General features: G+C 46.1%; 2 pseudogenes; one reads left to right on the top strand and one right to left on the bottom strand.

The window, feature by feature from the left end:
- The first annotated feature begins 17,165 nt into the window (after nucleotides 1–17,165).
- LOC115317237 lies at nucleotides 17,166–18,425 on the top strand (annotated as a pseudogene).
- Nucleotides 18,426–46,063: 27,638 nt separating this feature from the next.
- LOC115317229 lies at nucleotides 46,064–113,778 on the bottom strand (annotated as a pseudogene).
- Between the last annotated feature and the right edge of the window lie 30,401 nt (nucleotides 113,779–144,179).

Genomic DNA, 144,179 nt, shown 5'->3' with positions numbered 1-144,179 from the left:
TTAACGTGTTTAAGTCAATATGATCCAAAAGTAAGAAAAGTAATACGTGCAGTTTTTAAAGTCCTTTTGTGCTTTATCTGCTGCTAGACAAGATAATGCGATGAACCCCGTAAATTTGAGGAAACGTTTTTAGCAGCTGACATCAGCTGTCACCCCTCTAAAGCCTGCCATGCTCATCGTACCTGCTTCACTTGTCATACATGCATAAATATGTTACATGGGGCACTCCTTGCAACCGCTTCGGTCAATTTAAACAAAGATGTGTGGACCGGCCATAATGTTTTCTTCTGGGACACCATGTATGGTGCTCAATACGAAAAGAGCTTGCCGAGCGCATGGTCTTGTGTCCCCACAGCTCAATCTGGCGCTCCAAGTCGCACATGTGCACAGATCGGCCAGGCATGCAATGGCTGCTTGCGGTAAGTGCATAGCCCACAAATGATTATTGCAGATTATGACTCTGCTGAATGACTGCATTTATCTTAGTCACAACATAACACTTCTTTTATGGCAAGATTTCTACCAAATAATTAATCTCCAATTCCCCGATTTTTCAACATCGGGCAGCTGCTGCCAAACATAGAGTACATGAAGACCATCCACAATTTAAAAGAATTTGTTGCAATTGTTCTCTCATCTTGCTGAAAAACAATTTATTTGAGCAATATACGAGAATTATTCTAACAATTTTGAGTCGACCTAAACCAGCGATGGCCAAAATGAGTGCTCAAAAGCCACAAACTAGTTAATTATTAAAAAGACACATGGGGGATAGAGGGGAGGGGGTGTTATGGCTGTTTATGAGACAATCCTTTTATTTATGCCAACACATAACTTATAATTTGGCTAGTACAGTTCTAAACTGTTTTTTGGACACCGCTATTTCGGACATGTCCACTTATTTGGACGTTTTCGCTGAATCGTCCCATGGAGTTTGCTGAACCATAACTTATACATTAACCATAGAGTTCATGTATTACATTGACCGAAATTTTGGACACCATAAAGCTCGTTGCTTAATATTTCGGACACAATTTGCGTGATTTTTTCCGTCTACAGTCATGGAACAGCCACCACGATAACGCCGTGAGCGTAATCACCAATATTTTAGTTCTGGTTTTCATTTGTAGCCTCGATACCGTATACGCAGTAAAAAAGCTGAATTATGGTTACAGTCGGGCTTCCAGCTCAGCTATAGCCAACATGGCTGCTGTTTATTCTTATGTTGCGTTTTTCAATGCAACCACAAGAAAATCAGCCGTCGGCCGTACTTGTGCTGTTTGAGTGAGTGCTTGAGTTGAGTTTTCTGTCCAATGGTAGTGAAGTAAGCTCGGTGGGCTAAACATCGTCTCCAAACAGTGCCAAATGACACCAACTTCATATTTGCTGTGTGCACCATCGAAGGTGCAACCAAAGCACACCACCGTGATCAACCATATCAACAAACGTGAAAAGTGACCAACATACAACGTTGCACGAGAATTTAATATTGACATCAAGCAAGTGGCCAGTGCGAAGCGAAGTGGCAGGCATTTGATATCGTGGCTGAAATCTTTTTTTTGGACTGCTTGATTATTTTGACAACTTGAGGTCCCTACGAGTCCGAAAAATTGGTCGGCGACTGTATAGAAATTATGGTTTCAAGACCTAATCTGCTTCTCTGTTCGAGTCTTGTCATCCTAATGTCTTCAATAAACAGAGAAAGTAGGTGAGACATGCCACTGGATAGGGCTTAGCAGTTTTTCATTTGCATGTGTGCATAGAGCAGTGGTCTCGGTATTTTATAAGGCAGGTGCATGGCATTGTATAAACAAGGTTCACCTAGCATAGACACCAATTTTGGGTAAAATTTGTTCGCACAAAGCTAATGCTGCCTCAACCTTGCCCGCGAGGAGGCGCCAAAAAGGTAGCATATTTTAACACGGAGCTTACCCTTGTACCTGATTTGCCCCTTGTGACCATTATATGTTACTATGAAATGCCCCAAAAACTATGACTTTAAACCAAGCAATTTTATATGTCACGTTTTACATTTTTTGCCTGTTTCTCATTATAATGCTGTTATGAAAAAACTTAATGTTTGGCCCCAACTATTTGAGCTTGAGGGTCCTTGGATCACAAGAGCCACAGTTCGGGGCATGCGGCTTGCGAGCCACAGTCCGTTCACCCCTGGCCTAATCCAACTTGCATTTTCAGAAATGTCTAGGTTGGCCCAGTCTCAATTAACCCTTTAACTGCTAGGTTTTAGTTTGCAGGTGTCGGACAGTCTGGGCTTGCAAATGAACAAAGTTGTCTAAATAAAGTTTACACAAGCTGTTAGCCGGTGACATCACAAGGCAAAAATCTGTTTTTGTTGATTTTTCATTAACAGTGCCACACAAAAATCTTGGCAGCCCGAGTTTAACCGTTGAGTAGTTGGAAGTTGCACATGAGTGTGCCTGGGTGTACTCGTACACACTACTCGGGCACACTTCCAAACATACCATACATCTGGTAGTTTTGGACAACAGCAGCACCATGAGCAAGGAATCAACAGAAGCCGACTGCTTCCCGCTAGGAAGTAATTCTGAATGACACAATAAAGAAAAAATAGACCTGCCAAGATTAACAGCGACTTACTACGTATGGCTTTCACTTTCTGGGGCGTCATCGGGGCTTGCGGCGACATGTTGGGGTTCGCAACGATGCTCCGGTTTGAAAGGGTCCCAGTTACGCTGCGGCGAAGGAGGACCTCCGACGACCATATAACCACTGCCGCCTTCTTAACAAATAAAACGTCCCTTTCTGCACCCAGCAAGGTCTCGAAGGTGTCCTTGTGCAGCCAAACATTTTCGCCCCAGTGCATCTGTACAAAACATGAAAAAGATTACATTTTTATAAAGAAGCAGGAATAGTGGCTCTCCTCAAGTAACAGAAACATTTCAAGGGCGATGGAATAAAACCTCTTATGTGGGCCTCTTCCAAGGCAATTGATAATCCAGAAAGAGCACAAAAGCAATGCTCTGCAGCACACAATGGAGACTAGAAATTATGTTTGGCTCCTGTGGCATCTGAGAAAGGAGGAAAAGGAAAAAATTGGAAGTGAGAACTCATTGTCATCATTTTAGGAATAACCATTTTATACTTCCCATCCCTTCCTGCTCCCCCTTTCTATAGTGCCACGGGCAGTTCCCCAAATCTCAGGAATCTCCTTCGTGCCACCAAAGGAACCCACTTGCTGGTACTTGCCTTTTCTTCCAAGAAGAAAAAAGAAGTTTCCGAAACCAACTTTCTTAGTGGTAACCAATTTACAGGCTCTAAACACCTTACAAATCATAAAATTACAACCATATGCATCTCTTTCCCCATTAAAATTGTGGAAAAACATTCTGGCATGCCACCTTATCTGCTGCAGATCGCAGAACTCGAACCCCGCCGAATGATGAACGGTGCTCATCAGCCAGCTAGCGAGCGATAGTTTCCCGCGTAAACTGATCCGCACGTGGGTTTTTTTGCTAAAATTTTAGTTACCTTTACAGTGGATGCTTAGGGCTGGGCTAGAATCACTGTATGGGTTCCAAGAGTAACGCATTCCTTTTCTTTTCGCGTTTTGCCGACAAAATACTCACTCTAGCTGATCATGTTTTGGAATGGTGAGCATTATTGGATGGTACCCAACTGAAAAAAAAAAAACATTTGAAATTCAAACGGGTGGCAAACTGGTCGACCCGTTTAAATCAAACGGGTGCAAACTTGTCGACCCGTTTGGATCAAACGTGATTATGGGATACGGGTAGCCGTTTGAAACGGTACCCGCTCGAAACGATACCCGTTTGATACAGGTGCCCGTTTGATACGGGTGCCCGTTCGACCTTGCACGTGACCACACGTTTGAACGTGCCATTCTAATCGGGAAGTTATGCGCCAGCCCTAAATGGGGATCGTCTGGTAGGTTGGGTATCTTAAACTTATTTAAGACGTTCCGAAACTCATAAACCTATTTATAACATGAAGGAAACACGTAGAACAAATGTGCTCACGTAGGTGCTTGCAAATGGACATAAAAAAAGACACAAAAGATTGTTTTCAATTCTCCTCAAAGTTTATTACGTCTTCTGTAGTCAAGTACAAACGTGCAAGCGATCTGTGAAATGTGAAACGTTCTCGAAGCTTTTATACAACTGAGAAGATAGCAAAGCAAACAAGAACCGAGGTAATTCTAGACTATGAAGGTAGACTTTCGGGAAACTATACGCCCGGCTGCAACGAGAATAGTGGAAGCATAATTATATAGATAATCTGGAAGAGCACGAGTAGAAGAACGGTCAATCGCAAATAGCGGACTTGAAACATGTAATCCGTGATATTTGTCGGCACGGTCAAAGCAGGACAACCACACAAACACAAACGAGAGGGAACGGCTCCTTGGAAGTTTCAAAACGATGTGGCGCAGAAGCTGTCATTTGCCGAACCCAACCAAACCGCGAGAATTCCTGACTTCTTTGAAGAATTGCTTGTTGCCCATATAGGCGTAGGACTTTTCGAACACTGATAGCTTTGCTGCACATCCAATACGTTGTCGCGAGACATTCTACTAAGACCGCAGGGTTAGAAGACAGAACGAAGCAGGTGGACGAGCGAAGTTCAAGCTGACAACAAGCACACAAAAAAAAGCGGCTGCCAGGCGCACCCTTCCGGTCCTCGATGCTTATCAGCGTGTAGCTCTCGCGCTGCTGCGGGTCACGTGACAGAGGTGACAAGAGAGGAGGGAGGGGGCGAGGTCAAGGCGCCGGGACCACCGGGACAGCCCCTCTCCCTCTCCCCAGGCATTCCAGTGAGATGTGTTTTTGTAGCCTCGAAAAACAAACGCGCACGCGCGCATTTTAGCACGCTTAAACCTTGGAAATGGCGGCGGGGCGGCCAGAAGCTCGGCCTGCGCCCGAGCGAAGAAAGTACTCAGCGCGAGCTCGTAGTTTGACTGCTGCAACGGCGGGCGTGCTCTCGCAATGCTCGATGTTCTTGCAGCCGCGTGTACGCGTGCTACCTTCGCTGCGTCTTGAATTAAAGTGAAACTGAGTCTAGACGTACATTCTTTCACTTGGTCACGTCTTCTGCGGAGAGAGATTCCAGCTGAATAAGTAAATTGAGGGAACAAAGATGGACAATGTTTTAAGGTTCTGTCAAAAATATCGGCTCACCAACGTCGCGCGTTTAGGTAAAACAACAAAAAAGGTGTTAGTTTTAGTTGCAGTATAATCGAACATCAACGCAATTGAAATATAAATATAATTACTTGCATTACGCCGATGTTCTGAAATCGATGAACCGGCGCTCCCAGCCTTCCGGAAATATTGGCTGCCACGGCTGAAACGCTAAGCGTGCCCACGCCGCAGATCTGTACGTTCAATATTGCCGCGCGCAAGGCTGAGAAAGCAACGCTCGGTCACGGTCCTCCAGAAAGTTCCCGTTTATTCATGTACCGCACGTAACTTCTATCATTTATCCCTGCTTGTATGGCGCCCCTGTAGATCAACTGAACGTTCTAGGCTCCGCCTAATGTTTTTATGGCTGCGAAAGCAGATCATTGATGGTAACATAGGATGGGACAACCTCACATGTAGTATACAGCCCACCATAAATTAAAAAAAAAAGTGTATGGTTCAAAATAAACCGCGATAGCAGGAAACACTCTTTTTTTGTTTTCAGTGTCACAGATAAACCAAAATATTAAGTGATTGAGTAACTGGTAAAAAGATGATGCAAGGACGGAGACGTTTCTCTGGAACAGTTGTCCTATCGGGCTACTTTGTATTTGTAGGGGTAGAGAAAGGGACTACAGAAATAATACTAGAAAGATGTGGGTGACCATGAGTGCACTTTTATGATGGTTCAAGTTTCACTTTTGGACACTCTGGGAGGGATGGCGTTTCTAGCTGCCAATATACTTCGGAGGAAAACTAAGAGGGCACTAGGAGCCACGCGCGCTTCAGCCACCGGCGCTTTATCCACATACGCTTCAGTCACCTTCACTTGAGCCACGAGCGCTTCAGCCACCATCGCTTTAGCCACCGGCACTTCAGCCACGGCCGTTTCCTATAGCCTTGATTTCGCTACCTTGAGCGTGGTTGGGCCCATAAAGCTACTTCAATAAAAAGAACCAGGTCAAGAGGGATTCAAAGCTCGTTGGTCCGCTTGACTGCCACGCACGCGGTATTAGCCCCTCATGCATTTTGGTAACCAGGGACCTTCTGCTTACCAAAATACATTTAAAATAATGAGGAAATGCACCCAGTATCAATATGTTATGCCATCCTTAGTCTCGATTGCGGTCTCATGTTCTCCAGGCATTTCATTCTAGTGGGGATCGTCGTGTGAAATTCGTGCCTCTCGTTGTCCGCCCTCAGTAGTGGTTGTCGTCGGGTGCCCTCATAATCGTCTTCATCGTTGTCGTTGTTCGCCATCGTAAGTTATCGTCGCAGGTCGTCGTCGTAAGCTGTCGTAAGCCGTTTTCGTAATCTTCGTCGTAGGGCGTGGTCGTACGCAGCTGTGGTAGGGTCGCCGCATGTCGTCGCCTTCGTAAGTTGTCGTCGTAGGTCATCGCCATATGCCGTTCTCGTAAGGCGTCGTTGTCGATCGTTGTCGTACGGAGTCATCGTGGACCGTTGTCATAAGTAGTCGTTGAAGGTCGTCGTCGTAACTCGTTGTCGTAAGTCGTCGTGGCATACGTCGTTCTCGTAGAGTGTCGCACAGGGCGTCGTCGAATGGCGTCGTCGCAGGCCACCATCGTACGTCGTCGTAGTACGACGCTGCCCCAGCAGAAGGAAGGAGGCCACCCCAAGACTTCCTATTTGTTTTTTTTTGTAAAAATGCCGCGCGCAAGGCTGAGAAAGCAACGCTCGGTCACGGTCCTCCAGAAAGTTCCCGTTTATTCATGTACCGCACGTAACTTCTATCATTTATCCCTGCTTTTGTTTTCTAGAAAGTGCGTGTTCATTCTGGCCCCGATCACGCGACGCTCGAACCGCTTTCGCCGAATCTTCGAGATAGCGGCGCACTCTAGATAAGAGGCCGCCCGCGACCTTGTTGAGTCAGTCTCGCCCTAGCGCTCGATTCTGCTGACACGCCGACTTCGACGCCCGCGACGCTCTGCTTTCTTCTGTTTCCTTCTTTATTTTTTTTTGGCACAAGTTCGCCACATTAAACGTTTATTTCTTTCTGTTTATTTCCTGTTTTTTGTTTGGTCACCACCCGTGACATTTGGTGGAGGTGCGGGGTACCGCATGCCCCTGCCGCGTACCCCTCCGAGGGCCCACAGTGCAAGTCCGACGCCTAGCCCACGAAGAACCGACGAAAGCACTTCCGAGATCCGGTTCAGTCGTCGCACCCAAGGTCTACACCCGGAATTCGGATCTCTACCGCCCAAGACTAAGCAGCCAACGAGGCCAACGATGGACAGCCAGTCGTCCCAGAACCCGTCCACCGCCAGCGTCGTATACCTGCCCGTCGCACCAAAAACTCCGACGCCTTTCCACGGAGACACCCACGAGGACATCGAGGACTGGCTGCAACATTATGAACGTGTGGCCCGACATAACGGGTGGTCAGCTGAGCACTGCTTGCAGAACCTTTACTTCTCGCTGGAAGGTACTGCACGGTACTGGCTGGAGAACCACGAGGCTTCTTTAACCTCGTGGGAGGTGTGCAAGCAAGAGCTGGTGAAGACGTTTACCAGCCAACACCGACGCGAGAGGGCCGAAGACATCCTTCGAACAAGGACCCAAGGTCTGAATGAAAGCATCACCAGCTTCGTTGAGGATGTTCTTCGCCTCAGCGCCCGCGCCGATCCTCAGGCTACAGAGGAGAAGAAGCTGCGACACCTGATGAGGGGTGTCAAAAGCGAGATATTCGGAGGTCTCATTCGCAATCCTCCGACAACTGTCGACGGGTTCGTCACGGAGGCGACGAATATGGAGCGTGCGCTACTAGCACGCGCCAGACACTACGAGCGGCACCCTGGCGTGACTACTCTGGCGACATCCGGATACGACCTTGGTACCGACCTCCCAGGCATCCGTGACATCATCCGTGAAGTCGTCCGGGAAGAAATCCGCAAGATGCTCCCCGCTACGGATCGCTCGTCCTCCCTGTCGCTCGCCGAGGTCGTCCGAGAGGAAGTCCACCGAGCCTTCCAACCTGAGATTCCGATCAAAACGACGACGCCAGAGGAGCCTACTTTGAGCTACGCCGCCATGGCCCGAAGATCGCCGCAAGCTAACCGCCAGACCACGGCGCCACCCCGACGAGACCCTCCGATGCCACAGTATCCTCGACGCCAGGAAGGACAAGTCCACGACGTTCGCCCGGAGCAACCCTCGTCGAGGAAGACCGACGTGTGGCGAACGGCCGACCGACGCCCGCTCTGCTACCACTGCGGGGAAGCCGACCATGTGTACCGCCGATGCCCATACCGACGACTCGGGCTGCGCGGATTCCACCCAAACGACCCGCGCCCCCGGTGTGGTGAACGCCCTCGGGAGATCGACGAGTACCTGCGACGACCCCAGTCCCCCGAGCCTGCGTCCCGCCGAGAGTTCCGGTCGCCATCGCCACGACGTCCAGCTTCGCCGATGCACCGACCCCGACGTGAAAGCCTGTCGCCCCTCGCTCCTCGCCGGGGAAACTAGGCGCGGCAACCCCTGGAGGTGGAGTTGCCGAAGACGACCGACGTAAAGAGCCTCCAAGAACGCCGGAGCGCTCCCACTCTCCCGACGCCACGCATCGCTACGACGCCCCTGCAACGGTGTCCAACAACCTAAACATCGTCATCGACGGTCACGACGCATCGGCACTCGTGGACACCGGAGCAGACTACTCAGTCTTGAGTGGGAGGCTCTCCCGCCGCTTTCGAAAAGTCATGACGCCGTGGGAAGGACCCCAAATACGAAACGCCGGAGGACATCTCATCACACCAGTCGGGAGATGCACTGCTCGCGTCGAGATCCACGGTGAAACGTGCCCTGTCAAGTTCGTTGTTCTGCAAGACTGTTCGAGGGACGTTATCCTCGGAATGGACTTTCTCTGCGAGTATGGCGCCGTCATCGACCTCGGAACAAACCGGCTGACGCTACGAAAACCTGCTCCACCAGCGGAGGAACCCGAAGCGACGTCACCCACGGTCCGAGTCCTCGCAAACCACGTAAACCTACCACCGCGGTCGAGTGTTTTCGTACTTGTCGGGATCGATGAAGCTTCCTGTGGCGAAGTTCTTCTCGAGGGAAGCCTCCAATTGCTCCTGGGAAGAGGCATAGGCGTCGCAAGGGGAGTAGCTGAACTTCAGGATGGGCGGACTGTGGCCCTCGTGACGAACTTCCGAAACGAAACGCAACACCTCACGAAAGGTGCAGCCGTGGGCCACGTCGAGAAACTCCGAAACCCCGCCGAAATCACTGCGATCACTGACGAATCCTCGCCGCCCCAGCAAGACAGTACGTCGCCAGCGCAGCTCGACATTGACCCTAAGCTTCCGGACCCTGAACGGCGTCAGCTGGTTAACCTCCTCGCCGAATACCGCGACTGCTTTGCGACGTCGTCGAAGGTGCGCCAGACCGCGATTGCCAAGCACCGCATCGTTACTGAGGACGACGCGCGCCCTGTGCATCGATCGCCGTACAGAGTCTCCGCTAAGGAAAGGGAGGTGATCCATCAGCAAGTTCAAGAGATGCTGAATGACGACATAATCCAACCTTCAAGCAGTCCATGGGCCTCTCCAGTCGTGCTGGTTAAGAAGAAGGACGGAACTCTTCGGTTCTGCGTGGACTACCGGCAGCTCAACACGGTTACGAAGAAAGACGTCTACCCACTCCCCCGCATCGACGACACTCTAGACCGGCTGCGCCACTCTCGATACTTTTCATCGATGGACCTGAAGAGCGGCTACTGGCAAATCGAGGTCGACGAACGGGACCGAGAGAAGACAGCCTTCGTCACGCCGGATGGACTGTACGAGTTCAAGGTGATGCCCTTCGGACTATGCACAGCGCCAGCAACTTTCCAGCGTGTCATGGACACCGTACTGGCAGGGCTGAAGTGGCAGAGTTGTCTCGTCTACCTTGACGACGTCGTAGTATTTTCAGCTGACTTCGACGAGCACTTGAGACGACTCCGAGCTGTTCTTCAAGCCATTCAGACCGCCGGACTCACACTCAAGCCGTCAAAGTGCCGGTTCGCCTATGACGAACTGAAGTTCCTTGGCCACGTGGTTAGTAACGAAGGCATTCGCCCAGACCCCGAGAAGACTCGCGCCGTCGCGGCATTTCCAGCGCCGACAGATAAGAAGGCCGTGCGAAGATTCCTTGGACTTTGTGCCTATTATCGACGCTTCGTTCGGGATTTCGCAAGGATTTCCGCACCACTTACGAATCTCACGAAGGACGCCAAGAAGTTCGAATGGGCCGAGGAGCAACAGCAGGCATTCGACGAACTGAAACGACGACTCCAGACTCCTCCTGTGCTTGGACATTTCGACCAGGATGCGGAAACAGAAATTCACACGGACGCAAGTAACGCGGGACTGGGCGCAGTACTAGTCCAAGTGCAAGAAGGCATCGAGCGAGTCATCGCCTACGCAAGTCGGACATTGTCCAAGGCGGAGAAAAATTACTCCACAACTGAGAAAGAATGCCTTGCGGTCGTCTGGGCAATAACGAAGTTTCGTCCGTACTTGTACGGCAGCCCGTTCCGTGTAGTCACGGACCACCACTCGCTCTGCTGGCTTGCGAAGCTGAAGGACCCGTCAGGACGCCTCGCTCGATGGAGTCTTCGACTACAAGAGTTCAACATGACAGTGGTCTATAAGTCAGGCCGCAAGCACAGCGACGCCGACTGCCTGTCCAGAGCCCCCGTCGAAACCCCCTCCGGCTGCAGCGACGACAATGACGACGAGTGCTTTCTAGGAGCAGTGAACACCGACAATATGGCACGACGTCAACGGGACGATCCTGAGCTGCGCGCATTAATCGAGCACCTGGAAGGGGGCAGGAGTACCGTGCCACGTGTTTTCTCACGAGCACTGCCGACCTTCGCCATCCGACAAGGTGTACTCTACAAAGAGAACTTCGGCAACAACAACACACCTTGGTTGCTGGTAATCCCGAGTGACCTTCGAGAGGAGATCTTCCAAGCCTGCCACGACGACCCGACATCCGGACACCTTGGTTACAGCCGGACACTGGCCCGTATTCGTGAAAAGTATTACTGGCCGAAGCTCCCAAAGACCGTCCACCTATACACACGATCATGCCACGAGTGCCAGCGACGCAAGAAACCGCCGACGAGGCCGGCCGGACTTCTGCAGCCCATTTCTCCTCCAACTACACCCTTCCAGCAGATCGGAATGGATCTACTTGGTCCTTTTCCGCCTTCGACGTCGGGGAACCGCTGGATCATCGTCGCCACAGATTATCTCACGCGGTACGCCGAAACGAAAGCTCTTCCTTCAGGGACTGCTGTGGAAGTCGCCAAGTTTTTCATCGAGTCCATCGTCCTCCGGCACGGCGCTCCCGAGGTTCTGATTACAGATCGCGGATCTTCGTTCATGGCCCAGCTGACGCAAGAGATCCTTCGTCTCAGTGGCACCGGCCATCGTCGAACCACTGCATACCACCCGCAGACCAACGGACTGACCGAGCGACTCAACAAGACAATCGCCGATATGATCTCTATGTACGTCGACGTAGAGCACAAGACGTGGGACGAGGTGCTGCCCTACGTCACGTTCGCCTACAATACGGCGGTTCAAGAGACCACTGGATTCACCCCTTTCCAGCTGGTACATGGTCGGAAGGTAACGACCATGCTGGACGCCATGCTGCCCCATGAGCCATCTGACAACGAGAGCGACGACGCCCAGGCGGTTGCTCAACGCGCCGAAGAAGTTCGCCAGCTCGCCCGACTCCTGATTCAAGACCAGCAACGCGTCGACGCCGGCCGCTACAACCTTCGTCGCAGGGACGTCCACTTCCAGCCCGGAGATAGGGTGTGGGTATGGACGCCCATCCGTCGCCGCGGCCTCAGTGAGAAACTGCTGAAACGGTACTTTGGACCATACAAGGTACTTCGTCGCCTCGGCGAGCTGAACTACGAGGTGATGCCCGACGGAACACGAACATCGTCACGCCGCCCACCACGACCTGAGGTCGTCCACGTCGTGCGCCTGAAGCCGTACTACGCTCGATAGGACTGTGGACCTTTTGTGCTCCAAAAGACTCTTTAGTTTATCGTTCTTTTTTATTTTGATTTGTTTTACACTGCATCGGGGCGATGCACTTTTAAAGGGGGGAGTAATGCCGCGCGCAAGGCTGAGAAAGCAACGCTCGGTCACGGTCCTCCAGAAAGTTCCCGTTTATTCATGTACCGCACGTAACTTCTATCATTTATCCCTGCTTTTGTTTTCTAGAAAGTGCGTGTTCATTCTGGCCCCGATCACGCGACGCTCGAACCGCTTTCGCCGAATCTTCGAGATAGCGGCGCACTCTAGATAAGAGGCCGCCCGCGACCTTGTTGAGTCAGTCTCGCCCTAGCGCTCGATTCTGCTGACACGCCGACTTCGACGCCCGCGACGCTCTGCTTTCTTCTGTTTCCTTCTTTATTTTTTTTTGGCACAAGTTCGCCACATTAAACGTTTATTTCTTTCTGTTTATTTCCTGTTTTTTGTTTGGTCACCACCCGGTATAATCAAACGGGCTCCGGAGAGCCGTTTGATTATACCGGTACAGTTTGCAACATGGTCACCGGTTTGAGCAAACGTGCGACAACTTTGCCCAAACGAGTCGCCCATTTGCCCAGACGAGCGACCCATTTGCCAAAGGAGTGACCTGTTTGTCCAGATAGGTGACCGTTATGGCTCATATGGGGGACCTCTTTGAGCCATACGGGCGACCCCTTTGACAAACTGGTGACCGATATGGTTAAACTATTACCGGTATCGACCCGTTTATTTTCTTATAGGCGCCAAATGTTTTTTTTTTCAGTAGGGTAGTCATCACGTGACACAAGCACTGCTAACTCACCTCCACAAGCACTTCAAGTGGCTCTAATCGCCACCATCTTGGGTCCAGCAAACACCTGCACACACGCACGCTCCCCTGCTCATCGAACGCACGCTTACGCACAGTCTTTTCCACGCGGTTACTGATGTCAAGAGCAAGGAGGTTGTGTACTTAGTGGCACAATGCCTGCTTGTTGCGCTTTTGGGTGCAGCAGCAGGAAGAAGGATGGAAAGAGACTCTTCCGGATCCGGTTTGGAAAGAACAAAACTGCTAGCCGGAGGAAGAAGGCTTGGCTGGCCATAGTAAAACGGAAAGATTTCGAACCCACTGCAACAAGCAAGCCTTGTGAGGTAAGTGCCGATTACAGGTGATTCATTCCGCGTGTCGCGGAAGGAACCAGCTCTTTCAACACGCTCCAATGCATATCACTATTGCCTTCATACACCGGTCGACACGTGGACCCAAGATGGTGGCGCCATGGTTTCGGTTTCAGCGTCGCGCCGCGGCTCTAGAACGAACCTTCGGAGTTTCGTTACTCTGGGAAACCATACAGTGACTCTAGGTTGGGCGTCATAGCTACCTAATCTCTCATTGTTGAGTCAAAGATACCTACGAAACGTAATAGCATTCCATAGGGATAAGGAATCGCAAACTGGATCCATAGAAAAATAAAAAAATTAAAATAGCAAACTGGATACATCAGATAATGGAAAAAAAAAGTCCCCGCAAGTATCGCAAGCGCACACACCAAGATGCAGACGGGAAGACACATCACTCCCGCGGAGGGAGGCGAGAGGAAAACATAGTTTAGATGTACTTTCATAGTCCCAAGCTTAAAGGGGCACTCTGGAGCTTTCTGATATGGCCAATTTATGACAATATCACAATCTATATGCTCCAACCATCCGAAAAACACAACAGTTACAATCATGTGCACGTTTTCACTATTAGAAATATGATGAAAGATTGCGAATCTCATCAGATTGCGAACCTGGTCGAACGATAAATGGTGCTCGTAAGCCGATTTTGAGCAATGGCCTCTCGTGCGGACAAACAACCGACCAGTTCTGCTCGTCCGCACAAAAAGCCATCCCTTACGATTGTTTGACAAGCGCCATTCGTCATTTGACCAGATTCAGCAGGGTTCAGTGTGCGGTATGCACTCTGAACCCTGCTGAATCTGGTCACACGACCTAGCAACATAAAAATTCGGGAGACCGACGTGCGGGGGGGGGGGGGGGGGGGGGGTGTTGAAACATTTCTTTTTTTTTTTAGTTTGAGAAGAAATTCCATGAAGAGGCACTCTGCGCGAATCACACTGCCTTCGCAGTTGTTTTGGAGTAAACTGCCGGTAACGCCCGGCCTTTCTACGGCACGAGCATGGTTCTGATGCTTTCGTGAAGCGATGTGTATCTTGATGTGTCAAGCTTGCCGCCGTGCGAAACTCTCCCACATCACAGGCGCACATGGTACAGAATTCATACTTGTCAGCTTTTTGCGAAGCGGCAAAGCACGGACACTGAGTCGCGTATGATTTTAGAAATACTTGCAAGTACTTCTTCCTGGCTGTTGAAAGCGCCATCAATCGTTCCAACAGATCAGTGGTTCCAACTAAACTCGGGGAAACACGAAGAGCAGTTCGGCGTTTCGCACCTCACCCGACGACCTAACAAAGCCAATTGAAGCCTGGCGCACCCATGGTCATATAAGCCGTGTTCCAAAATGCGCTCTAACTTCAGGAGTAGAGGTTTCGTACTTTGGCGTTTGAAAATCTACCCTCGTTTTACGGTACTGTTCTGAGTTGTCACGTGGTAACCCGCCGGAGTAACCTAAACCTACTCTCGAGTAACTCGCAATGACACACGCGTGATGATTATAGCAATGAGGCATCATAAAAAAAAAAAAGATTACGGTGGACATTTTTTGGGAGATCTGAGGTCGCGTCCGTACAATCGGGAGTTGTGATCAAAATTCGGGAGGCTCCCGGAAAATTCGGGAGAGTTGGCAGGTATGAATGTGCCATCCGTAAGCCTGAAATCCGCTATGTTTTATCAAATGTTTTGTAGTGAAATAGGCTGCGTATGATTGTAATATTTGGATTTTAGAGTACTTAGCGCACACGCATCAAGTTACAGGCTATGTCGAGGGTCAACAACCTTTTCCTGCAACAGGCCGAGTTGCCACAAGTTGGACAAAGAGCGGGATAGACATGGAGGGGCCCTTTCTCCAACTTGTCCCGGTGATGCAGTAAGCAACTACTAGAGAAAAAGGCACTCTCAAACTAGTATGATGCTCTACCGTCCTAGGCTTTTGGCTGTTGGTAAGCATCGCAAGTAAATAAATAAATAAATAACAATCAGATGGTTTCTTCGTTTAAATGCCCTATAGTGTGTGGTTTGGTGCTAGATACTGGAAAATACATGCATATAAATTAAAGTTGCTAATGTAATCTGACAAGTTGTTATTGGGAGGAGCTAATTATACGAACCTGCTGTTGTATCTATGGGTTGCACTCACGTCACATCGCATACTTTTGACCACCATATAAAAGGAGGAGAGGGAAGCTGCTTTCGTAATAATTTTGAGTGAAGGGTTAATCTTCTGGGAGGAGAATAGCGACGCCTGTGCAAATCCGGGAAGCACGAAAGAGAGTCCTGATAAGAGGAGAGCTCCTTCTTGCCCTCTTTTCTGGTGGTCATCCGAGCACTCTTTGATGGACGTCACATGCAACCCATGTATGAGTTTTACAAGGTGTCGGGGGTCAAAATTGTTGCATGGTCCCAGAACATTGTATGCATGTGGGAGGATGAGAGAAGAAAGAGGAAGGGGGCATTCCTAAATTGTGCCGTGTGCCAGATGAAACTGCTTAGCGGACAAGATCCGGACTGCGGGCTGCTGACCCCTGCTTTACTCATTATGACAACAAAAGGTGGCACCTCATTGCAACATACTGCAAATTACATGACCGGCGGTAGCCATCATTTCATAGCTCATCTCATCTCACTGCTGCGCGCTGAAGACAGCACGCAGCAGAAAGCAACCGATTTTAATCCATCGGTAATCAGTAATTCGAAATCGACCAAAGTGAAAAAATTGTTCATGTTTTTATAATTTCATCTTTGTTTTATCTAAATTTAGGAGCATTACGGCCTTTATAAAGGCTCTCCTGTAACTGCTGGAACACCGCTTTGTTGTTTGCCACTGGCAGTTTTAAACGACACAAAAGCCTGAAAGGTGCTGAGTCAGTGCTCATCGCGACTCAGTAAATTAAGAAATGATGAATAGACACTTTCGTTCCTACCTCTGCATGAACTCCAAACACAGGCTTGTCTCCTTGCAGTAAACGATGTCGAAGGCGAAGTGAGCAAAGAACACCAGCTTGAAGGCCTGGCATGGGCTGGAGGTGTGGACCACTGGCTGGCTGTCGATGCATGTCGTGAACGACTTAACAGTCACAACGCTCCCTCTTGAATGAAATGTGTCATCATTTAGCAATGCCTACCTGTCTGCTAGTATCATTTGCAACTCTACCTTCTCACAAATGAAAGAAGAGCCCGGCATCTCCCCCAAGTCATCGTCACACGCAGTTTCCTGTAATGGAAAAAGAGTTCCACACCTACAGTAGTATTTTGGTTTGTAATTCGGTTTTCTTTTCAGGAGAAGTTTTCAGTGGCATAAAAGGCATGCGGGAAGCCGATTGGCCTATTATTTCCGATACTAAAAATAATTGCCTGTTCAATTTCAGTTCATGCTGTGGCGCAAATTACAACTAAATATTTTGGAAATGTTGAACTTGTATAGTGCGCAGGTTTTGAGGATTTTTTGTCTTGAGAGCAAACGAATATAATAAGCGTTAAAAAAGCCTTCCGTAGCAGACAAGGCATTTACCCGTACATGAAAGTGTTAATTTGAATAGTGTGCACAATATAGTAACGTGTACACACTAAGTTACGAGGTGACCTGCTAGGAATACTAAGAAAAGATAGGGTTGCAAAATCTTGCTTGCAATGTTTACCTCGATTAGTTTGCAGACGAGGTCCTTGTCTTCCTCGAAGATGGCAAGCAGTAGCAGAGGAGCACCTTTATGTTAGACTGCTGTAGACTTCCTACTCACAGGGGCACGACACCGCTCGTAGAACGATGCACTTACCACCGATTTTGCTCCCGCTGTCCCTACTTGCTGCCTTCTCAGCCGCTGACAACGCTGGCTTCCACGTCTACAACAGACCGGACGAACACGGACGCGATTTCGCCCCAGCAGCGATTCCTACCACCGGACCCTTCCACTTGGCGCCGCTGTTACCCACGTGCAAGAAGGACGCAAGCATCATCTGGCAACCAAGACCACCCACCCTCTCCTCTGCAATGGAATATAAGCACCTGACAGACACCGCTTCACCGGGGCACGACACCGCTCGTAGAACGATACACTTACCACCGATTTTGCTCTAGGTGAGTTACAACGATCACTCAAAATGTTACAGAAGCAGTAACCCCTATCTACTTATTGTGTCCTGCCCCAGCGACTTGTTGAATTGGCGAAAGTGGCTTGTCATTTGCGCCCAGACTTGTGTGAATGTCGCGCTATCAAATCTACTTTTGTTGTTATCAGGGAACATCGAAACTAACCCGGGTCCGGATGATTGCCCGCAACTGGCCTCAATGCTTGAGAGAGTGCAAAGGATTGAACAAGGGCAATCTCAGTTATTAACGGAAATAAGTGGCATAAAAGAAAAACAAACTCACACGGATGGGCTTGTACAAGAGTTAAGCTTAAGAGTTACGGCTTTAGAGGGGGAAATTACTTCCCCTAAAAGCCCAGTGCAGGGCGCTGAACTTCCAAGCAGCACTGTCCAGTCTCTCACTCAGCAACTAGAGGCACTGAGGGTATCGAGTGACGACGCCAACAACCGACTGCGTAGGAACAACCTCCTGTTTTTCGGACTTCAACATTCACAGTCGGAGGCCTGGGCTCAGTCTGAGGGGATGGTTGTTGCGTTCTGTGCTGGGGAGCTGGGCATAAACATCCACCCAAATAACGTAGAACGCGCGCACAGACTTGGAAAGTATGCCGTGAGCAAGAACCGCCCTATCATTATGAAGCTAACCCATTTCAAAGGTAAAGAACGTATTTTATCACGGGGACCGAAACTTAAAGACACAGATTTCGCGATTCGCGAGGATTTTTCCACGGATGTTCGCCAGGTCCGTAGCAAGCTCATTCAGTTTGCGAAAAGGCAGAACACGCCTTTTAAACTTCACTTTGACACGCTTATCATTGGGAACTCATGTTATGCGTACGACATCGCTTCAGGAGATCTGAAAAGAGCTAACCGATAGCAAAAAAAGAAAAAAAGGACCGCGTAACGCTGACTGTAGGCGAAACTTATCAATAAACAAATCTCGCCTAGTAATTCAGCCTCGTTGTGCAAACACTCCTTTTTCATTGCTACTCACTAATATACGAAGTGTCATTGGCCACCGTGAGGAACTTGTGGCCCTCCATGACGACAGCAACCCTGATATTTTGGTGTTGACGGACACGTGGTTACGACCTATTTTTCGCAATGATAGAGATAATAGGCGAGGTGGTGGCGTACTGATAGCCACAAACTAAAACTTGTCGTCGCGTCTCATTCAAACTGACAGCTCACTTGAAATCTTGTGGATTTCCGCATCTTTGCCTACCAGCGAAATAGTATTGGGCGTGCGTTATAGGCCTCCTGATTGCGACTCACTTTTCACTGAAAAACTTCATGACAGTCTAGAAAAAGTTCAGCGTAGGTACCCCAAATGCAATGTTTACTTGTGTGGTGACTTCAACTTTCCAACGATCGATTGGACTGTTCCAACTTCCTCTATTCGTGAAACCAGAGCATTTATTGAGACGACCCTCTGCTTTAACCTCACCCAAATGGTCGACCAACCAACGCGTGGCTTAAACATTCTCGATATTGTCTTTACATGCGCACCTCAAACAATCACTTCCCTTTCCTGCTCAACTGGCCTCAGTGATCATTGTTGGTTACAAATCTTTCTTTACTTACATTCCAATACCCGTAGTCCTATTACAAAACAAATTCGGGCGTACAACAAGGCTAACTACAGCGAAATAAACACCGGTCTCTGGTCCTTCTATGAATCCTTTTCTGAAGCCTTCTCTGCTAGATCTATCGACGATAACTGGTCCTTATACAAAACGAAAATAAACCATTTAATTAATGCCTTTATCCCACTCGTCAAAATTAGGTCCGATAAGAATCAGCCCATGGTTGAAAAAACCCCGAGACTGCGGGTAAACGACACAACACTAAAAAGTCTCTAACGACACAACACTAAAAAGTCTCTTTTAAAGACTTTTTAGTGTTGTGTCGTTTACCCGCAGTCTCGGGTTTTTTTCAACCATGTGCAATGTACACCAGCTCGTTTGCGCCCTTACTTTTTGTTCAAGAATCAGCCCTCGTATAATCGTCAACTCGAGAGCCTACGGAATAAAAAGACGACTCTACTCATCAGCTAAGCGACTGGTAACAGACATCGCTTGGTCACGCTACTTGAGTGTTAACAAAGAATATGTCACACGCTTGCGACAGATAAAAAATCGCTTTTTTAATGATGACCTACTTTCAATACTAAAAAAATAATCCAAGAAAATCCTGGCGACTCATATCACCTAACGAGAACCCCTGTGGCATACGATTAACGACTGACAGGCACACGTATTCTAGAGGCTAATAACCCGATGGTCCTTAACGACCACTTCAAATCAGTCTTCACCATTGAAAACACGGACAACATTCCTCCAGTCGGTGAAGTCGACTACCCATTTATGTCGCCCATCGCTATCTCTGCACGCGGCACTGAAATGCTTATCGACGACTTAAACATATCCATTTCCACTTTCCACAATATAAATTCAAGAAATTTAAAGAACACAAAATAAATCTCTAGTGAAATCCTCTGTCTACTTTCCAACAATCCCTAGCCACAGGCCAAATTCAAACAAATTGGAAGATTGGCAAGATTATCCCGATCCACAAAAATGGTGAGCGTAGCCTAGTTTCAAACTACCTCCCTATACCCTTGACGATCGTGGCATCCAAATTGCTCGAGCATATCATATTCTCTCACACAGTTACTCATCTAGAAAATAACAATTTTTTCATGAGAAGCAGCATGGTTTTCGTAAGGGGTTTTCGTGCGAATCACAACTAATAGAATTCACTCACGACATTCACATAAACATGAACCAGTACACTGAAACTGATGCCATTTTCTTATATTTTTGCAAGGCATTTGATTGTGTTCCTCATTGCCGACTACTCGCTAAACTCTCTTCACTTCACATTGACTTGTCTAACACTGTACTGGATACGTAATTTCTTAACGCTACGACGCCAATACACAGTGTGCCGTAATTACCAATCTAACATGTATGATGTAATTTCTCGTGTGCCACAGGGAACCGTGCTCGGGCCTCTTCTTTTTTTAATATACGTGAACGACTTACCCGATTCCATCTCGTCCAAAATACGCCTCTTTGCGGATGACTGTGTTGTTTAAAGGGAAACCACTAATCCCGATGATCACAAAATACTCCAGCAAGACCTAAACTCCATCAGTGCTTGGTGCGACAATTGGCTTATGTCTCTTAATGGTTCCAAATGTAATGTAGTAACTTTCAGTCTCAAACAATCGTTATCGCTTCATTCATATCTTTTATATAACTCGCCCCTCTCCCTCTCATCCTCTTACAAATACCTTGGTGTTCATCTCTCTGACAACCTATCCTGGTCTAACCACATTGACGCCATTACAAGTTCTGCATCCAAAACACTGGGATACTTGCGACGCAATCTTTTCTCTGCACCCCCCGATCTACGCAAGTTAGCGTACGAGACATACGTTCGCCCTATACTCGAATTTGCTTCCGCTGTATGGAACCCCCACCAGAAATACCTTATCAATCAGATCGAAGGCATCCAAAACCGTGCAGTTCGTTTTATAACATCAACCTACTCTCGCCAAGCAAGTGTCTCCTTTCTTAAAAAAACTCTATACTCTTACAACCACTTGAAATACGTCGCACCGCTGCCCTTTTATGCATCATTCATAAATCACGATATTCTAACCCAAACGTTATCGCCCCCCTGCTTGAGCCCCCTAACCGAACATCTCGTCGTTTGACTAACAGCCGAAGTTATAAGCGCATTTTTGGTCATACGTCTGCGTTCAAATATTCCTCACTACCACGCGCAATCATGCATTGGAATTCTGTTCCTGATCACATAACCGCACTTTCCGACCCTACAGCATTCCGAGTAGCTGTTTTAGATTCTTTAAGTGCTAATTAGTTTTCTTTTACGGTGATGTTCTTGGCCAGATAAAGAAGTGTTATATGTGCTCGAATCCTACAATTTGTATAATACATAATTTTACTATAGTAGTTTTTCAGTTGTGATATTGCTATCCTGTTCGTACTGTTATTTTTTTTTTTCATCTTTTAAGTGTTGACTATACTGTAATTCGAAAAAAATCCCCCTTGTGAAATGTCCAGAAATGGACCTTCAAGGTGTTATGAATAAATAAATAAAAATGAATAAATAAATAAATCTTTGCGGCTTCAATTTCTCGCAAGCATGCCCTCACGCTTGATAACTCAGGAGTGAGTAGAACAGAGCATGGTATATAATTATTTTCATGCGAACTGGAAGAATTTGGCTGTGCCAATACGTTAAACCAACAACGCATGACAATGTGGAAACGAAATACTTTACATGGCTATTCCATGACATATTTTCAGGAAAAGAGTCACCGAGTGTTTTAAAATTATCCACGATCTCTATCGGACTTGAGCTAAATACTAGGCTTTGGTATAAAAATTTGTTTATTTTTTGACGAAAGAAAATATCCTGTGTCTTTTCAGAGTTAATACTTAGTCCATTTTCTTTTGCCCAAGCCGCCAACCTTGACAAAGGAAAATTCGCAGCCCCCACAATTTAATTGCTATTTAAAGAGGTGTCGTGCCGGGCTGTAGCCGGCGGTCAGACTGCACGGCCCACCAGCGACGGCAAGCAAGCAACTGAGCGTACAGACAGTTGAAAGCCGGGAACCAAAAAGCATGTTTATCTCACGAGGCAATGCCTTTTTACAGAAGACGCGGGCACAGTGTTCGCAACCCAATTACTGAAAGTGTCCAAACTTGGCACTAGCGCCACCCACAACATCTCCCCGCTTAAGAATGTATGAGAATGCACCGGACACCTTGGCTGTGAAAAGAACATAATCTTACAGATCGAGTCTCTTGGGAGCGATCACTTGTCTCCCAGAACGGGTCGTGTAGGGTTGGCCCGTACCGTTATCACGAACACCTGGTGGTGATGCCAGACGAGGCACAACACGATGAGGGGAGTCGCCAGGTCCACCCGAGGCTGAACCATCGCCGGAAGCTGGGGTAGCGAGGGGCGTTGAAGATTCGTTCCGGTCGCTGGGAGCCAGTGTAGACGGTGGAGCCGAGGTTCGACTGTAGGGCACTAAGTTGCGCCGGTTGCGTTGCAGAACTGCCCCGTTGTCAATCTCAACGACATAAGACCTCGGGCGTTGCGCCGGGCTTAAGACAGTGCCACGCAGCCTCTCAGGCTGAACCCAAACTCGAGTGCCCTGTTGAAGTGTTGGAAGAGTATGGGCTCGATGACGGCTGTTGTGCTGTCTGCTTCCTACGGTAGTCGCAGTCTCGGGTGACAACCAGGTCTCGCTCCGGGTTAAGAGGCTGTAACTGCTCCTCCCTCTTCGGGACCCGCGTTCGAAGCTGGCGGCCCATCAGCAGCTGTGCTGGGCTGTAGCCGGTCACACCTGGCGTGTCTCTGTAACTGAGGAGCGCCAAGTACGGGTCCTTGGCCTTGCGAAAGAGGTTCTTAATGGTTCGAACCATTCGCTCCACTTCACCGTTTCACTGGGGGAAGTTTGGGCTACTGGTCACATGTGCAAAGCCGTAGGAGCTTGCGAATCCGGCGAACTCCCGCGACGAAAACGGGGGACCCTTGTCAGACCGGACAGTCTTGGGGATTCCGTGACGAGCAAACACACTCTTGAGGACGTTAATGACCTTCCTTGCCGTCGTGCTTCCCAGCGTCACCACTTCCGAGTACCGGGAATAGTTGTCAAATAGGAGAATGAAGGTTTGGCCGTTCAGGTGGAAGAGGTCGACGCCGAGGACTTCCCACGGAAGACTTGGGAGACTTGTGGCACAGAGGGGTTCCGCCAGGTTAACTCGGCAGGAGGCACATTGCTCACAGTTCGCCACAAGGGAAGTGATGCTGGCATTGATCTGGGGCCACCAGACTGACTCGCGGGCTCTGGACTTGCAGCGGTTGATACCTTCATGGCCTTCGTGGATCAAGGCAAGTATCGTCGGGCGCAGTGCAGCTGGGATGACGATACGGGTTCCCTTCAGCAGAAGAACATTACAGACTGAAAGTTCTTCCAATACGGGTGCATACTTTGCAACGTGCAAAGGTAACTTTCCCTTGGATGGCCAACCGCACTGACAGAATGAAATAAGCGTGCTGCATTCACCGTCGGATGCTTGAGCCATCTTGAGATCTTCTATGGTAACTGGAAGCACCTCAGAGGAGCCGTCCACTGTTTCAGCTGCGAAAAGCTCGATGGCATCCAGCTCTCCTGGCGCGACGAGGGCCTTGCAAGGGATTCGAGACAGTGTGTCGGCTGTGGCTAGTAGTTTTCCAGGAACGTGCAGCATTCGGAATTGATGCCGCATGAGCTTCAGCCGCAACCGTTAAATCCGCGGTGGCAAGACGTCGAGCTCCATCTTTCCGAAAAGGGAGACCGAGGGCAGATGATCCGTCTCAACATCGAAGGAGATGCCACGCACATACACGTCGAACCTCTGTGCAGCCCAGGTGACCGCCAAAGCCTCCTTCTCCGTCTGGCTGTAGCGCTGCTCAGTTGTTGTCAGGGATCTTGATGCAAAGGCGACAGGTCGTCTCTCTCCTGTTGGTTGAGTCTGCAGCAGCACCGCGCCTAGGCCGAAGGAGCTTGCATCTGCTGAGACCGTAGTTGGGTGGGCTGGGTGGTATTTTCCCATACAACGGTCGGACGTCAGCAGCTTCTTGAGAGCATCGAAGGCGACTTCCGGTTCGTACGACCAGGTCCACTCTGTGTTCTTGCTAAGCAGAGCCCTGATCGGCGCTGTCACTTGGGCCACGTGTGGAAGGAAGCGGGCCAAGGGGTTCACCATGCCGAGAAGTCGGCGTACCCCAGCGACGTCCGTTGGTGGGTTCATGTTTTGCACGGCAGACAGCTTGCCGGGATCGGGCCTTATCCCTTCCGCTGAGACGACAACTCCCAGGAATGACACTTGGGACACTCCAAAACTGCACTTCTCCCTGTTGAGGGTGACGCCGACTTTGGAGAGACGACACAGCACCTGCTGCAGGCGTTTGTCTTGTTCTTTCTTTGTTCTGCCGAAGACTAGGACGTCGTCGATTATGTTGACTGTTCCGTCTAGGCCCTCCAAAATCCATGCCATCTGTCGCTGGAAAAACTCTGGGGCAGACGTGATGCCAAATGGGAGGCGGCAAAAGCAATAACGCCCAAATGGCGTAATAAGTGTCGTAAGCTCCTGAGAGTCCTGGGAAAGCTTGACCTAATGGAAGCTTGAGGTAGCATCGAGCTTCGAGAAGACCGCTGCATCGCCTAGAAGTCCCAGGACTTGATCGACAGTGGGGAGCACATGACGTTCTCTCAGGACAACTTGATTCAGCTTCGTAAGGTCAACACAGAGGCGGTAGCCTCCCGATGACTTTGGAACCAAAACCAGTCCAGCACACCAAGGTGTGGGGTTGGTGACCCATCGAATGACTCCATCTTGTTCAAGTTTCGCCAGTTCCGTACGCATAACCTCACGCAGGGGTATCGGTATGCGGCGTGGAACACTAAGGGAAAACGGAACCGTATCTGGGCGTAAACGGATCTTGTACTCCTCCTTGAGCGTGCCGAGGCCTTTGAAAAGTCCCGGCGGCACCTGTACTTTCATGTCGTCCAAAAACTTGACCACACCCAGAGCCTGGATGGCAGGGAACCCCAGCAGGGGCACGGAGAGGGACTTGATCACGTACAGACGCTGATGAGAGGTCTTGCCTCGCCACAGGAGGGTAGCCATGAAGGACCCAACAACTTTTAGCGACTGGCCTCCCGGTCCCGTCAGCAGGTCGTCGACCTTGTCCAGATGACGAGGTAAATTTGGGAAGGCTTGCGAAACAGCAGACACCTCCGCGCCGGAGTCTACCTTGAATCTCGCCGTGTAGTTGTCGACAGTGACCTCGACGTACTTGGCCTTGGCCTTCTCGGTCTCGAGGATTGCATGGAGCTGTAAGGCCGCCACCTTGCTCTGCTTTCGTTTGCGAGCGCGACAGACGTCCGCGAAGCGGCCCTTCTTTTTGCAGTAGTTGCACAGAGACTGCCGAGCAGGACAGTCGGAGCGTGCGTGGGGGCCTCGACCGCAGTAACTGCAGGAACCCGAGTCGATATCGCCACGTGAAGGCACGGCTGAAACGTCGTCTGACCGTTTCGTTGTCTTGCGTTGGTGCGTCGGACCCCGACGAGACTTCGTAGCGTCGACGTTGACGGTGAGCTGGCCTGACTCACTCCCACGAGCAGTCTTTTCTTTTTCGGCGCCTTCGGCCTGACTCGCCTGTGTCCACGCGTCCTTAAGGCTGAGCTTCGCGTTCCGACAGAGTTGGTCGGATAGGCGTCCGTCGCAAAGACCGACAACGAACCGGTCGCGAACCAGGCGTTCTTCGACATCGGCGGACGGGTAGTTGCACCGTTTAACAAGCTTGCAGAGCTCTGCGTAGTAACTGTCGACGCTCTCTCCCGGCTGCTGAACCCGCTTGTGGAACCTCAAAGACTCGTACACCTCGTTGAGGGGGTGCACAAAGTGTTCCGAGAAGCGCTTGACCACCGTGTCATAGTCTTTCAGGGAGGCGGCGTTCAAGCCGAACGTGTCGAGAAGGACCCGAGCTTCGGGGCCCATACAGTAAAGAAGTGTCCGCACCTGAACATCCGGTGGTGCTTGGCGAAGTCCGGAGGCATAAGCGTAGTCCTCGAATTGCGTAAGCCACGCAGGCGAAGAACCGGTGTTGTCGAAGTCGAAAGCAGCCGGCTGACGTAGGGAGACGCCCGCCCACGTTGGAGCTTCTTGCGAGTTCGCCATGACGGAGGGACGTAGGCCTAATGAGCTGCCATGAGGACTGAAGGTACGTAGGCCTAGTGGAGTGCTTCTGACACCATGTCGTGCCGGGCTGTGGCCGGCGGTCAGACTGCACGGCCCACCAGCGACGGCAAGCAAGCAACTGAGCGTACAGACAGTCGAAAGCCGGGAACCAAAAAGCATGTTTATCTCACGAGGCAATGGCTTTTTACAGAAGACGCGGGCACAGTGTTCGCAACCCAATTACTGAAAGTATCCAAACTTGGCACTAGCGCCACCCACAACAGAGGAAAAAATATACTGGTGTCTTCTGCTTAAATTACAAATTTAGCTACGGGGTCTATATTCACAATATTGTTTATGTACAGGTTAGAAAGAAGGGGCCCTAAAATACTCGCTTGTGAAGCCCCAGAAATAATACGGTCTCTGTCGGAGGAATGACCACTAATGATAATATATTGGAAGCGGTGACTCAAGTATGAATTCAGGAGTGATAAAGGCAACCATCGAATACCATAGTAATTAAGTTTACAAAGCATAATGCTATGATTTACGAAGTTAAAGGCTTCAGTAAAATCTACGAATGCGTCAGGAACCGTTCTTTTTCTTCAAAATTGTGTAATATATATTCTTTCAGGAAAAAGATGGATAATTCCGTGGGACGATTTTTTTCTGAAACCAAATTGCGAGGATCAGAGTAAATCGTGCTAATTCGCAAAGTGTACGAGACGGGACTGTATTACTTTTCGGGGGCCTTTAGAAAATAAGGGAAGAATTGAAATCAGTCGATGATTGCTGAAATTAATTTTTCTCCTTTTTTGTGAAGGACAGATACTTTCGCCACCTGCATCGCGGTAGGAAATACTACAGACAAACTACCTAGCAAGATACGCAAAAGACACTGACCGCCAGTGCATTATTAGGGAGTTTTAGAATAGCGCACGCTAAAGCTTTGCGTGCGCAAAGAATAGCGTCGTCGCCACTGCGCATGCTCCGAACGCAAACCAGGTTTTGCGCTTTGCGTGCGCAATTTTAGCGCGCGCTATTTCTCGGAAATAGCGTGCGTACGCAAAGAGTTTTGCGCTTCCCCAAGGAGGATTTGTGATGAGAAGTTGGCTAAAGCCAAGACGAGCACAGTTAAAAAAAATGTCGGCTTCCAGGATTATGTTGGCGGCTGCTTTGGCGGCGTCGTGAGTGCGACGTCGGCGTCATCCTCGCGACTGCAATTTTCAATACGGGACGACACTGTACTCGGTTTGGCAGCGATCACCGGCAACTTGATGCTTGCGGCGCGCGAACATTTCACGGCGAAGGAACGATGTGCGAAGGTCAGTACCCGAGACCTCTCTTGCCGAGGCGACGCAAGCGGACACGACCGGTCAACCGCTCGCGTCGCGTTCTCATGTTTAAACAAATTAGAATGCTACTCTGGACCAAAAAAAAAAGTTTTTTTCTAAAGTTACATCATTTCGTGTGTGAAATAAAAATTTTTACTGTATCTTGGTGGCGTCGCAAGCGCCAGATGCTTGGGCTTTTGCGTCGCGGCAAAGAAACGCTATTCTAAAACTCTCTCGCGTCGCGTGCGCTAATACAAGCGCTAAATTTAGCGCTTGCGTGCGCTAAAATTGCGTACGTTATTCTAAAACTCCCTATTGGTGCTTTAAGACGTTTGCATACCCCTAGCGTTGCGTCCAGTGGACACTTTCTTAAGGCAGCGAGAAAACGCGCTCGGCCCGCCCGTAAAATCGCAAAACGTCCTGATCGGCATTACTTTCTTCTAAACAAAAACTCGGTCCCCGCGCCATTGTTCGCGACATGTCGCGATCCAAACGAACAAATTAATCTGAAGCGGCACATTTATTCACGTCCGATGCCACGCTTTTGCGCCCCCACTCTTCTCTGAGCAGCGCGCCGCCAACTCAGCGGGACCCAGATATCCCCGTCTAGCCTTTTGAGCGCGGCAACGTCGCAGAATGAAGGACAATACGATGACTATTACGTCAGCGGTCAGCTGTTATAACGAGATGATCGTCTACAAGAATGGTGCGTATCTGCATGACGATAAGCTCAGCTGCAACTAAAGCATACGACACGCGCCTTTCGTCGTCTCTCACAAATTTATTAGACGGTCCCTGCTACTGGGCCACGTGACCTGGAACTCTCCGCCGTGTCTGCATGTGTGCCTCACCGGAAAACCGACGTCGCCTCCCTCGCTACCGAAGAGCAGAGAGAATATTGGAAAAAAGGCGACAGGAGACAATGGGGGAGGGGAAGATGCGCGCTCCACTTCTGTGGTCAGCGCTTTCATCGTACTCGCGAAAGTTCGAGAGGCGCGGTCAGCGAGGACACGGCGGGGGGCAACAAAAACGGGTGCGAACGTCTCGGTCGTCGGGCGGAGACGAATTGGCTTGGTGGGCACTGGGATGAGTGCTTCCCGCATGGGCGACAGCCGGCGGCGTGCGGCGAACTTTCGTGCCGCTGTCTGGCCCGGCCAACCAAAAAACGCGGGAAATCTCGCAAGTGCACAACATATCATGAAAGAGCACTCGACCTTGAGTTAAAACGCTGAGGTTCACCGTTCCTCACGGTAGGACCCTCGGGAGCGTAGTAAGGCAAGGCGCCGTGCGGCGTTCGATTTGTGGGAGCGTCTTGCTGCGAGCGGCTTTCGCGCCCGCGTTTTCTCGTCGGTGTCACCGTGCCTTAAGGTACCGCGGAAACCCATTTCGATTGCGTGTTCTAGTTTGTGCTTGGGCCCATAGGGAGACTTAAGCCAAACGGAACAAAGCAGTGTCCCTACTAAACGTAAAAATGCACAGCACTCACCTTACGTCAAAAATCGTCTAGCCGGGAAAACCAACGTCCACAAGGAATCGCTATCCGCTACTTATCTTGAAAAATGAGCTCCGCACCAAAATCAAGACCGAATAAAACACGGCGCGCGTTAATCCTTGCACTAAAATTACACATAAATATAGTTTTATTCTCTAAATACACGAACAAAATATTGATGGGTCAAATACGTTCTCAGAACCGCTTTTTGTGAAGTGAAGAAGCATTTGGTTTTCCAAAGAGGTAAACACAGAAAATGTAGAAAGGGTAAAAGCACAGGCGAGCTGGTGAAGAACTTTCATCGTAAACCGGAGACACGGAAAAAGAAAAAAACGGACAAAACAACAAGTCTCAAAAAACAGACAGAAAATGTCTGTTTTTTTTTTCTTGAACAGGTTTCGGTTAAAGACCATTGAAAGACATTTTCTGTATGACAACAAAAAATGTCTGTAAAAATGCTTGTAATTTTACACACATTTTTAACACTGTATTCTTTTTAATGCTAAAATTCCACACAGAAAATATACGTACTTTCCGTCGTAATTTTGTACTGTTCAGTCCTTTCCCCAGAGCGCAATCGCTCTAGGAGACAACAGACAGTCACATTCGTCACTGTACGATAGTAACTTACTGTTCAGACCAGCGTACCAACATGACCATCCGCAAGTCGATCGATTGCACGTGCCTAATCCCTCAAGTGTTCTTAAACTTTTAAATGGAAAGCTGAATGTCAAACTGCGAGAACCCGCCCCCTCCAATCACGGCCTGACCAGCGGCATCACTGCCCGACAGTTTACGTCATCTCATCTTGTTACACCACTGATACGCGAACACACGGTCAGGTCGGCGATAATTCCAGTCTTCTGTTCACAACCCACAACACTGCCATCACGCTGTTGCTGCTATGTTGCTGACACGCATAGATACACAACCACGTTGAACGCCGGTTGGCACTCGGCATCGGAAAACAGAACCGAACTCAGCACGCAAGGCACCCAGGCAGAAGGCAGCAAAATCTGCCTGTCTTGGACGCAGTTCCTGCGATTTCCATAACGTCAAAAACGTCGACGCAGTTCCGCGCGATTCCGCTACTGTAGTTTGGCGTGGGTCCCGCAATCCGGAGACGGCCGGCTAGCTTACCCAGTGTATATCACCATAGGAAACCAAAATTACAATACCTTGTGGCCTTTCCTCTGCTAAATCGCCTTCAAATATTGCATCATACACAATCGACCTAAGCCTCCCTAGAAAAAAAAATGAACGGATGTACAATCTTGCGTGGCGTTTCTTTTTACAAATACTCATTCAAGCATCCCGGCATGACCTTTTTCTACATATATATCTGAGAAAAAGAAAAGAAAAAAGGGTGCCTTGCGGTGTTTGATTGCGTTTGAATAGGCTAATTAAGCACGGCGGTCTTTAATTTTGGGCTTTCTGGGATGCTTGACCATAGCCCCCTATACACCAACTCAAGTTCTTGATGTCACGACCACGGCACTGCTCCCGGCACTACGCATGCGCAGACGCTTTCTCTCACGCTAGTCTGGTTTCTGCGCACGCGCCTTGGGCACACCAGCTGCGGGCAAAGGCTGGCTTGCACCTTCCGCGCCCTAGTAATGGACCGCCCAGACGCCGTAAAAGTCAGTCCGTAAAGAACATTAATCGGTCCAAGGACATTAGAAGGGTTTGACACTCTTGGGTCCCTTCTCGCGCCCGATGGTAGCTCCGAGTGCCTCGCCTTTCTTCCAAATCTTCTTGGCGGGTGGTGATTGACGGTGGGTGATGATATCATGAGGGTTTTGGCGAGAGTCGGGCTCTTATGGCGCCTTTCTGTGAACTTCAATGATGTGGGATCAAACAGATAGTCTAGCAAAGACCGTACGATCCGTGTTCTTCTGTCGGAGTCAGTGGTGGGGTGTGTCCATTCTCCCATTTTTCGCTGGACGGTCGCCCTTCAGATTTGGACCCGTTACGTAAAAATAAAGTAATTAATCACAATTACAATTACTTGACCGTAAAACAAACAGATAGCCGTTAAAAATTACTGGTTTTTAAAAGAAATCGATTCCTTAGATTTTGCTGGTGTTTCGAATTCAAGGCTTGCGCGGGGGCGTACGTCGGCGCGGACGGGTTTAAGGAGAGCGTGAACCTGTCTGGCGACGACACGAGGGGATTCAGCCCAACGTGGCCTGGTTGTCCGGAATACCCATCGTACGTTCTGCAATGGGTATTCCATCGCAGAACACTTCCGAGAGAACGCAGATGGCTGCGTTATCTCGGAAGTGTTTCCACGCGAATTGGTATATCTTCTCCACCGCCGGGCTACGCGTGACAGGTGTTGCTGGATTTCTGGGATCGCCACCTGCGAGTCAGTATAGATCACCAATGTCTTGTTTCGCGGGTTTAGTGCCGCCGGGTGTAGTAGTCCCAGGTGGATGGCGTTCAACTCCGCTAGCTCCGCTGTGTCTCCGTGGACAAAGGCGAAAATTGGCAGGCGAGGAGGAAGTATCTTATAGAGAGCACCACATACGTGTCGTACAGCAAACTACGCGTTTTTTTTTACGGACAAAGACAAACGTACTCGCTTTCTCCATACCTTCTTAAGAAAAACAGGACAAGAGCGGAATGTTACGAAAAATTGTCGCGGATATGTTGCGGCACACCAATATCCTTTTCTCGTGTGCTCTTGTTCTAGCTCTCCCATTTCTGGCGCCCGGTTATAGCGCGGATGGCGCAGGCCGGCTAAGCTATCGCCATAAAAAGGCGATATCTTAATCCACTTTAGTGCTCCTGTAAGCCCTCAATTGCTGCCCATCTGCATGGTATGGAATATGCTAGTAACTCTAAAGCGGCGAACTAGAGACTATATACCATACGTTATATATAGCCTATAAATCGCCTCGGTCCAGGTGTGATACAGCTTCGGCCTCTTGTAGGTGCGATGACTACTGCAGCTATGCGTTTTCCCACCATGACCTAAAGCGGGCCGGTGCTGTGGACCCACTCGAGCAATGTGTGCGCAGCTTCGTAATATTGTACTCGATTTCCCATATACCTGATTGAATCGGTCGTATTGTAGAGATCGCTGGGGTCCATGTTAAAGGGGGACGTGTAGCTGAACTAAGATAGGGGAATAAAAGAGGGGTGCAAGGAGGAAAACCTTTTCGAAGTCCACTTTGTCTTCTTCCGTCAGCGTTGCTGCGGCGAGTATGTCCTCGGCATCTCCCCCTAGGCAGTAGATTAGAGCGTCTACTTGAGCTGCTCCTTCTTCCTTCATGAGTCGCGAGACCCTTCTGTACCTGAGGAAACGACTGGACCAGGCCGTCCACTCCTCTGGGCGTTGAAAATAGAACGCCGTCGGTGGCGCGAAACCGAAGGCTGGCCTGGTTTCCCGATGCTCGCCCGCCGCCATCTTGACCGGTTGCGGTTAAGTGTTCGCAGCTAGGCTTAGCTCTTTGCCTCTGACGTACCCGGACTTCCCGACCGTTTTCTTTCTTCCCAGTCGGACGCCTCCTCTGCTGTGACCGCCGCTCGTCACGCCTGCCCCTTTCACTGCTGTGGCCGCTCGCACCCCACTTCTGACACCATGTCGTGATAATTCGGATTGACCACACAGAGAGAGACATAACAGCACCAGCGAGCTGGGTTAAGCACGCGCCCCCAACTGGCTGCCCCCTCTCGGGGTTTTATTGAAACGCATAAACCTGATTATTACCACAGGACCCACCAAACAAATCTCTAAGATAACAAAGCCGTAATGCTGAATTGTCTACAGGGTTAGATCTAAACTATGAAACCCAGTTTTTAACGAGAAAGCGTTTGAGAACTCATATCACAAATACTCCGTCGTCGGCGTCGGCGGGTTTACAAAAAAATTAAAAATTGACTGAAGGAGTATCAAACTTGTATAGGTAATTGCATATTCAGTGAATCGATGACCTATTGAGAGCGGATAACCCTTTTATCGTTTTTTATGCTAATTGGCAGACCACTCGGGATATATAAGCTGTAGACTAAATTAAGTGTCTAAAAGTAACGACGGTTTGATGTATACCTTCTTTATTCAATGTGAAGTGCCAAATATCTGAAGAAAGTCTTAAAGAATGTGGATACATTGTGAGCAGGAAATACTGCTGAATACTTGTAGACTTTTTATTCAAAATTCAAACACTTCAGTCTACAGCTTTTCTTTTCCGAGTAGTCGGCCAATTATCTGAAGAAACACAATAAAGGAAAGTAGAGATATTATGGGTAGAAAAGGTTTGCTGGAACTTTAATATGCTTTTTATATAGAGATTTCAGACCCTTACTCCCTAATGCCTATATAGTTTGTATCCAGATTGGCCCGCCAATTGTCAGAAAATTTTTTTAAAGGGTCATACATTTTGGAATGAAACGATGGGTAGGCCCTGTATAATTTATTTTCAGATACTTCAGTCTATATATTTTATATCGAGAATAAAAGAGCTAATTATCTGAAAGAGCTCATTATAACGTAGAAACATTGTAGGTAGGAACAATTTTTCTAATGTAAACCGACTTTACAGTGACCTTATGTACTCCTAGTCTGTCTACTTTTTAGCAAGTTTTTTTTTTTAATTTATGGTTCGTCCATTTTAATTAAATTGGCCTAGACTAAAATATAAAGACAGTATACTAACACATGAGGATACGACTGTAAATTCTGAATACGGTCTACAGGGATTAAAACTAAATTTGTATTTACTAGTGGAAGAAAATAAATCTAGGGTGGGTATCCTGAATATTCCTTTTTGTTTGACTTCTTCCGAATACAATATTCTGCTGGTTGAGTCTGAGCATCGTAGAAAGGCTGTTTTATCTTGCTGGCATCGACACAGGAAACACTGTGAACGTGCATCTTGAAAACTATACACTTTGAATTGGGGTTTATAATAGAATAAGTTTTCTTAGCCAAGCCAAGCATAATATGACACCGTTGAACATGCGTGTATATGTCATTGCACAGTCCAAGTGAATCTTTTTTGTTTATGGGAGAACATTTTAACGTGATAACTATAACTTGAAGTGGTGGAGAAACGTATACAACAAAAATGTCAGTATATCCTAGCCCAATTCAAGTGAATCAAATTTTTTTAGGTTAGGAATATGTAAAGCAAACCCGCAGTTTGAAACTGTGATGGAAGTACAGCTACAACAAAGTGTGTAAGTTAAGGTTTGAAGTTAAATGCATCTATATGCACTGGAACTTGAAAGGTACAGAAATCGCAGAATCTACACAAAAATATGAAAAAAATATTAATAAATGTGAAAAGAGTACAAATATTGCACACCAATCACAGCGTCCACCCTGGCCTTGTCCAAAGCATGATATGTGTCTACAGATTTGTGGGCAGTGCTCTTTATACCGTAGAGTGACCAGCCAGGTATGCATTCAGGGCTGAAGTCTAAACACGGTGCGGAGCAGTGCTGTGGCGTATAGAGCCATGCTGAGTCCCAGCCTCTGCGCTATTACAAAGTTCAGCACTGGCGAAGCGCTGTGCTGCTCAAAGCAACCACCGAACGCCGGACGCCGGCGTTTTGCGTTCGACCGCGTTCAAACGGCGAGAAGAGATCAAGGCCGCTCACTGAGAGTCTAGCATCTAGTTATTCCGACCAAAGCATGATGCTCTGAGTTCCCGCGCTCTCTTGCCCCCTCCTCTCCCTCCATTTCTACTGTTATCGGAGGTGTTGACCATTCGCGACTCCAACTAACTATAGGTGGCGCCACTCATTCTGCAAGATGGCGGGTTTGGTGAGGGTCAAAGATGCGTGCCGCTGTTGAGCCTGTCTAGGGTGCTGGCTTCACTGAGCGACATAAATTATTTCGGGTAATACGAAGAAGCTAATGTTTAACGAGCGCAGGTCACCTCTTTAACCTGAAAACAAGAACGGTGTTTAGCGTATTAATTACGGAAGGATGCGCGGTTTAATTCTGGAGCGAAACCGAAACTTACCTCTATTTTGGATTTAATTCCTCGACAGAGGTCTTAATTTCGGATTCTTTCATGACTCAAGATGTGTCTCACATCGTAATTATTTGCTTAGAAAAGTTGTTCGCGGAAAGTTTATGTTGTGACGTACAGTTCGATCCAGGCTGATATTCGTAGTTGTTGAAAAAATCAGTTCTGATATCTGGGCGTTCTCCTTGCCTTTTTCTCGCTCAGATAATTATCATGAGAAATAATTACAATTATCCCAGCACAAGAATAAGAGAATAATTATATTTTTTACAATATGTACACAAGACGCATAAACTAATAAACGCTGCTCTCACTGCAACAACCCAAGACGGAATCCGAGTCAGACAGCTGAAGTGTGTGTGTGTGTTTTTATAGCACCGCGTGACGCCTAGGACTTCATATTACATCCAGCGTTTGACTGTTTGTCTATCTTGATAACTATGTCAGAGCTTTTATATGCTAAAAAGAAAACAGAATTATACCTTTCTGGAAAGACTATTATGGTTAAATAGAGTATTCTCGTGATCTTGGCGTTAAGTAGAGACATACATTGTCGCGATTTGTATTAATAATAATATTAAAATTCATATATTGGAATAAGTAATTCTTATTCAAATATGTGAATTTTTTTATACTTCCAAACCAAATGCCCAAAAGATAAAAAAAAAAAAAAAATTTTAGTTACTAGTTTTTTCATAACATTTATTTACTTTTGTATTTGCTCGCCGTCGTTTTGCCCATCTCAGCCTTTCCAGTTTGAAGGAACGCCCTCCTGCTTGCACGTCTGCTCACTGCAGCACGTTTCAGTGGAGTTGGAAGCCGGTGAAACAGTAGTGAGTTTTAATATTGCGTATACGAGCGAACTCAAGCCGTGTGTGTTTGCGTTAGCTTTGCGCGATCCACACTGCGCGTGCGCGGAGCCCGAAATCGCGGTCTTGGGTGGCGTATGGCGATGAGGCGCACGCACAAAGTGGAGCACGCAACTCTAACGCAAACGCACACCGCTTGCGTTTGCTTCTATGCGCAATAATAAAAGTCTCCAGTAAGGTACAATCCCATACCAGCTGCAGCACCTCGTTGGGACAGTGAAGAGTGTTTTTTTTTGCATTCGGAAACGACATTTCGTGAGCCATGAACGCGAGCAGTTCCGCCATGCCAGCTGAGCTGGAGAATCGGGGGACCCTCACTAGAGCGCTTCCCGTTTCCACCGCGGGAGGGCGAGCGTCGAGCTGGAGACGCGAATAGCCGCACTCCTTCGTGACGACGCATGAGCCCGTCCATTCGATCAGGACAACTTGCGTGACGTATGGCTAGACCTGGGAAAGTCCGCAGCGGCTCCGAAGAACGCGAGTTTTAGTTGCATTTAGTTACGGCATGCTGAGTCAGTGTCACATGGAAGCAGGGCTGGGAATGCTCGGATACATGGCAGTAACAGCTAAAAGGAGGATAGTGAAGTGTATAAGAGTATCGCGATACCTAACAAAAATATATTTTAAAAACAGAAGTGCATTTGAAGATACAGATACAAAAAAAAAAACATTTTTGCCAGGGCAAAACAAAAATGAAATATTATATAAAGAGAATCTTGTTTTGTTGTCAACATTATTTTTACCGGTAACAAGTTTATATTCATAAACCAATAGAATGCCCATCTGCAATGTATCTTAAATATTGCAGTAGCATTACAAAACAGAAAAGAAAGATACTACCTTGCTGCTATACTAAATCAGATCTGAATAGGAATAGCTTTCTAAATAGCTTGTTGCTCCCCTGCTGGCGATTTGAGAAAGCGTCCTGTTAGTCATGGAGATTAAGCTTTCCACAGGTTCTGACGAATACAGGTTCCTATTAAAACGAACAAAAACTACCTTCACACTGGGAATGTTTTCCTGCATGCAAATATAATTTTTTTTTTTTTTTACTTTTATGATTATGCATGATTTTGTGTAGAGGTGCTAGTGAGTACTGTCGTCAACAAAGTCTGCACTTCGAATGCAAAGAAAAAAAACAAGTCCTCAAGAAAAAAATAAAGAAAGTATACTAATTGTGAGATATAGTAGAGACCTGAGTTTTCGGTTTAAACCGATAAAAACCGTTAAAAGTACGCCGAATCCATTTTCTTAAATTCGGTTTTAACCGAAAATTGTCAAATTTTAGGTTTGGTGTTTTCATTTTAACCCGATAAACGTATGTCTAATGTGTTTTCCTAAATTCGGTATTAACCGAAAAAGTCAGTTTTTTATTGCCGCGTCAGGTAAGTGGGGGAAGGGGAAGCAGAGAGAGAGGGCTTTGCAAGGTTCGACATTGTGTTACGTCTTCGTGATTCCCCCCTTCCAAGGTTCAACATGCCACAAAAGAGGTCTTGGATTGGCCTTCGTGGGGCATCTACGTTCTTTTTGTAATCAGGCTTAGCGTGTCAAGTTCCCGATCCTAAAAAAAAAAATGTTTGGATGGGGGCTTCATGCACTTCAAAGGACATCGAGGAGAGCGGCTAATAGTTTTCTTAACACTCTGTCTCACAATTCCCTGTGGTTAAGAACATAAAATAGATTTTTAATTTTTTCTTCTCCTGGTTTTTGTACGGTCATCACCCCGGACGGTCACGTCGTCAGAATGGGAAGGAAAAGGAAGCGCGCTGAAGATTATGCCCGCGAATTCCGCAATTTTGAGGTGTGTCCTGACGGAAGTTGTAGCGAAGACCATGTATGTATATGTGCCGTTATTCTTTGAGTAATCACAAGTATCAGAGCTACAAGAATCATCTGATCCGGTGTCCGATTGTGTTTCTTTCATATTCATCGAAAATAAAAAAACGGAAATCTTTTTGGGGAATAAATATACACCGAAAAAAAACGAAACTTGCTTTTAAATATAAACACCGAAAAAAGTACGCCGAATTTAAGAAAAAATAAAAGCCGAAAACGCGGAACCCTAGATATAGTTTGAAATTAAACGTGGGCGTTCTCAAACCTGTAGTTATTCTGGCATAAAATTGGCATTTTACTTCTATCAGGGAGCTGTGGGAACCAAGCGGGTCTGTACTGGGTTAATCTTTCTCTCCAAAATGGAGCACAGGCTTTTACGCATCTTGCACCTCAAGAGTAAAAATTAAAAACAAAGAAAAACGTGAGAAATTTTATTTAGAATCACTCATGGCTATATTGACTAATTATAGTTCCCATTTCACTTCCATAACTTAAATGACCGTTACCTAAAAAAAAGTGATCCGTTGCTGGCGCGGCGTTGCTTCCATCCATACAGTTCTATGGCAAGAAACCAAACACGTGTTACGGAAGCCATAACTGCTGCCACCACTCACACTTTCGTGACCTACAGCAACATCTGGCTCTCAAAGGTCTCAGCGAACATCTTGCGTCTTTCATTATTAAAAAAATTGTCCGCCTCGAAAACACCTTTTCAATCCAATGTTTTTTTTTCATATTTGCAGTTTTTTGCGATGGTGATAACGCGGTGTCACAATCGCGCTCCCTAGCTTCTGGTTGATCTGCTTACGAAGAAAGGCCGCTCGCTTGCCCCTTCCCTACGTTGAAGTGCGACGTACGGCTCTTACATCTCTCGTATTCCGCAAAATGAGGATTACCAACGCGTCGCAGGCCCAACCTCGTTTTGCTGTTCTACGACGATAATCACCTGGACACGCGACTGAATCTATAAATTGAGTGGCTAGAAAACACCTCGCTCGCAAGGCCTCGATTCCCCGTTCAACGCCCAAAACGTCAGCTACATCATATTCGCCCATTGAGGCTCTGTGACCTAGCTGCCCCAAATTTCGATTTGGTCCATAGTTTGGCTTATCTTCGTCCCTCAAGCGGATACAAAGAAGTCATCTTTTCTCTCTCTCTCTCTCTGGGGGACAGAAGGAAGCAAAGAGAAGGTGAAGGGGCAAAAAGAAATGCCGCCGTACAGATCCCGTACACGTCACAGTAACGTTTTTTAGGAAACTTTGGGATTTTCGGAGTTTGCCTAATGTTGTTTGCACGGCGAGTCAGGCTCCTTGTGTTGGTGTGCTTCCCTCTTAAACACATAAGAAACGATAGACAATCATTCTCATACGCGAAAAAGTAATGACATTTTTTTACAATTACCTTCTGGAGTACACCAGCTCGCCTGCACTCTGACTATTTTTTATAGTTATTCACTCCACTAGTGAAAAGCCATTTGCATGAGAAATGTCATGTCCAATAAGCACATGAATCATACTATATAAGAACATAGAAGAAGCTAAAAAGAACTATATTAGAACTGTATGATATATAAGAACCATATAAGCAACTTGCAAGAAATATCTAATAAATTTGTTATATGGTTTTTACATATTCTTTTATATCTTATATAATTCTTATATAGTTCTTATATGATTCAATGTTTCTTATATGTTCTTATATATCTTCCATGATTCATGTGTTTATTGGACACATAATTTTCTCATACAAATAAGATTTTTCGATAGGGTCGTTACTTCGTTCTTGTTTCATTACTTCTAACAGATTATCTACAAGTCAGGTTTAGTTCCATTTCGGCGCTCGTTTCTGTAGTAATATCAAGGCGTCGCCTTGGAATGAACTGTTTTTTTCTTTCTGGTGATTTGAATTGATAATCTTCACACTAATCGAAGTAAGGGCCACAGGAGGTGTGACGTGCGCTTGTGAATATCGTGCTCACAATGGCGTTAACCTTGAAACCCTGTGGGATTCTTTATACAGGTAGCTATACTAATAATCGCCGCCCGATCGGCATGCGTTTCGCTCGTCACCCAGGGAGTGACAATACTTGAAGGCAGCGAATGGGTTTACTGTAGCTCCCAATTGCCCGTCGTCGAGAGCCGGCGGTCCAGGCCCGCCCAGCCTTGTTGCCGCCCCTCTATCAGAGCTTGCAGTCGGAGTACGTGTCCAGGCCTCCGGATCGTCCTTCCCACGCCAGCGCTGCTTAGGCTAGCTGTCCAGATCTAGCACACGCCGAGTCTCGCTGCGGTACCATTCCGGAATCGTCATAGCCCAGGTCGGTATGGCCAGGGCTCGCCGTTTCCACCGGTCCGGACGTCAAACCTCGCTGGTAGACCGCTCTGGTGTTCGCCATGGGCCAGGCCAGGCGGCCCGGCTCCATCGTTCCTGCCCAGCTCCAGCCTCGCTCAGCACGCACTGCCTCTCGCCAGCTCGTGTCTTCCCCGCCGACCGCCTGTCACGTGCCCTGTGCCTCGTCTTTCACCCTCGTCTCCCACAACCCTACAGACCAACAACTGAGACACCCCGAAATATATGTCATCTTTGTAGTATAGGTAAGGGAGTCACGAACCTCGGGGAGTTAATGGACGAAAAAAAAACATTCCTTGACTTCAGAGCCTCAAGGTTCCATTCACCGTACCTAATACCCCCTTGAAGCCTATAAGAAAGGAAAGAGCCCCAGTAATTTTCGCGTGGAGGTAATTCATACCTAAAAACATTGTAGCGAACTACATCGGCCCATGATTGTATACACGATACAAGGAACACAAGAACCATCGATTTTGATAATGAAATACAGATACTGATTGAAAAATTGTATCGTTATTCAGAAGTATAGATGCAAATAAAATATATTTCTTAAAGAATATCGCCAAACATTTGTGTCGCGACACTACCCAACCAGAAGAGGACTGCTCCTTTTCTCCCCTGCGTCATCATTTGTGCATCCGTGCATCGCTTCCTATTGGCTGCGCCAGCATCGCCGCCAGCGGGTGCTGCGGGGTTACACAACCAGCACGGCACTAGCACGCGGCAACGTCAAGATGCACATGTCTGTCGGTTTGTTGCTACCAGGGCTGGGCAGTATCGCGATACAAATGTATCGCGATAGTATCTTAGAGATACTTTCGAGTATATGTATCTATGTAACGAGATACAATTGAAAAAAAAAGTATTTGTATCTGAGTAGTAAAATACAATAACAATGTACCGCTTTAATTGCTATACTTCCCTGACTTAGGTATCTCGTTAGATTTGTCGCCATTTTTGCGATAAATTTAAAAGATAAAAACATGTGTTTGGTTGTTGAGAATTTATAAACTGCACCGGTTCTATTACATGATCCAACTCATTCACCAACATAAAAGAAAAACTGTGGATTAAAAAAGGTTACGGGAAAGAATAACAAAATCAGCTTCTCTCGCAACGCCTTCCACTTTTTTTCCGATTTAGCTTAGCGAATGCTGTAAAAGAAGTTGAGTGGAGAAATGTACGACCCAGCTGCACAATCTCCCCACTCTATGGGTGAATCAGGAGCATATAAGACGACAGTTTGAGATGCGCCCTCACGGCAAAACAGGATTAATTTCGGGCAGACTGTGTTAAATACTCCGTACAATATCGAGCATGATACGCAGTCCTTACCGTTCTGAATCATTATAGTTCAACGGAGATGACATGTTTATTTTGTTTTCTTTTAGCGGCGGTAATGATAAATAGAGAGTTCGATCGAGGTAAGGGGTAGTGCATAAAATGTCGCAAAATGAGGAGCACCACCATAAATTACCATTTGTATTCTCCACGAACTACACCCTCACCACGTGGCACCGTTGTGGAACAAGTGTATGTATTTCTATAAAGATCTGTATCTGTATTCTGGGTTATTTTTTCGCCGTTTCTGCAGGAGTATTTCAGGGATATTCCGTTGCATAAAAACAAATGTACATCAGTGTACATGTACATCCTTTGGGCCTTAGAACACCCGTATCTCATTATTTATATTCCCGAATACTTTTTGGAGTATCTCCGCCCAGCCCTGGTTGCGACTGCCGTTCTGCTTCATTCAGCGTGGTTCCCGCTCCATACCAATGCCCAGAGCCGGGGTGCAGCGACGAAAGCGTCGCCTCCTTCAGCGCCGCATATTCCCCTAGTGATGAGCTTGCGAAGTTAGAATGAGCTTTTATTACCTTTAAATTTGAGCGTGACGCCACGGAGTTTTTTTTTTCCTGGATGAGGTTGAAAATACCTGAATGTATTATTTTAAGTCATTGGTGAAAAAGGGGAGTTTCAATGGGCTGAATGCGTTTACTGAGCCAGGAGATGTGGCATTCAGGAGAAAAATATTCCAGAACATGAGGCGAAACCGCGATAGCGGGATGCGCGTTCGGGGTTTGGGTGAAAACTCCCATGGAGCCGGATCCGCAGTTTTTACCGCTCATTCTGTCGTGGACGTGGCAGCGGCCGCGAGCGCAATTGGGAGGATTGAGTAGGTTTTGAATGTAGCCGTGACAAGAACATCACGTGCCTTGCCCTTTCAGTTGCGAAGAGTAGCAAATTTCAACTCTAGCGTGCTGAAATGCAACACTAGGGAAGTAGAGTAATACGGATTCTTGGCGAGTTGGTACTGACACTTGGAAACATAATAGCGCTTCACGACAGGACGAAGAGAAGGAACGAGACAACACAATGCGCTAACTTCAACTGGTTTAATAGTCAGAAATGGAAAGGTATAAAGACTCTGCATCATTGCGCCATTCAACCAATCCCATGCCATGCCAATGCTCCCAAGAACTCTGTGTCTTTGTCGCACAGGGTGGATCGGTGGCCGAGTGGGCTAAAGCGCACACCCAGCTCGACGCGCGTGGAGCGAAAGCTCGCGCTCCACAACTCAGGAATCTTGGGCTCAAACTCCCGCCCCCCTGCCCGTTTTGATCTGGATGAGCATCGTACCGGCGTGCGGTCGTGTATCACTGCTGCGTGGTGCACTTTAAAAACCCAAGGCTAGCGGTTGTACTGCACTGGCTAAATTGCTCATCTACAGCGAGTGGCTCGTTGCAACTTTGAATGGAAGACCAACGACTCGCTGTATAAATATCCCCATAACCCAATTTTTTTTTGTCGCACAAATCGATCGGCGCCACGCTGACACATCGATCCCCGTAAGTTTTTATCAGCTCTGTCTCTATAATTTTCCTTAGCGTCTTATCTCTATGCTTTCTAATAACAGTGCACAAATTAAATTAACGTTTGCACCCACAGTCATGGCAGTGCATTGAAAAATTAACCGTCACGCTGACCGCTCACTTTTTGGTTGTGTTCGCGCAAGCTATCATGTAGACATCTACCGCACGTCACCGGGATCTGATAGACGACTCTCTCTGCGCATTCTACGAACAGGCTGCGATGCTTTTCCACTCAGCCAACCAGTGGTTTGTGGTAAGGGTTCGACAGTTTTCACAGCATGGCAAGTTTTTTCGGTGCAGAAAAAAACACGTGAGCATTTACGTGGTTTGCTATTTTTTTCAGATTGTGTGCGGTTTTGTGCATGTAAGGCACGACCGCCAATCTTTGTTTTTTTAGGGCCATATCTTGATCTTGACTCGCTGCTACTCGTAGCATCTTTAAAACCTTTTCTGGAACCGACACCAGGAGTGTGCCCGGTAACCCGGCAGCCACCAAGCGTTCCGACCGCTCCTTCAGACCTGAAGGCATCGGATGATGACACGACCTTCTGATGGCGTTCACAAAGCACACACTTAGAATTCCTCTCTTAACAAGTTTCAAATGCCATGAATTGAACGGCAACAGGGGCTCATTTCCTCTCGGTTTGTATTTCCAACACAGGTTGCTCCGAAATTGTGAGCTGATATCTAAAAGCTGTATGACGTTGTCCACAGGTACCTTGTACATAAACTTGAGACGATCTAAGACGTTACTAAAAACTGTTAAGAGGCTGTTCATCACCTAGGGAAAGTGAGAAATATCATGGTGAAGGAAAACTAAACAATCATCGACAAATCTAAAAACCTTGCTACCATGAAAGTCATTCAGGAGTTCCGAGACAACTCAGTCATAATGGACTAAAAACATATTGCTCAAACTTCGAGATAAACGCGCGCCAATACACACCCCTCGTTTTTGAATATACACTCCGTTGTTCCAATCAAGAAAGGTCGAGGAAGGAGGGTTTGTGGTGTTAACAGCAGCCGAATTCGGGAGTAAGGCCCTTGAGGCTATTTCGTCAGTTTTCAATCAGCGTCAGAAGCTGCCTTTAACTGTGCTACAGGTGGAAGGGAAAACAATTGTGCAAGAGGTCAAAATTCGGTATGTTGTCACAGAGTCTTGACAAAACCAAAAGGGAGTGCCTACAGATGTTCTTCAGAGCTAAGACGCACAAAGTTGATTGTCTGTTAAGAGTGATAGATTTGGAGAGAGGCGGATGGCAGAAATCGATTGCGCTCTTTCTGCAAGATAAACTGGAAGCCATTTGTATTGACGACCCGGTTTTGGTCAAAAGCACGAATGAAGTAGTAGATTTTTTAAGGACGAACGCGGACAAAGGCTTCCTAGCCTCCTCATTAGACAAATGATTTATACTATTCTCCACCGCACGACAAACTGCTGGCCTGCAGCCTAGAGGAGAGCATCGATAAAAACGGGGTGGTGGCGTTACAGAATGCAGCAGGGGTGATTGTAGACAACTTTTTAGAATTGCTTATATTTGACCTAAACTCGACCTTTGTTGAGTGGAACAACAGAGTGTACATTTAGAAACGAGGGGTGTGTATTAGCTCGTGTTCAGCTCCAATTTTCAGCGATATATTTTTATCCCATCATGACAGAGGTTTCTCGGAACGCCTGAATGACTTTCATGGTAGCAAGGTTTTTCGATTGGTCGACGATTATTTCGTTTTTCTTCACCATGATGTTTCTCACTTTCCCTCGGTGATGAACAGCCTTCTAACTGTTTTCGGTAACGACCTAGATCCTCTTACGTTTACGCACGAGATACCTATGGACAGCGTCATACAGTTTTTTATATCAGGCTCACACTTTCGGAGCAACATGTGCATTGGAAATACCAACCGAGAGCAAAAAAGCCCTTGTTGCCGTTCAATTCATCCCATTGTAAACTCGTTAAGAGAAAAATTGTAAATTTGTGCTTTGAACGCCATGAGAAGGTCGTGTCATAATGCGATTCCTTTAGGTCTGAACGAGCAGTCGGAACTCTTGGTGGCTGCCGGTTTTCCAGGGACGCTCCTGGTGTCGGTTGCAAAAAAGGTTTTAAAAAAGGTACGAGTAGTAGCGAGTCCAGATCAAGTTATAGCCCAAAAGAAACAAAGAGTGGCGGTTGTGCTTTACCATGCACAAAACCGCACACTATCTCAAAAAGATAGCCAACCGCGTAAATGCACGTGTGTTTTTTTTCTGCACCGGAACTACGTGCCAAGTTGTCCAAACTGACGGACCCTTACCGCGAACCACTGGTTGGCTCCGTGAAAAAGAATCGCAGTTCGTTTGTAGAATGCGCAGAGGAAGTCGTCTATCAAATCCCTCTGATGTGCGGTAAAAAGTACGTGCGACAGGCGGGAGGATGTCTAAATGATAGATTGCGCGAACACAACCAAAAAGTGAGCGGACAGAGTGACGGTCATTTGTCAATCACTGCTATGACTGTGGGTGCAAACCTGAATTTAATTTGTTCACTGTTATTAGAAAGCATAGAGATAAGACGGTAAGAGAAATTATAGCGGAAGATCTGATAAAAAACAAACAAACTACGGGGATCGATGTGTCAGCGTGGCGTCGATCAATTTGGACGACAAAGATACACCGTTCTTGCGAGCATTGGCGTGGCATGGGATTGGTTGAATGGCGCGATCAGGCAGAGTATTTATACCCCTGAATTTTTGACGATTAGACCATTCAAAGTTAGCGCACTCTTTTGTCTCGTTCCTCCTCTTCGTCCCTGTCGTGAAGCGCCATTATGTTTTCCAAACTAGGGAAGTATTTGTGGTTATTGGTTTGTATCAAGAGCTGTGAGTCATATCGCCCAAGGTCGATGAAATTCTTTCGACCAATTAATTACGTGCCTTTTTTTCACCCGATTCTTTACCAAGTAATGACGAAACTTTTTACATATATGGCTCTGCCAATGCTTACCCAAACGTGCCACCTTACGAACGTACTAACGTACCCAGCACCACATTATATGTTCCCCTTTGTCTTTTATTGGTTATTATGTTTTACGATCTGTCAGCACGCGGGGTGGAGCGTCGAAAAGTTGGGGTTCCTTATTTCGTATTTCATGTAGTTTGACACCCCTTCTGCGCGCCAATAACCAGCCATGGTGGTGAATTGCCCACGTCCGAATTGGCTGCACCTCTTGGTTCCGTCTTCGTGCTCCAGGTTAAACAAGGCCACTCCAAACTGAAGGGTGGGGTACTGCTTCGTGCTCATGCATAGCTGAAAACAACGCACAGTGATGTAAGTAAAAAGAAAACACATATGCGCTGCTTTCAAAATGGCCCAATAACTTCTGATTACTGTACAATAGTTTCACGTCAAGTCTGACCACAGCAAACTCTATGATTCGATAGAGCCAATCGTGCGACGCCAAAAGTGCATCGTAATGGTGTTCGTCGCTTTTGTACATTTGCGATAACCGGATAAATTAGTCACTCGAAAAAAAAAAAAAGAACTGGACCGCGCTGCCTTTACTGTGCGTGATTGTATTTGCCGGCAATAGCAAACGGTCTAAGCCAATAAGGACCGTCACGAAGTACTTTCGGTGCTACTTGCTTAGCTCCTCCGAAAATGTCAGCTGCGATCGAACCAAAGTTAAAAAAAAATGTAGCTGACTTGTTTTTTTTTTTTTTCCTCTTCACGAAAATTTGATGTTGCATGATAAGTTTCACAAGAAAAAGCGTTTTCTCAGGACAAAAATTTTCCATTAAGGCCTCCAATCTCTGTGGTCAAGAAGATAACACTGCGCTGTCTTCCACCTACGTTCAAAACTAATTATCATGCCTTTTATGGCACCGGTGTCCAGGGCAACGCCCCTGAATAAGAAAGGTAGCGCCACCTTCTCCCTCCTCCTCTGACGCGCACAGCTTGTATTTTTATGCTTTGCTTTCTTACACCCGCGGCGCATCGAGTGTAGTGCCGCCTGGATCGGGCCAAGATAGCAGATGGCCTTCCTACACTTGAGTCAGAGCATAGTCGAAGGTTAAAAGACACGCGCGAATACATACACGCAGGCTAAAAGCGTACTGTAACGGTCAACCAGCCTCGAAGGATGTGCTCAAAGAAAGACAATGAAAGCCGTGACGTTGCACAGTCGGCGTTATTTGATTGGCGGCATGAGCTCATAGTATGCACTGCACTCCGACAGCATAGGCATTCTATCTCCCTCCTGCTCTGACGCGCACCTTTTATTTTCATGTTTTGCTTTTTTGCACTCGCGCATCGACTGTAGTGCCGCCTGGATCGCGCCAAGATAGCAGGCAGCAATCTTCAAAGGATGGCGCTAATTTTCGTATAAAGGGGCTTCAGTCCAGGGCCTTGGTAAAGTGCACGGACAATTTAATAGTCCATCAAATCCATTATCAGTTATCAACGTTGCCCAGCTGGCACCGCCTGGGTCGAAAAAGGTATTTCTGAATATTATCCGTCGCCTACTAGGGGCCAACGTCGGGCATATATTGGACGTGAGAGCCACGCCCATGTTCGGCTGAAACTTGCTTTCAATCTGTCATAACAACAGTCCCTGCCGAACGCTTACGCGTCGCTCGTGTTCGCTATGTGACCCGCGCTGTCCGTGACTAGATTGCGAAGGTCACTCAGCCCGACAGATTACTTTCTATGTGGTGTTAAATTACGGGTAAAGGCACTAGGGCGAACGAGAGGTAAAAAAGACTGCGGACGAACATGTCGCCAAACCCTAATGATGTCGAAAAAATCGTCCACCACATTCATTGAATTTCCTCAATAGTGTAGTCAAAGCCGAAAGCTGGTGACTCAAGAAGTTTGAAAACTAGCTTAATCTACGGGTATGAATAGACGAAGCCCTATAGAACCACACACCGGAAGTAGTCCATGAACGCATGAATACGAACCTACACACTGTATATAAGCTGATTACCGACATTTTGACGCTCTTCTGCAATAAGGTAAGCCCCCCTTTTTCCCGGCCCTGTTTTTCTTTGTCTTTAAAACAAAACTGCCTAACTTGTGTGACGTATAATTCCATCCTTTGTCCTTTGTTTCCGGATTTTTTTTTCATGATTTGGGGATTAACGTTTGGGTGCTCATGTTCAAGCTGCTAATACTAGAGAAAGCGGGTTTTTCGGAAAGTATATTGGAATTTTTGTTCGTCAGGTTTTATTTAGAGTGATATAAAAGTATAATTCGCAATAAAATCTATTATTCCCTTAATATATGAGATATTTATTATATTAAAGTACAAAACGAAGCTTTGCAACATAGAATACCAACTCAGTTGTGTTTTTCAAGTTATTCTAATAAAGTCCGTGTTGCTTACACAATCTGGATGCGCAGCCTTTTTGTCTGCATCCCTGTGCTGTCCGATATTTGTACATACATATCTGAAGTGAATGAACAGTCTGTGAATACATCACTATTACTTCATCTAGAGAGGAGCAAACCACCTGCTTGTGCTTTCGAAACAAGGTTTTGATAATAGCTTCTCGTTTTACACATTTTTCATAGCTAAAAAAATATAGAAGGGCAGAATATATATCAGAATATATAAAGCGTTATCGGGGCTGAGTAATTCGAAAAATGGTGCAATTTCATTTCCAGATTTGTGCCAAAATCGGGCTTAACTCGGTTTTCACGACACACGTTTGGAGCGTAAACATCTGCAACGATGTCGGGTTTTATTCAAAAACGAAGTATTCTACATATAAAGCACCGTCCAAGGAGAACACAGCAACTGACAAAAAGCAGTTTTTTTCTTATAAAAACATAAACGTGGCGGCGCCCGCACATTGCTTTAGTGAGGTTATCATCCACGCAAAAAGCGCAGCCTTCCTCCTCTCTCGCTGTCGTCTTCTGCCCATTCTCGTATTTGAGAGGTTGGGGACTGACAACAAGAGTTAACGCCATGACAATCGCCATCAGAGCGTGTGAGTGGCTGTACGGACCCACCTGACGAGCAAATTCCAAGCCTCTGTCCAAGGTATCAAGCGGAAAATAAACTTCCTCCGAAAAAAAAAAAAAAAAAAAAAAAAAAAAACGAATTCCGGAGCGAAAGCGGAGGAAAGCCGCAATTTCTGTAAAAGCAAATCCTACCAACTACAGAAAACATGTCATGTTGAGACAGCCATCAACGAGAACTATTCGAGACGGCTTTTCGAGCTCCATTTCAAGACCTTCGTTCTTAAAGGGAAATGGCCGAAAATAATCTTGAAACTCACTTTCCACATGATGGTGTCCGGGCTATCATAAGTGGTAGCCCAGTCGTCTTTGATGTCAAATCCATGCATCACGTGTTGGGTTGGAACGATCCGGTCAGTATTGTTGATCTTGCTATCGACGCACATCTTAGCGATAGAAGGCTTCCATTAAGAATGAAATAACGCCATGAGATAATTCAAAGCTCTACACAAATATAAGTCGCTTAAATAAAGCTACGGTACAAACCATGCCTTCATAAGCAAACAGTGAGCTCAAACTACTAGGGCGTCTAAAATGTTCTTGCGCTTTTACCATTTGACGTTTCCTTCGTATAAAGTGCTGTACACCATTTTGATGTTTAGATATCCAAAGCCCAGTGTGTGACTTTCCAGTCCCGAACACACATGTTTGCCGCTTGGGAACGTACAAAGGAAGCGCCATACGCACGACTGCTGGAAATGTTACCGGTCGGGAGCCTGATCTGGGACGGTTTATCAGAGTAGAATCTGAGCGAGAGGAGTACATGAGAACTTGAGGGGACGCCAGAACGTCGAGCTCTTACTGGAGGGAAGAGGGGATCATGCAGAGTTAGCTGCCTTTGTCTCTATTCCGTGTTCGAACGCCTTAAACCGCAAACACTGATTGCCGAACGCCAGCGTTCAGCGTTCGAACTTGTTTGAAGAGCGAGTAGAGGAAAAGGCAGCTAACTTTGAGTCTACCAACCGGAGCCGTATATGTAGAGAGTTTGGCCATTTGTTGGGATGTATAGGAAACAATTGAGGAGGCGTCATTGGCCGAAAGCGGGCTGGGCGTGTTCCAGGGCGTCTTAACAAATTCGAATGTGGCCAACGAGAAGCCGGAGATAATACCCTGGTGGTGGTGGCGATAAACAAACTTAATAAGTGCGCCGGAGACACTCTCGGTGATTGAAAATATGGATCACGTGATGTTTCGATCACGGTCATCCAAGATCATGTTGGAACAGTGGGACCAGCGGAACGATCGACATGATCCGTACGCCAAGCCAGAGGGACGGGAATCTGCGGTTCGAGCGATCGCACTCTGTCCGAGCGAAACAGAGTTGAGCGGCACATTCGTTTCTTACATATTTCTGCATGATGATGATCAAAACATCGCGTGCATCCTATTTTCAACCATGAAATGTTACTACGGTTTACTCTTACGCGCTTATTAAAACCAAATACCAACATATATACCTTTGATTAAAACAGTTCCTCGCAACCACCGCTAGGGGATTCTTTTAGGCTTCTGGTTGGACAAGAGAGCACGTCAATCCCACTTTCTGTGTCTGGTGCACGCCCTGGCTCTGCCCACGCCACACATTGACCAAACTCTCTCTATACACGTCTCTGCTACCAACGAATATTTCCAGCCAAAGCTTGGTGTTCTGACGCCACTCGCGTATTTTCGTCTTCTCCTCTCAGTTTCTACCATCAGAGTCACCGACATAAGCAGGACGACCGGGAAGAGTTTCAAAATTAAGTTGTTTTGCCTCCAGCGCGAGCATTCCAGTTTCGAGATTCATTTGGTCACTCGTGAGTTTAGAGTGAGCACGCGAAGCCCACAAACGACGAGTGGCAATGAGCCGGCCAGAGGCCGGGCATTTGAAACGTACGCCCAGACTTTCTGCTTACTTGAGCGAAACACTATACTCATGATGAAGCACTTTAACCAGACGGGGAAACGTGAAGTGTGTGGGGATTGAAAAGGACGACAATAAAGGTGGCTCGTGAGGTGGGTCAAGCCAGCGCGCGCTCAGGACGAGCACGGGTTAGAACGGGCGTAGACACCAGTGAAGCGGCTGTCTTTTCTTTTGACAGTTGTGTAACAGTTTGTCACGTGTTTTGCTCTGGCTTTTGAGGGCCTTTGCGTTCAACTTTTCACCTGGTTTCCCAAGGACGAGAGTCTGCACGAGTGCAACAACGCCACCCGAAGGCGGCATACCGCCGCAACCTGACCGGTTGCGGTTAAGTGTTCGCAGCTAGGCTTAGGGGGGTTTGCGGAACCTCTCCCAAACGTCATCCCCTGGGTGGAAACCCGAGCGCCGGGGTCGGGGGACGTTTGTACCCATTTAGCCGGTGGGTGTCCGACGGTGGGCTTCGAACCGACCACCTCCCGTAGCCGAGGCGGACGCTCCGTGCCACTAGGCCACGGCTACGGTAGGCCTTTATTGTCGTCCTTTTCAATCCCCACAAGTGGGAAGGAAAGAGTACCTTACCTCAGCTATATCACGTATTTGAATAAATTCGCAGTCTCTTCCCATCTGGAAACCGTCCACAGAAGAGATTACCCTTGGTTTCGCCAAGAGCAAGCTCATTGAAAATGACACCATGAGGACGAGTCCTCTGAATTGGTCATAGCTGTTTTGTACATAGTCCAAAGCTTGCACCTGAAGCGGGTGTGCCAAAAAACAGATCGGAACCAACGTGTGTGAGATAGTACGTTCCGCTTCTCACTTTTATTCCCGATTCCGTGAACCTACCATATGGGCATATTGTTCTATTGTTCTCATAGTTTTTTCTAAGTTGAGAAAACGAAAATATCGTGCCAGTCCGACGTTAATGCTTGTTAATGCTAACAGTTAATGCTTAACAGGTGGAGAATAAAAATCAGAATGACTTAAATGGTGATCGGGATTTTACGGATGTCCTAAATCGTGATTTAAAACAGATTAGTCTGAATATACTGATTTTAAAAAACTTTTATTGCAAAAGTAATCACAAAACAAGATTTTATTTGTCGTTTGTCTGTCATTTTATGCTTTTTTGTGTGCATTTTTTTTGCTGACATCAAAGATTAACCCAGGAATAGAATACTTGTAACAGGCACACGCAAAAGTCAGTTCTCTTCTGAACATATACGCCCCATGAGGTTTCTTGCGCCAAAATGGCAAAGTAAAAAAAAACTCACGCTCGGATTTTGCATCAATTTGGTCCTTAACCTGTCACCGACTACGTGTCAGTGAATGTTCTTATAAGTCGACTAGGGCTCAATGCGCATTCAGAAAAAAACGGGCTCAGCTGATATTCCACCGGCGAACAATATATGTATAAGTTTTCTCACCATGGAAACCTCGTATTTGTTAAACGGGTTAGAGTACACATTTGAACCCGTGATCTTGCAGCCTTTTCTTGTTTTAGGAATATCTTCTAGGTGTGTTCGGATTACTACAGCGTCTATAGGCGCATTTCTGGAGAATCAAAAAAGCGAAAACACGAGTACGATTATTAAGGACAGCGGTTGTGAGACAGGTCATATGCATACAGGGTGTTACTTCTTAGGTTTTACAAATTTGTGTTAAAAAAAATGCTACAGCCTCACTAATGCGGTCTGTGCAGGTGAGCATCATGGCGAGGGGGACATAGTACAAAGGGCTAATTATAATATTAAGACCACAGAAGAACTAAAACATATTGATATTGTTTTTTTAATTAGTCGACATTCACTTAGGGTTCCAATATGGAACTTCCTGAGCGTCATCGAAAACCTCTTAACCGCTCAATTTTTTTGGAAAAACTCCGAGGACGTGGAAATTACGGCGGAGCGCTAAATTTACCACTCGTGAAGCAGGTACAAGGCTACCAGACTCGCGTGTCTTTTACGTATCTTACTATCCACATTTTGTACCCCGCCAACCTTAACCCTGTTGCACGCGTAGTAGCTTTAGCGCGCCACTCTACTTCCGACGAGCTCACAGTCTTTCTAATAGTCATTGTTTTAGTGGATTTCGATGACCCTCTACGTGTTACCAATAAAAACATGTATTTTTGAGAAATTAAAAAAGTAAGGAACGAGTATTAGTTTATTGCTTGACTTATAAGAATTATCCCCTTATATTATACCCGCCTGGCCGTATAGCTCTCATGCGCAAAAAGCATTAAGGCAGGTTTGACGGCTTTAATAACACAAATAAAGCACAAAAACAAAGCCTGTATGTCTACGCCACAAAGTTCTGTGCTCGAGGGTCTTAGTACTTTGTTTCATTCTAAGTGCAACCGCAGCCGACGTTGCCATCTAATAAAGCCAATAAAGCTGTGCAAAAGGTGTTTCGCCATTGCGCTCGTCGTTTTTGTACGATTTCTATCACCGGCGGATCGAAGCGGGCACAGCGAATGAGCCATAATCCTGCACTTTTTTTGTTGGGCGTGATTGATTTCAATCGGCGATAACAAAGGCACAAAGACGATGAATGCCGTGACAGTTGCGCTTTGGGTGCTCCTTGAAGGGATATGTCGAATCGTAGCGTCGGTTGCAGTCGAACTTAAAGTAGAACGGAGTCTATATGTTGCTCTTGGATGTTGTAACATTCATGCGATAGCGTAAAGAGTTCGTGTCAGCGAAAAGCCGCCGTCGGTGGCGTGACCAGAAAATTGCGGTCGCCAAAAGCCATAATTTTTCGATAAAGGCATAACGTCGCAGCCACATGAAATCGCGCGGAAGTTTTAAACAGCCAAGAACGCTCACGCGAAACGTGACACAAGGCGTGGACTGAGAGTAATTTAAAATACACAATGCATAATGCGAATTCAAGTCCGCGGCATGTTACAAATGATTTCTCTTTATAAACAAATTGAGTTGCCTTCAAGACAATTTTGAAGAATTTTAGGCGGGATTCGAAGCCACAACCCTTCGGTTGCGAGCCAGTCAACTACAAGCTACGCCACAGCGCGATCGCTTATGGCCATCAATAAACGTATTTGTCGCCTCACCTCTTCCAATTGGATATTAGCATTACCGTATTTCTCGTCCCATTAGTCACAGAGTTGTATAAGTCGTACCTGCCTATGAACAACGGTTTTCACGACCAAGTTGGCAAATAAGTCGCACTTCTTTATACGCAACGCGCGGCAAAACTATATTTATTACGAAGCGTGTGTATGTGTAAATGCATGCAGGATCACGTTTTACTTTTGTCGCGTACAAAACGGACGAGAAATACGGCTCCCATGGTATGTTGGCAGAAATAAGTTGTATAATTACTAGACAAAAGAAAAATATTCATAAATCGCACCGTTATGTAAAACGCACCATGGGAAATTTAGATAGAAAGCCTAGACTTATTCACAGGAAGAGGCCGCACTACGGGATTGCTCACAGTGCATGATCATACATACTTTTCTTATCTGTTCAGCAGGAATTTGTGTACACCTTTACTGTGAAAACCAAATATCGACTTACTGGAGAATTTCTTCGAGGTAGTCATGTGCAGCGCCAGTCCTTGGAGCATAGCGACTGATTCCAAGGATAAGATATCCTGGCTCATCAAACTTGCCAGCTCTGTTGACTTCTTGAAGTCCTCGCAGCCTCTACGGAAACATAATACATAAAGCTTGATTGAATACATTCCGCGAATTTCTGTTCATAGAGCACACATACGAGTGGAGCAAATGTTTGGTTTTGCGTAAAAAATGGTGTGCTGTTCTTAATATGGCTTGGCGAAAGACTAACCAAATACGCTTTCCATACTTCAGGAAATTAAATTCCATATATATTAAACGAATGATGCGTCTCACCTACTAGGCTAAAGGGCACTGTCACTTTTTTGGCTTTTGCCATTTTTCATCGGATCAATTTGAATCTTTGAAAAAATTATGCAGCATACTAATATCTGTATGATTCACTTTGAACATCCTATTTCTTTTGCAGCCTGTCTGCTTATAAATATTGATAGTGCGCTTTTTGTTTTTGCAAAAAAAAACATTTCTTCTGAATAAAGAGCCTTAGTATCCAATTTATTATGGACTCTCCCAACAATCACCCTGTGACCTTCGTTTTTAACCGCACTCTTTGAACGCGGCGGGCACTACATGAAAGGGTTGGTCAAATGAAAAATAATACACATTTCCTTCAAATTTTAGTACCACAAGAATGGCACACAAGATGGCTGTCTCCCCATTGATTACTTGAGCAGCACAAAATGTATCAATCACTAAGGAAGAGCACTATAAGCGGCGTTGTGAAATGTAAAAAAAAAATGATTCATTTTGGCGCGGCTACTTTTTATTAGTCTACCTTCAAGTGCTACAATAGACTCCTTTTTACCATTAGCCTCAGCAATCCAGGAGAGTGTCCAAGAGCTCATGCAGCTTTGGTTACCCTAATTATTCGTAACACTTGCTAGAGTGGCAGACAATCACCTTTTTTAATGTAAGTTCATTCGACGATGGGTTTCAATGGTTTTCACTTCTTCACTACCTAAAAATCTAATTACAGAAAGCTGCTCTTTGGTTTTTGACACAAATTGAATGTCTATTTTTAAGCTGCTACGGCGGCGTAACGCTGGTTTGCAGCACTGTGCTGATACCTGTTGGACACTGTTTTAATGATCGGTAAGAAGGGTGAAGACTTGAAGGATAACGATATGATATTCAAGAGTGCCATTGCAATTTTTATGTATTCATTTGACTCGCACTCGTGCGGGCATGAATATACAGTGTTTTTTTTTTCTTAACTGCAGTGGGTTTTGAAATAACGGTGGAAAATATAGGAATGCGGTTTTCATTACGTGTTTATGTTACCCGACGGACGGTATACGGGAATATAATGACCACTATTATGAGGGTAATAAACAAAAATTCGGTAAACTTTTTAATTACAGTAATTATGTGATATGTGTTTGTTATAAACTTAAGGCGCTCGTATGCCAAGACCGTTTTATTTGGTAGAATTCGCATAACCAGCCCGTGTTCCGAGATATCTGCCTCCGAAGTTTCTATTTAATCCAACTCTTTTCTACTCAGTCCGGCGAACCCGCGAGAGTTGACCACTATAGCCAAAATTTCCTACATTAGCACGATAAAAGTGCAGAATTCGGCAACGAGTATAGCGAAATAAGGGTTCGTTGCGAGAATTCTACGAAATTAAATTAGTTTTGACATAAGACCGGCTCAAAGGTTTTGACATGAAAAAATGTCCTAATTACACAAATTAAAAGTTAATTAACACGTTTCAGGTAATTATTATGAAAATAGTAACGGTTATTTTCCTATCTAATGCCTGCCGAATCATATTAAACACTTAGTGAAAAACCCTTTATTTTCCCACTTTTTTTAAAACTCCGGTTCAGCTAAAAAGAACACTTCATATGCGGTAACCGACTTAATTTTCGCGGAAACCGAATTTTCGCAAATCGCCTACAATTCGGGAAAAATAGTTCCCGCGAACAATTCGCGTAAAATGTAAACACATTAAATCTATATTGTCATCCCTCCGCGTCGCGAAAATGAGAATCTTCGAATTATTCCAAAAATACAGCTTTCATTAAATCGCAAAATATTGAACCCCCCAAAATTAAGTCATTTACAGTATATATATATTGTTACAGTATATATATATTTACAAGAGGACGTCCATAACCAAATTAGACGAGATTAGAAGTGTCTCACGCGTCGTCTGCACGCGCTTCTTTGTCCTCGGTGGGTTCTAGCACGCGCCTCAGCAGCACCGCTACACTATTTCCCCTCGGAGTTTTTTAGTGATGTTTCTTCCTAGGTTGGTTCCATTTTGCTAAACAACCTCGTCACGTTCCATTAAAGATAGACAGTTCTTTTCGCTGGTGTCGTTGCCGTTGTTCTTCTCCACGCTCACGAATTTCACGCCAACATCGAAATTCCTCCTCAACACCGAAATCCAGCACATTGGCGCTTTTTGAAGTTGATGCCCGGAGACTTGTGACTTGGCAGCCGCTAGCTTCTATTTTCGTCACTCTCGATGAAATGCCTGATAACTCCGATGCCGGCACAGATCATATCGGTGTAAAATAACACTGCACATTTGCGCATTTTGAAATGAACACCGAACATGAAATGCGCCGGTGACGCCGAAGCCCAGGAGACGCTGGAACGTTTTTTAGAAGATTGCCGCTGATGACCTTCCTACGTTGAATGGCCACAACGACAGTCAAAGATTTCAAGACCAGCGCGCACTTACGCGCCTTGACTGCCTGAAGGTCTGGGATGCAAAAGTGGCCATCGGTCAAAGCAGGATCTTCATTTCACGGCCACAAACTTGTCGTGAACATCATGGCGAAGTGATGACTTGTCCGTGGAAGGTGCGGCACGGCGATTTGCGACTTCAGGTAATCAAGCCGTGATCCTATGGCTCATTGAGACGCCAGTGACGATAATGTTACACAGGAGTTTCATCCTGACAAGGTGCCTTCCGGGTAGCATGAGGTGCCTTACCAGAAATCCAACTTCTGACACCAAATGTTACGTTTTTAATTTACAAGAGGACGTCCATAACCAAATTAGACCCGATTAGACGTGTCTCACGAGTCGTCTGCACGCGCTTCTTTGTCCTCGGTGGGTTCTAGCACGCGCCTCAGCAGCACCGCTACAATATATATATATAAATAGAAAGAGAAAGAGAGAGAAAAAAAGACGTAGCGCAAGATGACGGAAAGTATATATGGCAGGAAAACGCACTCTAGACGGTTGTTGGAGTTTTTTTTTAAACATATTATTCGTAAAGTTCGTTGACGTTTCGGCCTGAAACAGACCTTTTTCAAAACTGGTTACATATCACGAAACATTGACACAACTTGGCTACATCAGGTGGCCCATGACGTCAAGGTATTATGCTAATTTAAACACCTGGCTCCTTCAAGAGCCCCACGATAGACTCGACACAGTTATCACCACAAAAGCCCATTATTTGGGGCCTAGCCCGAAGTGCAAACCCCCAGAGTACAACTGGCAAAAAAAAAATGATACAAGAGTGGAAGATCTGACTGAACGAAAACGAAGAGGTAGCCAAAAAACTGCAGACGCCAATTGCGTGGCGATAATCAAGTCCCCGACGTCATCTTCCCGAGAAGATGACGCTGGGCCTACGGACTAGCCGGACCACGTATTTCCTGACGGCCACTCAACCACCCTGACGCTCCAGCCCTCGTCGGAGGCAGCTACTTGCTTAGAAGACGACGCCAGCGGACGCCCTGCCGGACAGAGGAGCCAGATCGCCGAGCCTGCCCCTCAAGCGAGCTTCAATCTGTGCAAGACTTACAGCGCGGCTCTCTGCGCGCAGCAGGAGTAACGGTCTCCGCCTAGCACATCACAAGCTCCTCCTGTTTTGAGTGAGATACCTGTTACATTTTCACTACATTTCTTTTAGGAATGAGGAAGTTCGCGGACCAAAGGATACACCACGAGTCCTATGCCGCATACCATTGAGACTTGCCTCGACGCGCATTGCTCCCGGGGGTTTGCAAATTTGTTTTCCACCTTGCATGACAAATCTCTCCGAAAGCGATTTAAAAAAATGGAATGCGGTGCTTACGAATGCTTCTCTTGATTTAGTAAAGAAGGTAAAATTCACTGTCAGACAACTTCGACGAATGTTCAAAGGTTTGAAAGTAATTTGCGTCGCGCCAACGAACTGTCAGCGCGTGAAACCGCAGCAGCAGAGGAAAATAAACGTGGGATCGTCAGGGAGGTAAAGATTAGTAAATTAGCTAGAGATACCCATGGTAACCTTAAGACGTAAAAAAAAGACGTACAGTACAACGAATTCTCTAACACAGCTAGAAATAATGTTAAATGTCCCTCGATGACGGTGAGTGGATGCAGAATAACTCCCTTGATCATAGCAGCATAGCTAAATTATCTAGTGTACAGCTAACCCACGACGAAGAGTCGCTCCTCTCAAGGGGTCTTAACTACTGCCTGACCTCAGGCCGGTGCGACGATTTCACGCACCTCCAGGATCTTAATAATTTCGCACGAAGCCTTCGGCTCCAGGAATTCTTATTTTGAAAAACCCCAATCAAAGCGCATCTCCTCTGCTTTCGACATCGTCTGGGTGAACTCCCTGTCTCAACAGAGAAAAGCATCTAGACCTTTATATCCAGGCGGTTCAAAAGGACATTTTGTCAGCTTTTGGAAATCAGCAAGCGCATCACTATAACCTCTCGCTTTTCGAACGCACTGCTTTCAAGGATCTACGTAACAAAAAAGATATTATAATCAAACCATCTGACAAGTGGGATGCCATAGTTATACTCAACACCTTGGATTGCATAAAAGAAGGCTATCGACAACTAAGCGATGCCGAATTCTACCGTCCTCTAAACAACGATCCAACTAGTCAGCATGCCGAATTTATACACCAGCGACTTATCTAGCTAGAGAAACAAGGCGAAATTACCGACCAAACTTTACAGGGGCTAAGTGCTAAACACGCCGTACCTGGGCGCTTCTATATGTTACTTAAGATTCAGAAAGAAGGGAATCCCGGCCGCTCCATTATATCGGGTTGCACTAAAGAAATAGTACAGCCAGCCTCTGCTGTGCTGTCATTGTGCGACGCAGCAGAGGCTAGTTGCACTATTTCCCCACAGTGCGCGATGCCGTCGGGGCCGATACGCGCTCCGATTGCAAACCGAAACCTAAAACCCGTCGAATTTGTGCGGTATTTCAGGAAGCTGTAAAATTCTGCGCGTGCCTTCTATCGTTATACAATTTGTTGATCTAGTGTTTTTCGATGACGCTGAGCAATTTTCTAATAAAAACCATGCCCTTAATTGCAATATTAAATAGTTAATTACGCAAAAATAATGAACAGTTTAATTATCCCGGACTTTGATAATTTTCCTAAATAGGCCCTTGGCCCAGGGCTACCACGACACAAGTATTCTTTTGTTGTAGTTTTCGCAATTTCGAAGTCGTCCACCTTTCGTGGAGCACTATATATATATATATATATATATATATATAGATATATATGTGTGTGTATTGATATAGAGAGAGATAGAAATAGGGATGGATGGATGGATGGATGCAGACTTGTACGCAATCCGTTATAAGTAACGAAATTACTTGCAATCCCTTACATTTATCAGTAATTTTGTAAGGGAATAATTACATACTTTCTAGAGTAATTTTAAAGTAATTCCCTTACATTTTTTACGTAACAGATTCCTTGTAATCCGTTGCATTTTTTTTAGGACCGCCCCCCCCCCCTCCTAAAGAAAGGGTTTTTATTTTGGTAAAGCCGAGCGCAGTCACATTGTCACGCAAATGGACCACCGCAAAGGGAGGCTTGGGCACTCTTCAGTTCCGCAAAGTCTTTTTTGTAACACCAAGACCCTGAACCTATTTTTTAGGCCCTAACAACAATGTCAAAAGATCAAAATAAACAATTTCACAAAAAAAAAGTGAACAAAAGGGGGGGGAGGGGTATAGCCCCTTTGTTTTTTTCTTTGCGATCGAAGACGGGGAGAGGAGGACACCAAGTGATTGTGTGCCTCTTCGAGAAGGTGGAGGCTGTAAATGCACAGACAATAATTAACAATGTCCTTCTCGGTTATAGTGACTACGACCATTTTCATAATGTCACAACCAGGGTTGCCAGGTTGGGCTATAATAGCCAAATCGGGCTACTTTGTCATGCATTTGGCGTCGAAATCGGGCGGTTGGCTATGTGGCTTTTTTTGGGCTATACTTCAAATCCTAACGCGGTACTTTTTTTTTTTGCTTGGTTTAGATTAGATGCAGAAAACACACTTCAGCGTGGACACAGAGCGACAGTCCACCCTTTCCGGATTCCCCCTTTTCAGGGATTTTCGGAGTGACGATTCGTGGGCGTGATGCCAAAACCTTTAAGAACTACCGTGACCTAGATTCAGCTCCGACGATATCGGTTTTCTATTAATCGTGGCTTCTTTTATGCTACCAAGCTCTTTCTGCTTCCTACAGGCGTCTTTTATTTCCTCGAGTTTCCCACCATCCTCCTACAGGAAGCACCTCATCCGAGGAAAAATAATACTAAAGGCAACTCAAGGCATCCTGCAGAATTTGATGTCGCCCGATAACTCGTGCTGTACCGGATATAACAAAGGAGGTTTTCCGCGAAACATGGAGGTTTCTTAAAACACAATGAGCCATATCAAAAGACAACAGATTTGAGACAATGAATATTCCGAACATGGCCAAGATCGATATGCAGGAGCAGCCCTGTTTCCGTTGCTATCCGAACTTGACATCGCATTCCCGACACTGCCCATGTCGAATGCCGCCGTGGAGAGTGTATTTAGTCGCGTGTCACTCACAAAGTCAGGCCCAAAGAAGAACATCTCCCTTCCAACTCTTCAAAACGTACTCTCTGTTATGTTTGCTTTCCTTGGGAAGGACGAGTTCTGTAAGGACATCATCCGTAATGAAGAAGTTTTTCCCGTTTTAACACGGAAATCATGTACGAGGCGAGTAAGTTGGGCACGAACGAGTGCTTCATAAATATGAGACTTAAAGAATGCGCGTGGAAAGTTTTTGTGCTTTTGTGGTTTAAATAAAACGTTGAATACATTTCAAGATGTCGTACATCTTGCAAGCTGCCCCTAAACCCTAGATATGCAGACGCAATACCTTAGAATTGAGCTTGCACATTCGAGCGCACGATTTTTTGGGCTCTGCAGAATATGGCTACTTTTGGGCTACATATTTTTTGGGGGATTTGGCTACTTTTGGGATACACTGTCTGGCTTTTGGCGGTTTCAGCTGGAAACCACCTGGCGACCCTGGTCACAACACGAGACAACGCTCGGTCTACCCTAAAATCCACCAAAGGTGATATGATAATATGTGAAGGTGTTATTGCCAGAAGCATCCTCGTTCGTTGCTGCAGACTTATCATCTTCTCTTAGAAAACAGGATGTATTTTTTTCTGTTACTTTCACCTTACTTGATCCTGTTTTAAAAGCTATTTACTTTTTGCAGTCCAACTTCTTGGATTGGCCACTTTATTTGTGAATTCCAGCCAGGTTATCTGCATCTCAGTCACTCTTTTTGTGAGGCAGGTTTTTGCGAGCACTTCAGAAGTGATAATAATCTTCCTTTCTTCTTCTTCCTGTTTTTACCCCAGCAGGACGCATTTTACTTCGAGGAGATATTTTTACAAATAAAACATAAGGTTAACTGACGTAGACTTGATATTCTGGGCTTGAGGAAGAGTGAAACTCGCGAGTGGGGTCGTTGTGCGGCTTTATTCTCTGTCCTTCGCTGCCCGTGGCATCAGCGGACGTGTGTCTGGAGAACACCGGAGTAAACTGCGGTTGGTTCGTGCTCCGTGCGTTTTTAAACGACATCAAGAGAGGTACACACGGCAAACATGCGTTTAGATTTCCTTGTCTTAACCGACGTTCTAATTGTTATTATGGGTGTCCTTTTTTTTTCCCGATTACTTATATTTATATACTGGAAACTTTTTTTTTATTCATCAATATCTCAACCGAGGCTCGACCTGTTCAGAACCAAAGAAAGAAGAATATTGAGTCAAAGCTTATTTATTATTTAATTATCAGCTTACGGTTACAACTGTGTTTTTCTATTGTCTGACAATATATGACGGCATAGTAAGATGGACATAAATCAATTCTTAATCTAGTTTTGGCTAATTGCATGACGACTTCTACAGCTTCACGATTTCGACAATGGAGAATTTTAGGAGATCAGCCCGATGACTCAGATAACGACACCCGATACTCCGCCGCCACCTTTGTGCATTCTTCATATCGATATCGGGGGCATCGGAGATATCGAAACGATCTACTAAAACTCTCGAATATCAGGCAAGGGCTGCGACGACGAAATTTTCCTTCGTCATATAAGTAAATATCTTTTCGTAAATAGTACTTCCATTGCTGCGCTGAAGAAGCTCAATGCAGATCATAAAGCATTCGTGCGGCACAATATGCCACTCCCATCCAGTGCCTCAGTTCAAAGGGTGTTCAGCGTAGCAGTCGACATATGGAGTAAGAAATAACGCTAAATGTCTCACGAGACTTTCGATAGTGAGCTGTTGCTCAATATAGTCAAGGCCACTAAATGGAACAGGTTGAAACAATAAGAACTTGAATAACCCTCTTCCCTTTGTTTCTTACCTGAGGTCAATAATGTTGAATGTAACGCCACGAAAGTAACGGATTGCTTTTTGGGGTAACGGTCAGTTACTTTTATGGGAGGGTGATTGTAATTGTAATAAATTTCAATTTAGCCTTGAGTAATTGTAAATGTAATCCCTTACTATTTTTCAGTAACGTGTACAAGTCTGGATGGATGGATGGAGGGATGAATGGGGATGGGGATGCGGACGGACGGACGGATGGACGGATAGATTTATTTATTTATTTATGTGCTTTGACGAACAAATGTGACGCTGTCTTCGGTTCATCTTGCATCATCATCATCGCCAATCTTCGCTGGGTCCCGCGGGGGGGGGGGGGGGGGGCTTGTACTCCCGCGGGACCACGAGAGTTTCGGTGCTTTTGAACAGCCAGTAAACGGTCACACTAAACAAAATGTGGTCTGTTTTCGTCACAGACATTGGTGAAGGTGCGTTAATCGCCCATCCTCTGCCTCAAACGTCCAGCTACCCTTAACCCTGAACCTCCGGAGCCGCACCTTGACGTCATCTACAGTAGCCGACGTCAGTTCTACTTTTTCTTTGGGAAGGTCTTTTATTATCATGCACAAGACGTCCGAACAATGCCATGAGCAAAACCTTCACCTCATCGGTATTCAGCGACCTCTGTTATGCGTTTTCTTCCAGAAGTTGTTTTGACGTCCAGAGTGAGACGCCCTGACAATGTCCGCGCTTCACCTTGATGTCTTTGACATCCACGATCTCTAATAAACGCCCAGGGCAGCTCTTGCTACATCAAGCACGAAGCGTCTCAACGAACTACGGAAGCGAGTTGTGAGGATCCATATAAAATATACGGGCTATCTGTTTATAATTGGAACACACAAAAACAAAATGCAAACGCAGTCGTACCTCTGAATATGCCTATTCAATACATGTATGAGGTTTGCGTTTTCGCTCGCAGTCTCACAAATTAGTTACAGTAAGGGGTTTTATATAAAAATATACAATAGTGCTTGATTGTGTTGAGACTTACCCATAATATTTTTTACAAAAATAAATTGCAATACATTACCAATTTTGTTTAGCGAGCCATTTATTTTGATAAAGGGGTGACCGTCGTGTCCAACAAATCAGAAACTACAATTGCAATAAACAACTCCTAAATGGCATTCGAGATGTTCTCCGATACGTCTGGCACCTGAGGGCTTGTGAACTTTGGGAATCTCGGAGGCCTTTGACCTAAATGGCATTTGAGTTAACCGTCTGACAGGGATATTCGTCTCATTTCGAATTTCACAAAATCTTCTGAATCACATAAGCATGGTTCTGGGTCCTCGGTGAATATTGATAGACTTCGAAAGTTAACCGTCGAAGCCGGTTTCATGAAAATCGATAATAACCGATAAACGATACGTCAAAATTGTCTCGAGAAAAAATAGAAAAAAAAATACGGGAAGAAATATTTGTCGACAACTTTAGCTGTGAATAGGAGTGAAAGGTTTGTGGCATTGAACAGCTTCCTATTCAAAAAAGGCAGATTGTGCAACTTGTTTGAAAAGGTATATCTTCTGAAAAGTTGCACAAAGTGTCTTTTCAGAGCAGGGAGGTATTCAATACCTCAGACCTTTCACTCCCATTCACAGCTAAATATTGCAGTACATATGAAAAGTCGCACACCTTTATTTGGAAAAAGCAAGCCTTTGTTGTGAAAGAAGCTGCGAAGACTGGATATGCGGACAACACTCGTAGAACTTTCAGGCCGGTTTTTTTACAGCTAACATCACCATTTTACGAAACATTGCACCATGTAGAAAAAAAAAACTAGGACTTTCATTGTGGAAATATATTTATTCTAGAACTACACAACACTGTAAATGAAAACAATTGCACATCACAAGAAAGTATACAAGAAAATACTGCCATCTTGGCACTGAAGAACTTGCCGAAATTTTACATGACTAGCATATATATAGGAATCTACAATGGTTCTTAGTGCTGCTGAACGAGCCCGAAACATTGGTGCCTGCACATTAAAAGTTAAAGCATTCATTGAATGTGCATGTTACCTGTTGAAATTGTAAGGAATTTCGCCTCCTTCCTGTGAAAAATTAGACGAACTTGCCAGGGCCTACGGTGGACATGCTTGCAGCGTTAGCAATGCTTGTAAACTGCGACGTCATTTTGTTCTAAGCAAGGGAAGCAGAAGGCGATCTCATCTGCTCGTTGTGCCTACCGGGAGTTACAACCATCGCTAACTCTATCATCTGCAGACATGACTGCTATTGACACTGGCCAGTTTGTTGGTCTTATTTTCCATGTGAAGGGAGCTAAGTTTTGAAATTTTTTGCAGGAAAAATTCACATTTGGTGAAATCTTAATTGAGCTTTCTACATGCAGGATCTGATTGTTCTGGCTCGTTTCACAGCACTAAAACATATTGTAGACACCCTAATATCCATTCAAAAATAAGAAAACTTGTAGAGAAAAAAAAGCTAACAAGAGACACCTCTTTTTAATGTCGTTTGTTCCCTTTTTTAATGAAAATGACTATAAAAAATCAAACACCTTAGTAAAAGAGCTCCCAATCATAAAATGTGAGGCAGTAAAATTACTAGTATATTTATAAATTAAAAAAAAAGAAAAAAAACTGGGAAAGGTTTTTGGCCTGTAGGAACATATCTGCTCAAGAAATTACTAGTATATAAGATGACTCAAGTCCCTAGGCTCGACCTAAAATGGACCGTAAAAATTGACGCCTGTACGTAGCGATCTAAATTTTTCGTCATAGGTGTATTTCACAGGTAGTTTTTTTAATTACAAAGCGCAGCTCTTTTTCTGTAAATAGGGCGAATAAACTTGCCACGGTCTACGACGTGAAGGCGACGATTTTTACGGCCCCTTTTTGATCGAGCCCGGTGACTTGGGTCACCCTATATTTATAAATAAAAAAATAAAAAAAAACAGAACAAAACTTTTGCCATGGGTTTTAGTCCTTCAGGAATGCATGTGCTCAAGAAAGTAAAAATAATGTTCACTTAAATGCGAATGCATTCCTTCAATGCATTACACAAGCCCAGAACAACATTCTTTTAACAACATGTGTGGAAAAAAACTTTTTTTTTTAAATTTAGGATGGTCAGCAGCTTTGTGTCCATGCAGCCCAGCTTTGAATGTTTGAGACCTACAAGTCTCTCTAAACAAACAAATGTGCAAAAATATTTAACGAACTACTGAAGGTCGAAAACCCATGCCAGGCAGACACGAAGTGTCACAGCTTCCAGAGGGTCCTCTGTCTCATAAGCCAGATTTACAAAAAGCACACTGCCGCGCTCTGTTGGGGTCCTGCGACACACTTCGATGGAATAGACTGCGGGGAACGTCTGAAACAAAGGTTGGGAATTAAAACAAATCATAAAATCGAAGGCTTTCTGACAAAAAGAGAGGCCTGCCCTTAGAGTAGATACAAGTAACTGATGATAAGCAGATACAGGTAACTGATAGACTACCTGAAACAGGTTCAGTACATACTCCCTAAACCTAACACCCCAAACCAGTTACCCTAATATTGTTCTTGGCAAATCAAAGCTAAATTGGTCATTGGAGCAGCTGGAATATCCTCTCCAGGCTAGGTCATCATCGGGTACCCAAACTTCACCACGTTGTTCGACTGGTGAGCAAAGGAGTAGCACAAACAACGCAAAAGATGGACCATCTCCGGTCAACAGTAAGTTTCGGGGGCACTGCGATATCTAAAACTCCTAGATGCGGTTGATGTATATGAAAAGGCTCTTAACACGGATTCATCTAATGCCTTGCATTAAAGCCAGAAAGGTATTTCGTTTATAACGAAAAATTCAGCCTTCAGGCTCAAAATAGAAACGTGAGATCGTCATTTACGGATATTGTTGATCATATTCAGCCCATATCTGAACAGGACGGGTATATTTCAAATTTCGTTAAGTATCCCTTTAAAATATTTTCATACCACAGAGCACAGACACTTCAGAATTTTTTTGTCCAACCACCATCTACACTATACTCTGTATCACCTTAGTCAGGGCGCAGCGGATGCTGCGAGCCATCAGAGCTAATCCAAAGCTGTGCGGGTGTCATGTGTCCTTAGAGAGTGGGCGCGGCGACATGTGTTATGTGCTATGTTCAAAGAGCACGATTAAATGGGATTGCTCTTAGCATCCGCTGCGTCCGGACATAGGGTGAAACAGTAATAACATGCAGTAAAATCCTACCAGGTGAGAAATAAGGGCCTGATTTTGTTTCCTCATATGCACACAGTTAATAACAGAATAATCACCCATGCTAGTAGATTGTTTTCTAAACTAATCCTTTCAATTGTGCTCAGTGCCAAGTGTCACAGCAATTCAACACAAAATATGAAGGCTCTATTTAAGCATCACATCAGTAATGCAAATTTATATTTCTTTTTAAATACAGCCATTCCCCCATTTTTTTAAAATGTTACTCATCACCAGATGGTCACTCACAATTTAAAATTAATGTACAGAAGCATTTGGAATTTCAGATGCCGTACAGATAACTGTTAGATATCTCGAATTTAATTTACATAGTTTGCACCCACCTATCACATGAACTGAGTTGGCACCAATTCGGTTGCAATAGAAAGCTAGCTGGATTGGGACTTCCGCTAACAGTCAATGAAGGCTAAATTGTAAAGCAGGTATACCTTGTTTCTCCGATTCTTTAACATCATCCATCCTTTCAACAGTCTGGTAGAAAATGTCCGGCTTTGTCCTGCCCTCTGTCAGTTCAAGGGCGGTCGCCAGGTTTTCTGAGGCAATTTAAAAAAAGAGTTGCTCGGCATCGACGCTTGTGATGCGATTAAACTCAGCAAAAAACTGAAATAAAAATAGATGATCTTTAGTGAGCCAATAAATCGTAAACTACGTTGTAGAAAAGCAGGAGATAAGAAAAAAAGATTCCCAATTTATTATGAGAAACAGAATCGTATTTGCAAAGATGTCAGTGGGATAATAAAAGACTCGTGGTGCTTGCTTTTGCCATGGAGGAAGTGCCAGTTAATAAGACTATGATGTTGTTATCAGTTTTCTGAAAGTAATTCGTTCCAAGCACATCTCATTATGCTTGTGATCACATTTAGTTTTGCCCGTGCTTTGAGAAGTGCTGTTAATACTTACTTTAAAATAAACAAAGGAATAAAAACAAGTATGAAGTACCCCAATTTTCCACATAAGCCAACTAATTCAGAATGTGCAGTGTTTTTGGTTGGCCAGTTACGATCAGATACATCTCAGCTGCACCAAATCTCGCTCAGCAGGAGGAACCTACCAAAATATAAAGCTATTTGCTCGGTTTTCTAGCCCTCGACAAATATAACTAAAACGCAAGTATTTTCTTATAATGCTGCTATAAAAAAGGCAAGCAAGAAGTGGCCTATGAGGAGAATTTTTTTTAAAGGCACGTTGAACTTGAATTTCCACTGAATTGAGCAACAGGGCAAGGACAGTGTGCTTGCTCTCTTGAAAACTTCCAACAGGTTGGCAGGGCAGTGCCATTTTAAACCTTGTTATCACATTGGGTATGCTCTCAGATCCAGCCAGCTGTCGATCATAAAACCGGTGACCATGCTTTCTGCACATACTCATGTGCATGAGGGCAGGGTCAGGTAATGAAATACTTGTCCCGAGAGCCCGAAGTTTCTGCCAACCCGTAAGCTGAGCCCTTGGAAGGAAATTAATAGCAAAAGACGGACGGCTTCATTTACTGCAAATGTGCTGAAAAAGAAAAGTGTAATACAACAAAGGGTAAAGTGCACCTTTTTTATATCTTCTGCATCATGAAGCCTTACAATGATCTCGCAGAACAGGGCCGGTCTTGGTTTTCCCTCAGTCACCATGAAAACAGTTGGCAGGTTTTCTGAGGCAACATTCATAAATCGCTCCTTTGCCTTGGCGCCAGTACTAATACAAAAAGACACTGCAAAGATCTGCAAGAAACATTATTTTCACATTTTCAGTCTACTTGAAGATATTTGTAAACTGCTCTTTTTAAAAGAAAAAGCGAAAAAAATCATTACTTATCAGTTGTAACAAAATCGTAATTGATGTAAGTGGGATAAAAAAGGAGACCCACCATGGTGCCAGACTTCACCATGACAGGACTAACGGCGCATTTATGCCAGGACTGGAGCCGCAACTGCAAAGCAGATCTGTGCGTTGAGGAACATTTTCCCCAACCGCGTCACCGAGATCTCCCTGCAGGAGCTTCCATTCGCTAGCAGCGCGAATGCACCATAATGGGGGTGGTCGTGGTCTTATCAGGGAACTTACTGCTCCTAAAAGCATGAGCAACATCGTTAGTAAGCAACATATTACCTGGTCTGTGAGCTTTAGGGCTGGATAGTCGTCTACGGTGTTGAAGATTGTAGGGTGTATGCTGATGTACCCTCCTTGCCCAAAAGTCCTCTCCATGGCATCTTTCACCATCTCCATATACGTAGTAGCTCCCTTCCTTTCTCTTCTCATTGCGTCCATGTGGCCGGCTATGAAATTTCAATCTTCAGTCGTAAGCGAGGATGCTTGCAGCTTCCTAAAATTAGAAGGAACGAAGTAAACCAACCTTGAACATAGTAAAAACACTCAGAGATTTCGAAAAAGGACAGGCAGACATAGTCTTAATTAACTAGCACCAGCTCGTTTTCGCCCTAAACCTCATGAATCAACCCTTTTCCATATGTCTGTTCTCCACCTGTGGTCGAATTTTTTTTTTTTTTTTGCTACATCAAAAGTATTTTTTATAACATTCAAGAGACAAAGAAGCCTACAAGTGCGAAATAAATAGTTTAAGGAGCTCAATAATCAAAGATTACTCAGTTAGTTCAATGCCTCCTAGATCGCAAGGCTTTAGTGTTGCTCGATTCTACCCCCTCTCATAGGTCATCGCAAGGCTGACTGGAAAAAGTGATGCATTTGCATTCAGCTGGAACCCGTATTCTCACCAACTGAACACGAGTTCTAGGCCAATGCTAACATAGCACTGTCCACTATATACCCTGCACTGAAATATGATAACCGAGAAAGAAAATTAAGGGCTAAGGTATTGGTATTTAGGAGGTGCTAGGCCAACTCAAAATTAAAGTGTCCTTTAAATGAAGCTAAAGCAACATTTTGTGTCGTGATAACTGTTCATGGCATGTGCAAATTTATTTTTACGTGACTTGTTTTTATTTTTGATTGCAGCTACTTCTGTTCCAAAATGGCGATGCTATGTGGTAATACCCTATTATTTATGTAAGATACTGTCATAAAGCATAGTGTCTGTCATAACCAGAATTTATTAATGCGAAATCGAATGACAGTCAAGACGAGAAAATTGCTTCCTAAAAAAACCCTGAAAAAAAAAATTCTTTTAAACAGTTTATAAGGAACACAAGTGCCAAAAAAATAAATTTTGCGCAAAAACATTTTTTAGCAATATTGACGGCGCGAGATTAATTTTCTATTAATTTCATGACGTCACGGAATAATAATACACAATTTTCCCCTCAATGAGATTGGCATACCATTTCTCCACCTGAACGCGATGGCCAAGGCAATCCACCTCTCCTCCCCGCACCCGAAAGAAAACAAGTGGAAAGGACGTGATTACCGACTAAATCGCGTCTGTGACCCATGACCTGTCGATTTTTTTTTTGTTTGTTGCATATTTAATATTGTTCACTTGTTACTATATTAATATCTTTATTTTATGTATGTGCCTCTCCCCCTCTGTAATGCCTTCGGGCCCTGCATGTATTTTCAATAAATAAATAAATAAATAAATATACTCTAATCTTTTTTTGTTGTTTATTCGCGTAAAATTTATTTTTCGACACGCGTGTCCTAACCAGACTGTTTGAAAATGCTTAGAGTCCAAAGCAATGAAAATGCTCAGAGCCCAAAGGAAACACAGCTAGCAATAACAAGCATAAAAAAAAAAAAAAAAACTTTTGAACGAAGATCACAAGAGCAGCTTTGAAGAATACAACACACATTTCGAAGCCACGAGCACAAGTTACACAGGGCAAAAGCAAACTCCGAAGTGAGGATCTCAAAAGCAGAGGTATTACAAGACAAAACACCTCTACGCTGGGCTCTATAAACAATAGTATCGTTACAGCGTTCAAGTTCAATTCCAATTTGGTGATTCCCGACCACGGTTGAAACTATAAACTGTGCCGCGGAGCCGACCAGCATCGGCCGAAACATAGAGGGCCGAAAGACACTCGGAAACCCGCAGAGAAAGTAAAAACATAAAATAATGCTTCACTAAACGCGCGCGTGCACGACTTCGCGGCGCCGCTCAATTTCGTCGATACGTGCTCCTACAACGTTTCGTCGAGTTTGTTTTGTTTCGTTCACCACGGGGATTGCATTATTGGTTTAATTTCGTTCGCCGCAAACCTACCTCAACTAAAGCGGACTTGCCCAGGCGACTCTGATACGCCACAAATGAATTGGCGATCGCCGCTTTCAAACCGTCCGCACCACGCGCTGAAACCCTTCGCTCCGCTCGGAGACACTTTAATATTGATCGAGAACATGTTTATTTACGCATATCGGATACGACCATACATTTCGCCTAAGAGCGTAAGCGCGAAACTTTACTCACGAGGCGCGAGCTCGCACCAGCTAGGCCTCATGCGAACCGCAACGTTTTCGTCAAGCTCGCATCGCCTTGGTCGCCGACCGAGGCGATATGTGCGGAAAGACGCTTCCGATGAAGCGTCGCAAGGTTGGTCGATGAAACGAACACGGGTACTTTTCGATGAACCTAAGTGGCATTAAAACGCTGCTGCGTCGACGAAACCATCTGCCGGTGTTATATCGTTTGTTTGATGAACTGATTGCCGCCTGGTCTAGTTTTGAAGTGCTAGGCCTCGTTTGCACGCTAACATGGACGAGTACGAGCCCGACCGCGTCAGAGAGCGAGCGCCTATCGTACAGGGTAACCCTGCGACTTTATGAAGTACGTTCTGAAATGACTATAACATTTCTGCTGCTCAACAAGTAGCCAAAGCAATCAAAACTCACCGTCCAATCGGTCGCCACTCCGACTGCATCCGACGAGGCTTCCACCGCACCGCCACAGGTCAACTGGGTCAACCGTCACCTCCAGTTCAAACTCGGGCGCGCGCGCGGCAGTCGGAGAGTAGGTAGCCTCGTCTCCGGCGCCTCCGCGTCGCTCGGATTCCGTTCTCATGTTTTTCGCGGCCGGAAACATTCACCGAATATGCGCGTGTAGTCACAATTTCTAAATTCCGGGGCCAAAATCTTGTTTTGCCAAGGTTTCTTTCCAAAATAGCTACTCGAGTGATGCTTCGTCCACTTCATCGAAGGCTTGCGGCAGCCATTATTGGCGAGGGGACTAAAGTATTCGTTAGGGGATCAACTCCAGCGGGAGCAACGAAATGCCCGCGGGACGAACTGCTCGAGTTACCGCTTCTGAATAGAGGGCGCTAGGGTCGCGGGGATGAAAGATGGCGATTGGTCCCTTTGCGCACCTTTTTTTTTAAGAGTGCACCCGCTTCAAGTCCGAACTCGTCGACCACGCATGGACGTGAGGACACCAATTTGACTTTGTCAAGGCATCGACCTTGGCGAGAGATATAAGGTGGGGACCGAGGAAGCTGCTGGAATCTTGGTTCATCCAGAATGACAAATGCGGAAGTGATTCATCGCTGGTAAACAAGAACCGTGGCCCCCTGCCGGACGTGTACACAAACTTTATGCCTAAATAGCCGAACTTTTTTGTGCGACTCTCACTCGCTCTGTGCTCTACTGAAGATGACTCCCGCATTGGAGGCGCAACGTTTAATTAAATTGTTATTTTTGTTATGTCAAGCCGTTTTTGTTATTACATAAATTAGGAGCGCAACCGGGACATTTTCTCCCGTGAATGACTATCGGGTGCTTTGACTCCGAAGCAGCTCTTTCGGCGTCCATTTGATGTTCTCGGAGTCGGTCGTTGAGGCATCGCCCCGTTTGCCCGATGTACCTGGTCCCGCAGGACAGGGGGATCGCGTACACTTCCTTCGGTTCCTCTCCTTCCGCCAAGATTTCTCTTTCCGGTACTCCCACGGAGTGGGCGGGTTTTGAGGTTGAAGCCGAAAATAAAGTTCGCTCTTTCCACTTTTTTTTTGCGTTTCCTCCTCTCCTGCCTTCCTTTCCTCACTTCACCGCCCTCCCCCGAGGGGCCAACACGGAGAATGGATAAGGAGACGCCTCCGTTAATCCGGCATAACCCGCCGTAAAGGGGGCGGGCTGCTTGACTAAAAATTATCTCGCTGCACAAAAAAAAAAAAAAAAATAAAAAAATAAAATAAATAAATAAATAAAAAAAAATAAAAAAATAAAAAACGTCGCGGGCAGCGATTTACTGCTCTTTGCCGGATGCGTAATGCTTCGTCCGCCTTGAACAAGCTGGTATGCATTGGACTAACATTTTTCGAAGCGCGGCAGGTTTAGTGTACGTGCTATCATAATGGTCCTGCAAGACTTCCCTGTCCGCCACAAGCTAGTCAATAATTCAAGGACATAACGATGGCAGCGTATTCAAACAGTGTAAAATAAAATGTATATAATATTTATAAGAATACTGTCGTCTTCACTGCTTGGCTTTCAAATTTTTAGCGCCGCAAATAATCGTAATCAAAATATTTTTATAATGGAAGACCCCTCGTCGTGCATCGAACTAACATTACGCTTACGTGAAACATGATTCGGCGCGGGAGCAACTCGAGTCACTGTAATTTTTTTTTTTTTTTAACGTGGATTTTGTTTTTTAATCTAACTGAGGTACCACTGGCAGAACACGAATCAGATACTTGGAAGGATCTGAAAACTCATATAGCTGGTTGAGTGAATGCAATACTATCGCATTCGTTGAAGCTCGATTTGTTGATTCGAACTTCAACAAATCACACGCACCCATTCTCCCTATTTCTGTTTACCCAGTCATAGTCGTTTCCTCACGATGCAATACGACTACAAGTAACGGCAGTTTATGCAATGTTGACGATACACAGCCGTGATCGCACGGTTTTTAGAAGCGCTATAGAACGAGCACAAGCGTCGAATTTCGGTACTCTGATTGATTTCTGTCTTCCCGCCGTGACACCACACGAGAAAAGCGATTTCGTTCTGTCTGTGAAACTAGGAACAAAGAAATCAAGATATAATCCCGTCATAAAACAACGCGAAATGGATCTCTGCAGCCAATACCCAACCGTTCGCGAGGTGACTGGGCAAAAGCATATATTACCTCCGTGCCTTTACCCTCTGCGCACCGCCAGAGAGAGTCATACAAACTCCTTTGCGCTATTATCAACACGATTGCGTTTGCAAGCCGGTAGTATGACTCGGCTGGGATTCGTCCCTTCTGACTTTCATAGCTCTGTATGAAACCAGAAAGGTAGATACTTTTCTCCATTGGGTTGGTTTGCCCGGGGCCTCCAGTTATTTACGGCCGAAATCACACTAGAGGCGCTTCAGCAATGTTTACTCCAGAGCCGTTTATACTGAGAGAGTTTGGCCTTCTTAAGGAGATTTTGACAGTCTGACAACCACAGCAGCGTAGTCTGACAACCGGGGGATGACTACTTCCGTCCGCCATATTGTGGCTCTGACTCATAGGAACTCTACGCGATTTCTCAGGAATGAACAAGACAAAAAAGTAACGCCATATTGTGTTATCGCGAAATACGCTTGTTCTAGCGGCCAACAAGCTCCGCCCATCGGCCAAACTCTCTCAGTATAAACGGCTCTGGTTTACTCTGGTCGACACACGTGCTCCTTAAAGATGCCTGTCGTCAACTCTTTCCCAAAAGATACTTGAAGAGCCAATCTTAGAGGCCGACGGATAACGAGGCCATAGACCTCAAAGAAATTATAACAGAAATTTGGCGTCGTCATTCCCAAACTGGTTGCCGGACGAAATCCAGGGTTGGTAATAGTAACATAAGATACGTACGGCAGAATTCCCTGCCATAAATAAAATGATTTGGCTAACGCCAATGTAACGCGAAATAGGTGCAAAGAGTTTTGTGATAGAAGCGTAAACCGAAAAAAAGGGAAAAAAAAGAAAGAAAGAAAGAAAGAAAGAAAGAAAGACTGAAGAAAAGGAGAAATTATAAAAAAAATCTCTGGTGACTTGGCCAAAAAAAATTCTGTTCATGTGATTTTTCTTGCCACGTGACCAAACAAACAAAAAAAAACGAAAAAAAAATAACACGAGAAAAAAAACCATCCCCTGCCCGGTTTCGAAGCTAGGCCCTCTTGATCGTGAAACTAGAGCGCTATCCGTTGCGCGAACATAACTTTTTTTTTTTATTTTTTATTGCAGCCAACATAACTTTTTTTTTCTTTCTTTATTCCAAGTTGCGCCAACATAACTTTGCCAGTAATGCTCACGCATTCCCACATCATAGGCGAAAGCTTAGGTGCCTTCGCAGTTTTTCATGCATGTGTTATTTTTATTTGTGGCAAGGGTTCACGTCCAGAATGCTTTTAGAGTTTTCGACCAAAACGAGTTTTCTTCATCCGAGTCACCTTCTAGAACCAGTAGACCGCACTGGGTCGTCCGGCTAATCAAGCAGCTATTTTCAAATTCTCTGGCGTGCCCGTCCTCGGATCCGAGGTCGCCGTTTGACAAGCTTAACTTTCTTCCACCTGGTAGCCGGAACCACCACGGCCAGCTTTGTTCCGTCCCCGCTCCCTCTCGAGAGGATGGCCTCGCCCCGAGGCTAATCCCATTCTCTAAACCTCCTTCCATCCAACGCTTGACCTTTCCCTCCCCGTCCCCCAGCTTCGGGAGAGAAGGTTCTTCTCTGCAGAACGTCCCGTTTGTACAGCGGCTTTAAAGTTCAGAGATTGTCCTGTCTTTATCGTCCCTTTTGTGTCTCCACTTTTTAATGTTTAAAAAGTATCAACACGCTAAAATAGGACAATTTCCGGGATTTCATTTTCATCCCCCAAGTGTGATGCGGGAACCGCGCCATAGAGCCACGGTCGTTTCCGCTCTTTGTTATCGCTAGGATTTGACAGTGCTCAATCACAATGCAAGACACGCACAGAGCCACGCTCGCTTTTGCAATGCGCCGCATAAAGGAATGTCCAAACAGGACACGACTCCGACAAATCGTGAAAATTGAAGCGGGCTTGAAGCGGGCGCGTCCGCTTCAATTTTCACGATTTGTAGGAGTCGTGCGTTTTGTAGTGTCCAGTTTGGACACCCCTTAATAATGATATATCTTGTTGAGACGTGCGCACATCCGTCTTGCGCAGTGTTAGCTCAATGGCAGCACTTTCTGTAAAGGCGGATTCACACCGGGGATAGCAGTCGCGCGATCCAGCTAAATCGCATCGCAAAAAAAAAAAGAAAAAAAAAGTAATTAGTTGGTCAATTTGGCGTGCGCGATGAGCGAGTCCAATGCCTTCGTTGGCGAGTCGCGTCTCAAAAACTCTCGCTCCGAACGCCGTTGGTTGGCTCGGCCTCTCCGCGACTAGAGTGCATCGCAAAACGTCGGGTCAGCAAGCGACTGCTCAAAACCCGTCACTTTTTGCCCGCGATGGTCGCTTTTGCGATGAAAGTTATGGCGCGACCAGATCGCATCGCCGGTGTGAACGCGCCATAATGTCGAACCAGTCTCACGGCGCGTCCCGATATTGGCTTGTGTACCTACGCACGAGTAAAACATCTGGCACAATTTGCGTTTGCAATGCCTGCTCCAGCCGCGTCAAAACATTCAGCCAACCTTTGGACTGCAGAAATCAAGAGACAACCAAAATAAGATAAAGTTGCCAGCCGAATAAAACTTGATTTCTATTTAATTAAGATGAAGACCACCCGCGTACATCAAATACCTCATCAGCCGAACTCCAAGGCAGTAAGCCTAGTTCTGGCACTTGTTTGGCACCTTTGGCCCGTCGCTGCCAGATCACAGCCAAACTATCGGGAAGCGAAGCCTAACTTGGGCACTCGCTTGGCGACTTGGGCCCAAAGATGCCAGATCTCAACCGAACTACAAGGTAGTAAGCCTAACTCTGGCACATTTGTGGCGATTTTGGCCCGAATGTGCTAGGTGACAGCCGAACTGTCAAAAAGTGAAGCCTAACTTTGGCATTAGTTTGGCGATTTTGGCCCGAAAATGCCAAAGCTCTGCCGAACTACAAGGTAGTAAGCCTAACTCTGGCACATCTGTGGCGATTTTGGCCCGAATGTGCCTGATGACAGCCGAACTGTCAAAAAGTGAAGCCTAACTTTGGCGCTAGTTTGGCGATTTTGGCCCACAAATGCCAAAGCTCTGCCGAACTACAAGGTAGTAAGCCTAACTCTGGCACATCTGTGGCGATTTTGGCCCGAATGTGCCAGGTGATAGCCGAACTATCAAAAATAGAAGCCTAACTTTGGCATTAGTTTGGCGATTTTGGCCCAAAAATGCCAAAGATCTGCCGAACTAACGGGCAGTAACCCTAAATTTGGCATTTGTTAGGCGATTTAGGCCCGAAGATGCCAGATAATAACCGAACTACCCGGGAGCGAAGCCTAAGTTTGGCACTTGTTTGGCGAATTAGGGCCAAGATGCCCAGACTGTTGCCAAGGGAGGTCAGGTTTGGCACTACTTTGGCTTCTTCGAGCTTTTTAATGCCCTAAACTGCCAGACGCAAGCCAAGTTTTGGCCCAGAACTCGGTGCTGCCTGGGAAGCGATTCAACGTGAGCTTCACGTGTGACTTCATGCACAAATGTAGGTCGTCGACACCATTTTGATGTCAGGCAAACAAAGAGCTAAGAAAGCAAATAAACGCATAGCCGATGTTCAGAGCTGTCGCAGTCAATGGGTATGTTTCAGCATATTTAGTGCAATATCCGAGTGATTTAACGTTGCCAAAAACTTTTCTGGCGACCTGAACGGGGTTGGTGATGACTGAATATCCGGATGTAGGTTATTTGACTGCGATTTCTGACGTCTTGCATTTTACGTGATATTTTCTGCGACAAATAATTGAAATAGTGCTACTTCGGAAGAAGGTAATGAAATAAAAAAAGGACGATTTATTCCTAGAGACAAATTACTGATCATAGCATTGTCTACCAGAGCTGCCGCAGCATTGAGAGTCACCAAGAAACAATTGTATTAAAAACGCGTTTCCTAGCATTTCTTATTGTTTGTAGCCTGTTTTGCTATTAAAAACTTAAACACTACGACTGCATACGGAATGCAAGGTCTTTAGTACAGAAAATATTTGAGACTCCTAACCAATCAGCAGAGAACATATTTACAATTTTTTAACTGTCAGTCGCTATGATTTGTTTTGCCTCGCTAACTTATTGTGGTACATCAAGGGTACTTGATGAGATTTAATAATAAAATAAAAAAAATAGCCTTGTAAAAAAACATTAAAAGGTGGCTTTGATTTTAGAGTAATATTTGTGTTATCCAACAAAATTCTAACAATTATTTTTTTTTTAAATTTTTTATCAAGCAAACGAAGCAGGCACTGAGGTGCGGCTGGCTGGTAACAAAAATATAAAAACCGGAACCTCCAGAAGATTGAGAAATAAAATCGATTTCATAAAAAAGCGAGTATTAGTAGCTCCTTCACGTAAATCCGATAACGATGCCCGATACTCCGCTTATGCTTTTGCAAATGCATCGTATCGTTATCGGATATCGATATCGGAGGTATGGAACAATCTACTAAAGTCCTTTCATATACTCATAACCCTAGTCAAACCGTTATAATTTAAGGTTGAAATTCCTGATCCAAATAGAAAAGAATGAATGTTATCAATTGAGGTTGAATGAATGTTAACACTTCCTACATCGTCCTATTTTCTTTGTCGGTATACCCTTTACAAGGAACGTTACGTTATCAGTGGCGCTAAGAGTCGCACAATAACTTTATAATTTACATTGTTCAGACGTTGCTTTATCAAGGCCTGTGTGTTATCAGCCAACTTTCATAAAAATGTGTAACATTTTATTGTAACGATTTCGTGTGACCGCCCGGATGCAACAGCCGGCTTTAACGAAAAAAACTGAAAAGCGTTACGCGCCTATAGGTATTCATTTAAGATGGCTTCAAGCTCAGGCATGATTTGACTCCTCACCCCTTTGAGATTGTGAGCGCAGTATTTTACCAATAGAGCTGTACAGGGTCGATCGTTTAAGCCCGAGAAAACGAAATCATTGGTGCTGCACGCGAAGGTGCGGTCGCAAGGTTTGCCGACTTTCTTGTCAGGCTTTACCATCTGACGGTGTGCGTCAGATATGGGAGCGAATGTTTGATAGCCGTTGCCGTTCTCCCGCCCTTCTCTTCTTCCACCTTGTCCGTGGATCGTACAAAGCAGACGGCCGGGGAAGGAGTGCCTAGCAGACAAATGTCGACAAGTAAAAAGCCTATGACAGATTCAGTGCTTACCAGTCATTGTTAGCATAATCAAGCTTGTTGTTGTTGTTGATTTTTTTTTTCGTTCAGATATTTAGATTGCTCATTTTACACCTTTCGATGTGTGGAGTTAGAGCACTTACTTTGTTTTTAGCTAAGTTCAAAGCACAAGTACGGAAGTATGTGCTCGGTAAATAAAATGTGAACGCGACATTTATCTTCATAGTACTATAATGCATGAAATGAAGTTTTCAGGAACGATCCTTTAATTTTTAAGATGGAATCAAACGTCCCGGGACGTTATGCTGTCGAGTTGTGGTGTAACGGGACAACTTGACGGTGCGGGACCTGACGTCTTCCGACAAAAAAAGAAAACGTGAGGCGACGTCAATGCGTTAAGTCGTGCTAGTATTACAGGATAACGCAACGGAAGAAGGCCAGGTAATTATGTCACGTGACACGGTGATACGCGACTTGGTCGCGTGGCATCAAGTTTTCACATGTAACGAATGATGGACCGCCTACAGGGCCGATTCACCACTCGTGTCGTATTATCATCTATCAAGAAAAAAATATGCAAAATGTTACTCAGGACAAGAAAGAAATGTTGAATAGTTTTGTGTTTTAGCAGATTTTTAGAGGCAAAGTTATATATACTTGCCCAAGAAATAAAACAGCTACTGTATCTTCATGATGTAGCAAGCGCAAGATGCTTGGGTTCTTTGTTGCAGCAAAAACGCTATCAGAGTTTTAGTAGGCTGTACAGGAGCAAACGCAAGCTCTGTGCATTTGCGCTAGCGCTGCGTGCTCCACGCTGCGCTAGCGCGCCGTCGTAATTCGCCATTCCAAATGTAAAGTTTACTGGTATATCTGTATCGGGTCCTAAACCTGTGAGGTTTAAAAAAAAAATAACGCTCCGTGGCTTTTTTACATTGAAGTGTGGAAGTTAGAGTCGCTTTCTTGCGGAAGTTAGAGTCGCCCGCAGACGTAAAATCATTCAAAACGGCCGGTGCTTGAACTTGCCTGAGGTTGGACTTGAAGTGCTGAATGAAATCTCTGACGACAAATCAGTACTGTTGCTGCCCACCAGCAGAAGAGATACCCGACAATTTTCGAGCGCCGAACCACGGAGTCCATGTCACAAGCAGGGAGGAATAAATCCGCGTAAGCCCCTCCGGAACGCTGGGGCGCGCAGTGATCATCGGCGGTAGGGCTCAGATCGCTGATGAGACACTGAGAAACACACAGAGGTAGCAAACTATTCCTTGGGCAGTCGGTGAATAGTCCGTTCTTGCTTTCTTGCACACAAAGATACCAGCGGCATGCTGACCACAAAGGTAAACCACAATCACTTGTGGCGAAATGAACATGCCTAACCTTGCGTCTGGTTCTCTTTTTGGATTTTCGGCAGTCCTTCTTCTTATTCTTTCGATCGGGATCGCAGATGTCAGCGCCTACGGTTTGCCACATTCCAGTCCCGCCTTTGCACCCCCTGAGGCATGCGGTGTAGAGGCATACCAGTCCCAATACACGCAAATCACGCACTGCCCGTCTCCATCCTCGTAATTAACCGACCGACCGAATCAGAAAGGACATGCTCGGCCTACGACGCGCACGAGCAGGAGCGCGTTACTGTCGACTTCACTGGAGAACTCCCGAAGTAGATTGAGCGGTTGCGGCGCGGTCGAAAGCGCTCCACGGAGCTTGCGCTGCCCCATATATGCGACCAGAAGATGACAAACTTAAGCCGTATCTGCCATGCATGTATGTGCACTCCAAAAAGGGCACTTTTGAAGCGCTCTAAATTAGCGAGCGGAATTCATGAAAACACGCGGTTTGAGGCTCTCGCGCAGACGCACTCGCTTACGCAAACACATTATGGAAGTGTGTGCTCGCATACGCAATACTAAAAATCACGACTATTAATCTCATTTCCTTAATTGCCGCTAATGCTCTCGCGTTCAATCTAGCGTAAACGTGCGCTCCAGTTGGCTACGATGTTTCAAAAATTCCTATGAACAGGTTTCACAAAATAAAACACACTTTCTTCTTGCTGCATTAAGGGATATTTTGCCACAACCTATTTTAAAAGGGGCAATGACGATTTATATATGATAGTGCAGTGTCACCTAAACGACGACGTCTTCGTCATTCTCCCTAAAGACGTGATCACTAGTGGATCTATCTACAGCCGTCTACGCTGCGTTTGTATCGTCGACAGCGCATCCTGCAGGGTCTCACAAAGGCCATGACGTTATCACAGTGCGACGCCGAGACGGACGCTTCTGTATCTTTCCGGCAGCACTCTTCGAGGTCCAGAGCGTTTGCCGCTTGGGGCAGGTCGGGGACCCCCTAATGATGACGTCATGCAGAAGCCTCGCCTTCTAAGTGGTATTGGTTAGTGCCCATTTGATTTGAGGAGATTGACTATAGTTACCTTGAACAGATTTATATATTCTTTGACGGTCGTTGTTTGAGCTACTAGGCCATCTTGGACGGGGAACTTGAGCAGTCCATAATGCCGGATTTTGAGGCGCCAGAAGTCCCGAACTGAGACTTCACCTTCCATTGTGCTGAGGTTGTCGGCCGCAAGTCTTGCATTTCTACGGAAAAGAAGGGAGTTATATTCCGATAATTTTTAGAGTCGATGACAGCTTAAGAAAGGCAAGACGTGGCAAATGCCGTTAATCTCATAAGAGCTCCACAGCCCATCAGGCTGCAAAATCAGGCGATTAAGTCGCCAACGTACCAATCACGCAGAAAGGAGCATGATGATGATCAACCACGCCTGCATTTCTTGAGCTATATGTGACGATAGTTAATTTCACCAGCACATTTTTGGGTTAGCAATAAATATAACTAAATGCTACTACTTTTCTTCTTTTTTTTAAACATACCGCCATCTCTCTATACTTTTTAGTTTCGAATCATGGTCGATTCTCTCCACACGTAGAATGTCCCTTAAAGGGATACTTATTCAAAACTTAATCCTTTACGGGTAAGCGGGACACACGCGTCCCACTTCTTCTGTTCCAGCGGAATGGCTCTCAACATTTCCATAGAAAGATTCAGTTTCGGTTTGACTGCTTGCGCCGTCTTGTGGACGTTCCAAAAAACGCTCTCGGTGTCGTTTGACTGTTATACACACTAAACATTGTAACACCCATAATCGTGTAAAAAGGGTGTAAGAAGGGTGTAGGTTAGGAAATACACCCTTTTTACACACTTTTTACACGATTTCTGAATATCGGTGGGTGTAAAAAAGGTGTCCTGGCGTTTTACACCCTTTAAACGCCCTCTTTACGCCCCACTTGCAGCGATGGTGTCTGAAATCGTGTAAAAAAGGGTGTATGAGCGAATTTTACGCCCTTCATCCACACGGTCTGAAAGGGGCGTAATGGTGATGCTGTCATACACACCCATGATTTCATAGCCGTTCATATTGAATTGAATTGAATTGGTTTTTATTTAGACACTAGGTCAAGGGTAACAGGATAAAAGGCAGATTATTTCTGCCTGACGTGGACCTATCACCCGTTTACAATGCAAGCAATATTTATTGCTTTACTACAGTGCAAAGCAATATTTATTGCTTTGGTGAAACTGTTTTTGATGTACGGCGGTACAAACATCGAGTACAATTAATCGCCACACGGAGTCGCGTATGATTAAGAAGTGCTAGAGAATAGTTTTTGCAACTCCTATTGAACTCTTCGTTCGACACGAGCCTAAAATTACGTTTCGCGCGTGCATCAGTTTTATCAATTCAAACTTGATTATAAAAAAAAAAATCATCTCCGCTCGCAAAAAAAATTAATGAAGACGTGTAAATATACAACCTAGGCAGCACACACTATTGCGCTGTTATGGTATTTAATTGGAAAGATTGTGCCCATATTATTTTGGTCTAGCCAATATCTGAAAAATGGGATGGGTCGCGCCGACGCTGTCCTGACATACCGTACTTCGCGCCGTTTTTGGATTACTGTCAAGAGTGTCCTGCGTGAATCCGCTATGCCGGCGAGGTATTTCTATTTCTTGACTCTCTAAAATCCGACGCTAAAAAAAACGATACAAAGCAAGATTAACCGAAATAGAATCTGCTTACTTTTAACTTGAGAAAGACCTTTTGAGCTGAAGACTTGAACAAACTGTGGCGCCCTCATTTCGGATATTACAAACTCACCTGACTGGGTTTCGCACGACTTATAGCGCCTTCACTGATACTTTATTTCGGAGTGTAGCTCTGAAGAAACAATGTCGCAAGAGAATCGAAAGTGCCCGATTAATGACACCCCCAGGGACGCGACTCTTATCTCTGCGTAATGACACCAAAATATCTAGCTTTCCGACGCTACTTTTTCCGGTTTTTCTTTGGTACACGTGAAACCGCGTCTTCGGCGGCGTTAAAAATGGTTTTTCGTATTTATCTTGTGATCTCGCGGTCCGGACCATATCATGCGCGTCTACAGGAGGGGCAGTTTGAGACGCTCAAGGTTGTACTGCGCAAAGCAAGCCCTGGCGAGTCCGATTTCGCGACCTTCCCTGGGCAGGGCAGGTGGCAATACAAAGCAGCAGAGGAAGATTAGCGGCTTTGTCGAACCCCCTTTGACCTCGTCTTCTGATAAGCCTCGAAACCTTCTTCTGTGTCTTCATGTTGCTGTGAGCGAGTGCGAAGGCCACTTCTAGCAAATCAGAGGGGCGGCGCAAAACACGTGACCGCTCTCCGTAGGACAAGGACGCTTGGACGAAAAGTTGTCACGTGATTCGCTCTGACTCGCTGATGGGCTACTGGGGCCGTAGTCTTTGCAGTATGGCGAGTTGTAGGGGCCACGTGGGTCCGGTTTACAAAAAGGTTGGCGCCCGTCAGTGTATTCCTGTTTTTCGTGCGTTTGAGTCGCGGCTGTGATTTTTTGTCGTGAACGGCCGGAATACATCCATGCCAACTTTTCGGAAATGGTCGTTTATTTCGTCGGAGTCCATGGAATTATTGTGCTGTATTTATTGGAAGTGTTTCGACAAAGAGCTGCTCATCGGCGGCCGCGAGACTTCTGTTGAATGTGATCGACCGCTTCAACCTCGGCATTGTGTTCGCGTTGTTTTGTGCTGCCCGAATCGGATTACGCATCTACCACGACAGAGAGGTGCTCATCGGGGACCGCGAAACTTCCGCTGAGTGTGAGCGACCGCCTTCATCCTCGACATTGTGTTTGTGGATAGTTCTGTGCTGCCCGAATCGGATTATGCATCTATCACGGATTACATGAGATCGCTGTTTTATTTGTAAGTACGCTGCGAGCATGCTTCTGATAGTAGTCCAAGGGGGCTATGTTCGACAAATGCTTTATTTCTCCTAAAAAGAAACGGAAGTGACGGAAGCAACGATATCGCGTGTGATTGGTTAGAAGGTCAAATGGCGAAAATAGGTAACTTTCGTCATTTGAACCTCTAACCAATCAAATGCGATATCGTCACTTCCGCCACTTCCGTTTATTTTTAGGAGTAACCAAACATTTGTCGAACATAGGCTCCCTGCTTCCGTTTCAATAGACCATTTAACGGTTTACAAACATGAACTGCCGCTTACGTCCCAAGCAACTCCCGGTCGTACCATCTTTGGAAGCCTGCCGGTTTTGTCCACGTCACCAGTGCAAGGAAGCATAAACGTCACAAGAAAAGTACAGTTGGAGATTCAACTAGGGCCTTCGGTTGTACAATTTGAAGGGGTTATGAAACAATATCCGGTTGAAATATTTATGACCTTACACGCACGGACCGCCACTACTTTAGAAGCGTCTCGGTCGTGGTGGAATTGCGAGGATAAAAGAGAACTATTTCTTTCAGTCTTGCCTTCGCCAAGTTTGATGACGTGCGCGTGAACGTAGCTTTGCCCTTTGGCACGCTAGTAATTGCACGCACTTGCCCGCATAAGCAGAGACATGGCTGCGGCCAGATGATCTGCTTGCAATCGTCTATAGAGAATTTTGTAGAACCTGTTAGAACCTTGATTAAAAATAAAAAGTGAACCAGGCATTTGCAGTCATTTTCTCGTGCATTCTTTTGGGTTATTACGCCCTACTTTATGGGTGTTGGTAATCGCGCCTTTTTTATTTCCCTTTCTGGCGGTGACACAAACAATTTAGAGGGCGTACTGCGCAGACATAACGCCCTAATAAAAAGGTGTACAATGGATTCACACCATAATTGAAAGGTGTTCAGAATAACGCCGTCCTTTAAGGGTGTTAGGGAAAAACACCCCATTTTAGGGGCGTTACGAATAACGCCCTTTCTTTAGGGCGTGTTGCTGCACCCAAATGGGTGTCAGTTATAGGACAAGCCATTTACACCCACAAGGGTGTTACGTTGTTTAGTGTGTAGCACAGGTGGGGGTAGGATACAGACTTCTCAAATAATTCTGCCGCTGTCCCGGGCCATGAGGGCTTGTGGTGTTTGTCTGTAGCACCGGCAACAAGTTCTGATATGGCAGGTAGGTGGAAAGTATTATTTCTTCTATAGCATACACTCAAGCGTTGGTTCGCGACGATTGGTATAATAATGGTGCATTGTCTGGCTGAATATTTGAGCAATGTGATACTAACAACATCTGTGGACGAAACTTGGCTAAGCCTACATTTACTGACTGCTGCGAAGGATTTCAATTTACGGTTGATTTGATTTTCATTCGCAGGAAAGTCGCTGTAAGTAGAGGTTGCAGTGGAACTTTTTTTCAGTCTACCGGATGATCCCGGCGCAAGCGTCATTGACGGCGACGTCCCAAAACCTGACGAGGAGTTTAATCCGACGCTGGCGCCTGTGGACGACTCTGACGATCAACAAGTCCAGGCGCTGGACCAGCCATACGCAAGTACGGGCAAGAGGAGACGGAAGTCATAGGCACGAAAGAAACCAAACAAACGACATCGTCGCATAATCACCCCAGAGCCGCAAGACGAGGTGTCATTAGTGAGCGCTGGAGGTGAAATTGGTGCACCTGATCTTGAGTCACACTTTGAACTGTAGCAAACAGCAATACATACACAAGCTTGCACCATCTGCTACACGTTCTGAAGCGTTAGGACTCTACTTTGATGATAAAGTTCCTGAAGTAATAGTCATCTAAAAAAAGCTACGGAAAGAAAACGGCTTGACGCGGGTGGCGCGACCTAACTGTAGATGAACTGCAGGCTTATTTAGGCATCCTTCTTATGAGTGTCAACGCTTTCCACCAAGTCTATCTCTACTCTAGCACCGACCCGTTTCTCCATGTGCTATAAATCTTGCGTGTCATGAGCTTCAAGCGATTGAAGGCCATCATGTACAGTCTACAACTCCATGACAACGAGAAAGCGAGAGGTGGAGGGGAAGGAGGTTTCGACAGAATGGCTAAAGCACAACCCCTTCTGAACGCGCTAAATCTGCGATTTCAGCAAGAGTACAAGCCGTCAAACCATCAAGTATGTAGTTAATGAAAGTATAGTCCGTTTCAGAAGCAGATAAGCATTCAAATAGTATGCACCAATGAAACCTATCAAGCGAGGATTCAAAATACGGTGCAGGGCCGATTCAGAAACAGGCTGCATTTGCAAGTTCGGAATATATAAAAGGAAGGGTGCAGAGAGGCCAGCTGTTGCTACCATTGGAGAACACATACCTTCGTTCTTCGGAATCATAGAAGAAGAAACCAAGCGTTATTTTGACAATTATCTCACCTTGAACTAAACTTCCGGAGACGTTGTCTCATAAGCGCATCTACGCAGCAGGCACATTTTTAACAAACCGGAAGGATATTTCCATCAAAATAAACAATACCTAAGAATGAGGAGAGTAGATTATATTTGGAGGGCAAAGGGACACCTGTCGGCCTACAATTGACGCGACAACAGGAATCTAACTATGCTGTCGAACTTCCATGACACCTAGCGAAGTGGTTGAGGCGAACCGCACACTCTCCAGTGGCGCCAAGGTGGGCGTCACATGCCCAAAAGTTGTCTTGGACTACATCAAATACACGGGAGGGGTTGATAACTTCGACCAAAAACGCCACATGAAATGGAGTGATAGAAGATCGAAATATTGGTGGTACAGGCTCGTCTACTTCTTGCTGTCGCTGCAGTCGCCAATGCGTTCGTCCAGCACTCTCAAAGAAAAAACAACAACAATCGAGTACGTATGGTGTCGTCTAGTTCTCGCAAGAGAACTAATTGCTGAACGCACATTCAAGGAGGAAAGAAAACTAAACCCTGCTTTTCAGCAAAAGTGTGGAAACCAATCTGGCCAAAAGATGGTGGCGTCCCCAATGAACAAAGGCTCCAGGGAATGGAGCATCACCCTGTTATAATCTTAGGGCGCCGAAGATGCAGGTGGTGCTCCACCAAATCGAATGAGGTCAGGACACCATTCCCGTGCAGTCTCTGTGGGGTGGTGCTATGTGTAGCATATTTTTCCCCTTACACGTTGGAAAAGTATGTTTTGAACACATTTGGCGTCTGAATAACTACTGTTCTAGGGAATGCATCATAACATTAACCTCATGAAAACAAAGATGCTGGGGTTGTGTTGCCCAATCGGAGGAGTTCATGACAGCAATTTGATGTGCAAGCTCTGTCAAGTGCCGCTAGATGTTTTCGCATTTGTATGACAAAAAGGTTTTGTCCATCAAAATGGTTTCATTAACAAAATAATGAATTGTATTGATTTATGTACAAATAAGAATTTTCAATATTTTCATATCTAGCTTGTTGGTGGGATTTTATTGTCCTACTTTTGGAGTATCCTCATAGGGTCACTGGGATATATGTGTCCAACATTTTCATGAAAACCCCATTGTCTATTTTTCTCATATTTTGCATGCTCAATGTAGAAGCACACATTATCCACGTAATGTATTGTGCAAGCAAAATGTATCTGCTAGCTGCGCCTCACAAAGGTTAAAATATACACAATCACACCAGGAGATAAGTCGAATATGATCAGCTAAGCCTGTAATCGAGACTGGCGTGATTCCATTTTGAGCGAATCGTTAAATGTTTTGTTCTAAATGCTGGGATTTTGGCGAGTGCTTCAAAATCAGCCATCCAAAAGCGTGATGACTTTCGAAGGATCGGGCTGATCTGATGCGGAATATACGTCACAAATTAATGCAGGACCAAGAGTATCCTAGTTATAAGATTTCTATTGTGGCGTCAACGTTACAATCTCGCTTTGTTGCAGTACCCCAGGGCTGTAACATATAGCGAAACCGGCGGGCCTGCCTGCTCTGTGTGATGGCCGATCAACGCGAAAAGAGCGGTAGGTTTGATGACATTAATGAGGAAGAAGACACCGCGATATCGTTAGGACCAAGGGGGCCTAGAACAATATTTCTATAACACGGCTGCCTTGCCTTCGTCTTCCGCAAAATATTACAGAGCTTACTTATGAAACAAATTCATGACAAACAGGTGCGTTTAAAAAAAAAAACAAGAAAAAAATCTGTATTCCCGACGGGAAATTATGGTATGCTTTCCGTAAGTTAGTGAAATCTTACCACAGCACCAAAGATCTACGCACTTTTTACGATCAAATCCACATTAAAGGCAACATCGCTCACATGCTTCGTAGCAACGGCCAGCAGACATTTCTACGCACTCTGCACGTAGAAATGCCTGCTGGTTTCAATTAAAAAAAAAAAAGGTGTTTCGGTATGTTGAAACTTTTCTGGTGGTGTTTGACAAAGTGGATGGAGAGGGCGACGCGGGCTGATGTCTTTCGTGGTTTCGGTGCGAGTGGTGGGGGACATAGGTTGAGTATTGAAGGACCGAAGGATATAGTTCACCAGCTTCTGGATCTGGAGCTGTGTCTCAAGGACATACAGGTATGCTGGTCCTTCAGTCCGCGGTCAAGGAAGGCGATTTCGGATTTCAAATCAGCCCCCTCCAAGCTGGTGAAGAGGAGCATCGCAGTTTACTATCTCGGCTCTGCTCTCGGGAAGCCATGTGTTGACATGATGAACAGCAGCGAAAGATGGTAGTTCCTTACATCCACCGTGTCTCCCACAACCTTAAACAACCTGGAGGCCGGTATGAGGTCCCAGTAGTGTTCTCGCCTACCCCCCCCCCCCCCTCGAAAAAAAAAAAATATATATATATATGAGCCAAATTTTTGCAAGGGTGAGCGCAAGCACCGATAATCAGGTGAAGGCGAAGTGTACCAAAAGGCAGGCAAAACCTTTTGTGTCATGCGTCTCGAGTGTGGTGTGCAAGATACCCCTGTAGTGTGAAAATTTCTACATATGAAGACAGGGAGGTGCCTTAACGATAGGCTCCGGGTGCATGCTTACACGCTGAGAGCCATAGTGGGGGAACTCCTCCCTTTACATTGCAGAGACTGCACGTGTCAGCTGGCCGTTGTCCGGGGGGGTGGTTGAAGGGAGATATAGAGAGAGGCCCACCCGCGAAGTTATCCAGGCTTTTTTATATTTCGTGCCTCCGAGAAAGATGCGTGAGTGAGCCCTCGGTTACCTTATGTGATAAGAAGCTGTCTTTTCTGCTCCAAACCATGACTGGTAGGGGTTGCGTATGATGAACTTATTTTGATGACACGGGCATTGTGTAGGGCGTATTGTTTGATTACAGATTGTGTTATCTGGTATTTACGTATCTGTTCTCCTTTCTTTTTTCAAATAAAACCTTTCATTTGCGAGTACAGCTGTTGTCCTGTCGTCTCTGTTCCTTTCGTCCTCCTCGTTTTTAGAAGCTGTTACACTTACCATGTCAAACTTTTGACAACTCGCCAAGTTCAGCACCTTGTTAAAGTAGAAAGGACAAACGCGATAACCAACACCGATGCGCCTCGTTCATGGCCTTGTCTTACGGGCGTTGCAGACTACGATAGACGGTTGTGGAATAGCAGACGGTGCCGGAAGTCACCCGCGTCTGCTCGCACATCTAGCAGGTGGTGTCGACGCGAAACTAGATGGTGCGACAGGGAGGCACTAAGTCGGCGAGCATGTTCGGCCGATTACCCAAGCCAAGCCAGAAGTAATGCGCGGGGCCACTGATCTGTGAGCGCAGCATATTGCGGGCCGTAACGTCAACCTGAATGGCGTCTGACGGCGTAAGCGTTATGTCAAAAAAGAAAATGGTTTGCTACCAAATAAAACTTTAACTGAGTGGCCGCCCATATTTTACGTTGTTTTTCTTGGCGCAAGAAAGAAAAAAAAAACATGGGACACCCCTTACAGAAATGTCATATATGGCCCAGATATGTTTAATATAGGGCCGTATATGGGCATATAAGTAGACATATACGGTGATATATTGCCATATAAGGGCTGAAATCAGAGCAGATTAGGTAAGGCGACACCATATATGACGACATATAATGCCAGATAAAGTTATATATGGTACCAGTGGCTGCCATATATAACAGTATAGGATGCCTGATACTCCTGTATATGGCACTATATGGCGCCAGTCAAAATGTAGATGCAGGTAGCACTCCGCGTCAGCCGGTATCGGGACATCGGGACTACGCCGGCCCGCCCATGGTAACAGGATGGCAGCGCCTGGCCATGGGCACCGGGGAGCTACCGGCCCCGGCCGGCGTCGGGGTTTCGTCTTGCTCATTGGCCAGTCCAGCCGTAGAAGTTACAGTGACTGGCCGGCATCGGGTTTTTGCTGTTTTTGCTGGCTAGTCTTTCCATGGAGGTTCCAGTAAATGGCCGGCATCGGTATTTTGCTGTCTTTGATGGCCGGTATTTACGGAAGTTCAGTAACTGGCCGGCACCGGTATTTTGCTGTCTTTGATGCCAGTATTTACATGGAAGTTCAGTAACTGGCCGGCATCGGTATTTTGCTGTCTTCGATGGGCAGTATTTATATGGAAATTCAGTGACTGGCCGGCACTGTTAGAACTCCGCCGCGAGGAACGAGCCGTACGCCATGTTTTGACAAAACCAAAACAGAAGATGACGATGTTTATTGGGATTGCGTTAGGTGCGATGGCTATACAAGAAAACGAAAATTGAGTTTCTTCACACTCCCCCACAATGACGTCAAGTCATTAATAAATAGATTCCATGGGGTATAAAAGTTGTACGGGTCTCCTAACAATGGTACCATTAGGAAGACGCACCATAGCAGCTCGTATGTGCCCGTCTCGTCCAGTCAATGCTTCTACGACTTCTCCCGTCTTCCAAAGTTGTCGAGGTTGGAGATGTTGGTGAACCAACACTAGAGTTCCTTTCTTCAGGGCACTGGAGGAAGTCGGCACCGTGAAATGAGCAGATCGCAGACTGGTCAAGTATTCCCTCTTCCATCTACGCCAAAATTGATCTGCCATCCTTTGACGGTAACGCCACCGCCTGTTGTATTGTCCTTCAAGGGGAGGCACACGCTCCACGCTGGAGCTGGTCGGAAGTGCAGTTAAACGCTTTCCCACCAGAAAATGGGAAGGGGTGAGTGGTTCCTTTTCGGTGGCTTCGGTGTAGACGTATGTCAGAGGTCTTGAGTTAATAACAGCCTCAATTTCAGTTAAGATGGTCGTCAGCTCTTCGAAGTTGCAGTAGCTGTTACCCAAAACTTTCTTGAGCGAGGATTTCACCGACCGGACAATCCTTTCCCAGAACCCACCCCACCAGGCAGCTCTCTCAATTATAAACTTCCACTGTATCTGCCGATCAGCGAAGTAGGCCTGTATTTCCTCTCCACGCAACGTGGTCCACAGTTTATTCAGGTCCCTTGAAGCACGCTGAAACGTTTTTGCATTGTCAGAAAAGATGACTCTGCACACTCCTCTTCTTGACAGAAATCGTCTGAAGGCCATCAGAAAATGGGGGGTGGACATGTCGGTCACTAGTTCGAGGTGAATGGCACGGGTAACGGCACAGGTGAAAATGAGGATGTAAGACTTCTTGTCGTTGCCTTTAATCCTTGTGTTGAGTGGTCCCGCGAAGTCCACACCAGTCACCTCAAAGGGGGCCGCTTGGGTTACTCTGTCTCGAGGGAGTGGAGCAACTGGCTCGGTGGCCGCTCGGCTGTTGACACGGTCACAGATCACACATTTCTTCAGCACCCTTTTTACCATCTGTCTTCCTCGAACGACCCAGAACTGTTCCCGCAGTTCTGTCAGAGTCTCAAGGGGGCCAGCGTGGAGAAGTCGTCGATGCGTGGCATTGGTTAAAAGCTCGGTAAAATGATGACTTGATGGAAGAATGATGGGATGCTTTGCATTGTCACACATGTCAGCGTTACTGAGGCGTCCTCCGACCCTCAGCACCACGTCCTTGTCCAGGTATGCGTTTAAGTCCCGTAACGGAGAGTTGCTTTCCATGCGTGCTGAGCGTCGAACGCATTGGAGCTCTCTCTGAAACGCCTCCTGTTGAACCTGCAGGATCAGGCACGTTTGAGCCTGTGCTACCTCTTCGGTCGTCAAATAACCCTCCTGTTTTTGGCTGGGATGTCTAGAGTTATGTATAAATCGTCGTATCCAGGCAACAACTCGAACAAGCTTCGAGAGGGAACTGTGGCGCTGCATAGGCAAAACCTGTTCTTCTTTCAGTGTCACGCTATGGACTCGAACTTGTTTCTTCTCTTCATCAGCCGCGGTCATATCAACACCTGCTTCATGCGTTGGCCAGGCAGCAGGTGGCTCCGTGAGCCATGGCGGTCCGTTTCACCATGCCGCACTCGACTTGAGTGCTTCGGGTGTCACCCCTCTTGTGAGCAGATCAGCCGGATTTTCTAGTCCAGGACAATGGCTCCAAAGCTCTGGATCAGTCAGCTGTTGGATCTCCAATACTCGATTGGCCACAAAGGGCTTCCGCTGCTGAGCAGAACCTCGCACCCAATGTAGTGCGATTGTTGAGTCTGTCCAGAGGTACCAGCTGGCAACTTGTAGGTTCAACGACCTAGTAAGGTAGTCCTTTAGCCGTGCCCCTATCACCATTCCCATCAGTTCAAGTCTTGGGAGAGAAAGTTCCTTTAGCGGCGCCACCCGGGTCTTGGACAAAACCAAAGTCACCCTCATTGGTGCAGTCTGCGTGCACAGGTACGCCACAGCCCCATAAGCCTTGGGACTGGCATCTGTGAATATGTGGACTTCATTTCGGTCATCCTCAGGAAGCTCAACGCACCTTCGGGGTACTGTTACTTTCGTTAAGTGGTGCAGTGCTGTATGCCACTGCGTCCATCTTGTTTGAACCTCTTCAGGTAGTGGCGCGTCCCAGTCGACACCCAGTTCCCAGAGGGTTTGGAACATCAGCTTGGCTGTCACGGTGACTGGGGAAAGGAGTCCTAATGGGTCATAAATGCGAGATGATGCCTGGAGAATGAATCGTTTCGTGTTGCAGTTCCGGTCTAAGAATTCCAAAACAGGCCCCATGGAGAACGCCAGGCAATCGCTGTCTTTGTCCCAGACAAGTCCTGACACTCGAGAAACGCTCGGGGTGGTACACTCTACTTGATCTAGAACACACCCGGTTCCTTCCTTGTTGAATAGCTGCTGCCGCTCCGTAGAATTTGTGTTCCACTTCCGCATTGTCATTCCGGCTAGCTTCATGACATGTAATGTTTGTCGATAGAACTGTTCCGCCTCTTCCTCGGTGTTCGCTCCGGTGATAAGATCATCGACGTAGAGTCTTTCGGCTAGTGATTTCGTTGTTTCCGGATAGTCCTCTGTTATCGACAAGTGGTGACGTAGCGTGGCTGCGAGAAGGAACGGGCTACTGGTCGCTCCGAAAGGAACCCTTGTCATCCTCCAAACCTCTACAGGAGGGTTCGGCTCTTGCTTCGTTGGCATTCGTTCGTACCAGAAAAATCGCAGAGCGTCACGATCTTCCAGTCTCAGTGATATCTGTAGAAATGCCTTCTCAATGTCTGCACTGAGGCCGATACGATGAATCCGAAAGTGCAGTAACACTTTCAGGAGGTCTGGATTCAGGTTTGGTCCTGGCTCTAGTGCGTAATTCAGAGACAGACACCCTGGTTCTCTTGACGACGCATCAAACACGACTCTGACCTTGGTCGAGAGGCTGTCAGGTCGTAACACAGCACGGTGAGGCATGTAGTACACTCGGTTCTCTGCCTTGTCTGCATTCGGGGAAATCTTTTCCGCAAATCCTTGCTGGAGATACTGGCGAATTGTCCGATCATACTCAGTCAGCATCACATCGTCCCTAAGCAACTTCTTTGTGAGGCTCACAAGACGCTTCCTTGCAACTCCTTCATTGTCTGCCAGCTGAAGGTTCATTGGCTTCCAAGGTAAGGCCACCTCATACCGTCCGGTAGTTAGTTTGATGGATGATGTAAATGCTCTGACAACTTCATTCTCCTCTTCCTTTTGTGGGAGGTTAGGATCGGTGATGCCCATGCTTTCCAGCTCCCAAAATGACCGGAGCTCGGTAGACAATGAGCATGTGCTTCCACCCACATTGGCCTTCAGAACTGCCGCAGTAGAACAGGAGGCAGTCAAACCGCTGTGGGGAATCGGTCCTTGAAGTGTCCATCCAAAGTCTGTTTTGACAGCGACTAGAGCGCCTTGCACTTTTTGGACCTCACCAGAGACAAGAGTCCAATAGTAGTCAGCACCAATAAGAATGTCAATGCCATGTCTTGTTAACTGGGCTGGTGGCAAGGTGACGTCTGCCAGCTCAGCTATCTGTACTTGGACTCCTTGCACTACACGCTCAGGTAGAAGAAGATGATCGGAGCAAATCTCCGGTATCTCCAGAGCTTCTAGGCAGTGCTTCTTTTGGCTGTACTGGTTCCTTAGCCAGATTCGTACCCTTCTGCGTTTTTCCTTGATGATGTTTCCTGCTCCTCCAAAAGGGTAGATAGTAATGTCTTCTTCACCAACAACCTCGAGCTGCAGCTTACGTGAAAGTTCTTCCATCACAAAGGTTCGTTGGCTTCCTCCATCAAAAAGGATGCGCGTGAGAGCTCTTTGCTGTTTTCCTTCCGCCCAGACCTGAGCTGTTTGAAGTAGTACAGCAGGTGTTTTATCGCTCTTCCTGCCAGTTGAAGAGTGTAACTCTGCTGCGGTGTTCTTACTTTTCTTCCAGGATGGGTCACACATTTGAGTTATGTGCCTTCGCCCGCATGTTTCACACATTATTCTTTTGTTGCGACATTCTTTGGAGGTGTGTCCCTTGATTGAACACCGGAAACATCGTCCTGCTTCTCGAAATCTTTGCTTCTTCTCCTCCAGAGAAATTGATGTCTGACAATTTCGTGTAGCGTGATTCTTCGTGGCACAGAATGCGCACGGTTCAGTCTGCTTGGAGCGACTAGTTGAGGAAAGAGCAGCGGCTGATCCCTTCAGAGAAGCCTTTCCACCTTCTGTTATTTTGGTATGGCTAATACCCTTGGCTTCTCGCTGACGAACTTGTTGAGCCTCTTCACGGCTCTCCACTTCGAGCTTAAGGAAGCGTTGTAGGCTCTCTATTTTGATACAGTCGTCTTCCTTGTCTGTAAGACGTCGACACTTGTGGTAATCAGTGACTAACTCTCCCGGCAGCATTCTCAGTAGTGCAGAGCAGAGCATAGCTCCGTAAGTGTCGCTCTTCACCCCGAGCGCGGTGAGAGCGGCCATATTACGTTGCAAGTGGTCATAGAGACGTCGCAATCCGCTCACCTCGCTTGAGTGTCGTACTGCTGGCAAATCAAGTAGTTGGGAGAGGTGTTCTTGAATGAGAACGTCAGTCCGACCGAAGCGCTCCCTGAGAAGCTCAACGACGGTATCGTAGTTTTCTCCCGTTGCTTGAATGCCGGCTATCGCCGATGCTGCCTTTCCCGTAAGCGCCGACCGCAGGTACAAGAACTTCTCAGCGTTAGAGAGGCTGTCGTTGTCATGTATGGCTTGCTTGTACTGTTCCCAGAAGGGTTGCCAATCGGTAGCTGCACCGCCAAACCGTTGAAGCTCCAGTTTCGGCAGCTTCACCTTAGAGGTTGCAACGTGTCCGTCGCCGTCGTTGTGAATCCGCGTTGTACCGGTTTGGGGCCTCGCTCGTCGGAGTTCCTCTACCTCCTGTGCGATGGTGGCGATGTACGCGACGATCTTGTCGTCATATTCAATCGTGCGGGCGTAGTTTTGCTCAACGTCTCCGTCAGGTACCAGTGGTTCGATAGATGCGTTCACGTTGCTCAGCTGTATTCGCAACTCACTGAGCCTCACCGATAATACGTTGAGGCTTCGCTCGTCGGAGTGGCTTGCGATAGCTGCGTCGATGTCGGAGATCAGCCTCGTTACTTGAGACCTCAGAGCCGTCCGCTTCTGCTTTAGTCATTCCATGGCGTCTCTGGGTCTCGCGGCGTTGCTGGCGTTGCGGCGTCACTAGGCCTCGTTGGGCGAGAACTTCGGTAGCGTCGTTGGAGTTCGCTCTCTTGCGGCGTCCCTTGGCTCGTTTCGTTGCGGCGTCACTAGGCCTCGTTGAGTAAAGTCAGCAGCGTCGCTGGAGCTCGCTCTCTTGCGGCGTCCCTTGACTCGTTGAGTGATAACGTCGGTAGCGTCGTTAGAGCTCTTCTCTTGCGGCGTCCCTTGGCGCGTTTTCTTGGCGCGTTTCGTTGCGACGTCACTAGGCCTCGTTGAGCGATAACATCGGTAGCGTCGTTGGAGCTCGCTCTCTTGTGGCGTCCCTTGGCTCGTTTCGTTGCGGGTGGATGCCCCGTCGTCATTCCGTCGTGACTATCGTTGTCATCCCGAGTTTTCGGCACCAAAATGTTAGAACTCCGCCGCGAGGAACGAGCCGTACGCCATGTTTTGACAAAACCAAAACAGAAGATGACGATGTTTATTGGGATTGCGTCAGGTGCGATGGCTATACAAGAAAACGAAAATTGAGTTTCTTCAGGCATCGGCGCTTTGCTGTTCGTAGGCTGACGAGCCCCGGGAACTTCCGTTTACTGACCGGCATCGTTCTATTTTTTTTTTTTGCCTTTTTCACTATGCAGTCACGTCATTGAGATTCCGACGAAATGCGGCGATTCATATGTAGCGAGTGGAAATGTTTGCGTTGATCAATCCTTCGTAAAAAACCGCCGACGCTGGCGTATTTAATCCCACCATGGCAAGGCTGACGTGTTTTATCGCAAAAATGCGAAAGAAAAAACAATGCCGTGAGGAAAATTTGCAGTCCAGGATTTGAGAATCTACCCCCTACGCCACGAAAATTAAATTTTACAACGCCGAACGACACTTTTTTCACGAAGTTAGTTTAATTTGATGTACTATACTTAAGGTCTGGCGTTATACACACGTGTTTGGCTCTGATAAAAAATAAAAAAGGTATAGCGGAGCCTTGAATGAAATAAGAAAAAAAGACGTAGCATGTTTGAGCACGCGCTCTGAGCTACAAAACAATAATAAACATTACTTTCCAGAAACTAGGAAAGTAAGAGATGTGTTTATTGCTTATGACGCTACGAGAGGTACATAAATCTTTTGAGGGATCATTTTATTGGTGATTTTAATCTAGTCTTAAAATATGCTATTTAGGGCAGGAATCGACTGTTTTATGTGGTAGTTACGATCATCTAAGAGAAATATTTTCAATGTTCACATAGCCGAACGATATCTGTTTCTTTAATAGCTTAAGTTATACGACGTACCGTACCAAAGAAACGCGAATATAAAAACTTTTTTTCGTTAGTAAAAAAAGCGAGAAGCACCAATGCGTTGTGGATGTACACACTGCTGGGTTTGTGAATGTTACCCCTTGACACTACGAAAAATAAATGTCACAATGCCGAACGATAGCATTTCAGAAAGCTAGTTTAATTATCCGCGCTGTACTTGAATCTCAGGAATAAAAAAGTGTTTAGGCCTAACAATAAGTGAAACTGTGGAGCGCAACCTGTATAAGTAAGACCTGGCGGCACGCGGGGGATAGCGCTGATCTACCAGAACAAAATTAAATACTACTTTCCGGAAGTCAGAAAAATCAGAGATGTGCTTATGAGCGATGAGCTCAACTAAATTACTGCCTTAAAACGGCGGTATTTTTGTTTCAATAGTGGGTGAAGATGGACCGCTTTCATGACAAACTTTGGCTTCATCACTGTGGCAGTTTTACCACTTACATTTTTCCATTTTTCTATAATGTACCCATTATTATTAATTTTATTTCTTCGTTGAAAGGACTTGCGCTGTTTGCCTAATACACAGTACCCACCTATTAGCACGGAGGGAGCGAATCATCCTGGCAAAACAAGAGGGCCAGGTTTTCTGAATTGCATCAATTCAAATGTGGGCTCGCACTTTTTATTTTCACCTTCTGCGTGATTGTTACCCTGAAGAAGGGTGCCCACGACAGCCTAAACATAGAAAATATTTAAAATAATAAAAACTAATAAGCAAAGGCGAGAAAAGTTTTAAAATAATAAAAATGAATTAAAAAAGGTGAGAAAAATATTTAAAATAATAAAAAAGTAATAAAAAAAGATGAGAAAAAATATTTAAAACGAAAACTGATACAAAGGGGTGAGCAAAAATAATACAGAATAATACAAAAAGGTAAGAAAAAAAATTAAAAATAAAAACGAATACAAACAGGTGAGAAAAAATATTTAAAATAACGTATACAAAAAGGTGAGAAAAAACATTTAAAATGAAAAAAAAAATGTAAGAACACAAATAGCGTTTACCGCGATTCGAACCAACGACCACAAGCTCAGAAGACCAGAGCTTCAACCCGCAACGCAACCGCTGCCCGGATGACCTCTGCTCCCCTTCTTGAAGGTTTAATGTCTGCTGAATTCAACGAGGTAGAGGGGCTTAGAGTGATAAACCGGAAGTTCGGAAGTGGCATCCCCCCGGTTGCCGCCATATTTTACGCAAATGTGACCACTCGTCACGTGACCTCCCAAGAGCCGTGACGTCACAGGTAAGATGGCAGCGCCCAAAGCTGGCGGATGCGAGTTTGTTCTGTGCGCGGTAGCCGTGATGTGCAGCTGCTTTCTGACGACTTCGGGCTTCTTCGTGCTCGCTGACGCAGGTATAATGTGAAAATATGAAGGAATGAGACTTTATACCGTTTTTGCGCAAGATCGCTCTGGATCAACGCCTGTGAGACAGCATCAGCTCTGCATCGCCGTACCGGTGCTTGGATTCCGGGATGTGTCCGAGGATCGATAGAACTTTGAGTGCTTTTAACATGAAATTTTCGCATTCTCTTAGCTTTGTTTGAACGTTGAATTATCTAAGAATCTACGCGAAATGTATACGTCGCGTTAGGGCCTAAGGGAAGTTGTTTCAGCCCTCCGTCACCGAACAACCATAGCAACTTTTAGCGAGGAAGCTCCTGCGATTTTAACCTTTTGTGCTAATCCACAATTCTACGTTCGATCGCTTTTCTTCCTTTTTTTTTTGTGTGTGTGTGTGAGTGCGAAGTGCACCCTTATTTTCAGCTATGAGGTTGGCGTTTTATTGAGTATGCGGAAGAATAAATCATTGCAGGCACCTGCTTCAAAGCTATTCGACTTGCTATAAGAACAACTGTTTTGGTGCATGCATAGATTAACTGCGCATTTTTTCTGTTTTGTAGGATTTATTGCAGCTATACTCTTTTCCATCAAGAGTGCATTGTATTAGTCGGTCAATTATTTAATTGTTCTAATTACCTGGATAAGATGATTCATATTTGTTTTCATCCCTTGCCTGGAGAGCAGTCTTGTTGAAAAATGTTGACTACCATTCCTTTCGGTCTCTTCAATAGACTCTTTTTAAAAGTGTGGGCTGTCTATACTTGGCATCACCGTAACTTGGAAAAGGCCAACCGCCACAGCCCCCTCGAGCCAATCAGAGAGACGGAGCGAAGGTGTGTGACAAATCTGTGCAGACGAGCACTCTGGTGATATGCTTTCATGTGCCTCTCTCCAATGTGTGTATTGACTCACCGAGACCGTAGCCTTTGCCGTCTGCCAAATTCTGATGAAACAAATTACAGTAGCTACTTCTGTAATTACCCCAGGCTTTCATACTTTGGGTATTTGTTCGACAAGAATGTTGTGTCCGCCATCCCTGTGAATTCGGCTCAGCACCTATTGGACTCGAATGCTGCATTGGCATTCAACGTGAACTGGGGCCCATTCATGTGCTTTGCGCCGAAAAAAATGGTGACGGTTGTGTTGCTTGATAAGGTTCTGCAAAGGGTCTATTGTGTCATACATAAAGGAAGTGTCATGCTATATAACAATGCATCAACACATACTATTAAACTATATGCTCAGAGGTGTGTTTGTTTTTCCAATTAACAAGTTACAGCAGTGTGCTTTAATGCTATTATCATGTGTGTAGTTTTAAGTATCCTCTCTGCAATGCCTACAAAGGCCCCTGGAAGGAATAAATTAATAAATAACATTTTCACATCACTGGAGTTGGTTTTCGGATGCACCACATGTTCAGGAAAGGTTGAACGAGTGCAGCCCCATGCAACAAGTCTGCCAGTCTGGTATTTCCGATTAATTAATATTGAAGGGTCAGAGATGCGAGTGTCCTCGTAAGGTCCAGAGCATGCAATGGACACAATTCTCGGTGTGTAGACTCTCAAGGCATGAAGGCAAACGGAAATATGTTTATCTGGTTAGTGTATCAAATATGTTTATTTCCACTTGATTACAAACTTATTGATTCTTAGTAAATGGTTCCATAACGAGTTCTTTCTGCGACAGTCTCGTGTCAGGCGTTCAGTCGTAGTACCTGTGGACCTTGTTGTCGGATGACGCTCCTGGCACGTCGGTGTTCAGTTTGGTCGAGTGGCAACTTTGACCGACTGATGCTGTCTTGTAATCATACGTCATGTGCACTGAAGCTGCAGGGCTGGCTTCTAATCCGAAAATTTTCCTGGTAGTTTTCGGCATCACTGTAGCAAGTTCGGGCATGTATTGCTTACGTGGCTGTGCCTTTTGCTGTACCGTTGACTTGAAAGCTGGCAACAATTTTTGTTTGCTATCCAAGTCTGGTGATGCTTGCAGTTCACTTTTGAGAGCAACCAACCATTCTATTCCTTCAAGTCACTCAGGGGCATTCTCCCTCAAAGTTGCAAATTGTGTGCTTCGTGGAGTGGACACAGAAAATTGGTGTCAGCAAGTTTTTAGGTATTGTCCTTGGACGACAACAGACACCAAATCCACTGTCACTGCATCGCCGTTAACCTGCTTTGTCGTGCTCACCTCTTGTTGAGGTGATGGACATGAGGAGCTTCGGGGTAATCAGGGATTCAGAATCTTCGATTCAGCACCTTCGGCATCAGGGACAAAGGTCGCCGAAGGTAATCCTTAATCTCCCGTGGTCGCTCCTCGAGACGTAATCGAGGGTCGTTTGGCACGAACCCTCGCAGACCAATTCATTGGTACGGGCTGCTTTGGTAGACATGGTCGGCTTCATGCAGTGGTAGCAAAGTGGTTTTCGGTCGCACATTCGCATCACCTACGTTTTCCTCTGTGTACTTTGTTGAGCGCGGACCTACACACGATGTCGGAAATGCTTCGGCGTTAGAGTGTCTCATTGAATTGGCATTGAATACTAAGGGGCAGCCGGTGGCGGTCGTCGTGCTATTGTGGCGTAAGTTGCCCTTGGTTTGTCAGATGCCGCTTCGCTCGCAGAACTCTCGGTTGAAATACCTGTCAAACTTGTTCCGAAACAATCTCGGCAATCAAAATAAAAGCCGGGCAACTGATGGCAGGAAGTAGCTTCCTGATCTCCTCCCAGGCAACGTCGTGCGTGATGTCGTGGATGCCTGGGAGGCTGGCGTCGAAGTAGTAGCTGGACAACTCGAGTGTCGAGACGCCGGGAAGTTGTTCATAGTGGCAGGCTCGGGCATGCAGTGCACATTCCATGCTGGAAGCCTCAGTGATATGAACACTTCGACTGTTGTTGGGGGGTTGCGGACAAGGCTGCCGAAGGTGTTGTCCCTCACGTGGGGCGCATGGGATTCTTAGGTTCTTGTCTTCTGTAGCATCAAGGTCGGCGTGGGCGTGGGCGCTCGATCAAGCGCAAAACATCCTTCACGAGTGCGGTGGCGCTCTCATTGGGGCAGTGTCCTGGACAGAATCAAGAATGCGGCTCTCTTTCGTTGATGTTGGCTGACGGATGCGCGCTTCAGCTTGATCTTGCAAACTTCCCATGACGTTAAGGAGGAATCACGGTTCTCAGACCGGCGCCGGCAGTTGCTTCCACGAGAAGTATAGGTTCTGCAGGAGCTGGTTGTCTGTCCACCCAATGTGGCGGGCGACACTGTCATATTGTTCAATCCAGTCCTTGACGTCTTCATACAGCTTGCGTGAAAAAGCGTCGGAGTGTGATTTGCGACGGGCATGCAAACAATGGTGGGAGGGGACACGGTTTGCTGCTACAGGTTTGTCATTGTTGGCTTAGTCAGCTTCGGATTTTCTGACAGGACACCGAATTCCGGTGGTTTTTCCTGGTAGCAGCAACTGGCTCGGATTTCAGGTGCTTCGTGGTGTATTTCCGAGGTTACTCCTTGTGGTACTCGGTCGTCTTGCGGTTGTTCTGCCAGGCTCGGGTCAGGACTTTGCCTACGGCTCGACAGGGGTATAAGACGCAGAATAGTCCGCCAGCCGTGTCCCATTATCGGGTAACTCGGCTGAAGAGCCGCCGGGTTCACACAGAGTGAAGGGCTACGGGTAAGGTGCCCAGTACCTCCACCTGAACATACGATTACAGCTGAGCATGACCTGCAGTGTCCCAGAATAGAGAATATTGATAGAAGATAGGACTGGAACGAGGATCCGTGACAGTATAACAAAACTAGCAGAAGAGAATCTATCCTGAGTACTGAAAAAGCTGCATTGCTTTAGTGGCATTCTGTCCGTATAAATCCTCTCCTTCGGGGTTTGGCGACTGCCGTGGACGAACTGAACTGAAATGGATGTGGGACCACTTTTCTGGTAATGAGCCACTGCAGACTGTTGCCACAAAGCGGCGTGAGCTGGGTACGTAACACGCTCGGTGAAATGTCTGGACAGCTTGCAATTCGCGTAACGAGTGTGGATGAAACGTTTGTGTTGACGAAACGTGCGACAGACCAGCGGGATCAATACCAACTGCAACACCTGTGCTTCGTGAAAGTGCACGGCTACGCCGGAACAATTTCGGAAGCAGCACAGCATCACCTAAAGCATGGCACAGGAACTACCAGCTTGAAGGCAGCTCTTCGGTGCGCCGCACACCTGTGCCCCGTGAAAGTGCACTTCTACGTCGGAACAATTTGTAAGCAGCACAGCATCATTCAGCACGGCACGGGAACTACCAGCTTCAAGGCAGCCTTCCGGTGCGCCGCACAACCGAAGTGAGCCCTCGGTCATTTGATCGAAGCTGCACCGTGATTGCACACCGCCAAGCACGACTCAGGCAATTTCCGTCGCTAAACTGTGTATCCAAATATATTGCACACGCTTCACTGCAAACCTCGAAGATTCCGATGGTCAACGAGAGCACAGAAACGTCGCCTTAAATTTTATCCTAGCGGTATCCGAATCAATCCGAGGTCCGAGCAACGTAGGTCAGATTGTCTCTTCAGTGGCAATATCCCGGTCGGTCACCAGCGAAATGCACACCGTTTCTCCGTATTTTCACGTTATACCTACGTCAAACACCACGCTGAACTCTGAACTCGCTTTCGACCGGCCTCATATGACGGCTTCCGCGTCTGAAATCAACTCGCCGAGACGAACGACAACCAACAAAGCATCCGACAAGCTCCGGCCCAGCTGGGGCCAGCCGCTGCATGGGCGCTGCCATCTTTCCTGTGACGTCACGTATTTGGTTTGCTCATGTGACGTGTGGTCAAATTTGCGTACAATGGCAGCCTCCTTATGGGGGTCACTTTCGAGTGCAGACCGGAACCCCGGTTTATCGCTCTAAGCCCCTCTACCTCGTTGGCTGAATTTGTTGTTTTACCATCGTAGGCTTAGTTTCGTATTTGTTATTTTGCAACATCTTAGGACTTATTCCTAATATTGTGGCGAAATTGACATTTGCAATAATTTATTATTGCTGTGTTTTTTATGAGTTTTATAATGCGGTAGGCTGATCGTTTTATTTCAAACGTGTTGAAGATACGATTACAATCTCATCGAAGCAACGGCCTATGTTTCGCATGTTTCGCCGGCCGTGTGCGTTTGAATGCCTGTGTTCACGACCGGCTAACGGTCCAATTACCCGATTAGTGGTGATGCGTGGAGTTTGCCTTAGTTTCGAATGTGTCCGACAAAGACGGAAGCGACTGTGGGACGTGGAACTACGTCAAATCTGCTCAACAGCCAAGATCATGGCACGGGATCGAAGTAAGTTCGTGTTTTGTTCGTTTGGGTTAGATTATTTCCTGCGTTCAGAAGGCTTGTTATTGTCTGCAGATCGCTTGCTTTTACCAGTATTACTAATTGTGCGCAAATGGTGTTATGCGAGGCTGTTTTTCTTTTTTCCCCGATGCAGAGGCTGACTACTCGCTTAAGGTCGATCAGTTGCGGCGGAACTCATTGTGAGACGGATTGGGGGTGGAGGTGGGGTTGATTTCCTCCTTCCACCGTGTTGTTTACTGGTAAGCTAGAATGTCTGGAAGAGCGCAGTGCCCCTCCATCGCCGACGCCACTCTCCGTACTTGCGTGCTGTAAGCTGGGGCGGACAAAAACAGCGATTGATTGATCGAGCAAGTCCGTAGCTTTCGCCGCCCCAGTCGTCTGCAGACGCCTTCATTTTCGCAGTTCGTACCCAGAAAAAAATTGCCGAAATTTGGTGCCGCGATGAATTCACCCCATGGTGATTAATGCATAGCATACCACTTCCGATCGCAAGAATTTGTGCCCGCAAAATAATTTTTGACGCTGGCATTTATTCCTCGCGAAATATCGAGCTCTAAAGATCATTTGCTGTACACGTGTTTCGTATAATCCAACGCACGTATAACAAATTTCACACCTCCAGAAACACTCAGGCTGCTTTAAATGGTGAAGCATTTATTCTCTTCCTACTGGTGTTTTCTAGAGGCTTTCAAGTATTAATTACAAGCTTCTAGGGAAATGTACATGCATGTCCTCAATTAAGGTAGTGTCTCGCCAGTTTTTGGTATCAATATTTTGTTCAGTGTAAGTATACAGTGTTAGACATACCTCACCCCATCCCTGTTTTTCGTGTGGTACTTCTGCGTATCACGATCTGGAATGTCCACCTAGACGTTGAAGAGAAGAATGAAGTAGTCGAATACACAAGAGTTATACGTTCAGCGCGTGTGCTTGTCTTTCTGAGTATCTGGTGTGTGATTGTTTCCTTGCACTGTCACCGTAGAATATGCAAAAATGAATAATGACATTGGCACATTTGTCGTGCCAAAGCCTGTCACAATTTTTCCGAACTGATCTCCACGAGATCACAGATACCATTGTTTCTGTTGTAGTGGCACGGCAGAGTCTATACTTGTTTTGCTCCAGTCTTTGTAAGGGGGACGCTGTAATCCGATTCTACTCAATTATGGTATACTAGATAGCACTATATTTGCAGAGATAGTCTTCGGTTTTTGTAGTTCCATCGAAATGTATATCAGCTTTTAAGTTACTTGTTATTTAGCATGTAAATTTACAAGCTTATCTAGATTGAAGGCAGCAAATACCTTGCCAGCACTCATGCTACGTGTTTGAAGTATATTGCGTTAACATAATTGACCCTACCTTTGATTTTTATTTGTCAGTGCCTCAAGGGAAGCAAGGAGAAGGAGTGGATCCCCGCCCCTGCCCGTTTCGATCCGGATGAGCATCGTACCGGCGTGCGGTTGTGTATCACTACTGCGTGGTGCGCGTTAAAGACACCAGGCTAGCGGTTGTATACGCGCTGTCTAAATTACTCTACAGCTGAGACAGCAGACGCCCACTGAGGCAAGCTAACTTCTGACTGTATAAACATACAATTTTTTTTTTGAGGAGTGGGATTATGTAGAGAAGCTAGTGGGTTTTTCTATGGGTACGAAGCTGTCCGAACTAAGGTCAGAATGGAAAAAGTACCACCAAGTTCCGCCTGGTCCCAAACAGCCACAATAATGAACACGGAATTCAGAAGAATAGTAATACGAAGGACTTACGCTGGCAGCCACTCTTTGAGTTCGCAGTGACATTTGATTATGATCACAAATACTCCTGCTTTGCTCAAGGTGGCCTAGTTTACACACCATATTGGTGATCTTTAGCGCAGCAGGAATATTTTTATCAGAATTAAACGTCATTGTTAACTGAACAAATGTGGCTGTCTGTGTAAGTCTTTCGTGTTTTTATTCTTTTTACTTCTGTGTTCATTATTTCATTTTTTGTTTCTTATGTGTTCATTATTTTATTTTTATTTTTATGAGGTTTTAGTTAAAGATATGATGCCCTCGTCATTTCCTAGTCCGGGAAACAGTGGTGACCTCGTCGTGTTCAAGGAGCAGTAATGACATTTTCATCATGTATTGCTTCCGCGGCGAACAACGGTGTCTGTGTGCATGTGTGACGTGTTAATCACACGGGAAGATTTGGCGACCGAACGGAAAAACAAGGCCAGCGAGGAGCGACTGGAGGCTTTGAACGTCACACGGTGCAAGGAAGGACTTCAACGACGAGGCTAGCAAGCAAGCCCTTGTCAAAACTGCTGTGCTCGACCGGAGAGTTGAATCAGGACTGTGACTCTGTGAGTAGGAATCAACGACTTTGAAACTTTCGTATAGTTTACAGCTTAAGTGTTGCCTCCGTTTGTTTTATTTTAATAGGTGTATTTGTGCCATTACATTTTTAGTCCAGTTTAATGTTTGTCCGTGCTATATTACAGTTTTGTTTCTTATCATTTTTTCTTGAATGGGGGAAGTACTTGTTTAGAGTTTTGGCGCTTTTCTAAATAAAACTTTTTTTGCAAACCATATTCTCGGTCTGCTCCCTCGACAACCAATCCCGCCAAAGGGCTGTTTACTTTCCGACGTCGAATGATACGTTACAATGTTTCCGAGCTAGCGATCGCCTGCATTCTATATTTGTAGCATAGATATTTGTCGGAATGACAGATTCCGAACCAGACCAATAAGGATTGGTCAGTGGCCTATTCTGTAGATATATCTACGTAAACACACGTTTGGCAGTGTGGGATAGCAGTAAAATGTATATTATGTGATCCCATGTCTGGACCTGGAAAGTATGGTATCTGCCCCATGGCAATAATTTTCATGTGATGCTAGAAGGGGCATCACATGAAAATTGCTTTATATGGGGTGGATACCCTATTTGCCAGGCCCAAAGACGGGATCATATAAAGCAGTCCATATATTGCATATAAGGGATTGGGCAGATATGGGTGTATAAGGAATTGGGCAGATATTGGTATATAAGGAATTGGGCAGATATGGGCATATAAGGAATTAGGCAGATATGGCTTTATCAGTCCAGATATGGCCTGAGTATGCATATCTGGCCATATCTGCCCAATCCCTTATATATCCATATCTGTATTTTTTTAATATAAGTCCAGATATGACATTTCTGTAAGGAACCTTCCCCCGAAATATTCCGATTCCGCCATGTAAACTTAACGTGGAAACAGCATTAGCGAAGCGTTTGTTGGTCATGGGAAGCACGGCATCACGTAATGGGAAGTACGCAAGTACAAAACATTTTCGTGTCGCCATCTAAGGAATGTCAACTGAACCCATTGCCTGTGCGCTGCAGTCCTCCACATTCGAACAGTCATTCCTTTCGATGGCTAGCCGCAACCTTTGTCGATGATAAGACCTTCGAAAATCGACAATTGCGGAAGGAACGCTGGGAGCACGAAGACATAACTCGACAGGAAACCACCTGGTAAACTCAGCGACATCCCTCGAAGTATGGCTTCGAGGGAAGCCCAAAAGCTTTTTTTGCTCGTTGAAATAAAAAAAAGCCAGCGCACGCCAGACAAATAAATCTCATTCTCTCTCTCCGAAGATATGGGTCTTCGTTTTATATACCTATTTAACCCTCTCACCCTCCGATGTCTTCGCATCGCGATGGCGCTGCAGTAGGCAGTACGCATGCCCAGACGGTTCGTCTCGCGCGAAGTGTCTCTCGGCGGACTTGCAGTGCCCACCCTTGTTATGTGCAACCGCGGTAAACAACCCCCCTGACACTCCGCCACGATCAGAGAGAGCCAATAAAGCGGGTACAAAAGTAAAACGTCACGGCGCTCGTGGAATTCTTTTTAATGCGAAAACATTAACTGTCTCATGAAGCGAGCTGACGTCATCAGTTTGAAGCGCGAAAACGGCACTTAATTTTCTTCGGTTCCATTGGCTGGCGCCCGTCGACGGGGCTCCCATTGGCCGCTGCACTCGTCAGTTTCCAAGACCGCTCACCCCATGGCGCTGTGTGTCCATCAGCCCGGCGTTAACACGGAGCGTGCAAAATCACCAGGAGAGCACACGCGCTGACCGTCGACGAAAAGTACGCAGCAGACGAAAAAAGGAGCGGACGACCGACTTGCATGCTTTCGCATTCACAACTCATAAGGAACGCTTAGGTGTACCTCGATCTTTTTTTTTTGCGTTTGTTATTACAATTTTTACCAAGTACGCACAAAAAGAAAGATGCGCGGAATGACGGCGCAATAACGGTGCCGTGGTCCCGCACTTGTCCCTCTGAAATGTTTTCACCTCTCTAAAAAGAACACCTTGTATGCCAGAAATCTCACGCACCCCGCTGGTTGCGGGCACCCCGCGACTTGCCTTAAAAAGCGGCTCGCAGGCTCCGGCGGCGAAACCCAATTATCCATCTCTCGAGCGCTAGAAAATGAAAGCGGTTGAACAATGATCACAACTTAAAGATTCATCTCCACTCATAACGAATCTCTGTTCTTTGTATTGTATTCACATAGTTTATACCAGACTTGTACGTAATCCGTTACAAGTAACGAAATTACTTGTAATCCCTTACATTTATCTGTAATTTAGTAACGGAATAATTACATATTTTCTAGAGTAATTTTAAAGTAATTCCTTTACATTTTTGACGTAACAGATTCCTTGTAATCCGTTACATTTCTTTTCTCAGGACACGCCCGCCCCCCCCCCCCCCCCCCAATTCCAAACAGTTTTTTTTTCATTTTTGTAAAGTCCAGCGCAGTGACGTACTGTCACGCGAATTGACCAGCGCAAAGTGAGGCTTGACACTCTTCAGCTCCGCAAAGTCTCCTCTTACAACACCAAGCCCCTGAAACTATTTTTTTAGACCCTAAAAACGATGTAAAAAAATCCAAATTAACATTTCTACAAAAAAAAGAAAAAAAGGGGGGGGGGCAAGTTATTTCCGTTTTTTTTTAGTGCCTTTGCTTTTTCCTTTCCGGTCGAAGACGGGGAGAGGAGGACACCAAGTGATTGTGCGCCTCTTCGAGAAGCTCGAGGCGCTAAGTGCACTGAAAATAATTAACAATGTCCCTCTCGGTTATAGTGACTACGATCATTTTCATAATGTCACAACACGAGACAACGCTCCGTTTACCCTACCCTTTTTTTGAGTCAGCTTTTTGCGAGCACTTAGAAAATGGTAATAGTCTTCCTTTCTTCTTCGTCCTGCTTTGCCCCAGCAGGACGCATCTTATCCCTAGCAGATATTTTTACAAATAAAACTTACTGGTGGCTGACGTAGACTTGATATTCTGGGCTTGAGGAGAGAGTGAAACTCGTGAGGCGCCGCTTACTTAGTACTCTAGCCTTTGCTGCCCGTGGCATCAGCGGACGTCTATCTGGAGAACACCGGAGTAAACTGCACTCGGTTCGTGTTCCGTGCGTTTTTGAACGGCACCAAAAAAGGTACACACAGCAAACGCACATTTACATTTCCTTGTGTTAACCGACGTTCTAATTAATTGTTATTATGAGTGTCCTTCGTTTTCTTTTATTACTTATATTTGTATACTGGAAACTTCTTTTTATTTACCAACGTCTCAAGTGAGGCTCGAACTGTTCAGAACCAAAGGAAGAAGAATATCAAACCAAACCTTATTTATTATTTAATTATCACCTTACTGTTACAACTATGTTTTGCTATTAATGACTTCCACAGCTTCGCGATTTAGACAATTGAGAATTTTAGTAGATCGGTCCGATGACTCCGATAACGATATCCGATACTTCGCCGCCGTCTTTGCGTATGCATCAAATCGTTATCGGGTACCGTTATCGCGGGTATCGGAGGCATCGGAAGGATCTACTAAATCTCTCGAATAGGAAGCAACGGCTGCAACGACGAAGCTTTGCTCTACAGTCGAGGTAAATAGTACTTCCCTCGCTTCACTGAAAAAGCTCAATGCAGAGCATGAAGCATTCGTGAGGAACAAGATGGCAGTCCCATCCAGTGCCTCAGCTCAAATGGTGTTCAGCGTAGCAGTCGGCATATTGAGTAAGAAATAACGCAAAAGGTCTGACAAGACTTTCGAGAGCCAGCATTTGCTCAAAATACTCAAGGTCATTAAATGGAACACATTGCAACAATAAGAACTTGAATAACCCTCTTCCCTTTGTTTCTTACTTGAGGACAATAATGTCAAAAGTAACGCCACGAATGTAACGGATTACTTTTTGGAGTAACGGTTAGTTACTTTTATGAGAGGGTAATTGTAATTGTAATAAATTACAATTTAGCGTTGAGTAATTGTAAATGTAATTCCTTACTATTTTTCAGTAACGTGTACAAGTCTGGTTTATACCGTTTTGTTTTAATTTTCCTAGTGTTTCGTCTAAAAGTTGGGTTTCCCGCCTATTTGTCAGATCAATAGTGTACGCAATTCCGCGACTACGCTGCAAGTGCTCGCTCTTCATTCACGGACGCATCTCGGCAGCACGAACTCCAGCTCAGCAGGAGCAGCTGTTAGATAAAGCTATAAACTTAGTATTCTCACCTTTTGTTTTCGACTCCTACTATAACAATTGTCAGGAAACCAAGAAGTATAACGTGAACATTTTTTTTTCAATGCATATTGGGCTCAATTAATTTCCGTGTTAAGCGCACAGGAAGTCCTATTCTCCCCTTGCATTTCAGACCATGTTAAGGAACAATTGTCTCGGAAAGTATTAGGAGTACTCTTGCCATAAATATGTATCATTTTGTTTCAAATTTTGGCCTTTTTTCCATTTGAACTAAAAGTAATACAGCAATTTGAAAATTCATTTTATATCAATTTTTTTTATAGTACTGATCTTTTAACTCCCTAAATTTATTAAAACGTGTTCAACACAAAAACTGTTTGACGCATGTTTTCAATTCTAGCTTAGTACTTTTCAACATCTATGTAGCTAGCAAAAAACACCCCTGTATTGGCAGATTAAGAAAATAATAGTTCCTACGTAATGAAAAAATGTTCTTTTCGGGATAACTGAGTTTAAGTAAAATAAAAGTTAAGTGAATAACAAAAGGTTATATCGGCATTAAAACCGTGAGTCATTTCTCCAGCAGCCGCCAGTTAGTAATAATTGTTAGAGAAATGTCTTCGCTTTTCGGCTTGGCGGCTTTGCTTGTCGGGACTCTTGTGCTACCTGTCGTGTCACTCTGTCCGGAAACCATGCATATATAAGTGCCGTCATCTTCCCTGAGCCACTTGATGTTGTTACACCAAGGGTTATAACCCCGAGCTTCAAAACGATTCTCTCGGGGGATGCTAGCAATACTGAATAAAAAAAAAAAAAAAACAGCATCCAATCTCGGCATTTTGTCGTTCAATAACACAGGCGCTTGAACGTACTCACGTGGGAAAGAAAACAAAAACGTGCAGGATGTCTCGGGATTTTTTTGATTAAAAAAGAGCTATGCAATAGTTGCCAGATCACTTCCAATGTGTGGCTCGTTCCGAATATGCTTCTACATCTGGCGTGGACTCTTTGTTTTGTTGGAAAATGTATGGACAAACAGAGAGCATATCCCAAAACGTGCATGGTCACCAGCTACGCGCTTCCAGAAAAAGTTCAACCCGTAATATGACTCTCTCGCAAAGCTGTAACAATAAAAAATGCGCAGAAAAAAATAAACATTGTAAAATGAAAAAAAAAATTACTATCGACTTTTTTCTTGCTTTTTTAGACTTTACCGTTAATAGACGAATCTTACGGCCAGTTTTTTTCTTATGCCACACGCAGCCATGCATAGTAGGGTCTGTAGCAAGGTTCGTCTCTAGTTTCTTTACACGGGCAACACCCTCGCTGACGATCTGCGAGAGCCGAGTACGAGGCGGCATGAGCTGTCTCGTGCACTGGCGCTCGCCTTCTATAAACTACAATTATGGCGGTATCACGCATGAGTGCAATGCTTATTGAGATCAGTCCATAGGAAGTATTCACTGGCGGCCATAGCTGTGTGCGCGACTGCTGAGCACGTGCTGATGGCGAGCTTCCACAGTTCTTTTGTAACGTACATTCCGCACCCTCACGGTTGCCGGTCTTAGCAGCCAATTAATCTGGGTTCGTTCTGAGCCCGCGCTCTAAACAGCACCCACAAATATGGCGCCCAGTGAGTACTACTTATTGAGCAGTTGGAACTACAGTGGGGTTGCTACCACGTTCGCTTGACGAAATGAGAACTTAAAAAAAACTTTATAAGCAAATCAAAGCTAAGGTTGTCACTCTTGAAACAGAGTTTGCAAAATGCAGAGATTACAAGGACCCTCTTGGATATTTGAAACTCTGGAGAGTGTGAAAAGAGAGCACCAGGAGAACGGGAATTCCCAAAAGTGTTTAGAAATTCGTGTTGTCCGCTGCGGCTTCCTCTTTTCAGGGTTGAAGAGTGTCAGTTATAAACCAGCTCGCCTGCGTCCTATCATTCACTACAATAGTCCCTTCTGTAATTTGTACACGAATTAACTTATCGCCCAAAGTCCAGAGTTCAAATTAAGCACATCTAAATCTACAAATATGTTGCGAATTTAAGCTGCGCGAATGAGGTTTACCTGTGACCTATTCCCAGTCCAAATTCCGTTGTTCCTGTGTTGTTCAGGGTGTAGCTACGAAATCATCGCAGGGGTGATGCAGTGTGGTCCAGGAACGTGCCTTTTCCTCTGGCGTAAAAGTAATCAAAGATTATGATGTCACAAACACCGTCCCGTGGGCCGACGGTTTGTGGGCCAGCGGCGCGGCCAAAAGTGCACAGAATCGGCTTTGGGTTCATCGGCCTCCCTGCGAATGTGCAAGTGCAACGGAGAATGAATATTAACCCCCATGGTACACCATAATTCCTTGTTCACGTACAAAAACGCCTGCACGAGCGGTTAAAAAAGAAATACATTGGGCTGCACTACACAGCACCTAGGCCAGTTTGCTGATTATTAAGGTCACCTCTAAAGGTAGTTCACTTTCCTGCAAAAGCCATTTTGAGGGTATGTTACCGGCGCCATGGGTACAAGATGTTGCAGGGAGAGAAACCCGAAGAGCGGAGGAGATAAAAGTGTATGGTGACGCCACAGAGCAAAGCTCGAACTGCAAGGAGTGGCGGCAAACGCTAGCTGCAATTTTCTCTACCCAATATCTAATCTAAGCTTCCATGAGCGTCGTCTTGGTCCTTGTGCCGGTCCTGGCGTTCGGCGCTCGGCGTTGGAATGTGTTCGACGGTCCGCGTTCGAACGCCGGAGCCTGTGCGAGGAGCAGACAACGCACCTGGGCCCGTTTGCTCGAAGCACTAACCGCGGCTAAAGTTAGCCGCAGTACCTAGGAGAGGGGTTTTGAGATCACGTGACTGGCTCGCTAGAGATGCGAGGAAACATTGCGGTGCCCCAGTGAGTGAGCGCCGCTCGCTTTGGAAATAATATGTCGTTGTGGTTGCAATATCGGGCGCGTTAGTCAGCAACGAATGGTGCAGGAGGCTTTCGCTTTGCCTTCATCATTATCATCATCATAATGCCTTTATTTGTGTCAATTAACAACCAACAAAGGTCTACAATGTGGCACAGTGAAAAAAAAACAAATTGCACAACTGTAAAACATGCTCAACTGATAAAACTAGCATGCAACAAAACACGACAGTACATTTTTAGCGACGGAAAATAATCTCATCTAATTGTCTACTGATATTTACGTAGCTATCAAAAATATCAAACTTTTCATGCCCAAGATTGTTTACACTTGTCTGCATTCTTGTTGTTGGTGATGTCATGTGTTGATTGTGGGGATAAAAAGTGAGAGCTGTCCTATTTGAGCGAGTCGGTACGTTAAAGTTCACTGTGAACAAAAGTGTTGAGTCAATGTCCCCGTGAACTATTTTATATAAGAAGGCAACATCGCGCGATAGTCTTCTGAGGGATAGACATTGTAGGCCAAATTTGTCGAGCAGGAGTTCACAGTTGTAAAAATGCCTTCGGCCAAGGTATTTGTCATAGATTAAGCGCACAAAACGTCTCTGAACTGACTCTATTTTAGCTGCATCACGTAGTGTCAGTGAATTCCACACCACAGAGCCAAAGTCTAGTCTCGATCTGATAATAGAACAAAATAAACGAAGGAAACAAGCATAGTTCGCAAACTTTCTAGTTAATCGAGTAATCATTCCAAGTAATCTAAATGCAGAACAGGGAATATGGGCGACATGGCAGCCAAAGGATAGAGTAGTGTTAAAGTACACTCTAGATCACGAAGCGATGATACTCTTAAAATGCACTTATCATCAATTGAGTATGAATAGTGTATAATTTCACGTTTTTTACTGAAAGACATGACCTTCGTTTTTTCTGGATTGGTGATTAAGCAATTTTCCCGACACCAGTCTAAAATAAGCGATGCGTCATTCTGAAGAAGGTCACAGTCATCGATCAAATTAATACTTAAAAAGAGCTTGATGTCGTCTGCGAATAACAGCACGTTTGAGTTTACTACGCAGTTAGATATCTCATTGATAAAGATCAAAAACAATAGTGGACCCAAATTGGAGCCCTGTGGTACTCCCAATGTCGGATAAAAAGGATCAGAGAAGTTATTTAAAATGCGTACGACACAACGACGGTCAGTCAGGTAACTTTCAAGCCATAATAAAAGCACAGGAGAAACGCCATTACGTGACAATTTGTGCAGCAGCGAAGCGTGGTTCACCTTGTCAAAGGCTTTCGAGAGGTCAAAATAAACAACGTCAACTTGACCGCGATTACAAACAAAAGGCACTGAATAATCAAGGAAGGTACAGAGGTTTGTGTCGACTGAGCGCCCCTTGATAAAACCGTGCTGAAAAGAACTGATACAGCGCTTGAAATAAAAAGACAGACGGGTGTGCATCACTATCTCAAATACTTTTGAAAAAGAACATAGCAATGATACAGGGCGATAGTTCTCAACTTGCGAAGTATCCCCCGTCTTATGAATAGGAACAACAATAGACTCTTTCCACAGAGATGGAAATATACCTTTACTTAATGAAATATTAAATATATGCTCTAAGATAGGCGCAAAAAGATTCGAGCAACCTTTAACAATAAAGTTAGGCACATTATCTGTACCAGATGTTAGTTTCGGCTTCAGTTTCCTTATAGCCGCCAAGATCTCGCTAACAGTGACTTTGTCTACTGCACAAACATCAGAGTAGACAGGATCGTTAAGAAATGCACTACCTTTAGGAACATCGGAGGAAAAACAACCACTGAAATGACTTGCAAAAACGTTAGCGATATCCTTCGGGTTAGACAGATAATCAGAATTTCTTCTGAGACAGATACCGTGTGTACTGCCTTTTGTATGTTGTCTAGCAAATTTCCAAAACTTATCTGGTTTGTGAAAAATACTATTTTCTACTGCGTTTAAATGCACACACTCGTCATGAATAAACAACTTTTTAACAAGAGACCGATAAATGCTGAACTTAGCATACCACATTTGCGATCCATTTTTTTTGTACAATTTGTGACAATGTGGTTTTTTCTTTATGTAATATATTAGATCTTTAGAATACCACGAAGGATACTGTCTAGGTTTCGATGACCGTTTTGGAATAAAGTTTTCCATTCCATTTCTCACTACCATCGTAAACGACTTCGCCGCTGAGTCGACAGAATCGTCCTTCAAAATGGATGACCAGTCGTAATTTTCAAAAAACCTATAAAGACCAAAATAATCGCCTGTGTTGAAGGAGTAATACGTCTGCTTTGGGAGACCTGCAGATTTCAACGAATTATGGAAGGCAACAATAAAGGGTGGGTGAAAAGCGTCAACCTTAACAAGTGAAACATCGGCAAGAGTTAAGCCGATGATTGGCACATTTGAAAGAAAAAGATCAAGGACGTTCCCAGCGCTGTTATCAAACCCGTTTAATTGACTAAGGCCATTAAAATGTATGAAATTCAATAGGTGAGACGACTTGCTTGCTGTTATACTATTTTGACTAGTAAAAAATCCTGACTGCCAGTTGGCACCAGGTAGGTTAAAATCACCATAAATGTGCACCCTGAACTTTGAAAAGTCAATTTCTTTTCCAATGTATCAAAGTGTTCATTAAAAATACGATTATCCGATAGGGGAGGGAAATAATAATTCCCAATTAGGTAGTTACAACCATCATTTGAAAGCAATTCTATCCAAAAGCATTCTGGGTAGGTTTCAAGGTCTTGTCTGCGATGCGAGGTAACTGACTGATTTACGGCGATTAATACACCGCCTCCGAATTTCTGGCGAGTTAAAGCATAACCACGGTCACGACGGTGGACGGCATAAGAAGACCGAAAATAGTGTGCACTTGAAATTTCCTCGTTGAGCCATGTTTCGGTTAGACAAATGATATTAAAATTGGAAGAGACTACATTTGGCAGAAATGTGTCCGCTTTGGTTCGTAAGCCACGAGTGTTTTGGTAGTACGCATTAAATGTCTCGATCATTCATCTTGGCATGATTGTTTTCAGATGTGCTCGTACGCGAAGCGTCCAACCTTCGAAAAAACGGGTGAAAAATACAACCATCGGGCCACACTTCCGGTCTGTTAATTAATTCGAATGAGTCCTGATTCACCTCGACAAGGAAGGAAGAGTACGCATTTTAGAACAGCAAATCGAATTTCCCTTCAACAAAGGTTCGACGAGTAAAAGAACGTCAGAAGCTGTCGTGTCTGGAGCCAGACGCGGAACAAACAATGCTGCTTTCCGAGGGCGAGAAATTACGCCCACTTTCGAAGCCTTTCCAGTCCCAACCATTGATTTGGTTCTTCGGCGTCTGTTCACGATCGTGAAGCCATCGGGCACTTCTGTCGCACTCAGGTGCTCACCTTGGCGTGGAATCTCCCGTAGATCAGCAGCTTGTGACGAGTCTTGCCCGTTCGAGTTGATTTGGCGCACTTGTGCGTCAACTGCCGGGAGAACGCCCCTCGGCGCCGCCGCAGATGAACTCGAGGATTGCCTCGGCAACGCAGCCGCATTGGATTCCGCCGTGACGGACGAATACTGAGTCCTTGCTGCTACCGGTGTGGTAAGTCGTTCCAGAAGTTTTCGTTTGAGGTCGAAAACCTCAGAACGAAGATCTTTGTTTTCTTCTCTGAGGCACTTCACCTCTGCTGTCAGCACTTCCATTTTGATGCCGATGGTATTCATGCAGCGTTCAACAACTCGCTGGATGGAGCCTTCCCCGGTGATGCCGGTCTTGGTAGCAGAGACGACCTCTTCGGGGTCCTCAGAAAGTGTGTCTGAGTCATACCCATCCTTCGAGCTTGTGCGATGACGACGAGTGCATTTATTGCACTTGTAGGCACTTTTTCCTGACTGCATAAGCACTTCGTATTCGCCAGGACCAACATTAACGCAGTCGCAATGAAATATACGTTTGCAACCGCCTGCACAAGCAAGGAAGTTCTGCTTATCGCAAACGCGAGCGGAGCAGCTACCGCACACGTCCCGCACCTTCGGCGGCATGTTCTTAACTGTGTCAGAGAAAGCCTTACCTCACTTAAACCGCAAAGCATGGGCAATGACATCGCCGCATTTTTTAGATAGTGCTTCGAGTCTGGGCACTGCTAAGCCTAAATGAACGCGATAATATTCGGCATAGCAACGTCTTTGGAAAGCGGATTGTTGATAGCACGCAAAAGCAAACGGCGTCCCAACAGACCTTTTTTCTAAATTATCCAAGCACCGAGGTGCATTCTTTGACTGTAGTTGCACGCGTCGCACGTGCTGGCGTCTGCAGTAGTAACCGTTCTAAAGCAAAAAGTATAAAACAAATATTGCCTTGCACGCGCGTTCGTTAAAGCCTTATTATGATGTTTTACTTCAAATCCTTTATAAGAGGAAGGCCAGGGCTTGTGAACCGTAGAATTACACTTCCAGCGTTCTCCTCGCGATGCTTAGATAATTTAGAAAAAAGTCTGTCGGGATGCTGTCTGCTTTTGTGTGCTATCAACAATCCGCTTTCCAAAGATGCTGCCATGCCGACAATTATCGCGTTCACTTAGGCTTAGGAGTGCCCAGAATCAAAACACTATCTAAAAAATGCGGCGATGTCATTGGCCATGCTTTGCGGGTTAAGTGAGGTAAGGCAAAACGAAAGCCTCCTGCATTATTCGTTGCTGACTAACGCGCTCGATATTGCAGCTACAACGACATATTAGTTCCAAAGCGACCGGCGCTCACTCACTGGGGCACCGCCATGTTTCCCCGCATCCCTACCGAGCCAGTCACGTGATCTCAAAATCCCTCTCCTAGGTACTGCGGCTAACTTTAGCCGCGGTTAGCGCTTCGAGCAAACGGGCCCTGCTCGCTCGGACTGGAGCGAGACCGTGGGTAGAGGCAAAAACAGCTACCCACTAACCATTCCAATCAGAGCTCGGCGATAGGACGTCACCCCACGTTTTCATCTGCTCCGTCGTTGTTGTTTTTTTTTTGTTTTTTTTTTTTTGTCCTTTTTTTTTTTTTTTTTTGTCGTGTAGGTGCTTAGCGTTTCAGAAAAATCGCTACCGTAATTCATCTTCGCTTCGAAATTTTAACTCCTTATTTGCGCGTAGAAAAATGTTGAACAGGCTCAAAATATTAGCGGAATAAAACGCATTCGCGTACCTTAAGAGCGGCACGAAAATGTATTTTTCGAGGAGTTTGTATTACGTCTGAAGAGCGAAATCGGTGAAAACGCTAGTTGTTTTTTGTTTTTTTCTCCAGTAGTCGATTCAAGACCTTAGATTCGTCCTACGGCTTGCATACCGACCAGGTGAGGGAGCCGCAGCAATGAGCACGCTGGCCTTTGGGTTTGACTTTTCAGAAGTTGAGAGTTGAAGCTTTCTGAGCTACTGTTGGGATGTGGCGTTTAGGCTGATATTCAGGACGAGTAGCCAAAAAATGGTATATTTTTAAGCCTTTCATGACTTCACAATCAAGCGACAGTGGGTAAGAACTTCTCATTGATACTCAAATTGTGAAGAATCTTGCGGCCTGTGATGTGCTTGTTCTGGACATTTGTTTTTATCGACCGGTAAATTTCAGCTTTCGTGCGGCAGCAGAACTCGCGCTTCGCAACGAAAGCACTGGCTGTGTTGTGAAAAAGGCTCCTTAATAAGACGGCTTGCATACGGTGCATTTGGTGTAAAACTTATCGGTAAATCGAAGGTAGAAGCTGTTCCCGGAAGATTACGTAGAGCCAACGCGCTACGCTGTTTTGTGGGCTATTGAGGGCGCATAGTAGGTAATGGACCTTTTCCGAGAAGCGTTCTGCGCACGCGCGAGCGCCCGATGCCAAGCGGCGGAAGTCGGAACGAAAAATCGAGGAAATTCCGAAGGAGGCTGTATATCAGCGAGTAGAACACGCAACTGCAGCATATATATATATGTGTTACACAAAAAAAGAACGTTGACGGAAAGGAAAACACGACGTTTGGGTGGCCGCCACGCCACTTTAAAGTAGCGTTTGGCAGGCGCCGCTGCTCAGAGCATACATATACCACATATACTCTATGGCTCAGAGGGCGAAGAAACTGGCAGCGTAGCTCCCATTATCGATTGGTGGCGCAGGTAGGTCACTTCCTCGACTTTTAGTTCGTGCAGCCACCGCCTGGTGCCGTCGGTATGTGGAGAAGGTCCAATGTAGTAGCGGCACGGCTTCTGAAGAGCCGTGAAACATTTCGTTGGTTTTAGGATGCGAGCTAACCGCTCCGAATATTGTGCTCCGTGCACTTTCATACTAGCCTGTGATTATAATACTGTGCCTGGAACGCATCTTCGGTCGCTAATATTCCTATGGCGCCCATACATTTAAAGTGGTTCGGGAGTGGCAACAAGTGAAGTCAAAGAAATTGGTGTGTCATGCTGTCCAATAACGGCGGTTAGTGCTAGAGGTCTCTGAAAAAAGTGCAAGTGAACGTGGGAGTTCCACTTGTCGCAGAGTCCAAACTCCTGGTTTCCGAAACTTCCGTGCACTGCAAAACTAGAAAGCGACCTGCAGCAGAACAGGTGCCGGCCAGCTCCGCCACTGCTGTTGCGACACCACCAGGATCGCGTCGGGCGACATGACACTTCTATGACGTCATCAGACGGAAATTCGGGGTCCACTATTTAGGACGTGGTAAACACGGCAGTCAAAGACGTGTTCTAGTCACCATTCACAAACTGTGCAAGTGTATACGGAAACTGTCGCATTAGTAGAATGGGCGATGATGGCTTTGCGTGCAACGGCGTTGTCTTTTGAGGGACACCACCAAATTTTCCCTAAGTCTTGGCAACTCAAGATGAACATTTTTACCAATATAACCTAGAGGCGTGGGCATGACATCATTGATAGTAGATTCTCCACCCACCCCAAGCTGCAAAGACGCTGATGCTCGACAAGAATACGCCGCAAGCCGCAGACGCGAGAGTATGACGTCCCCGTGTGCTAGCGCTGCGTTTGTTGTGAGACGCTGCAATACGCGCTGGTAGCGATATAGACGTGCGTTGTTTGCCTCTATGTTGATCTACGAGCGGTGATGTTTAAGGGCAAAATGTGCCAGGTCTTGTTTTCATGGTGATATCATTATTCTCGATATACCCGGAGCAGCATGCCTGATTGGCGGCGATGCAGGCCTCGCAAAGCGTCACTGATCCTAAATTTCTGGCGGCGCCCATTGGCCGCTCTGGCAACATTGATCTTCACGCGTAGCGCCCATCGCACTTCACACGAGTAATTGGTGCCGCTGAGAAGTGACGCTGTTTTCTAGTACTCACACGGGGGTGCTGAGGATATCGTAGTTGGTGCCACCGGGAAAGTTGTACCTGCTGTCGAACTTGGCTCTGTAACTTCTGTCGTACTTGTCGTCGTATTTGACGTCGGACTTGGCGTTGTTCTTGTCACCGTTGGACTGTCTGGTGTGTACGACCACCCGGAAGATCCCCCATGGGGCTCACTCTGGTACGTGGCGTCTAATTGTTCTGTTACTATAACATATAAAAAAAAACAGGCGTGGGCAACAGCACTAGACAACAATCCAAGTTGTCTAAGCATTGACTGACTCCTACCCGGGAGCGAAGCAGAATATTGTCATGAATAACGATGTGACAAACAAGTAATAACTGAAGAAACTGAAACGTTTAACGGGCTAAAGCCTGGTTCAGACAGATGCGTTTGACTGCGTTTGACTGCGTTGCATCAGCGAGAAACCAGGACATTCCTGCTGCTTATATCGCGTGCCAAGATGATTCCTTGGATTGGATTCCACGCTTCATACGAAGCACAGATGTGCCGGTGACTAGCTTTCCGCACTCGACGCAACGCAGTCAAACGCACTCAAACGCAAGTGTCTGAACCGGCCTTTTCTTGTGTCCAAAAGATAAAGGAATCAGAAGATAACAGCAGAGCGTCGCGTGCGTCGAAGTCTGCGTAACAGCAGACTCGAACTCTGGAGCGAAACTGACTGGGCTTGTCAGGCGGAGCCCCTTTTGTACATGCGTGGGCTTCAGGAACATTCGGTGTAGAATGTTCATTGCGTAGAAAATTTTAACCTCGAATTAGCAAGACCGTTCTCGAATTTACCAGAACATCACATTACAGCATCAACAAAAATGTACAGACGCGGCCAGGAATTGAACTTTGGCTTTCTGCGCGGAAGACAAGCGCGACAACCATTAGGCCGCGAACACGCTGCCTAATGGTTGCGCACGCGGCATCATTCCCCCCTTTAAAAAAATGCATGATCCTGAAGCAGTACAAAACAAAAAACACAAATCCACAACCAAAAGGAGAGCAGAATCGCGAGCCACAGTTCAGAGTTCACAGTTCTTTTTTTGGTCGATGAGAGTGCGAAGCTCGATCGTTCGTACTACGGCTTCAGCGGGCGACGTGCACCACCGCGGGTCGCGGCTGACGTCTTGTCGATGGTCGTGTTCCGTCGGGAAGAACTTTGTAGTTCAGATCTTAGGAGGTGTCGGATGATCTTGTAAGGCCAAAATTATCGCTTCAGCAGTTTTTGCTGAGACCGCGGCGACGAATCGTCGTCCACACCCACACTCTGTCTTGAATAGCGTCAGCTGAACAATTACAAATTAGAAAAACCATGAGAGGTTCTTTCTCTCATGGTTTTTATAATTCGTAATTGCTCAGCTGTCCTATTCAAATATGTACCAACTAGCTCATGTAAAACGTGTTGCACACTCTGTCTCCGGGCTGGAAGTGGACTGCGCGGCGACGAAGATTGCACCGGTGAACGACGACACGCTCTAGATCGTGGATTCGAAGGCGGGCTAGTTGGCGTGTCTCTTCTGCTGTCTGAGTGACAGCATATGAATCGGCGCATCCGTCACGCAGTGGCTCATGAGACAGCATCACGTTCAGCATGGTCGTCACTTTTTTACCATGCACCAGCTCGAATGATGTAAACCCGGTTGTTTCTTAAGCTGCGGTGTTGTAGGCGAATGTGACGTATGGTAATAGTACCTCGTCATAATGTCTTGTGCCCTACGTCGACGTACATAGAAATCATGTCGGCGGTCGTCTTGTTGAGCCGCTCCGTTAGCCCTTTGGTCTGCGGATGGTACGCGGTGATCCGACGATGGCTGGTGTGGCTGAGCAGAAGGATCTCTTGCGTGAGCTGAGCCAAGAACGATGACATTCGGTAGTTTTTAAGAGTTCGGGGGCGCCATGTCGAAAGAGAGTAGATTCGACGAAGAACTTGGCGACTTACACCGCTGTTTTCCATGGAAGGTATTTAGTCTAGGCGTATCGTGTAAGATAAACGGTCGCGACTATAATCCAACGGTTTGCTTGCGTCGATGTTGTTAACGGCCCAAGTAAATACATTCCGACCTCCTAGAAGGGCGTAGTTGGGGTTGATATCGGCTTCAGGAGTCCTGCTGGCTTCGTTGAAGGCTTCCTTCGTCGTTGGCACTCATGGTACGACCGTGTATATAAATGGGCTGTTTTCAGGAGTCTCAACCAATAGTACTTCACGTATCAGGGTGAGCGTAAGGCTGTAGCCAAAGTGTCCACCCGTCGGGTCGTTATGGCATGCTTGAAAAACCTTTTCTCGCAGGCTGGCAGGAACCATCAGCAGCCAGGCAGGGCTGCTGGTTCCGATGTTCTTCTTGAACAGCACGCCTCGCCGAAGAACGAAGTTTGACAAGTCTCAGGCCAGGAATCGCGGAACGCAACTTCTTTAGCCTTCAAAGTGGCCGATCACGGCGCGACGTTCTGGGTCGTCTCGTTGGAAAGCTCCCATGTCGGTATTTGTAATTGCTCCGAGAAATCGGGCGTCATCGTCGTCGTCGGTGCTGTTGGGAGGAGATTCGACTGGGGCCCTAGACAAAGAATCGGCGTCATTATGCTTGCGGCCAGACTTGTGGTCAAGTCGAACTCTTCCAGTCGTAGGCTCCAGCGAGCAAGGCGTCCTCACGGGTCTTTGAGGTTGGCGAGACAACAGAGAGCGTGGTGGTCCCGGACAACGCGGAACGTGATCCCGTACAGGTACGGGCGGAACTTGGTTAGCGCCCAGACGTCAACGAGACATTCCTTGTCGCTTGTTGAGTAATTTTTGTCCGCCTTGGACAGTGTCCGGCTTGCGTAAGCGATTGTCCTCTCTGCTCCGTCTTGTCTTTGGACGAGCACCGCGCCTAGCACGGCGTTGCTGGCGTCTGTGTGAAATTCCGTTTCCGCTGATGGATCGAAATGTCCGAGGATAGGGGGCGACTGAAGCCTTTCCTTCAGTTCGTTGAACGCTTGTTCTTGCTCTTAACCCACTGGAAGTGCGCGTCGTCCTTCATCAGACGCGTGAAGGGTGCAGAAATCTTGGCAAAATAGCGAACAATACGTCTCTAGTATGCGCGCAGTCCAAGAAATCTTCGTACGGCTTTCTTGTGTGATGGCTTCTGAAATTCGGAGACAGAGGATGTCTTTGCAGGGTCAGGACTTACACTTTGAGCACTCACGACATGGAGCAGGAATTTCAGCTCGCCGTAAGCGAACCGACATTTTGACGGCTTCAGTGTTAGTTCAGCATTCTGGATAGCATGTAGCAGTGCTTGCAAACGTCTCAGGTGCTCGTCGAAGCCGCTTGCGAATGCCACAATTCCTGGTGGGAAAATTTCCCAAATCACATCTGTGAAAAAGTCTAGTGTCAAGTCAAGTCACACTAGCCCTCGGCCTGGTGTATTTATCACTGGGTACGCTTCCACGTTTCTCGGCAGCTCACCCAGGCGGGCCGGGGGTCGTTCGGCGCGAACCCATGCAGGTTCATCTGGCGGAAGCTGCGCCGTCGGCAGACGTGGCAGTCCTCTCCGAAGTTGTAGCAGATAGGGCGTCGGTCGGTCGTTCGCACACGTCGGTCTTCCGTTGTGTACGGGGCTCCTGGTGGACGTATTGGAACTGGTTGTCATGGCGACGGAAACACGGCTGCGCTGGAGAGTGATGTTGAGGCAAAGCGCCATATGGGCGATGTGAAGGCGGTGACCGTCGGGCCATTGTCGCGTATGACATCCTTGGCTCCGCAATGGCTTCCGCGCTGTCTGGAGCCTTTGGCTGGAAAGTTCACTGTACTTCTTCCCGAACCACCTCAACGACGGAGAGCAAGGCTGGGCGTCCTCTATCAAGCAGCAGCTTCTTTAGTTCTTCCCTTAAAATTTCGTGAATGATTTCCCCCATCCCAGCCAGGCTCGAGCCGCGGTCTAATCCCGACCCGAGTTACGCCGGGGTGCCGCTGGTTCTGGGTTGTCCTTGCAAGGATGGCACGCTCCATGTTTTTCGCCTTGGTGACTGTAACGGTGCTGTTACTCTAACAACCTGCTGCATCGTGGGCAGCGCCACCGCTAGCCTATTTAAGGGACGCACCATTAAACTTTATCCTCTTTTCTTCAATCGCCACCCCACTGCTCGTGTCTTTATTCGATACACGGTGTCAGGAGTGGGCTATGGAAGGATTAAGAGCACCTACAGAGCTCCAGCTGACGGGCAATGTTGCCGGAATTGGCGTCACTTCAAGCTGCTGCTAGAGGTCTTCATGACGGCGACAGAACCCACTAATGTGGCGATGCAGGCGAGTTGGTTATGCATGTTGAAAGTAGCGAAAGCGCACAATAAAGACGAAATACGAAGACGGAGAGGCAAACAGGACGAGCGCGTTTGCCTCTCCGTCTTCGTATTCGTCTTTATTGTGCGCTTTCACTACTTTCAACAAAACCCACCGCTAAAAGGAACAATCGACAGAAGACATGCCCTGCTCCTTCATGTTGCTAGAGAAGAGGCCCAGGAGGTCTACAGCACCTTCCAGCTCCGTGAGCAAGCGACGTACGTCCAAGTCGTAGCTAGATTTGAGGACTACTGCACACCGAAGAAGAATAAAACGTATGAGAGATACGTCTTCAGAACACGCATCCAGGCCGAGGGTGAGCCTTTCGAGTAATTCTATCGCGACTTGCAGTTTAATTCCAAATCGTGCGAGTTTTCGATGCTGAAAGGGTCAATGATCCGAGACCAAGTCTTGTATGGAACTGCAAGCAAAAAATTGCGCCAAAGACTTCTTCGGGAACCCGATCTGACGTTAGAAAAGGCTGTGGAGATGTGCAAAGCGGGGGAAATCGCTGCCAAGCAGATGAAGGCATGGGAGGAACCAGAAAAAAACAGTCCACGTCATTACGGGTAGAACGCCGGAGGGGCGAGTCTCCCTCCACAAACAAGGTGAACAGAAAAACCGGTGCACAAAGTGCAACTTAATTTACCGGGGCCCTACTTGTCCAGCTTTGGGCAAAGTTTGTAGAAGGTGTAACAAGAAAGGCCATTTGAGGCTTGTTGCAAGACGGACCGAGGGCGTGAAGTAAAAAACATCGTGGAACAAGACAGTGAAGGCAGCCAAGATTTTGACATTCTTGAAATCAGCGGGTGCAGTGAAGGACGTGGTTCTGAGTGGCTGGCACCAGCAACTGTGGCTGGCAAGGAGAGCTCCTTCAAAGTGGACACCGGAGCTCAAGCAAACTTACTGCCGCTCTCGTGGCTGCAGCGTACCAGAAAGAGCATTGTGCTGCAAAAGAGCGCTGCAGTCCTGCGATGCTACAACGGCGATTTGATTTCCCATAAAGGAAAAACCAACTTGATTCTGTCATAAAACAACAAGCAAGGCCTACTGGAAGTTTTTGTGATGAAGAAATCCCGCACTCCGATTTCAGGACCCAAGCCTGCGAGCAGTTTGGTTTGGTAAACCGAATATCAGCGGTCAGCGACAACACCAACGCAGTCATTTCTGACTTTCCCGTTTCATTCAATGGCTTAGGGTGCATCAAGAAAACCTACCACATGGCGCTTAAGGAAGGAGCCCAGCCGGTTGTTCAAGCAGCACGGAAGGTTCCTCAAGCGTTGCGATAACCATTAGAGGCAGAGCTACAATGTCTGACAGCAGTTGGAATTATCCGGAAAGTTGACAAGCCCGCTAGCTGGGTAAGCCCCTTGGTGATTGCGCACAAAAAAGACGGGAACATTTGAGTGTGCTTAGACCCTCGTCATATTAATGAATAGGTGAAGCGTGAGCATTATCAGCTTCCGAAACGCGAGGACATTGAGGCAGAACTTGGCGAAGCACAGTGGTTTTCTACCCTAGATGCTCACTCAGGTTTTCATCAGGTACTGGTAGACGATGAGACCGCAGACATTTGCACGTTCGCCACTCCGTTTGGGTGGTATCAGTACACGCGACTACCTTTTGGAATCGCCTCAGCTCCTGAAGTCTTTCAAAAAACGATGTCCGAAATACTTGAAGGTTTGCCGGGAGTTCGTGTGTATATAGACCACCTACTTGTCTGGAGAAGAACCGAAGCCAAACATGGTGAACGTCTACGGGCGGTGTTAAGCCGAGCAACGCGAGAAGGTCTCACACTTAATTTAGAGAAGGTCAAGTTATCCTGCCAAGAAGTCACTTTCCTAGGAGACTTATAAATCAGAACGGAATCAAACCGAGCCCAACCCTAGTTCAGGGTGTCCACGACTTTCCGACGCCAGATAACAAAAATGACGCGCAGGGTTTGTTGGGATTTATAAACTATTTTGGCAAGTATATGCCTAATTTGTCGTCCAAAACAAACGTATTACGTGACATCATCAAAGATAGAACTGTTTTTGAGTGGACTGGGGCGCATAAAACAGAGTGGGAGGGCCTGAAGAGACTCCTAGTGGCCGCTCTGACACTTGCGCTCCTTGACCCTGCGAAACCAATGACAGTATTGACATATGCGTCGCAATAAGGATTAGGGGCAGCATTAATGCAACTGCACGAAACTGGGTGGCGGCCAGTGGCGTACGCCTCGCGAGCTCTGTCAGATACAGTGACGAGGTACTCCCAGGTTGAAAAGAAGACCCTGTGAGTCACTTACGGGCTCGAGAGGTTTCATGACTTTGTGTACGGGAGGAATGTTTTAGTTGAAACGGACCACAAACCTCTTATCGCCATAGCAAAGAAGTCTGTGGGTGACATGCCCCCACGATTGCAAAGGTTTTTTTTACGATTAATGAAGTACGACTTTGAGTAGAAGTTTATTCTTGGAAGGAATCTAGTCGTTTCTGATGCCCTCTCCAGAGTATTCTCAAACAGTAAGAAGCAAGAACAATCGGAATCTGACGTTGAGCTACGTGCTGTAGGGGTTGAATACGGTATGGTCAGTCCGAAAAAAACGGGAAGAGCTAATAGCAGCGACAGCTACTGATGAAACTCTTGCTCAAGTAATCAATAGCCTTGAACATCGGAGACATATTCAAGGTCTATATAGGGCTTTTGAAGGGGAGTTAACAGTAGTAGAAGGAATTATATTCAAGGGCACGAAAGTTGTCATTCCTCACAGCATGAGAAAAATAATTCTTGAAAAAATTTACGTTGCTCATCTCGGCATTAACAAGTGTGAGGCCAGAGCAAGAGAACTGGTTTTCTGGCCTGGTATCAATGAAGACATCCAGTCTCTTGTTCAGCGATGTCGGGTTTGCCAGCAGTATGCGTATAGGCTGCCAAGTGAGCCCTTCCTGATGCTGTCAGTTCCTGACCTCCCGAGGAATCGAATTGGCGTTGATCTTTTCGAGGTTGCTGGTTCCTCTTACCTCATAGCCTATGACGCTTTCTCTAACTTTCCGGAAGCCGAAAAACTTCGAGAGGTCACGTCAGCGGCTGTGGTGTAGAAGCTTAGCAGCTTATTCTCAAGACATGGAATACCTCTGGAACTATGCTCGGATAATGGTCCATAGTTTTCCTCACACGAGTTTCGGCAATTCGCTCACAAGTGCGACTTCGTACACACAACATGAAGCCCTCGCTTTCCTCGCACAAATGGGCTCGCCGAAAAAGGAGTCCAGATGGTTAAACAAAATTTGAAACAAAACGATTGACGCCAACAAAGATTTTTGGTTTGGACTGTTAAATTACAGATCAACTCCCCTGGACGATGGCCGGGGCCCGAGCCAGCTGCTCATGGTGCGGAGATTGCGGTCTCCCATTCCCGACTTCGTGCCACGGGCCCCATCACCAGTACAGAAGCGCTCTCAGTGCCGCAATCGGAGATCTACACAGGTTCCTCTTGCTGAGGGTCAAGTCCTGCAAATCCGGGACGACCGAAGGTGGAACAGAAAGGCTCAGGTACAACGAGGTGGTGCTCCAGGTTCATATATAGTAAGCACGGAAGACGGACAAGAATTGAGAAGAAACAGTGTGCACCTCCATCCCACCTACGAAGACTTTGTGCTAGATGCTGACCACCCCGAGGCCCGTGCTACAGAACGTGCTTACTCTTCCGGCCCCTCAGCAGCAAGTGAAGAAACTGAAAGTGAAGAAACTTATCTTCAAGCGCCTGCGCAGAGCAACTTCATGGCTGACACGCCCGTGGAGACAGGGCAGCTTTCCACAGAGCAAGGAACTGTCGCTAAGCGAACACGTGCGCGACAACCATTCGCAAGGTTGTGGTACGACGGGCATTTTCAGCAGCACCCGTAACCTCTCCGCTTTCGCCATCCCTTTTAAAGAAAGGGAGGTGTAACGGTGCTGCTACTCTGGCAACCTGCTGCATCGTGGGCAGCGCCACCGCTGGCCTATTTAAGGGACGCACCATTAAACTTTATCCTCGTTTCTTCAATCAATACCCCACGGCTCGTATCTTTATTCGATACATTTACGTTCAAGAATTCGAATCCTTGGACGATCGTCGGTGGGTTGAATACGAGTCCACCGATGATGTCGTCTTTCACGTCACGCGTCAGAATACGCAGCTTCTTTTCCTAGGTGGTCTGAGGGGTCGACGCGAAACCTCAGGCGCAGGGCGTTTTCCGCGAAGCTCGTGGCTCGCTAATTAGGGCCCTGGGTCCTGAATTGCAGCAGATCTTCGGCCCTATTTTTCGGTGTTGACTGGCGAACGTACGCATGAACTCGTTCTTGCTAATGTCTCACGAAGTCAGTGAAGCTTCATGGTTTTCGGAGTCAGCGACTGGTCGGTCATCGTCACCTTCTTCGGCTTGGCCGTGTCCTGCAGCAGACCAAATTCAGGAAGCTGGCCCTGGGTGCGGCGGCTGGTCCGAGTTTCAGTTTCCTCAAAGAGCGGTTTTCTCGTTGAGCATGAAATCGAACTTTGTTGATGTGTCCGCAGGGGCGTATGCGTAACTTTGGGCATAGGGTACTATCCCGCACCTCCACAAAAGTGTTACAAACGACAGATGATGAGGTGGCGAATTGAATGACGAAAGTGAACGTTTAATGGGACGAAATTGTGCCCCAAACGAAATGGAAGGAGGTTACCGCGTAGGTGTCAATGTTGGCTGAACCGCAGGATTGACCGCTATGGCAAGACTGCCCCGGCTCGCCACGCGGAACTCCTTATGTACACGTTTGGGCTTCTCGAATAATCGGCGGAGAAGGTTCGGCGTGTAGACCATTCTAACCTAGAATTTACCCGAACACGACAAATTCAAGAAACAACAAAAAGGTGTATCCGCCGCTAGGCATACAACCTCGGCACTTTGCGTGGGAGCCAAGCACGGCAATACCGTTAGGCCATGGGCGCGTTGCCACATGGCCAGACGCGAGCGCGCCAATTTCATCCTAAATCTGAAATATAGCTATATTTATTTAATATATTTTGATACGTACGTACAAATTAAACTTAGTTAAAAACATCTGCTTTTTTATCAATACTAAAGCATCGTCGTGATCTATCATAAAATTAATCTAAAATATTAGATATTTTGTGTATGTAACCAGAAATCAAGGTTAAATCTTGTTGAATGTGCTTTGGAAAACGGCTCCGTTTGTTGTGGAGTAAAATATGTTTCATTTCGCATTGAGCACGGTCTCAGACACCTTTAAGCTTACGTGTGAAGTATTAAATTACGCTAATTATCCATGTGAGCGCCACAATGTTGTCCAGATGGTCACCTATGCGAGGACGCTTTGTTAACGCACTGCTGGTAAATTTGAGGTTTCAATTGTAGCCATAAAAGAAACATCTCCATTTCGTATTTAAATTTTTTCAACAGAACACAGTCATACGACAAGACAAAGCAAATAAACAAAACTGTTTTTTTAATAGGTTTAAGATTTGGTTTTTGAAATATTTGTTCATTCAAATATGCCGCTGGTCCCCAAAAATATTGACTCATATTCACAGCGAAATTAAACTCTGCGTCGTGGAACGTTGATTTTTCTTACAAATGTACATATAGCGGTGAGAATCGGCTGCCAGAGTTTCAGCACAAACCGTTTTCTTGCTCAAAAGTTAAATATTTGTTTTTAATTTCAATGAAATAATTGTGTTAATTTTGGTCCGTTTTCGGCAACTGGTGCCTCTGAGCTTCATATATATTCGAGAACTCTGTCGGCGGCCATTTTCCCATCAAAATCTGTAAGAAAATACCGGAATACTGTTAAATAAACTCACGGTTAGTGCTGAAAAATAGACAGCTTGTTTGGACCACTAACGCTGTATGTGGGCGGAAAAGCAGGGTTCAAAAATGTGTAGTTAATTTTTAGGGTGAAAGATACCCTCTTAAGGTTGTGTGGAGAGTCCCATATAAATATCGAATTTAATTTTGTACATATATAATTGACGTTATATGCAATAAAAGGTCTCGGTTTGTAATCCAACGGTAATATCAAAGTACCTAAAATGCCTCATGTAGGTCACATGTAAGAACATTCCAATCTTTAGCAAAACTCAATAAAAAGTACAAGCTAGAATGTTTTTAAATCGCTTAAAATACTTAGTTATTTATTTATTAAGCGCGCTTAAATTTATTTTGACAGTGTTACAGAAGTGTTCTAGTGCATAGTGTGAAAAATGAAAGAATAGCGAATGGTCAAACTGGCGACCTCTGACAGATAGAAGAAGCATCAGTTTTCGACTTGACGGCTTCAATGGTCGCTAATTTCAAAGCAAAAAAATTCCCAGGCTCGTCATTTGCAGACTCGTACATTTCAAAATTTCCCGGAGAACATGGTATTTTTTATTAAAAATTCTACCCTAAACCCGTGATAACATCTTTTAGATAACAAAGAGGTAGGTGTGATAGAGATGTTGTCATGAGCAAATGCCACCGCTGGGTGCAGATTGGACCCGATGATTGCGTCAACGTTTGGCTCGAACGTGACTGGAAGTCGAGCTTTGACTGAGCCCTCGTTACCAATCTGTGTCCAGCGATAGTCTTCACTGCTTACGCAGAAACAGTCCGCTGCCGGCCCTGGCCATTTAGGTGGTGGTGGTTGTCCCCTAGCTTCCTCTAGATCTTAGCGCTGCGCCACAAATTGCTCGCATCGCGTCCGAGTCGAAATGGACGAGCAACTCGGACAACAAGAGACGTTTGCAGCGGAACAAGCCAGTCAAGGACGCGAAATGTTCACGTGATACCCACGTGGCGCTGATGATGACAGCTAAAGACTTGGTTTTGGTTTCAAATTGATGGTTTTTGGGGAAAAATACATTTCAGAAAGTTGGGTTAGTTTTGTCAACGCAATTTAAAGTTATAAAAACAAGAGTATGGAGTATAAATGCATGTATAAATACAACAAAAAATTATGATTTGATGATGATCTTGGCAAATCGTAGAAATTCAATGGCTGCGTGTAAACGCGGGGGACACGTGTTGCCCATGTTTCACCTACTAGTAGCTGGGAGGAATTGCTCCCAAGAAAGTGGGCCTAAAAGTGGAGGTACATAAGGTGGTATGGAAGAGGGCAGAAGACTTCGCGCGCCGCCTTTTGGAATTTGTTTTGTCAAAGGATTGTCTCTGAGTCGGTACCCTGCTAGTGTGAAGGCGTTTGCAGCTTCATGAACGTAAAGGAGGCTTCTTTACAGGCTTTGAATAATCTATAGTAGACCCGAGCTTAAGAACCAACTACGTGTGTTACTTTCCCTCAAGATGCGATCATTGTCTTCCACCCAATTGGAGTGCGGGAGCGACAAACTCTTTTCAAAGGCTGAAATGTCGCGCTCGAGACAGAGCATCCCAGGTAGCACACCGCGTCGGCCGGTATCGGGACTACGCCGGCCGGTCCCGGTAACAGGATGGCGGCGCCCGGCCATTGGCGCCGGTGAGCTACCGGCCACGGCCGGCGTCGGGGTTTCGTCTTGCTCACTGGCCAGTTCCGCCGAAGAAGTTACAGTGACTGGCCGGCATCGGGTTTTTGCTGTCTTTGCTGGCCAGTCTTTCTATGGAGGTTCCAGTAACTGGCCGGCATTGGTATTTTGCTGTCTTTGATGGCCAGTATTTACATGGAAGTTCAGTAACTGGCCGGCATCGGCACTTTGCTGTCTTTGATGGCCAGTATTTACACGGAAGTTCAGTGACTGGCCGGCATCGGCGCATTGCTGTTCAGGCTGGCGAGCCCCGCCATGGAAGTTCCGTTTACTGACCGACATCGTTTTATCTTTTTTTTTTTTTGCCGTTTTTACTATGCAGTAGTGTCCTCCAGATTTTGACGAACTGTGGCAATTCATGAATAGCGAGTGGAAATATTTGCGTAGATCAATCCTTCGCAAATAACTGCCGACGCTGGTGTATTTGATCCCAGCATGGCAGGGCTGACGTGTTTTATCGCGAAAACGCGAGAAAAAATAATGCGGCGTGGAACATTTGCAGTTCAGGATTCGAGGCTCTTACCACCTACGCTATGAAGAATAAATTACACAACACCGAACGACACCTTTTCAGGCAGCTAGTTTAATTTGATGCACTATACTTAAGGTCGGTGGTATACGCACGTGTTTGGCACTGATAAGAAAAATAAAATAAAAACGGTATAGCGGAGAATCCGAGTGAAGAACAACAACCACAATTAACAAACACGTGGCATGATTGAGCACGCGCTTTGAGTTACAAAAACAATAATTTGCATTACATTGCAGAATCTGGACAAGAAAGAGATGTGTGTTTTGCTTATGACGCTGCGAGATGTACACAACTTTCCTGAGCTCTTTTCTCCAGCGTTCCTCAGGAACTTTCCTGCGGAACGCTGGAGAAGAGAGAGAGAACCTCCTTCTCTCCACCCGCCGGCGCACTGCGGCAGCGGCCCGCCGGCGGGTGGAGGCGGAAAGGGGAAGGGGGGTTGTTTGATTGCCTCCCTCCACCGTATTGTTCACTGGTAAACTAGAATGTCTGGAAGAGCGCGGTGCCCTCCGCCTCTATTATTTGTCGCGGGCGTTGGCCGTTGCAGTGGGACAGCATCGGCGACATGGAACTTTGTGGTGTCGTCGGACGAAAATCGGTGTATGTCGCTCTAGTGGGACGAGGCTTTTAGACAAAACGTGAATAATTAGCAGATTTATTATTCTTAGTATGGGCGACCAATGTGTCCGCACATCCCTCTGTTACCTGAGCTGCCAAGAAAATTGTGTTTACGGTCTTATGCATGTGGGTGGGAGTTAGCACATTCCACTTGGACCTGTTCGAACTTTTGCTAAAGCTCCTTTCGCATTCTTTATTTTTTTTTCTTCTCCAATTTGTGAGTTGGGAGTCTACACTCGTATGTAGTGTATGTATTCCTCTCTTTTATTCCTTGTTTTTTGTTTGTTACTTTTCAGGATGTTCAATCAGAATGAACTCACCACCTTATTACATGGAAAGGCTGTTATTTCCAAAGTTTCTGTAAAACAGTCTACCTGACATCTTTTGCTCACGCCCTGGTTTCTAAAGCTCGCATTCTCCGAACACAGCCTTTCTGATTTCTCTGATCCTTTTTCTTTTATGTTCAATAGATCAAGTTGTGAGTGTGCACCAGTCTGCGTCCTATGTGTTCCTGTCCTTTTGTCCTTGTCTTTTTGTGCACCTTTTTCACGTTGGTCTATGATATTTTTTATCGTATATTCTAATCTGTGTTTTCATGTTTATACTTACTGCAGTCCTTACCGAGTAGAAGTTGGCATTCACTTTCGCCATTCTGATGCGAGTGTCCTGAGACGACACAGAATGACAGCTTCCTCTGCTGAAGGCCAGGCTTCATGGAAGACTGCCAAGGCTGTTCATGGTAAGGTTCTCTATTTATCAACTGCTCAGTGCTGTCCGTGGTGACGTTCTCTCCTTATCAGATGACTTACCATGCTTGGTTCGCAAGGCATTTTAAAAGGAGAGCAAGTCCGCTGGTGCATGATGCTCCCAGTACTGAACAATCGACGATCGCTTGTTCACACTCGTAAAGATCACGACTGTACTTCAAGCTCGGCAAGTGTGACACTTATGTGATTCAGCCAGTGGCTGTGCAGTATAAAACACGCCCAATTGGCACCTTTAATGCAGTCTCGTGTAGTCCCATTGATGTTTTCTTTTGGCATGCATGATATGTGTTCACTTTTTTTTCCCTCGCTTACCGATAGTCCTAGCTGTCTGCAGAGAGTGAGTGTGAAACATGCCAACAAGCCTCTAAAGCAGTATGCAGTGCAATTTTGGTTTATTGTGCAAGCGAGGAAGAAGGCTGCTCGTTTGGCTGTTGAGGCTGTGACATAGACATTAGATAGTTTTATCTGAGCATTGTTAGACCGGCTCCACTCAAAAGGAAAGCACCTGCATGCACACAACGCTCAGTCAGCAACGACCAACCGGAGCGCAGATGCCGATGGAGAAGACAATTCCTGCACCCCTATGGCCACTGCCGACTGAGCGTTACGTGCATGCCTGGTTAATTTCCCGCTCAGTGGCTGAGCTGAGCGGGCCGTAAAAAGCGCTCAGCTAAAACTTTTTCTGATAGGGGGTGGCTGACGCATAGATATTTCAGACAGAGGGATGGCCGACACTGCTCACATCAATTCTCAGTGTGAGCAGCTCTCATCGCAATACGGAAATTATGATTAAAACTTCCTCTACCCGTTTCTGAAGGTTTTGGGACATGTGCTCCTGGCAGTATTGTAGGGCTAGACATCATTACACCCAGATCTACTCTAATAAATTCTAAGAGGATGAAGTCAGTTGCCACGTAACTTGTGCAAAACTAAATCTGGAACTCACTCCTTCCTGTTTTCCACTGTATTGAGAACCTTGTCCCAGTATGTGATGGGTATGTGAAGAAAATTGACCAGATAAACAATATCACTTAGAAAATAGATGTCCCATACATATTAACCTGCATCTACCAGCCACTGTACACTACCTCACTACTGATTTGGTATCTTTCAATTGATATTCCTGAACTGTTCGCACCTGTAGATATTAATGATGATCACGAGGGAATGTTTCATCTCATGGGATGTCATATGCTTAAAGTAAGTGAGGCTTGCGGGCATTTTAAAGGGCTAGGGCATGCCGATGGAAAACACTCAATGTGAGTTTGATGGTGGACGCTGATAATATATACTGGTTTTTGTGTAAGTCGCTATTTTTTATTTCATGAAGTCTGCAGATGACTTTTAGTCGTCAAGTTGCCATTATTTGGGAACCGGGGTGTCATACTCTGCAATGCATTACATGTTTACCTGTGTCTACCCAATCTCATTAGTATGTGTACAACGGTGAGCTGTATATGTCAAGGATATGATTTGTCATTGTCTCAGTAATGCTAATGAATCGCTATGTTTACCTAAAAATGCTGAATGTGGATATCGGGGACTGCACACCTATCGTAACAAACGTCAGTGTTAAACAACATGCCAACTACTCTGCCAAGCTCGCCCGTCTCTCGACATGCCCTTTTGAATTAAAATAGATGATTTCCACAAGCCTTTCTCTGAAGTGGGCCTTTTTCATACAAATAGCTGACCTTGATTATGAGATAACTGGACCATTTTCGCCCCTTGGTCATCCAGTGTGTTGTTACAGGTGTGTCCCTTAGGGATTCTTGTTTTGATATAGTTTCCAGATTGAAAATAAAATAAAGACAATTAGTGCATTAGCTACAAAAAAATTTCCTTTTACATGGGCTGCTTGTCTCATGCCCCTCACCCCAGTTTGGAATTTCTGGATTGTCACGTCCAGCTGGTATTGATTTACCCTGTCATTCTACTGTGGTGTCGATTCTCTTTACAGGTGCTGTAATGAAGGACTTGCCTTCTCGGGTGCATGGTCGACTTGCATCACAAGCTGCATGAGAAGTGTGAAGAAAATTTCCTAGGCCCGTGACATGCAGCCTCTTTCATTCAGCGCACTCCTCTGGCGACAAGCGCATGATTACCGGCCGACTGTAGCTTCACTGCAACTGACAATAAACAATGACGGTAACAATTTTGTATGTTTCATTTATTGTTTACACATATTACGTGTTAAAATAACCCTTGTTATGAACTACATCATTTCTATTCAGGTGTGAATTGCACACAAAACCAAATGTTAGCATGGAAAACAAGACCGTGAACTGTATGGTTTTAGCCCGCTAGCCTGGGGTCTTGCTGGTATCTTGCGGTACTGCTGGTACTATGCCGGGGATTTGTGCTGGCAGCAGCCCGGGAACTCGCTGGGAAAAAAGACCGGGAACTGTATGGCTTGAAGCCGCTAGCCTGGGGTCTTGCTGGTATCTTATCGTATTACTCGTACTACGCTGGGGGTTTGTGCTGGCAGCATCCCGGGAACTCACTGGGACGCCCAGTGCCGGGCGTCCCAGTCAGTGTCACTGGCCCGTTGTCGCTCCACGGGGCGTTTCCAGCGTCGGGCCAGTAGGATCTTGCCGCCAGACCGGTACCGCCCCATCCCCAAACCAGCGAGTTGTGCTACTTGGGATCCTCTTCTTGAAATCGACTATAAGGACCATTCCACAATTCGCCTTCTGCGCGCTGCCATATTTCTGCACTGACTTGAAGAACGCGCATTGTGAAAATGGCTGTTGCTTTCTTCTATCAAGCATCGGACGCCAGTGACTTAGCATTTTTCGCCCAGCTACTAAGGGCTTTATAGTTACCCCGCAACGATTTCGACCATCTTGAAGGAGTGTCCTCCGCATCTTAAAGGGGCACTGACACATCAAAATTATTTTTTTTTTACAGCGGAGCTGTTAAGGGTTAGGTTCCCCAGGATCGTTTCCGGGTATGTCGAAACAAACCTACCTAGACAGCTACCGCCATCTATAAGCGACAGTGGCAAGCACACAACCAGTATGGTTTCCGCCGTCGCTCGTAGGTGGCGGCAACCTTTACAGCTATAATGGAAGAATGGATAGTTGGGCGCGTTGGTGGGAATTCATCGTAGGAAACAGCGCGAAAACAGACGACGACGAAGACGAAGCAGCACACAGTGTATGGAGTACAGCTCCACTGGTATTCCCTCTTCAAGGGAGTAGAAACGCTGAACGTTTTTTATTAGTCGAAACGATTGAAAGCGATGTCGGGACGTATATCCTCAAAATTCGAAACTTAAGATTTCAGTATTTTTAAAGTAAAAAACAATTTCCATATGCCGAATTTAAAGCTACCACGCGATCCGCGCCCGTCCACTGATGTGAATTTTGCGGTCTCCTGTGAGTCGACTTTCTCTAGGACCTCCGCTCCACGCTACAAAGCAAAGCGCCGTTGCCACCGCGGCCCGAAGCGCCGCGGATAGGACCGGGAAAAAAACCGGTTTCTATGCTCGGTTCCCCGACTCACCGATCATCCTCTGCTCGAGCGCCGCCAAGTTTTCTGAGGAAGGATACAAATTCAGGAAGCGACATCACACCGGACTCTGATTTTCGGTATTTCAAAAAGAGTGGCCGTAGTGCGTTTGCAATTGCGTTGAAAAACATGTCTCACGATTACCGTGATTAAATGTCATAGAAATGTCCTCTACAAAGCTTCTATATTTCATGATTTTTGACGTCACGGACCAAAAGAAGCGAGGAGGTGAGAAGCGGTAGAGAAAAACGCCACAAATAAAAAGGCGCGCGCGCGGGGGAAAATTTCTTTTTTTTTTTCGCGTTGCGTTTTTTTTTTTTTTTTTTTTTGCATGTTTATGACTACAACTTCCATCGTCTTAGACAATAAAAAAAATACGACCTTTAGGGTGTCAGTGCCACTTTAAGGTGTTCTATGAATCTCTGCTTTACGAAATCGCGTATTGTGGGCTGCCTTTATCGTAGTTCTTCCACGAGATAAGGCACAGATCACGTGTTCGGCATAAGTTTGGTGCGCGATGTGCCCGGCAGACAGAGGTCTCAATTCTATTCGCGACTACCAGCAAAACTGACGGCCCTTAGCGGAAAAACACTGAACTGGCCGGAACAGGTCCTTTCGCGATTTCAGTTCGTTTTTTGGGGTTCCCCTGATTACATGTTGTTGGCGGTTTGCGCGATAGAACGGCTGTCCCGGTGACTTTGTCGTAATTGTGGTCTCAGCATGTTCCCAGATTGCTCTGCACGCAACCTACGAAACCGCGTGAACCATACATTCCGCGTTTATCAACGTTCATGAGCACCGTGGAAGGACAGCAGGCAGTAATCCCATCGCTTCCTCAGAAAACGTCAAGCCTCTGGAAGCTCACTTTCGCCAACACACGGTGGCAGGATCATGAATTGAAGTATAAAAATTGGAGCAAACCATTTTCCGTCCAATGCTTGCTTGCTGATGCCTCGGCCTTGTGCGTTGAGCAGGCACCTGGCACGGAACGATTTAGATTAGACGGCCATATTTCCTTGATAGAGTCGTCCCCTATAAGTCACTGGAGTCCCATATACCTTTATAGAGGGAATCGTTCACGGCCTTATCTTGCTCGCGTTCGCCTCGCCACCATTACATCACGAGCTCACGTAACGACACAATGTAAGGTGACCTCGATTTCGCCACCAAGATTAGCGGTACAAATGACGTCATATGACGCGGTCACATAATCTGAGGACGTCAGATAACCATCAATTTTCCCGCTAATCTAAACCTAGAAAATTGTGACGTCCCATCACGTGAAACTGAGACGTAGCTTAAAAATAAGCCATCAGGTGAATCTGCCACGTCTTATAACGCCATGACGTGACATTAGACAATAAATTTACCACCACATTTAGCCAGAAAATGAAGGTCATGTGACCTAACATTCCTTACACCTAATGTTTGAGCCAGGCAATCTTAACGCGACAGTGTTTTGGAGCTCGTGTCGCAGAAAAGCTGGCGTCGGCGTCGGTGCGACCGCAACGTTTAATATTGGGAAGCTCGTAGCCACGAGTGATGTCACACGTGACTGTCACGTCATGACCCTATCTATGCTAGATCTGGCGCGAAAAGTTTGGTTGTTTAGCTGAAACGTTTAGCGCCAAATTAGGAAAAAAATATTCCCCCAAATTTAGGGGAATATGTTCCCTCCAAACATAGCACGTTGATAGGATTATGACGTCACAGCTCCATGGGACGTCACACATGATGTCATGTGACGTCACGCGACACGTGAAGCTGCCCTCTAGGTCACGCGCGAGCGCTTTTTACGGGTTGACAACGAGCGCGGGTTATTATTCGAAGGCTTTAGAACCGCGCCCAATAACGCTATCGCGTTCTTCTCTTAAGGGAGAAGCTTAAGAGTTCCCCAAGCTTCTTCAAGGGGCCGTTCATCCATATTGTGTAGGAGTTTTTCACGCTTTATACAGCTTCCTTGAACTATACTTCGTGTCACTAGTTGTGTGCAGCGAAGGTGAGGGCAACGCCAGTCGAAGGGAGAAAGGGCGAACACTAGGTACGCCGGCCGGGAGAGGAGGGCAAGGGGAGAAAGGGAGAACATTAGAAACATTAAAAAGGAGGTTTCTCCCTTCTTCCTCAGCTTTTCTAGTGCTTGCCCATTCTCCCCTCTCCTGGTGTTGCCTTCGTCTGCACTGCACACAAATTGTGAAACGAAGTATAGTGGGACCTAAATACACTGGAACGCAACTCCACTTACAAAGAAGCTACCTAGTCGTCGAATAATTTCAAGAATAAAAGCGGACGTTTTCTTTCAGTTTTGTACTTCGCAAAACTCAGCGATTAAGCAATGGGGATCACATTGTTGGCGGCGTTGTCATTTTTTCGATACCCATGATTATGTAGTCAACCTTTTCATGCCCGCACGACGATATTTAAATGTGGCTCACACTACGGCTACGAGCACTGCGTGAACATTCGATTTCGCATTGTGACAATCAATGCCTCGACATGCATCATTCCGCTTATCGATCATGCCCATTCGCTGCTTTGAAGGGGATAGCCGAACGTTAACAATGTGTGGCACTCGGCGCTTCTTGGGCTCTGCCAACCCACGCGCGCGGCAGCGATAAACATTGGCGGCATACAATCGTCTAGAGATCACGTAGCTGCTTGATCTGACTGCGAGTACAGGGGGTGAACGTTGCTCGTTTTTCTCGATTATTTTTCTCCAGAGGCTGTATTTTGGAGAAAGATAACCCGATACGCTTGTATTATGATTCACGAGTGCCAGTGAATGGTTCCAAACGGTACTTACTGAAAGTAAAACAATTGTCCAAGCACCCTCTTAAATCATGAAGGGCATTAAAACATTTTATATTTTATGAGAATAAAGGCTCTTCACTGTCCGACGCGGATGATTAATGTCATAATTAAACCATTAATCCTTAGATACCCTACTAAAAAATTAAGATTTGGCGCCTGTATAAAAAAATAAAGGGGTTCATACCGGTAACAGTTTAGCCATACCGGTCACCAGTTTGTCAAAAGGGTCCCCGTATGAGCCATTACGGTCACCTCTTCGGGCAAACGGGTCACTTCTTTGGAAAACGGGTCACTCGTCTGGGCAAATGGGCGACTCGTTTGGGCAAAGTTGTCGCACGTTTGCTCAAACCGGTGACCTTGTTGCACAGACGGGTGACAGGTAAACGGCAAACTGTACCGGTCTAATCGAACGGCTCTCGGGAGCCCGTTTGATATTGAACGCACAGATCGGCGGCATGGGCACGCCTGTTTCAGCCGTGGCAGCCAATGTTTCTGGAAACCTGGGAGCGTCGGTTCATCGATTTCAAATCGTCCGCGTAATGCGAGTAATTACATTTATATTTAAATTGCGCTGATGTTCGCTTATACGGCAACTAAAGCTAACACGTCCCTCTGGAATGCCTGGGGAGAGGGTTCGGGGCTATCTCGGTGTCTTGCGCCTTTATCGCGCCTCCTCCCTTCTTGCGTGTTACCTCTGTCACGTGACCCTCAGCAACGCGCGAGCTAGACGCTGATAAGCATCAAGATCCGGAAGGGCGCGCCTTGCAGCCGCTTCTTTCTTTGCTTGTTGTCAGTTGCAGCTTGAACTTCGGGCTCGTCCTACCTGCTTCAATCTGTCGCCTAACCCTGCGGTCTTATTGGGATATCTCTCGACAACGCATTGGAAGTGCGCCAAAGCTATCAGTGCTCTAAAAGTCCTACGTGTGTATCGGCAACAAAGATTCTTCAACGAAGCCAGGAATTCTTGTGGTTTGGTTGGGTTCGGCAAATGACAGCTTGTGCGCCGCATCCTGTTGAAACTTCCAAGGAGCCGTTCCCTCTCATTTGTGTGTGTGTGGTTGTCCTGCTTTGACCGTGTCGACATATATCACGGATTACATCTTTCAAGTTCGCTATTATTTTGCTAAGTGCACTGCAAGCTACTTGTTGGCAACGATTGACCGTTCTTCTACGCGTACTCTTCCAGATTATCTATAGAATTATGCAGCGCCTATTCACGCGGCAGCCGGGAGAATAATTTCCCCGAATGTCTACCTGTATAGTCTAGAATTACCTCGGTTCTTGTTTGCTTTGCAATCTTCTCAGTTGTATAAAAGCTAAAAGTGACTCTCACATTTCACTGACCGCTTGCACGTGTGTACTTGTCTACAGAGGAGGTAATAAACTTCGTGGAGAATTAAAAATAACGTTTTACGTCTGTTTTCCTGTCCATTTGCAAGCACCTACGCGAGCGCATTTGTTTTCCGTGTTTTCTCCATGTCATAAATACGTTTATAAGTTTCGGGAAGTCTTAAATAAGTTTAAGATAACCAACCTCCCAGGCGATACTCATTTAGGGCTAGCGCATAATTTGCCAATTCGAATGGCTCGTTCAAACGTGTGGTCCCGTGCCAGATCGAACGGGCACCCGTGTCATACGGGCAACCGTATCAAACGGGCACCCGTATCAAACGGGCACCTGTATCAAACGGGCATCCGTATCAAACGGGTACCGTTTCGAACGGGTACCTTTTCAAACGGGTACCCTTATCCCATAATCACATTTGACTCAAACGGATCGAAAAGTTTGCCACCCGTTTGAATTAAGAGTAATGCTATACGCACTCCGGAGTGCAGCTCGCTCGGAAATTGCTATACGCACTACGCTAATCTCGTATGAAACCAATGGTCACAACTAGTTTTCTAAGCGGTGACACAGCATTGGGGTTAAGGTGTCCGCTTCATACACAAGTGGACGTGGGTTCAATCCTCGGTTGGCAGAGTTTTTTTTTTTTCTCGACCATTGTTTTCTCCAGACATTTGGCGATATTTACATTCTTTTTTGGGTTGAACACTAAAAAAACCGAATGTTGTCGACGAAACTTCGCGGAACTAAATGGTGTGGGACTCCCTTTCCGGACGTGCGATCGGGGACAGCGGGGCTTGGGTTGCCGGCTGGACGCCGCAAAGCGGCGCGTACTGTTTAAGTTTTGTAATTTGCAGCCGCATACTGTCGCCGCGAAGCGGCGTTAACGCAGGCGGGGGCCTGTGTTAACGAGCACCCCAGTGATACACGCGCAGTTCGAAAAGGGTGCCCCGAGCGGCATGAGCTCTCCGCGTAGTGCGTATAGCAATTTCCGTTCGATGTGCGCTACATAGTGCATACAATATCGCTCTTGAATTAAACGGGTCGACCAGTTTGCCACCCGTTTGAACTTCAAATGGTTTTTCTCAGTAGGGTATTGTTTTTTTTTTTTTTGCA

This window comes from Ixodes scapularis, unplaced genomic scaffold (genome assembly GCF_016920785.2).
Source record: "Ixodes scapularis isolate PalLabHiFi unplaced genomic scaffold, ASM1692078v2 PGA_scaffold7__128_contigs__length_106722199, whole genome shotgun sequence".
NCBI classification, from domain to species: Eukaryota; Metazoa; Arthropoda; class Arachnida; order Ixodida; family Ixodidae; genus Ixodes; species Ixodes scapularis.
This window is presented reverse-complemented; position numbering and strand designations above follow the sequence as displayed.